Source organism: Hakea prostrata, chromosome 6, assembly GCF_041222555.1.
Source record: "Hakea prostrata isolate BN-2017 chromosome 6, UWA_Hpros_2, whole genome shotgun sequence".
NCBI classification, from domain to species: Eukaryota; Viridiplantae; Streptophyta; class Magnoliopsida; order Proteales; family Proteaceae; genus Hakea; species Hakea prostrata.
Genome location: NC_142605.1, coordinates 21,256,228 through 21,396,301, shown reverse-complemented (window position 1 = coordinate 21,396,301; position 140,074 = coordinate 21,256,228). Strand labels below are relative to the sequence as shown.

Below are 140,074 nucleotides of genomic sequence, written 5' to 3'. Positions count from 1 at the left end.
TTGTGTACCATCGGGAATGGTGGTCTAGTGTCTTAAGCTCACTCTCAAATAGGTTGGTAAATTGTGACTCAAGTTCGAATTCTCTTTGGTGGGGCTCTGCTGACAGGGCCAGTGCTTGCGCTAGTAGTACACATGACTAATGCTTGTACAGATTGTGTTAGATCGCTACTACTGCATCCCCTCTTTTATGTACCAAAATAAAAGTTTCTCCGTGTTTTACGCGTTGCCAATGAAATATGAATCACATGTGAAGTGGCCTTTCGTTTCTTCTTCAGGGGACAAGCACTTTGCTTCACACTTGTTCATTTCTTTTAAACTCTTGATTCTTAATATGCGAATGTGTTTGTTATTACGCACTGTTTTCCAAGAAATTATCACAAAAAAGTCATGGTCAGTGAGGTCGGTCCAATCGACTAAAGGCGTTTCTTCCCATGTAGTAAAGGTAATTGAACTCAGTAGAAAGATGACTGGGATTTGGGGCCTGTTGGGTCTCATGATCTGATTTAATCTGTGAAGGGCATGTCATGCTACTAGCCGGTGATCTTTGTAAATATAAAGAACTCCAGGAGTCTTTCGCTCCTTTGAAAAATATAATGAAAGATCTGTGGAAGTGAACAGTAAAAAATACACTCTCACAGAGACAAGTTAAATATGGGTAAAACAATAGCTCGGCAGTGTAGAACAAAGCAAAAATGGCTCAATTTACTATCAGGGATGGTATTTAGGACTGTATACCCACATTGGGCAAAAGAGTCTCTAATCTGCCTCTTTAACATCAGCACAAGAAGACCTGAGCAGGTGTTTCTCATGATAGAATTAATTGTTGTGGGTTGAGAAAAGTGCTTCAAATATAGAAACCCAAAAGAAAAAGAATTACAAGAGTAGAGTTACTTGTATTCAATCCATCCAAAGAACCCAAAAAAGTAATATCTGGCATTTTTTTCTTCGTTTTTTTAAGGTGAAAATATCTGGCAAAGTGGCTGCGAAAAGGGTTGGTAGATTCATAGGAGGGAGACACAATTCTCTCCATATCATCTCGAAGGTAGACTTGATCTTCTACAGCCTACTGAAAGACTTCAGCAAAATGAAGCAAACCCTCCAAATTTCCAAGGAAATTTCAAGAATCAACTAATTAGGTTCTGATTTTGGAACTGGAAAGTACTTAATTAATAATTTCTTTTTTGACTTACTAGGGATTTTATGAATCATTTAGCCAACTAGCTTTTCTAAATAACATTTAATCTTAGTCAGGATTGCCGAACAAAATGACTGCCAATGTTGCACCATATGAAATGCTACTAATGCTTTAGACTTACATAACAAAATGTGAGAAACTTTGAATCATATTCTGGCTGCTTTACAATTAGAATTAAACTAGAGGTTGTCTGGGTTGTTGTCGAATAAGATTCAGGTTCAGGAAGAAGAAGAAAGTGCATTCTTGGCTAGCCCATGGGAGTTTAGTTTACCAACTTTGGATTTGCTGCTTCTTTTAATCATATCTGAAAAATCAGTGTTTATTTCTCAAACTGCATGTTTTGAGGTTCCCTTCTGCTTATACACAGTAGGGATATGTAGCTAGGCTTTACAGTTACCTAGATTTTCTGACCTTCACGAGTCATTTGGACTGTTTTTTCTCAGCAAATAACAGACTCCAACTTAATTAAATGCTCAATCCTTTTGAAGCCTTAAAGAGTCCCTGCAGAAAGTTCCTTCCAACAACAATTTAAAACCCAAGATACAAAAGGAAAGTTTCATAAGGTGGTTCAGATTAAGGTTAACAGTTACACAGTTGCCATTGATTTGTAGCTTCAGTTTTAACCTAGAAGGTGGCTAGAAACTGAGCTACAACAACTTAGTACTCTTCTCTTACCCTGCAGTGGATTTTTTTCAATGTGAATGCTCAAGTTTCAATGGTTCTTGTATCAAATTTCATCACACCTATTCTCAAAGTGTGAAAAAATCTACAGCCTAATTATTATTTTAATTCTTTTTTCAATCTTGGTAGGCAATCCAACAAGAAGAGAGAAAGGACAATTGAATTGTAAGTTTCAGGTCTCTTTCTTGCTTATTGTAATCCGTATTTTCTGTCTTGATAGGCAATCCAACTAGTAAGAAAAAAAGGACAAGAAATTTTTTATTAGGAAATTAAAGCTGATGTAAATACAACTACTCTCTCTCTCTCTCTCTCAATATTTACTTTTCATTCAGTTTTTGTGGCATATTGCTTAGTTATCCTATTCTAATATTTGAACAAAGGAGAGAAAAAGAATGTCCTAAGAACACATAAACGACAGTAATACATGAGTTCCACCATATGAAAAGCTCAAAAAGAGGACTAACATCTCATCTAATGGCCAAAAAAATGAATTAAATTGATGAAGTCAGATTCACAATAGATGTTTTTTATTATCTGACCTGATCTGACGGATCTCCAAAAAATTGAATGGATTAGAAAACAAAAAACTAACAACAATTAAAGAAGAAACAAGAAATTGATCCACTTATGAACAACAAGTGTGAATTATCCTGAAAACTGATAACTAGCTAGAATAGATTAATCCTCTTAAGAACCTGATTAATATCCTGGGAATCCTTTCATGACCTCAAGAAATGATGGCGAAATAGAGCTCCCCACGTTGGATGGTGTGAATACGGAATCCGAATATCTGTAGAATCGTCGAGGAGAGCAAAAGTAATCTGTCGAATTCGGTGTGAAGAGCGGTATATCGGAGAAGAAGGGGTTCGGTGGAGGTTCAAAGACCGACGGAGAAATGGAAGATGAGGTCACCTGCTGAAGCTCTCCTCCTCCTCCTCCTCCTCCTCCTCCACCTCCACCGCCACAATTCTCATCTGTCACAACAGAAGATGACTCATTATCTTCATGGGCAACAGCAACACTAGCAGAAGATGGCTTGGTGTTATTATTAGTATTATTGTTATCTGATGAAGAAGAATCTCCATTCTCTTCCTGTGAGGGAGCTTGCACCACGCTGCTGCCGCGGTCTTCATCAGAGCGAAAACCGGTGAGTTTCTGCACCAAAGCCATGAAATCGCGAGGATCTGCATGGATGACCTTGGGAGAGTGGGTGTAAATGATTACTGGGTGATGGCGCTGTTGTTGTTGGTTGTGTTGTTGTTGTTGCTGCTGCTGCTGCTTCATAGCTGCAGTGGCAACACCATTGAAGGAGGAAGGTTGGGCTGAAGAGATTGTTGAAGAAGATGACTTGTGGATGAGATGAGAATCTTTGCTGATCTTCAAAGGAGATGGGCGTGGACCTGCAATCTCCTTCCTTGTGTGGTGATCATGATGGAATTGTCCTGGGCTCATGGTACTCAAATGGGTTTGATCAAGAAGATACAAAATGAAACAGGTGGAGAAGAAAAGAAGAGAGGATTTGGATAGGTGAAAGGATGGTGGAGAAGTGAAAGAGAAAAGAACATAAATAGCAAAGGTGAGATGGGTTAGCTAATTAGTGGTCACAAATAATCAAAAAAAGAGATGGGTTTGTTACAGTTTTTATGCTAATTTGATGCAAGAGAAAGAGGGTCTGAAGAAGAGTTTATGGAGAGGAGAGAGATGAGATGAGATGAGATGAGAGAGCTACAGGAAGGGAGTCACTGATGCAATTTTATAGGGAAGAGCCAGCGTTTCTGACCGTTGACAATAGAGATTGGAGGCTGAGGTGTTCAAATTCTAGGGCTCACCACAAAACCTGTTGAAGGACGGTGCCCCATCCAACCCCATCTGGTGTATTAGGCGCGTTTGTCTCTGACGGCGGGGTTGGCGGGAACATTTCTATTATTATTAATAAATATTATTTATTTATTTATTTATTGACGTGTAAGAAAAAACCCATTTGTCATTAAAAAGATTTGAACTCTTAATCTCTTCCTCATTCAACAAGTATTAGATCTTTACCAATTAAGTCAATCGTTTTGATTTTGTTCTTGTTTTTTATGTGTTTCTATTTTTTTTTCTTTCTTCTCTTTCGTATTTTATAAGATAAAGTGAGTTGTTAATGATATTATTTTATTTTTATTGGACTTTATTAGGGTTCTTGTAATCGATCTTATATATTCAGAACAAGGCTGAACGATAATTGTAAGTTCATGTAATCATCATAGCATTCACAGGGATATCAACATGGATTAAATTTTTATAAATAAAGCCAAATAAGTTTCACTACTGTTCTTTTTGAAACATTTTCCTCAAAATTATATGATATTTTTTAATTAACTTGTATACTGTTTTAACATTAATTTTTTATTATTTTTTGGTAGAAAAGAAAAAATCTCTTGCTTGTCAAACTAGAAAAACAGAAACTATCATTAGGTAATATTTTATGTTGTGTGGAAAGAAAATGATTCTCTTCTAAGGTTTATCTTTTTTTCAATATTCAATTTCAGATACCAAATGAAGAACAAAGTGATTGGTCTAACATGACCTAAATATTATATATATATATATATATATATATATATATATATATATATATATATATATATATATATATATATATATATATATAAAATCCATATGATCTTTTTGTATGTATCTGTAAGATTATTCTACGAAGAAATGTGACGTCTATTCTAATAAAAAAAAGAGAAAACCATTGATATTTGTATAAAAAAAATTATCACCTCAAGTCAAATGTACTTTTTTTTTTTTTTTTTTTTTTTGCCACCTCCAGTTTCCAAGGCTTTGCCCTGACTAATCTGGTGTTCAACCCGGGTCGCACACCTGGCTGTAGTGGGTGAGTCTCCCAACGGGGTCAAGTCAAATGCACTTTCTAATGCGTTTAAAATGTATGTTTTTTTTTTTTAGATAATGATTGACTTATTTTTGGGTAACATTATTTAATTAAAAGAATCAAAGCATAAGAAAAAACTTAAGCGTGTGTAGAAGGAAATACTTTTCTTAAGCATGTAGAAGGAAATACTTAGTCCACATTATTTATTGAAGAGAGAGTACAACAAATTTTACTTTGCACAAGCAAATTAAAGAATGTTAACTACTGTATGTATGTAGGCTCTGACCCTTGTAATCACAACACGACATTGTTTTAGATGTGATTTTTTAAATGGCCATTGAATGGTCTTTTGCACTCAAAGACATTAGTTTATATAAATGCAGAACCAGACTTAGCATTCTTTTGTACTATATAATAATGAATCTACATGGGTAGACTTCTTTGAAAGAAAATTTTATGTTTCTTTTGTTTTGTTTTGTATTTTTTTTGGCAAAACCGAGGTTTGCCCAGATCATCTTACGTAAACCCTTATTAACTACATTCTAGGGGTTAGCTCTTTACATATAATTTAAATATAAGGCGGGGACAAAAGTAGGTCTTTACATCTTGAAGTCAATGAGTGAAGTACTGCAGGAAAAGAATGTATATGCTACAATAAAAATAATTATATAGAGAAAGCATCCAAAGGACTCCATGACGTTAAGTGTTTATCTTGTAGACTGTCATGTATTAGATTGCTTCCAGTCTCGGACAAGTTTTAATATAGTCGATTTTTATTGCAAATTAGCTTATGATCATTCTTAGGGTCGCTACCACACTATCATAAATATCTTTGATTATGTAAACATAATTGCTTGAAAACATGCAAACCCCTAAAAACAAAACAAAACAAACAAACAAACAAAAAAAAAAAAAAAAAAAAGAAAACATACATATTTTGACCTATGTAGAGACAAAATGACCATGCATGGAAGTTTTAAGTATGAACTTGGATATCTTAGGTATGAATTTTCATTTCTCTACGCCTTCCCCCACCTCATATAACCCTTGTGAATGACTTGATGATGACTAAAAAAAATGTAAGAGCTTGTGTAAAATGAATGGACGGAAAGATATGATAAGGCCAAGTTAGAATATTTAAGGTCAAAATTAGGATAAGAGCCAAGTTTTCTTTTTTTCTTTTTTCTCTTTTCTCTCCTAATGAAAAGCCAAGCTAAGATATTTAGCATCAGGGTTAGGGTTTTATAAAATTCAGTTATGTTGTAACTTTATATAAAGATTTTACACAATTCACTAGTTACTCATAAGTTACATGCATCCATAACTAAGATAAAATGTTAGTTTTCAGACAGCATAGCACTAACTATGTTCTTACCTCTCAAAATTAGATAATATCTATTTATAAAAAAGTAGACAAAATCTTAATTCAGAAAATAACCAAAAAGCACTTCTTTAAAAATTTTCTGATCAGCTAACTCAGACACCCCCCCCCTCCAAAAAAAAAAAAGGATTTAAGTCCTTATTAGGCTATTTCCGTTTATATTCAGGCTTTTAATTTGAACTAGATTTTGTATCTATTTCAATACTACAAAGTTTAGTTTAAATGTTGTAAAACCTCATCCATATCGACTTTCATATCGACTTTAACAACTTAATTCCATTGGTTGGAGCTAGGGTTTTTAATATACCAATGAGCAATCATGGAGTAACACAACTTGGAAGATACAAGGTTGAAGGTTCAAGCCTTACAAAAGTCCTTATCACACCTTCCTAAGGGTAAGGTTCGTATAACTAAGATGGTTGTGATGAAGATAATTTTTATCATAAAATGTCTCAGGGTTTATTTTTAGGCTTAAATGCATCTAGATGATTATTTTTGGACATTAACCATTGCCAAATCAATTGTAGATACAACAACAAAAAAACAACTTTATTCGAACTAAATAGAATCCATTACATGAATCGTCGCTTTCAATCAGCTATATTTGAAGTTATACTAGATAAAAGACATAAACCATGTATATCCTCTCTCAAAACTTCTCTAGGTTATCTTAGGTTTGCCCTTGTCCTTCCCCATGCAAGCATTGGGTCCTGTTTAGAATTTTGAACATATGTCAAAATGACAGGTTTTGTTTGGTTGCTTTGCTCGTATTTAATGTATAGGGGTATTTGATTCTTTTTATTTGAATAAGGGTTTTTTGTTTATCATCAATTCATCATTTTACCCGTCATAAAGAGTGGAGCCCATAAACCCAAGGGATTGGGGGAGGGGTGTGGAGGGTGGAAGAGGTGAGGCAGGATAGAAGTTTGAACTCCGAATCTCCTTAGTTTTACAGTCTCTATATATGTATAAAACTTTCACCACTATACTAGAAATACATCCACAAAGATGGGTTTTCACCTATATCTATCTTTATAGTCTCTTAAATGGTAAAAACTAGAGAGTAGAAAACAATATGGGTCATATCTTCTCTTCTTCTTTTTTATGAAACAATCTTTTGATCTTAAACTTAACCTTCGAAAGAAGATGTATATCTTGTGTGATACATGTAGGTTATGTATGCTTGATCTAAATTCTCAAATAGGAAATTGCAAACCATTAGTCGATATACGAATAAGAACATAGGTACATGATATTGAATGTAATCTAAGTCAAGGCGCAAAGCTAGCTCGAGCTACAAGAACTTTTGCAAAAATAATGAAGGAACCACAGCTACACAATTTTGCTAAGAAAAGAAGAAACATGACTACTCTTAATTTTTGAGTGATTATTTTATCTTATGTCATCCTTATGCACTGCATATGTCAACTCGTATAAAAAGTCAAGCCATTGGTCAAAGATCAATTTCTTTCCCACTTAAAAAAAAGATAAAATAAATATTACTGAGATTTAACAAAAATGACTGGTCTAACAAGACCAGTCACTTTTTTTAGATTATTCATACTAAATTACATATGATCTTTTTGTATGTATTTGTAGATTATTCTATGGAGGAATGCCACCACTACACAAAAAAAAAAAAAAAACACTTAACCATAAAAATTATAAACTCATCTTCCTCCTTTTTTTTTTTTTTTTTTTTTTTTTTACAAAAAACCCCTACCTGTAAATGAAAAATAATATTTTTTATTTTTTTTTTTTTTTTTAAAAATAATTTACTTTTTTTTTTTTTTTTTTCAAAACCAAATTTTTTTTTTTTAAAGGGCCCCCCCCCCCCTTAAACCCCCAAGGGATCCCTATCTGGATTACCCGGGGAGTGAATTACAATCTCGCCGATCAAGTTTAGGAACGATCATAGTCACTTAGCACAATAATATAATCAAAAGCAAGAACAATTCCTTGTATCCAAATAATTTAATAATAAAAGTCGAGAAAGTACCTCAGAAGGATTCACAAATAACATCAGAGTGCGGAAAGGATTTCATTAGTATAAACAATCAAGTGTGAAAAGGAGGGAGGAAACCCATCCTATAATAATAGCGGAAGATGAGACGACTAAAAGTAAAGGTTACAACCGATTCACCAAATAACAAGTGAAACAACTAAGCTATAGTCCCGACAATTCAAATAAAAGGTTAAAAAGGGAATGAGGCGACATCCCATCCCTAACACACAAATATAAAACTGAACTGCTACAAACAAGTCCCGATCTCGGTCTACTCGTCTTTATCAACTGGTTCATCGCCACCAGTATGATACAAGTCTTCAACTCGGCCTCCAGAGGGTTGATTGCCACATCCAACGGTGGTAGTACTGCGAGAAAAGTCTAACAAAATATGTTGCAAAAAGGAGTGAGTTCGAAAGAACTCAACAAGGTAGTCATTCCATAAAATATAAACCATATGATACAAGCCATAACATGATGCAATATGATATGGAACACATGATGCAAGTATGGTTCTAACTCTATGAATGCTGGTCTCTAAAGTAGACATGCTTTAAGTCATAGCACCATACTTCTCCGGGTCGTCTGTCACTCTCCCGTTCCATATCTTGGGAATGCCCTAGGGAATATCGGTAAAGTCCTCAAAAAAACCATGGTTGGGGATTTAGTCACCACTCTCTCACATCACCATTTGGTATAAGTATTGGCGCATGTCACAAGTAAAGCCTAGCCCAATGCAAGTCATCTACTCGATCATATCAACTCGGATCCAGATACATCCATTCCTCGCCCCCGCGATCCTTTCCGGTATCCTTCTCACTAGAGTCGGCGTAATCCCGGATTACGGACTCATCAACCCTATTGGTCATCCACAAATAGTAAACGGGAAGCTCTCACGTCCTCTCACGGGTTGGTTACTGGTCTTGAGCGCCCGTGAGCCCAAGTCTATCCATTTGCAACCCTACCAATAAATGGCTCCCACAATGAGATTTATGACCTCTCACGGGTTGGTTACCGGTCTTGAGTGCCCACAGATCCCCACTGCTACCACTGGTCGTTCGGTCTCAATGCCCTTCCGATTCGGGTCTGATACGACAGGGACATCCTAGCCAAACCACTAGATAGTCCTATGTATGTCATCCAATAACCCGGGAAAGAGTCGATAGGCACCTTCGGAGAACATCCCATACTATTCCCTCAGGTGCCCAAGGACAGAAGCGTCAATAGGACACTCCCCAATCCCAAGTTATACATAGGCAATCACATATTCAAGTTCATCACTTTTCATGCATCCAATACATCTTCATAATACAAGTTAAATCATGATATTGAAATGAATCATCATAGACATAAGTAAACAAGAATAGTAATGTAACATGACAAGAGTATAAAGATTTCAATACTACTGTTCTAACACATATATCACAGTCTTATAACGATTAAAAGAAATCAAGAGATTCTATTTATAAATAAGAACATAAATCATAAGTTGATGATCTATATGTTTATGGAGATAACCATCCTTACCTTAGGTTGAGTTGATGATGAATTGAGAATACCAAGAATTAGTCCAAAAGAATTGTTAAGACCCTAAACAAACATGAATAATAAGTTAGAGAAGAAGTCGGAAAGATCGGATGTCAAACGGATCAAAACGGAGCAAGGTTGCTGTCAGCAACAAGTTTGGTCGATGGTCTTGGTCGATGGTATCGACCAAAAGGATTGACCAAAATTGTCTTCGGGACAACATAGTGGATTTTGGGGATTTTGGTCCAAAATGGGTCTTCCGGGGTTCGGATCGATCTGAAACTTGGAGGGATGATTAATAACAATGTAAGAACACTACCTAGCAAGTATTATCACAATCCAATGGTCCAAATGAAAACTCCCAAATTGAGGTCCTATGTTCTAAAGACAAGAATCCTAGCATTCATGAGAAATTGATGTAATTGAAAGGGAAGCTAGAGAATTAGTTGGGGAATAGGTTAGGAACATGATTACAATCATTCGCAAGCCAGAGATTAGACTAATCATACTCCACATCTCAGTTTAGTATAAGAAATCAAGTTGTTAAGCAAGGAATCATGGTAATGTATATGTAAGGATCAAGATGCAAGTGAAGCATAGCAAGAATGAAGGAAAAGCAAGTATAAATGGGAAGAGACGTTCATGGCAAGGTGTTTGTAAGGTTGCAGCACCTTGGCCATGGTCTCATCAGCAAAAGAAGAAGGGAAGTGAGTAGAATAGAGAGCAAGAGAGAGAATCATACCTTAGAAGATGGTAGTTGGAGAAGAGAGACAAGGATTCTTGTAGAAGGTCATCACCCAAGCTAAGGAGGAGCCTAAGAGGAGCCTTCCCACGTTCTCAAGTGTTGAAATGAGTAAAATATCGTTCTAGGTTCGAGGTTTCACTTAAATACATGAAGGAATATCCAAAAAGCATCTTTTTCTCGATTCTGGGTAACTTTGGTCGATGGTCCTTGGTTGATGGTATCGACCAAAACCATCGACCAAAATAGGTAACAGGTTTCAGCAGAAAATCCAGAAATAGTTCAGCAACTTCGAACAGGGATTCGGAGGGCTATACAAGGTCAAATTGAGTGAGGTTTTCTCCTACAAGTCAATCAAGAAGTCTAGTTTCCAGAAATACCTTTGGATCAAGAATGGGAGGTCATTAGGTCCACCAACTAAGCTCACCTTCTTTGATGCGCAAGCAGGATTTGCCAGACACAGTTCAGCAACTTCGGACAGGGATTTGGAGGGCTATATGGGGTCAAATGGAGTGGGGTTTTCTCCTACAAGTCCATCAAGAAGTCTAGTTTCAGGAAATATATTCGGATTGAGCACAGGAGTTCATTAATTCACCCCTCTTCGGTGCGCAGATTCAAAACTAACACTGACAATGGTCTCAAGTGAGGGGCATCATTGTCAATGTCCAAGGGCTTGGGTTCCGACACCAAATCAACAACCAAAAGGGCCCACAAGTATATTTTCCCCCACTTTGGGTTTTCAGACCTACAAACATAATAGGTCCCGGACCGGGCCAAGGTAGGATAAGGCCAAACATTACAAATCTACCATAAGGGAAAGGTCTGACATGGCTTCCTAAGGTTTTCAAAGATAATAATATTGAAACTAAAGTCCAACTTTAAGGTCTAATATCAAACAAGTCTTTCTTTATCCCAAAATAAAAAGGGTGTCTGGGCTAGGTTTGGGCTGGATGTTACAGAAAGAATCAAAGCATAAGAAAAAACTTAAGCATGTAGAAGGAAATACTTAATCCACATTATTTATTGAAGAGCGTACAACAAATTTTACTTTGCACAGGCAAAAGAATGTTTACTAGCGTATGTAGGCTCTAACCCTGGTAATGTGTCATAGATAATGAGAAAGGGCAAGTTTTAGATGTGATTTTTTAAATGGTGGTTGAATGGTCTTTTGCACACAAAGACATTAGTTTATGGAGTAAATTGTACTGTTGTTTAAAAATAGAAGCTTTAAAGTACTGACACCCCACTTTATATTTGAAAAATACAAACATCTTAAAATTGGATTTTCATTGAACATATTAGTCGAATTTGTCACTGAAAACCATTAAATCACTGTTTGTTTTCTTTCAATTCCAAAAATATCCCTATCAAAATATGAAGGAAGAAAAATAAACAATAATTAAACGATTTTTAATGACAAATTCAACTACTGTGTCCAACGAAAATCTAATTTTTGGGTGTCTATATTTTTCAAATATAAAGTAAGAGTGTTAATGCTTTAAAGGTTCCATTTTGGGGTGCCAGTGCACTTTTCTTTAGTTTATATTAAATGTAGAACTAGACTAGTGGTACAACCAATTAATTAGCATTATTTTGCCTATATTGTATAATAATGAATCAACATGGATAGACTTCTTTGAAACAAAAGTTTATGTTTTTTTTTTTGGGGAGCCGAGGTTCGCCTAGATCATCTTAAATATGCACACCTTTAACTACATCTTGAGGGGTAGCTTATTACATATAATTTAATTAACGCGAGGGTTTCGCCCCTAATCCTTAGGGGAGGCCAATTTATGTATGCCTTTTTGTTTCTAGGGGTTTGCATGTTTTCAAGCAATAATGTTAACATAATCATAGACATTTATGATGGTATGGTAGCGTCCCTAAGAATGATTAGAAGCTAATATCCAATAAAGAATGACTATATATATTAAAACTTGTCTGGGAGTAGCTCTAATACATGACAATCTACAAGAGAATCACTTAAGGTTCCTTTGGATGCTTTCTCTAAATATTATTATTACTGTGGCATGTACATTCTTTTTCCAGTACTTCACTAATTGACTTCAAAATGTAAAGACGTGCTTCTCTACCACGATTGTGGTAGCCTTCTATGTAGAGACAACATGACCATGGAAGTCCTAGGTATGAAGTTGGAGATCTTAGGTATGAATTTTTGTTTTTCCAAACCTTTCCCCTTCTCCTTGTCCTATGGACTCATACAGCCCTTGTTACTGATTTGATGATGACTAAAGAAAAATGTACGAACATGTATGAATTCATGACTCAAAACAAAGGGGAAAATCCCATGCCATGCTTACATGCATGGCTTCTAGTTGGAATAAAATAGTAAGTTAGCAATTCCTACGTGTTTGTTATGATTAAGTTGAACGAAATTTCTATATTTCTTCTGCTTCTGACTAATAGATGCAAAATTTGGTTGGGGCTTATGTATTTTTAATGGTACCATTTAACAAGTGAAGATTATGATTGTTACCAAAACAAAAATCAGTCATGACCAAAAAAAATTTTAAAATCAGATATATAAAGATAAGGGTAGGGGTGTCAATTTGTAGCTTGAACCGGTAAAATCGAACCACACTTGTTCCTATAGCCCGAACCGGTCTGAACCGAACTTTAATGAGTTGTGTTTGGATTAAGGGTGGCGAAACCCGCACCAGCTCGAAATCGAACCACAACCCGTTATAACCCATTTTGTAGTTTGAATTATTATATTACCACTAGGTAGTTGGAATAGACAATTAAAAAAATCAAGCATGAATTCAAAGATCAAATAGTCATTCTACTATTTGTAAAAGACAATCAGAAAGATTAAGCATGAAGTCCAACTGAATATATTAAGTTTGTTTAAATTGAATTAATTAAATATTTATCCAATCCAAAGGCATTTATTTTGCATATCAAATTAAATACCAATCCAAAAACAAAATGGATTTCATAAAAGAAAAAAAAAATCTACAATTTCATAGAACAAGAATCCAATTTCATGACAATCAATTATAGTTCAAGATGGAATTTAAAAGGTTTTTGGTTTGATGATTTATTTATGGAGGATCATTCAGTGGAGTCTGAAGAATGAGCTTGCAGTCTCTGTATTATTACTTAGTATGTAGGTTCTTGATTTTTATAGGGTGGATGGGTTTTCTACAAGGTAGAATGACTTTTAATTTTTTTAATAGAAATTGACCAATAGCAACTTTGTTTTGCATGAAATTTTGGCTTTTGTTATAGAATGCTTAATTGTTTCTTTTTGTTCTTTTTCTTGCACACTATAAACTGTTAATCAACCTGAATCTAAACAATTAATTAACATAAACTCAAACCGCACCAAACTGAAACCGACAGGAAATTATTATCTTGCTAATGGACCATGTTTGGGCTAGGCGTTTTCATCCCGAAACCGTTAAGCCCAGTCCAAAACCGCCCTAAACTGCACCGTTGACCCCCCTAAATAGGAGTGCAAGTTTACTTTGATGTCCTTGACCCATGTTAGATCCAACTTTAACTTACACTTAAAATTTTGCTCTTGAGGATAAGTTAAGGTAAATTATTTAATTAACGATGGCCTGGTTCGACCAGACTAGGGCTATTCTAGCTACAACTTTAAAAGTTCTCCTTTTTTTTTTTTTGTTCTTCTTGTAAAAGTAAGGCAATAATATGGAATTATTTTATTATTTTGTGGTTAAGGGTTGTATTAGTTATTAGGATCAAGCATAAGTGTTTAATCTGAACTAGCTCGACTCATTCTTATAGAATCAGGATTCGGACTAAGGCCAAAGTTAGAATTTTGTTTGAGAGATAATTCTTCCACACTCAAATTCATTAGTGGGAGATGTATATTAATATTATTTGAATTACAATTCAAATATTTGAATTTGAATTACAAGTTGTTTACAATCAAACTCTACAACTTGTTGATACTTTAACAATAACTCAAAACTCTTCTTGATCATGGAGATAAGATCAATCGATGATAGAGTTAGTTACGTTGGATTTGAATTTGAATTCAGAGGCTTATCCTTTACACTCTCCTGCAAGATCATTGATTGAGAATAGACAATGAGCTTGGATTTTAAAATTTTGAATCTCAGAGCAAATAAACCTTTGGTGAGAGTGTCTGCGATTTGGTATCCTGTGAGAAAGAATCGGATTGAAAGATATTTTGTGGTGACTTGTTCGCAAACAAAATGATAGTCAATCTCGATGTGTTTGGTGCGTGCATGAAAAACCGGATTAGCAGCAAGGTAAGTACTTCCAATATTATCGCAGTATAGAGTTGGTGCAGAAATGACAACCCCAAGTTCACGCAGTAGCTGAGGTAACCATATCAACCCATTTGTACTCAGATTCTATGGAGGAGCGGGCCACAGTGGGTTGTTTCTTGGAACTCCAAGGGATCAAGTTAGGGCCCAAGTAGACATAGTAGCCACTTGTAGATCGTCGATCAATAGTTGAATCGGCCTAGTCCGTGTCACTAAAGACAGTGAGAGAAAGATTAGTTGTGGACCGAAATAGAATCCCATGGGATGTGGTCTCTTTTAGATAACAAAGAATTCGCTTAACGCAGCCCAATCATCAATTGTAGGGCGATGCATATATTGACAAACCCTATTGATAGCAAATGCTATATTAGGGCATGTGAGAGTCAAATACTGAAGGGCACCCACTGTACTTCTATATTGGGATGGATCATGATAGAGGGGAGGTTCTTCAGAGGTTGTTTTGGTGACGGAGGTCGGGGTTGCTATTGATTTTCCTTCATGCATATTGGTCATTCGCAAAATATCTGAAGATGTACCATGGTAAGGCATTGTTGTATCCATGTGGGTTACATTGGACGTAACATGATGAGTGGCACATGAGTCAGGTACCAAGAAGGATCAAATGAAGTCGTGGGTGCTGCCAAGAAAGCTTCTAGAGAAGAATTCAACTTGGAGGCATTGTCACTTGGTGCATAGAAGAGGTGGAAGATGTTTTGCATGTCGACCACGATTGGAGTAACCTCGAGCTCATCCTCTGCCATAGCTGTCAAAGGAGCCACGATTTCAGTTAGTGGGTGGGGGGTTGATCTGGTGGATAGCTTAACTTCTAATAAAGGGAAGTCAAGTTGTTGTCTTGTTTGATCTTTAAAGATTTCTTGATTCAATAAAAGGCTATGAAATCATCAAGGGGAAGAAGGTCAAGATGGGAGGTAATAGAGGTGGCAAAGGATTTATATTCATGGCCTAGGCCACGAAGCATTGTGAGGATAAAATCAGCATCAGAACTAAGTGAGCAAGTAGCGGCAAGATGATCAACAATAGATTTAATCTTCTAAACGGCAAGATGATCAACAATAGATTTAATCTTCTAAACATACTCGGCTATAGAAGAGTGGCATTTGCAAATTTGCAAGAGTTGGTATTTCAGTTGCATTATGCGGGCTTGAGATTGGGAGGCATAAGTCCATTCGAGGGAACTCCAAGCAGCTTGGGAAGCGGTGAGACCAACGATTTGAGAAAGAGAACTTTCAGAAATGAAGGAGATGATTCAAGATAAGATCATCTAGTCTTGCTTGCGCCATTGAGAATATGGAGGTTGATGTCGGTGATGTGGTGGAGGGATTGAATATAGTCTAAGGAGGAGCTGGATTGGTTCCATCGACATAGCCATAAAGGTAGCCATAAAGGTCATGTGCATGAAGTAGAGGTAGAAATTGCTATTTCTAAAGGAGATAGTTGCTTTGATCAAGCTTTACAAGTAGGAGAGAAACAATGTTGATAGGTGAAATCAGAGAGAAGCCATGGCAGTGGTGGAGCTGCAGCAAGGTCTTGAGGATCGTGTGGACAGTGGTTAGAGGCTGAAAAACTGATACCAAATTAGAATTTCGTTTGAGAGAGAATTCTTCCACACTCAAATTCATGAGTGGGAGATGTATATTAATATTATTTGTACTATAATTCAAATATTTGAATTTGAATTACAACTTGTTTACAATCAAACTCCACCACTTGTTACTATTTTAACTATAACTCAAACTTTTTTTAATCAGTTGGAGATAAGATCAATCGAGGATAGAGTTAGTTACGGTGAATATGAATTTGAATTCAGAAGCTTATCCTTTACAGACAAGTTAAATTATTTAAGGTCAAATTTAGGATAAGAGCCATGCTAGGTGTTTTTTTTTTTTTTTTTTTTTCGGGTTTCTGATGAAAAGCCAAGCTAGGGTATTTATCATCAGGGTTAGCGTTTTAGAAAACTCATCCCAACTCGAATATGTTGCAACTCTATAAAGATTTTTACACAATTCATTCGTTACTCATAAGGTACATGCATCTATAACCAAGCGATAATGCTAGTTTTCACTGTGCAGAAGCTAAACAGACAGCATAGCACTAAATTTGTTCTTATCTCTCAAAATTAGATAATATGTTTATAACAAAATAAACAAAATCTTAATTCGAAAAATAACCAAAAAGCACTTCTCTAAAAATTTTCTGACCAAGTAACTCAGACCCCCCCCCCAATTTTTTTATTTTTATTTAGGTCCTTATTAGGATATTTCCGTTTATATCCGGGCTTTTAATTTGAACTAGATTTCGTATATGTTTCAATGCCATGGAGATACAACAACAAAAAAACAACTTTATTCGAACTAAATAGAATCGGTTACATGAATCGTCGCTTTCAATCAGCTATATTTGAGGTTATACTAGTAACTAGATACAAGACCTCAACCATGTATATCCTCTCTCAACATTTCTCTAGGTTATCTTAGGTTTGTCAATGTCCTTCAGCATGCAAGCATTGACTCTACTTTTAATTTTTGACTGTTGATTTTATCTTATGACATCCTTATGCACTGTACATGTTTACTCTAATAAAAAGTCAAGCCATTGGTCAAAGATCAATTTCTTACTTACCTAATTTAAAAATAATAATAATAATAAAATAAAGGTCAAAGTTCAAAACTGGTATGTTCTATGGTTTAAATTATTATTGGGTTTAGCAAAAAAAAAAATATTATTATTGAGGTCCATATTGTTGACCACTGACTTCTCAATGATCCTTGAACAAGAAAGAGACAGAGATGATCTTTTGCATTGTTTCTATTCAATATTTTTCTACCCTTAACTGATGAGACTGACCCGGTTAAGTTTTGGTCCATTTGTATTGCTTATATAATACAATACTTCACTCTAATATATAATTCAACCCTACTCTTAAATCTTAATTCAAATGGAGGAGAAGTCAAAGAATGATGGGCCCACATACCTGACATATTGGGTTTCACTCTTCTCAATTCAATCCACTTGCTAAACACCAATTGAATTTGAGACCCATGTGGGACCCACTAGAGATTCATTTTCGAACCGTTTTGATTGGGAGTTGAGCTGAGAAGTGGACCGCTCGAAGCAAAAGTCACTATACGAGCCCTCCTTCTTAGAAGCTTCTAAGTAAGGGTAAGAATCATGAAACAGACCGTCCTTTCTTTTCGAATTTACACCGGCAAAGACCCCAGCTCGGTATTCAGAGGTGAATTTGACTCCTATTGTATGGTTGAGAAGCGTAAAAAAAACTGGAAACATACGCGATCCCAACTTGTTGTCTTACGTAATTTGATGTCCATTTGAAAATCCAACATCAAAGACCAGATTTAAATCCAAGACGAACTACTCCAATTGGACCGATTCTGAATCAACCGCTTATAATTTAATTGGATTCGATTTATCGAATTAATTAATGTTTATAATTGTAAAGAAGACACTATATATTCATGGTTCCATCAATGATTCCTCTCTTTTAGTATTAATTAAAAGCTCAAATTTAAATACATTTTTCCCCTTAAAAAGAAGTATATTATAAAGTCATAAGTAATAACGGACTTTTTTTTTTTTTTTTTAACCTTTTAATTTTAGAAAATTTCTTTCTCAGTTCCATAAGCTCCCATTCATCTAATGAAAAACGTCATCTACTATGGACATCTCTATGTTGTGCACTTTTATGCCAAACAAGTGGTTGAGAAAATTTAATAAAAGTATTAAAGATTTTTTAATTCAAAATTAAACATTTAATCACAACCTTCTATTTGGGATAAAAGTACAATGCTATGCACAACAAAGGATTTTTTTTTTCCTTCCATTCATGTCATTGTCTTCTACTTCTAAAAAACTTTTGTTAATGAAAAATCATTTCACAAACTTAGTAAATAAGTTTTATATCATTTTTTTTTTCTTAAGTTGTAACTTATAAGAGTGGTTGCGGATATTTTTATTTTTTGAAGTTTCTTGAGGGGATTATTGTTCTTTTGTTTGCAATGATTGATAAAATCCATAAGAGTTTGTTTGGTTACATGAATTCAGAGATTTTAAATCTCTGTATTTATAAATGAAAATTTTATATCAAAATTGATTGTGTGACTCTCCTGCATTCATTAAATTTAGGAATTCACAATTTTACACTTAAAACGTGAATCTGTAGATTTATGGGTGTGAGGTGAAATCTCTAGATTTCACCATACTATAAAAGCAGTAAAAATTTACGCATTCACAAAATCAAGATGAATTTACAAATTTCATTGTAGAGATTTCGGTTAACCAAACAATTAATTTTATGAACCATGACTCCATAGATTTGAAATCTCTAGATATTTGAAATCTCCAAACTCAACTAACCAAACATGCCCTAAATGCAGTTGAGGTTTAAACTTAAGCAAGAACCCGGTTTAATTAACCGGATTTGGAGCATATTTAAAGCCGATTTAGAACCATATTCTAGAATCTAATTGGAACCACAACTGAACCAGAACCGAGTAGGTTTGGATTTAAATCAAATTCTAGAACCAACTCGGTTAGATCAGATTTGGGTTGCTTCATTATCGCTTAAAGCTCAACCAAAACCAAACTGATTGACACGACCATAAAATAAACCTTCTATAAAGTGAGAACGACAATTTCTAGCCCAGCCCAACCCATCTTGAATGTTGGATCCCAGCCCAGCCTTTTTCCTGGGCTTTAGTGCTGTTTTCAGCTCTGGTTCTGACAGAGAGACATAATGGTCTGGGCTTGGACTTCAAATACGGGCCCATACCTGCATTGGGCCATAAGTTAAAGGACCACCTGCCACCTAGCAGACACAAATGGGCCACCAGCTAAAAGCCTTAAAAACAAGGTAGTTTATGTTGCTTTGGTATGAATTCTTAGAAATCTCAAGCAAACACATTAACCAAATGGATCGAAAAATAAGTGCAAAGCTTATCATAGTAGAAAATGCTTTTTTTTTCCCTTCTTAAAACAAGAGATAAATAATTTCTTGTTCATCAAAGATCAAAGAAGACCTCCATAGTTCATTAAGGGCCGGTTTGGTTACATGAGTCTGGAGATTTCAAATATCTAGAGATTTCAAATCTATGGAGTTATAATTTATAAAATTAGATGTTTGGTTGTGGAATTAAATCTGTGGATTCATCCTAAAAAACTATTTGATCGACGTGATTTTTGTGAATGTGCAAATGTATAGCTGTTTTTGAAATCTCTGGATTTCACCCATTACCAATAAATCTACAGATTTTTACAACCAAACGGGTATAATTCTCAGATTCATGAATTCAGAGATTTCAAATCTCTGGATTCATGTAACCAAACAGGCCCTAAGAAGTTTTGCATGAGAGAATTCAATTCTAAATGTAAAAGTTGAAAGCCATTGTTAGTCTTTCACCTTACATGATCTATTTAAAACCTCCCAAAAATAGAAAGACAAAAATATTTTTAACCTCGAAAAAAACATAAGCCGCCTCGCGGTCCCCTCTGGTCTATATGAGGTATTCCATGAGAATGAGTATATAGAAAATTTTATTTAATAAAATTAAGGGACATATTCTTTTTGTCTAGGGGTGGTTTATGCCTGCAGTCTCTCATGTGTCACTCTCTCGCTTTTTGTTTTAGGGTAGAGAGATAGACTCGATGGACCACTAATATAAGCCACATGCCCAGTTGGCACAATATTTTTAAGGTTTATTTAAAAATCTACACATTCTTTTAATTACTTTTTGTCTTACTTTCTGTGATTCTTTAAGGCAAAGACATAAATAGATTTTAAAAATAATTTAAAATTGACCTATCATTATGTTATTATTAAAAGATATCATTATCATCTAGATTTTTCTAAGAACACAAATTCAATGATTTAATTATTATTATTTATGAAATTTGTATTTGATGTTACAACTTACAAGAACAAAAAAAAAAGTAAGATTCAATTATTTGACAAGACGAGTATATAGAAATTTTCATAATAAATTGAAATATGGGCCAAAGTCCCCAAGGCCCATGATATAAAAGCATATAGATCAATCACAATGTCATCATAATTTGTCTATATTTTTCATACTATGATTGGATGTTAAGGAAAATTTTTTAATTTTAATTTATTTATTTTTGAATTTGAGGGTATTATAGATCAATACTTAATTGTGTGCAATGCTATATCAATTTGTTTAAGTTTTTAAACACAGATATGTTTAAAATGGTCAACACACCCTTAAAAAGTTTTGCCTTTCTATAGGGACATGAAAGACACTTGATATGCCCATATGATTTGATATCAGGACATGTGTAGGACACTGAAGTCACCCAACTAGTCTCGTACCTTCCGAGTCTTTGTTTTCTACTGAATGAATATCTCTTGCGCAACATTTAGTATTTTTAAGGTCTAAATGACAGTGATTACGAAGGCGGACAAATCATAACAATTGGATATTGATAATACTACATGACATGATGTAAAGGAAGTACGGAAATTGTTTGTAAACAAAAATTATATGACGTGTTTGATAACTCACAAAGTATTTCTGCTTTGAAAAACACCAGAATAGGTTCTGGGTGTTTCTAAAAGCATAAATACTTTTTAGGCATTCAATAAAACTTGTTTCTAGAAGTTGAAATTTAAAAAGTATAACAAAATTTTCGATTTTTTTTTTATCAAAGAAATAAATTCATATTAAAGCTTAGTTCTGAAAACACTTACAAGGACTACATATAGTGTTATCACAGTAATTCCTTTGATGAGTTGATAAATTAGCATAATTCTCAAAACGCATCTGGAGCGTAGTGTTTGGGAATATATCAAATTTTACCATTTTTTGTGGCATTAGCTTAACTCCAAAAGAATGGTTAATTTTTCAAGAGGCCATGTGATTTTTGAAGGCCATGGTAATCCAAAACAAAATTTGTGATTGATATATTAAGAGTGCCAAATTCCATAAATATTTCTAAAACGGTTAACCCTCACCCAACTTTGCCTCGAGAAACAATGTCAATTTCTCAAAGAAAATTTTTTTTCTTCATAAATTTCCATTTATGTTACAAAAATGATGCGAAATGAAACAGTTTTATCAAACGGCTTTCGGCCAATTTCTTTGCTCCTTAAAGCAAGAAATCTACTTGGGGCCACGAAGTAGGTCTCGCCAACCAATGAACAATATATCCGCAAATTTCGCTGAAATTTCGTCGAAATTCGCCCAGTTCGACGCAAAATAAAAAAAAAAAAAAAAAAAAAAACAACGAAATCGAAATTGCAACATTTCGCCAGAAAATTCGGCGAAATCTCCCAAGTTTGCATGAAAATTGCATTTTTCAGTTTAGAAAACCGGTGGAAAATCTATATTTCTATGAATTTCCCTACACAAAATCACAATTTCTCCTTCCACGCCTCAAATAATCACTATCTTCCACCCTGGTTCACTTCTACAGTTCTACCCATTATCAGGAAAAACTCTCATGGCCTCATCTTCTCCGACTCCGGCAGCACCAGCCCATGATTAGTTACACTGAAGGAGACCCTGTTACTTTCACCATTGCTGAACTTTATAAGGGGAAGGGTCCCAAGAAGACTTGCGTGGATGACTCAAAAATTCTCTTATTCGGTTCTAGCTTGCAACAGAGAGAGAGAGGAACAGCTCAACACGTCTTCAAGATTTTCTATTCAAATGGAAAGGAAAAGGGAAATTTATTAATTCATTTGAGTAAAGAACGGAACAACATGCTGTCATTTTTTCCGGCGAAATCCAACCGAAACTTTACACAATCTCGGCGAACTTTCGCCTAGATTTCAAGGTTTCATTGGTTTCGCCAGCCAGCGAAACCCCGAAATCTGGCGAAGTTCCGTTCACTGCCGCTAACATTTAAATTATATATAAAGTTATCATCCTGAGGATGTAGTCAAGTTGTACATAAACTAGTTTGGACAAACCCCATTTCCAAAAAGAATTATGTATTTCCTTTGGTGTTAGGTAAGAAAGAGAAACATACTTTCTCATGTGCTCTTCTGACGCTTCTCAACCATATATATAACAGGATTGAGATCCATGTGTGATCCACTCCTGTAATCCATTTTGTTAATATTCAGAAATAGATCGTACTTACCCATTGCCATAGTGGGCCGGGTTCGGATTTGCCCAGATTTGGGCTATACCCAATAACCCAAAACCCAACCCTAGGCAGTAGGCACTATTTATAAAATACACTATTTGTACCAGAAAAAAAATAGACTGTTAGATCATGCGCCTTGGAACTTGGAATTCAGACAAAATATACTGTTTGGACTGTGAAGACTGCTCCGCAGCACAGTATAATAATAAGAAACACACTATAGGATCACGCGTAGCAGCCGCACGCGCATGGAGCCGTGGACTGGAATCTCTGACAAAACCGTACTCACTTTTCCCAAGGGCCCACCTTTTATAGTTAATCTTCATTTCTTCCTTCCTAATCCAGTAATCTTTTCAATAATTACTCTTTAAAAAAAGAGATTAATAATTAATCCTGGTTGTAACTTGTAAGTTGTAACTTGTAAAGCATGTATTTGATGAAATTAGAAAAGGGTAGTTTGTTTTCTCCTAAAATTCTCTCTTCATCGATCGAAATGCTTTTGTCTTTTTGTCTTTTCTTCCTTTTTATGCTTCTTCTTGGATCTTGTCCCATGCTGCCATCCAAACAAGGAATCTGCTTTTGTTTTTATCTTATCATTAAATTAATTAATAACTTAATTAAAAAAACCCCCCCATAATCATGTCCCCACATTCATTCATTCATTCATGCATGGTATGACATGTTTTAGCTGTTATATCAATACTAGTAGCTCTATGCCCACCTTTCTAAATATCATATTATCACACGTGATTTGTGGTGGGGTCCACAATATGTTGGTTGTCACAAATTCCATGGCCATCATCATCCACCTTCTCAACTGCGCAAGGGTACCAACCATTTCTTTGGATTTTTTTTTTGTGGGGAAGGGGTGTAAAATTTGAATTAGGGTTTGGATCATACAATACCTTTTGGTTGCCCCCACCTAATATGTATATCAGATTTTTTTTTTTAATTTACGAAAAATTATTATATTGATTTTAAGATAAGAGATCATTGTTGGATCATAAAAATCTCTATATCAACATAAGAATCAATGAGAATATTCATAAAAGCATCAATGTGAATGAAATATTTATTTTTCAAAAAATATATTCAAATTTTGTTAGAAGGTAAAGAGATAATTTTCAGCTCAAACTCTGATGGTCAAAATAGAAGAACTTTGGTTTTGGTTATTCTGTAGTTGTTATGGAGGTTGAAGCTCTTAGGGTTGCTATTTTTGCTATCTTAGAATTTCATAATAATCGGGTTATTTTTTATTCCAATTGTCTCCCAGCCATAAAGGCCTTAAATTAAATGGCTAGGCCCAGTCTCTTGACTGGCCAAACTATGGTCTGATCCAAGGTATCAGGAAACTTTCGACTTCTTTTAATTGTGTATTTTTTTTTGTTATATTAGCAGATCTTGTACTGTTCAAGTTGATATCCTGGCCAAAGCTGCTAGAAAATCTCAGCTCAATCGTATTTGGCGGTAGTCCCCTCCAACTTGTCTTGTTAACTCCTCTCTTTTATCCTCTAGTGTTAGTCTAAAGAGCTTTCAATGAAATTACATTTGAACCCCCCCCCCCCCCTCTTCAAAAAAAAAAAACTTATAACTTATTGTAATTGTTCAGATATTGACGAGATCATATAATCTTTTTAGAATCTTAAACCCTTCGAAATGAACCTAGCTTCTAAATTTGACTAAGAATGTCAATTTTTAAAATCTCCCAACTTTGTTCTACATTGTAAGAATGTCATTATTTGGTCTCTCAATTTTTGAATTTTATCATTGAATTGAGGTACCGTGTGTCGGCGATATATTACCGACACATGGCGATTATTCGACATGTCGCTGGGGGGCGACACGAATTTTACACTTGATCGGCGATATATTGCCGACGGTCAACTATTCGGTTGGAGAACAGCCCTCTAGCCTTGCCTCCACCAGTTTCCGCACCAGCTCCAGCTATTGTACGTCTGTACCACCATAGCTGCTGCCCCCAATGCCCTCTCTGGCCAAAACACCACCTGCATGGCTACACCAGTACTAGGCTACCAGCGATCCAGCACCAGCCGTAACCCCATTTGCGCCAGCATCGGCACCAGTGAAACCATTGCCCACGTCGAATAGCTCTGGTGCGATTGCTCCTCTTGCTGCTGCTGTTTCCAAATCCCAGAAAAAATTGTCAAATTTTAAAATCTCCCAACTTTGTTCTACATTGTAAGAATGTCATTGTTTGGTCTCTCAATTCTTGAATTTTATCATTGAAAGCATTTTATTAATGAAATTCTTCCTTAAAAAAAAATAAAGAAAAGAAGAAGAAAAAGTGTCACACCTCACCCAGCCTGATCCGGTCATACCCTAATATCCGTGGGGTGATACACCGCAAGTCCTAGGTTCAGTGACAATTTCATACAACATATGACATAGTATAATCAAAAGGACAAGAATAAATCAAGTTCAAGTATTAAATTATCAAATTTAAGATAATAATTACAACCGACCAAAACTTCAAATAAAAAACTAAACATCAAAGTTCTAAGAAAAAAGAAAGTTTAAAGTCTACAGCGGAAAATAGTTTAAGTAAAGATCTAATGGAAGGTGACTCCATAGGAACAATCCTGACACGAACAAAAAGCATCATGTGCATCCACTTCTTCTCCAATCATGCCCTCCTGGTAACTACTTGACAAAGGATCTTCAATGGAAGTGGGGTCCTCATAACCTGTAGAGAAGTCTAAAGAACAAACAAAATAAAGGAATGAGTTCATAGAACCCAGTGAGGTTAACTAACATCCATGTCATACACTCATCCAATTTCCACATCATAAATCATAAGATAATCATGTAATTTATAATATAAATAAAAATATGCATGATGATGATATGATGTTCCTACTCTATCATGTAGTCTTGCGGTTGTTGGGTAAAGTCTTATCGAGCCATGGTTGGGGTATAGGTCACCACTCTCTCACATCACCCTTTGGTATAAGATTTAACACGTGTTAAAGATAATCCTAAGCTCAGTACAAGGTCATACGTCTCGTACTATATATGGTCCGGATATATCGCCTCATGCCTAGTGCCCTTTTGGTTCAATACCTTTCACACCTATGAATGAAATCCTCAACAAGAGGCATCTATTGGATCCCATTCTGTAACCCAGTGGTCATCTACATATAATAGACAGAATGCTCTCTATGTCCTCTCATGGGTTGGTTACCAGTATTGAGCGCCCAGGAGCCCTTGTCTATTTTATGCAACCCTACCTCTCTATGATGATAGTGGGTCTGCTCGTACTCAGGACCTAACCACTAACATCACGTGTAATGCCCTGCATCTTTTTCTAGTATTATTTTATTATTGTGGGCGAACGTGTCATTGTGATCGAGGTCAGACATCGTTTGTGGTCCCACAACAGTGGAATTAGACTGAACCGAAAGCGAGGAAATGATCAGCGTAAATTTCTGGACCTAGAGGTATGAATATTAGCACCTGAAAGTGGGCCCTGCATATGATATTACAGCGGGCCCACAAGCCCATAATAAAGCCCATTAGCCATTTAATATTTATACATGTATTATATTAATATATATTATATATATTATATATATATTATATTATTTACCCAACCGACTCAAGAGGACCGACTCATGAAGAGGACCGACTGAAGAAACTGGGAAGAGGGATTATTGCTGCGTAGTGGAGAAAACACAGAAGAGAAGAAGTAGAAAAGCAGGAGAATAGCAGAGGAGAGAGAAGGAGTGGGGAGAAGTGGAGAGGAGAAGAGAGAGAAGAGGAAGACCGTAGAAAAGAAAGAGAAAGAGAAGTGGAAGTGAAGTGAAGCATAGAGGGAAATAGAGATAAAGGGCAGCCATTAAAGGCCTTAGAGGAGAACGTGGAGAAGAGGAGAGAGGAGTGGAAGCAGAGGAGAGAAATGAGAGAAATAGAGAAAGTGGAGGGAAGCCATTAAAGGAAGAGGGGAGAGAAGAAGTGGGAGAAGAGGAGAGAGAGGGAGTGGAGTGAAAAGAGAAAGACAAGAGAAGCCCGTAGGGAGGAGAGAGAAATGAGAGGAAAGGAGAAGAAGTGGTGAGAGGAGAGAGAGGAAAAGTGCAAAACCGTAGGAGGAGAGAGAAAAGAGGAGAGAGAAAGAAGGAGAGAGAAAATGAAGAGGAAATAATATAAAAGGGGAAAATTCCCTGTTGGCTCCTGCGTTTTCGTAATTTCCGTTGATCGATCGAGATGCAAGGAGAGCGAATTATGATGGAACCAAGGTCAGGACACGCACGGAATAGGTAAGTAATATTGACCAACCTATGTATGATAAGTGGGTGTTTTCCTTTAATAGATATGTAGCAGGGCACGTGACAGTTCATTCCTTAAAAGAAACCTGTTTTTAACTACTAAAACCAGACTAAACATTCTTTAGCACAAACAAACAACCTGTCTGATAATTTGCCTCATAAACATATATATGTACACAGTCTAAAGTCCGGTTATATTTACATTTGACCTTTCAACAGTGTCTAGATCAATACATGCAGTCTCAAAGAAATATATACATTCACTGTCCAGTTATACAAACATCAAACGTAACGAAATGAATGAGATTACATCTTCAACTTTAAAGGCATTGACAGATGGCAACACCTTGCCTTTATCATGAATCTGAGTACCTGTCAACATTTACAATAATGAGCTTTGCGGCCCAGTAAGCAATAAAGACAACCATGTAAGTAAGTCAGGCAATTTATCATGTATCAATCATCACATCACTTGTCATCAAAATCATATAACATCATACATTCCAAACTTTCCTTTCTTTTTCCTTTTCCTGTTCATTTTTCTTTTTCTTTTCTTTTTCCTTTTTCCTTTTTCCTTTTCCCTTTTCTTTTACTTGCATTTCAGTTATCTGACATTATAGTCTTGAGCCTAGGCAAATCCAGAGGATGCACATATCTCTTCACCACCGAAGTGGCTTCTGTCTCTTCACCACCGAAGTGGCTTCAGCCTTCCTCACCACCGAAGTGGCTTCTGTCTCTTCACCACCGAAGTGGCTTCGTCTCTTCACCACCGAAGTGGCTTCGGTCTCTTCACCACCGAAGTGGCTTCAGTCTCTTCACCACCGAAGTGGCTTCTAGGCACAAGGCCTTGTACACCTCATGGATTTCCATCAGCATAGACTCAATCTTTTCACTTTTCAGTCTTGCTTCATGCCTTCCCATTTGGGTACATAAGTACCAGGACTTACAGAAGCCATTACATTTTATTCCTTTTTCTTTTACTCTTTTCATCTTCAATTCCAGTATTGCATTACCATGCTCTGCCCATTTCAATATACATTCAGTATCATATGAGTAAAGCTGGACACAATTCCATATAATTCAATCATTTAAACATGAGCCATTTAATATTTATACATGTATTATATTAATATATATTATATATATTATATATATATTATATTATTTACCCAACCGACTCAAGAGGACCGACTCATGAAGAGGACCGACTGAAGAAACTGGGAAGAGGGATTATTGCTGCGTAGTGGAGAAAACACGAAAGAGAAGAAGTAGAAAAGCGGGAGAATAGCAGAGGAGAGAGAAGGAGTGGGGAGAAGTGGAGAGGAGAAGAGAGAGAAGAGGAAGACCGTAGAAAAGAAAGAGAAAGAGAAGTGGAAGTGAAGTGAAGTGAAGCATAGAGGGAAATAGAGATAAAGGGCAGCCATTAAAGGCCTTAGAGGAGAACGTGGAGAAGAGGAGAGAGGAGTGGAAGCAGAGGAGAGAAATGAGAGGGAGATAGCGGAGTATGTACAGAAGTGCATGACTTGTCAATTGGTAAAGGCAGAACACCAGCGCCCCTCGGGTTTGTTACAGCCCCTATACATACCTGAGTGGAAGTGGGAACATCTTACCAAGGACTCCATAATGTTATAATGCAATTTGGGTAATTGTGAATAGACTAACAAAGTCATCCCCTTTTCTACCCATCCAGATTGATTTTTCCCTAGACAAGCTGACTAAACTATATGTGAAGGAGATTGTGAGGTTACATAGAGTACCCAAGTCTATTGTGTTGAATCGTAATTCCAGATCATGATTAAACTTCTACACAGCTCTTCATCCTCAGACAGATGGGGGGTCCAACATATATGATGTGTTTCATGTTTCTATGCTGAAGAAGTATGTAGCAGTTCCTGCTCATGTGCTACGATATGAACCGTTGGATTTGAAAGAAGATCTTCCCTATGAAGATGAACCAGTTGAGATACTCAAACGGAAGGAAAAGGAATTGAGAAACAGAGCGATACCATTAATGAAAGTACGGTGGATCAGTCACTCAGGTCAAAAAGTCTCATGGGAGATTGAATCTGATATAAATAACATAAAAGCTATTTTATGTATTCGTTGATGCAATTTATGGAAAGTGCATGATATATGTTTCTGTGTATTGTGCGAAAATGCATGGGATTGGATGACAGCTCAATGATTTGATTGAACTGCTTGAAATGAAATGTGGGGAGAGAAGAAGTGGGAGAAGAGGAGAGAGAGGGAGTGGAGTGAAAAGAGAAAGACAAGAGAAGCCGTAGGGAGGAGAGAGAAATGAGAGGAAAGGAGAAGAAGTGGTGAGAGGAGAGAGAGGAAAAGTGCAAAACCGTAGGAGGAGAGAGAAAAGAGGAGAGAGAAAGAAGGAGAGAGAAAATGAAGAGGAAATAATATAAAAGGGGAAAATTCCCTGTTGGCTCCTGCGTTTTCGTAATTTCCGTTGATCGATCGAGATGCAAGGAGAGCGAATTATGATGGAACCAAGGTCAGGACACGCACGGAATAGGTAAGTAATATTGACCAACCTATGTATGATAAGTGGGTGTTTTCCTTTAATAGATATGTAGCATGCACATGATAACATAAAAGCTATTTTATGTATTCGTTGATGCAATTTATGGAAAGTGCATGATATATGTTTCTGTGTATTGTGCGAAAATGCATGGGATTGGATGACAGCTCAATGATTTGATTGAACTGCTTGAAATGAAATGTTGATAGTATTCTTGAACTGTTAATTATGCATTTGAAAGAATGATTATGCATGTTAAATGCAAATTATCATGCTCTCATATTTAAATGATGGAACTGCATGAACTGTGTTCAGATGAGATTGAATGATATCATGCTCTCATGTTTAAATGATTGAATTATATGGAATTGTGTCCAGCTTTACTCATATGATACTGAATGTATATTGAAATGGGCAGAGCATGGTAATGCAATACTGGAATTGAAGATGAAAAGAGTAAAAGAAAAAGGAATAAAATGTAATGGCTTACAGAAGTCCCGGGTACTTATGTACCCAAATGGGAAGGCATGAAGCAAGACTGAAAAGTGAAAAGATTGAGTCTATGCTGATGGAAATCCATGAGGTGTACAAGGCCTTGTGCCTAGAAGCCACTTCGGTGGTGAAGAGACTGAAGCCACTTCGGTGGTGAAGAGACCGAAGCCACTTCGGTGGTGAAGAGACGAAGCCACTTCGGTGGTGAAGAGACGAAGCCACTTCGGTGGTGAAGAGACTGAAGCCACTTCGGTGGTGAAGAGACAGAAGCCACTTCGGTGGTGAAGAGATATGTGCATCCTCTGGATTTGCCTAGGCTCAAGACTATAATGTCAGATAACTGAAATGCAAGTAAAAGAAAAGGGAAAAGGAAAAAGGAAAAAGGAAAAAGAAAAGAAAAAGAAAAATGAACAGGAAAAGGAAAAAGAAAGGAAAGTTTGGAATGTATGATGTTATATGATTTTGATGACGGTGAGTGATGTGATGATTGATACATGATAAATTGCCCGACTTACTTACATGGTTGTCTTTATTGCTTCTCGGGCCGTAAAGCTCATTATTGTAAATGTTGACAGTACTCGAGATTCATGATAAAGGCAAGGTGTTGCCATCTCAATGCCTTTAAAGTTGAAGATGTAATCTCATTCATTTCGTTACGTTTGATGTTTGTATAACTGGACAGTGAATGTATATATTTCTTTGAGACTGCATGTATTGATCTAGACACTGTTGAAAGGTCAAATGTAAATATAACCGGACTTTAGACTGTGTACATATATATGTTTATGAGGCAAATTATCAGACAGGTTGTTTGTTTGTGCTAAAGAATGTTTAGTCTGGTTTTAGTAGTTAAAAATAGGTTTCTTTTAAGGAATGAACTGTCACGTGCCCTAGTGGAAGGTACATGATGTGGGCCCCACCAAGCCTATGAAAACTGGGGTCGTGACATCACGGGTTAACCGGCTTCAATGCCCTTACCGGAAGGGTAGTAGTACTCATAAGGATTCCTAGCCCAACACTTCTATACACTTATCAATCATGTGATTTGTATAGATGCAATCTTATAACGCTACTAGAGTAATGGGTGAACCCACAATCCTAGTTTGTAACATAAGATAAACGAAGTAAATCTAATTAATACATTCTCATATCAATATTTAAGATTCAAAAATAAAAGAAAAACTCAATTCATCCAATCTCATTCATCTCATACATTCTCATATTGTTTTCTTATCACTAATTTTAGGGTTTCAACATAAAAAATAAAAATAAAATAAAAAAAAACTAATACTTTCCAACCTTGCCTTTTGTTCGCGCAAAGTCACACATAAGTATCTCATGGTAGATAGAGATTTACAATAATTTATATCAACAATAGTATTTAAAATAACAACAATTAATTATACAAAACATGATTAGTCATTCATCACCTTTCACTTTGATTCTTTTCTCCAAAATCCAAAATTCACTCTCACAAGTTGGTGACTAAAAGATAAATAAACCTATTCATGCAAGATGATTAATAAATATAAATTAGAAGTTAATTTGGGTTCAAAATATATCCCAAAATCTTCCCACAAAAACCCAATCTGAAAATTAGGTTCAAACTCGCCGTTTAAAACCTAATTCGGAAAAAAGTCATTATTTCGCCACCGATTTGAAGTCGAATCTAAACAAAATTTTGGAAAAGTCTAACTGGCAGTAAAAGGATCCTAAGGGTACCTTTAATTTGATTCAATTCTATCTAGATCAGAAAGCCCTAAATTTGGCTCTCCTAAATCACCCACCGCGGTTTTGAGGAGTCAAAATGTGAAATCTTTTGCAAGGATTCGCACCAACGACTCTCATACTAAAGAGCAACTTCAAAACAATAATTCAAGAGCATCCAATAAACCTAACATGCTTTCACTACCACAATCCCACAAAGGAGTGAGGAAATCCCACAAAACCGTGTCTAAATAGAAGGGTTTAAGAATTCTCACTTCTTTCAACGTTCCCGTAACGATCCGAATCACAAAGCACCTTTGGTTGGATAAGTCTTCTCCTTGGTTTCTTCTCTTCCCAAAACCTTAGTCCTACTCTAGCATTAGAAAATACGTTTAGAGGTGAGCTACAACTTAAGATAGGGTTTAAAAACCTGAAATCTCGATTCTGTCCCGGAGCTGGAAAAGGGATGGGGGATTGGGGCTATCGACTGGTCCAACCGACCAGTCCATGGTTGGACCCCCAAATGGACTCTGATTTCGGTGATTTTTTGTTTGGATGAAAGGTCTTTTGATTATTTACTTTTGGATACCTTAATCTTGTCAATCAGACTTTCCATCGCCGGACTACGGACATGCCAAAATCATCTTTTAATGCCATCGTGATTGATCTTCTCTCTTCTCTTAAACTCTAGGAGAGTTGTCGAGTCATCACAAGGGTCTACTTCCAAACTTTCGGGCTCGATTCGAATGGCTCACAGTTGTCGCCAACTCGAAGTTCAGGTTCATAGTCCTAAGATCACGGGTAAACATGTTAGAAATCTGAGAGATTTCACAAAAAGAGCAAAAAAAAGCTAAGCTTGAACAATATAGTGGACTTCAGTGCAAAAATTTGTCTCATTGTATATAATCATCATGGTGATTGATTTTCCAATTCAAGAAATAGTGGTGGCTTGCCAATTTTCTTTAGCATGTTTACCTTGTAGTTGCTTTTTGAGACTCTATGAGATGTCCTAGTCTGCAAGGGATTTTCATCTCAACTTTTAGAAGTAGTAAAATCTTTTCCACTTCTATGGCCATGTTAGGCACTTATCAACTCAAACTAGATAAGTTACAATGATTAAAAGAAACCCTTCTATCCAATTCATACCTATATGTCTTGATCCAAACAAAATTTCTCACAATGCATATTAATGCTTCTCAAATTCATGTATAAATTAATGGGAGGATCATTCTTTGCATAGATATAGGTATCATATTATCATATCACCAAGAGGTTGGCTCAATGAGGTGGTTCTAGACTGTTTGTGTCTCTTTGCATCGTTGGCTCTTATTCGTGAAGAAGTGTAGGGAAAGCGCTTCTTTCGAATGTAAATTATAATGTCATTTTTTTCATTTTCGCTTTTCTGAAAAGAAAAAAAATGTCTTCTCTCACTTTTAGTGATAATAGCGGCTCTCACGAGTCCTCAAGATTGGCTCCAATTGCCAAATATGTTATGCACATTGCATCTTAGGAAGTCTTCCAATTTTATTCTTTTTCTCCATGGAAGGAACAATCGAAGGCCTGGTCGGTTAACTTTATGACTGATTGTCACTTAGTTGAGTCCAAAGAAAGTTGATCCTTAACCTTCATCTTCATGATTTCATCATTCTCTGATTTGAAACATGGAGTGCTAGAACAACCCATAGATATACCTCTTATGTGTAGATCTGTTAGAACCAAGTTCACCAAAGTATGTAACCTTGAATCCATCTCCAATCAGTTTATTTAATAACTACAAGTCACCCCCCCCCCCCCCCTTTTTTCTTTAAGTTTCTTAATGTAAACAATGTGTCCATTAATTGATTTTGAATTGATTCAAGATAGTTCTTGATTACTTAGTCAATGTTTGAATCAAATATCAAAATGTGAATGCTTTTGTTCTAAGGAGTTCCATCAAGATTCAAGATCTAGTGTTTATGCTATCATTGACTTCAGAAGCGACGTGTATCCCATGACTAATATTTATTGTGAAAGTCAGTGACTAGGGTTTTTTAAGAGAAGGGAATTCAAGTTACTTTGAATTAATAGAAGGTTAGCTCTTTTATTTGCTTGAAAATAAAAGTTGCAGAATCCAACTTGACCTGTGGTTCATTTTTTTTTTCAAATCAATGAGACAGAGAGGTGGTAAGAGCACTAAGGTGTGTTGCCAACCTAAACAACACCACTTGGTAATTAAACCATGAGGGCCTTGAAATCTATACATTAGTATATTAATACATAGTTTTACATCAGTAATTTTTACTGAGAAACCATCTGGGTATCTTGATTCCAGGTTATTTAAAACTGTGATTAACTGATCATTACGCCATTACCTTCTCCTCATTTGACTAATAACTTGTTGAAAAATCAGGCAACTTTTCTTCTATTATCTCTATGCAATCAATATTTGCAAGACCTTAAAAGAAATTCTTTTTCTTATTTTGTCATTATCAAACTCAAATACCATTAATCTATATTTGATTAGCTTAGCTTAACTTTTAAAAAGGATCTTACAATGACAATGAGAAAATAGTGTTTGAGTCTTTGTTGATTGTAATTTACTGAAAAAACCATGCAACATCTCCTCCAGTGGATTCATTGGCTAAGAGGTGTATAATATATTTTCATTCATGTTTCCAAGACCAAGAAAGAAATTCCCTTTCCATCTTTATCAAGCTTCAAATTCATTAATTCATAACTCATTATTGCCTCTCTTTTCTTTCCATCTCTTTTCTGAGCTCCTTTTGACTTTCTAACAGTTTGGGGTTATTGTGTAAGACTGGAAGTTGGAACTGTATTTAAAAGACTCATAAAAATGGAATGATGAAGGTGACATTGGGAACTAGAGTCAGAAAAGGGAAAAGGACTGAAAAGGAGAGGCAAACAATCTATCATCCATTCATTCATTTATTTGTTTGAAGTCTTCTCAGTAACCCGTTATCACTCTCTCTGTTTGTTATGACTGAGGTTGGTCCCCTGTTTCAGAGATCAGAAAAAGGGTTAGGAGTTCTGGATTGAATGGTCTCACTCAGGCTCAGCTCATAACTACCCAGAATTAAAAATTGCAGGTTTTACAGTTTGAAGTGAGCTTTCACCTGTTTGGAACTTGATTCTGTTCAAAAGTAATGTCCTTTTTTGTCTTTTAGAGACAGAGAGACAGAGTGGTGTTCCAGACCAACTCATTGCCAGGTGAATGGAGAATTAAGTATTAGAAGACAGCTCTCAAACTAATTAATCAGGTTCTGGAATACCCAGATGAGAAATTGAGAAATTGAGAAGTTGAAAGTAGAAACAACAAAAAGGATTAATTTTTGCATTGCTGTACAAACAAGTCATAAGGCATTCATTCTATTATGAATTTGGCATTCTGGAAGACATACCAAACACATCCTTAATAATGTATATGTATCTCTGTATCAAACCTGGAAATACGTTCAGAAAAAAGGTGCCTTTTGGATGAACCCATGTATGCAGGTCACAGCAGCAATGCTTCTCCGCCACTACACAGGACAACTGCCAGACAGAGCAGACCCTCAAGGCTCAATGCTCTGCCCCGCTCTGCTCTGCTCTGTTCCACCCTCTCTGATTAGCTGTCACATTCTCCACACACAAATTGTGATACCTCACCATAACTACAAAGCAGAGAAAGAAATACAGAATGGAACACAAAAAGAGAGAGAGAGAGAGAGAGAGAGAGAGAGAGAGAGATATTTCTGGAATTGTAAACTTTTTGAATGGTTTTTTGTTTCTTATGAAAAATTCTCTCTCTCTCTCTCTTTTACTCTATCTTACTGAACCCAAAATTTCCTCAGCCTGAATCAACTGACTCTCTTCATGTACATGTGCTTCAAAATTGGCCGGTTCAACTCGGGTATTTCAAAACGAAACCGGACGGGGAGAGCGAGAGAGAGGGAGGTTGGGGGAAACTAACTACTCTTGAAGGAAATGCTTCACAATCTTCACGCATGGGCCCACAACATCTCTCTCCCAAGTCTCCACCCTCTTCTCTGTATCCTTAGCCAACACCGCCGTGAACGCTTCCGTCGCATCTAATCTTCTCAGGTCCCACTGAGCGATTCTCAACCGTAGGATCTTCTCTATCTGTATCTTCGCCAGTTCGCACGTGTTGTCCTTTATCTCCATCACTGCTTCTTCAAACGCCCCCTTCTTTCTCTGCAAATCCTCTTCCTCTTCCTCCTCCTCCTCGAGATCGTTTTCATTCTTTCTTTTCCATGGCGGAAATTTTCTGAAATAGCGATTGAACTCGGGAACTCCGATTGCGTTCCTGATCCCTATTCTTGACTCGTCTTTATCCGGGTCGTAGAACTCGGCGAGTTCCTCTAACATGCCTTCTTCAAACATGTCATCGACTCGGACACGAAGGTAATCACAGAGAACAGAAAAGCCGACATCGACCCAGATGAAACAGCAGTCGTAACGTAATTCGTTGGTAATCACGGTGTCTGAGAAATGTGAATTGGGATTGAATCGTTCTGCGAGGAGTGCATGGATGAAGGAATTAGAACCGCCCACGAGAAGGGGTAATCCTTGGCGAGCCGAGATGGATGAGATGGTGGAGTCGGCGAGAGAGCGGAAATCGGAAGCGGAGAAGTCACGGTGGGCATCGAAGAAACCGAGGAGGTGGTGAGGAACGCCGCGGCGATCGGGCATTGAGATTTTGTTGGTGGTGATGTCGAGTCCTTTGTAGACTTGCATTTTATCGGAGTTGATGACTTCACAGGGGAGAGAGAGACGATTTGCGAGGTCGATGGAGAGGCGTGACTTGCCGGACCCGGTGGCTCCAAGGATGACCACGAGCTTCTTCTTGGTCTCCTTTTTGCTAAGAAGGAGGCTTCGGGTGGGGGTGGTGTTGGTGGAATCCATGCGAGCCCATCTGGGTGTTCCGCGGAATAGCTTGGTTTGGAATGGGAGGATAAGATTAAGGAAGTGAAAAGACGAGTGAGGTCTACTCTTGCAGGAGGAATACCCATTTGACAGTGGAAGCAGTCTCATAGGAAGCAATCTCTATGGCACCTCCGTGACATACAGAAATTTGAAAGAAAGAAGAAAGGAAGCAAACAAGGAAGGAAGGAAAAGTGGGTGGTGATGATGATGCTAATGATGAGGCAAAACCTGGGCTAAAATCTGAAATCCCTTGAGAAGTATAGATGTATTGTCTGTCTGTTCAGCCGAATGCCAATATTCTGGAATCAAGAGACGAAAACCTTCTCTTCTCGTCTCTTCTCTTCTCTTCTCTTCTCTTCTCTTGCCTTCTCTTCTCTTTTCTTTCTGTCTGTTGTGTCTGCGTTTTTAATCTGCTGCTGCTGCTGCTGCTGATGGTTGATGATCTCTTGATTTTTCTATTCTCTCTCTCGTAGTTGCTAGTTGCTAGTTGCAGTTGTTGCAGGTGGAGGTGCAATCATTCATTTACTCATGCGTATACTTCTCTCACGCACACGGAAGGAAGGAAGGAAGGACAACTCACACATTACAAGAGCGAGCATGTTCATATCGAAGAACTCTTTTAAAAGGGGAAAAAAGAAAGAGAAAAAGGAAAGAAAAAAAAAAACTAAAAAAGGGAAATGCAATTTTAAGAGTATTTTAATTCTCCAAAATGGGTTTAATTGTTTAAAGAATGAGAATCTCCCAAACGAAGCCTTTTAATAGGGTAGGCATGAAGGAAGACCAGTCAATCCAGAGGCCCCAGAGGCACACACAGCCATAGCCTTTGGTACCGACCATAAGGATGGAACACTAATTTCAAACAGAAGCTGTCTTTTCTCTTTCCCAACGTGAGCGTGAGAAAGAGAAAGTGGCTTTTTTTTTTATTGACCCCTCAAGAGTCTATCATGATTAATGGCTGAAAACTTCAAGAGGGCTTGCAACAACAACTGCAAGAAGAAGACCGAAACCACTCTCTCAAGAAGTCTGAAATCTGAAATCTGAAATCTGAATAGGAATGGAACTCAACTCTTGCTGAGTAGCTCAGCTGTCCCTATACCCTCCTCATTCTGCTCGCTTCTGCAGAAAGACTCAGAGAGAAGCATTGCCAATTAGGAAGACCTGTTCCCTGTGTTGGCTGAAAAGGGGAGCTGCAGCAGGTTATTCATGATATTTAGTTCCTCTGCCCATGCCTTAGCCATTGCTTCTTCTTGGTTGGCTAGATGATGATTCTACATTTTTACATTTTTACATTTTTTTATTATTATTTAGGAGTGATCCACCTTACCAATGTTCAGGAATTGCTTTCTTTCAATAAGTGGTGGAGGGACGTGAGAAGAGTACACTTCTCTTATCCTCATAAGCCTTGAGGATCTATGACTAGCTCCTTTTGTTCTTAAGAGAGGTCAATAATATAGGTAATTACATGGTTGCAAGCAAGGTATAAAGGATCCCATCATACCATATTTGACACAAGTGATAAAATACATCTCAATATACTTCTCTATTGAATTGCATAAGATACATTGGCCAAAACAATACAATACTCGATACAGAACAATACGTCTCTTAAAATCGTCTGACCGCCGACACCGATACTCATGATACTTTAAACCTTGGTTGTGAGAGCACTATTTGAGATAAGTTCGCGCATTTTTGCTCATTGGTGAACGACCCTTGTATGGTAGCTTTCTTTGTGTTGTTCGTGTTTCAATAAAAAGGTAAACTCGATGTGGAAGGCTCTTACACAATAGAGTCTAGAGGGACAATTTTCAACGGCTTTTTTGTGGGAAGTTCTGAAATGACCTCACCCATGGTATTCATTGTCTCTATCTAGGATATAGCTTCAGTGATGTGCATTAAGGATGGAATGAGTGATCGAAGTTGAAATATCGCCCACTAGTTTTTAACTCTTTCAACTATACCTACGTACCTATAATATATATCGCCCACTAGATTTTGACCTCGACCACTCAGTTTGAACATGGCCATGTGCACATGTGCAACACTAAAGTTGAACCCCTCTATCTAATGTTACAAATTTTGGCTTAGACTTAAACTTATGCAAGAGATATCCATGCAGTGTGAACAAAAATCCCGCATTTTTCATTTTTTGAGGAACGATCCTTATTATGCACATTCTACATTGTTTATTTTTCAATAGAAGGGTAAACTTGTTGCCCGAGGCTTCCTCACGAGTAGAGTCTAGGGGATTAGTTTTCATCAACTTGATTTGTGGGCAGCCTTGAAATGACCTCACCCACATAGGAATTCACTTTCTCTCTCTAATGTTACAAACTTTGGCTTAGACTTTGAACCTTCGCAGGATATATACCTGCACAATACAAACAAAAATCCCCCATTTTCAATTTTTGGTAAATAATACTTGAATTTGCAAATTATGTACTCTTCATGTTTCGATAGAAAGTCGAACAAAGACTTCCTCACAAGTAGAGTTTAGGGGAGTAGTCTTCATCAGCTTTGTTTGTGGGGAGCCCTAAAATGACCTCATTCGTGGTAGGAATTCATTTTCTCTATCTAATGTTACAGATTTTTGCTTGGTCTCCAACCATTTTCATCTTCTTTGATGCATCATTGTCTACCTCACCTTCACCAACTACAAGTACCAAAATCAAGAATCTCAAAATTGAGTGGCTCTACCTTCAATCTTTTTTGAACATCAACTATTATTATATCCAACTGGTTTTCTTTTTCTTTTTCAATTTTTTTTTCTTCTACTTTTTTATTTTTATTGTTATTAAATAGAGTGGTCTTGCTTTTATATGTCATGACTCCTTGGCAGGACACAATTTAGAGATTCATAGTAAAATTTGTTTACATGTTAAAACTAGTTCTTACTTTTAACAAAACCATATGATTTATTAATACATTTATGCTCATTTTTTAATATTCTCAACCACCAGATCATCTGGCAGTAGTACCTTTCAAACTATTCTTTCTCAAACTGCATTCTACCAAGTGGCAAGCTTCATTTGGCTAGAAACTCAGCAAAACTAGAAGATTACGTAAGGTATGTATAAGCCAAATACAAGCATCAACTTAGTTTCCAAATGTCAAATTCTAATTCACTTGTAACAAACCTTTAATATAAATATTTTGATAAATTGTTTGATACGTAACCTAATTTTATTCTCTTGGATAAACATTTTAGCTAAAATACATACAAGAGATGGTCAAAGTAATATACATTTTTTAAAGATCAATTAATTTTTTAAAATATTTATTAACTTATTCTCCTCGTAATCTTCTTAAATTCTTTCTGCTGTCATTTGCTTTAGATTCATCTAATCATTTATAAAAGTCATCTCAAATTGATATTTTTGAAAGAAGAAAATTTTGTTCATTTATCGTAGATGGCAATCATTTTGACAAGCCACACGCCTTATTGAATATCTTAACTAAACATTTTAGCTTTACCATGCAAAGTGGTTCTTTTTAAAATACATTTGATATTTTTTTTAATAACTCTTAAAAGAATATATTAATAAAAATAATATCAAATTTAAATTAATCTATAACTTGATGACATTACAAATAACATATTCAAGTTAAATTGAGTTACTTGAAACAATTGTTTTTCCAATTAATGTCTTCCGCAAATACTACTTGAATGATGTAGAAATTTGCACAATAATTAACAATGAAATTTAGTTGTTGGAGTAGTTCCATACCCATATGGATGCAAAATGAATTCCAAATGAGAGAAACCAGTTACAATTTGAATGGTGATGGATTAAAATAAATTCATTGTGTTCTCATGTTGTAGTTTTATATTATCTTAGATGAGTTTGGATGATTGTGCTCTTATTATACATTTCAATCACTCATCTGGGAAGGGATCTATTTCTCAACGCTGACAAGGTAAATCAAAGGTAGAGATCTATTTCCTAAAGAGTTAGGAATCCTATATCCAGTGTTAGGAATCCTCTACCCCACTGGATACAGGATTGTGCTTCCGTCACACCTCTTAGTTTAGATTCTTTCTGCCTGAGCAGTCTATCTGCCCCTCCTGCAACCCCTTTGGATGACTTGTTTGTGGTTGCTCGATACTATGAGTGGGTGCAACGTAGCTTTCATCTAGGAGGATGTTGGCATAGGTGGGGGAACTATGCTGCCCGAGATGATCAACATTTCACACCTCTCTACCACTTGTTTAAAAGGAAATTCACTTCTACCTATCTATAGTTTACTTGATCAATATTAGGACGTTGGCATAGGTGGGGGAACTATGCTGGCCGAGATGATCAACATTTCACACTTCTCTACGACTTGTTTAAAAGGAAATTCACTTCTACCTATCTATAGTTTACTTGATCAATATTTAGATGTAAACTCTCCTCCTAAATATGTGATGAAAAATGTAAAGAGAATACAAATCTCTATTCATGGAAAGAAGAATGTAAAGAAAGGACATTATTCTATCCAACTCATCATAGCAATCTCCATCAAACTCCTCTTGGGTTTTTTTTTCTTCCCTCCCTAAATGACCTCCTTCAGAGTCTGATTGATTGCATTGATGTGTTTGTGTTTGGTTAGGTCACAAAAGTGAGAGTCGATTAAATTCTCTGTTGAAGTTGAAGTTGAAGAACAGGTGAGAATCTTAGGACCTTCCTACTGAAAAAAGAATCTTAGACCTCATTATTGATTTTGGTGGCACCTCACCTCCATTAACTTTCCTAGTATTATCCAGTCAATTCCACTATTTGAAAGGAAAGCTGATGCATGCAACACTCGTACATCTCTGATGTAATCAACCATTTACTACTGCAACTTACTGAAGTTGGGTTATGATCCGGTGTCCACTGGAATTGAATGAGGGTTGTCAAGGATTGTGAGTCCAGTTACTCCATCCTTGACTACCTTCAATTACAGTTTACCAAGATTTCAATTTTAACAGTCGTTTTTTTATTTATTGACTTGAAAAATGTACGGTCAATATTGAAATCTTGATCTTAACCGTAAACAGCAAATGTTCACGTTTAATGCATAATATCCAAGTTTAACACCTTCAATCAACCCCGAACAACCATATATTTAAGAAATTAAGAGAAATCCACTTTTTACTGTTCAGAGTTTGTCTGTTTTTTTGAACATATAATGCAAAAAGCATAAAAATAATGGAACTTAGGTAGTTGAACCATGTTTTAAGCAGTTGAGATTTAATTAAGACTGAATGACAAACACTGTATATTACAAGGACCAACATGTTAGCAGCATTACAGTATGCCATTTCATGTAGAATACAACCAAAAAAAAAAAGATGCATCACATTAGGTAAAAAACCAAAATAAGCAAGAGAAAGAGAAAATGCTTTGTTCAAAATAAGCTTAGTTACAATTTTTTTCCTTCATTTTTCGATGCAGAAAAGTTTATGTATGGGATATTACATATGTCCCCCAAAGTCGAATCCGTCTTCACTAAGAAGTATAAGTCTTTATTACTCTACCAACCATGTATTGCCCTAACTAAATTTTTGAATCATAAAACGCCACCAAACCAAAACAAACTGGTTCTTCATACTTAACCTAAATTATATACAAAGATTAAAAAAAAAAAAAAAAACCAACTATCTCACTGTCATATCGGAGGCAGAGAATTCTAGTTAGCAGCCAGAAATGCCGAGGAGGAGGTCGTGTGGCGAGTGGGGAACACCGCCTTTGCCGGCGGTGATGTCGAGGTCTCTGTAGACTTGCATTTTATTGGATTTGGTGACTTCTAAAGGAAAAGGGAAGCGTGTCTCGCCGGAGCCGGCACCCAGACCCTAAAGCTTCTTCTAATTGTTGCACCCAGTTGAAACAGTTCAGGAAGATATGGCAGAGTGCCAGACCCAGCACAAAAGAATCTTCTGTTGCTGATTCTACAGAGAGTTCAAGTTTGTTTCAACCGGATGGAAAACCTTCTTCTTCTTCTTCTTTCTGTGTGTCTGTACTGCTGTAATTTGTTGTTCTTCGCTCTCCAACTGTTCCATGCGGGTGGTGGCCTTGTGACCTTGTCCATCTGTTTCTGTTTCTTGCTTTCTGTTTGTTTTATTCTGTTTATCGTTTTGATCTACCTCAACTGGTCCATGCAGGTGGTGGCTGTGGTTTTAGAATCCCAAAACCTTCAAGGACTCCAGGGGCCATTTGTGAAGAGTCGTTGCTTTCAAACTATTCTTCCTCCTACTTTGTTCTTTGATCTGGCAAGCTTCATTTGGCTTAGAAACCCAGCTAAAAAGAAAATGACGACCTAAGCTTCATGTTTGTCAAGAAGGAACCATCAACTAAGTTGCCAAATGGAAAATTCCAAGTCACTTAGAACCAAACCCTACACAAATAGTTTGTTAACTCTTAGATACTAAAAACCTAGCTACTTTTATTCTTGGACCACATAATGTTTGGATAATTAGTTTTTTTTTTAAGTTCACTTAATCTCTTCTTTTATTTGATAAGATGGGATGTTCTTCTCACTGTGATTGATACTCTAAGCTTAATAAAATTAGTTTTGGGATAATTGGAGGCGGCTTTTCGACCAATCAGGATGTTCCATGATCATCATTTTCTTTGCGAACATATTTTAGTCAGATGAACTCATCCAAAGTTTGATTTTGGACACAACAGGTTGCAAGTCCATTTTAGATGTCGGTAGTGTGAGGGGAACAGAAAGATAGTGTGATTAAAGATCTACCATAAAAGGTTTTTAGCTTATAACATATTTTACCAGTTGAGGTTTTTGAGTTATATCCAAACTTATGTTCTAATATTGATCATCGATTGATTACAATTCAACAGCATAATGAACCTGACGGGGAGAGTCCATTTAACTATAAAACCTAATATTAGCTACAATGCAATCGTCTGGGTATTTAATCTAGATATTCAGGATGTAATGGATTAAACAAACCTTGTGCTTAAACTCTAATCCTCTTGTTCTTTTATGTAACTGAGAACTAAAAAAATATCCTTGAAGGTTAGATTAAACCGTTTGATGCGATCTTGTGATCTATTTAGTTTACTTCTTTTATTGCCCGAAATCTCTTAATATCCTTGAGGGTTTTAGATTGACTCTAAGTCTTCTTCTTCAAGTAAGAATTTCAATCATTAGGAGTAGATCATTCAATGATCCTTTTGGAGAAACATACCATGTGTTCTAAGTAATCTACATCTTAATATTGAATTCATCATTGTAGCATGTGTTCGTCGAGACTTTATAATTAAATTTGAATTTGATTTCTATAAATATCGCTTTCACATCTTCTAAGATTTGGAACTTAGAATCTAAGCTACTTATGAAATGAAATCTAAAGAATATTTCTGGGCCTATCAAAGTTGACTAAGAGAGTTTTCTAATCCATGCTGGTTGTTATAGAATAGAATCAGATCTCACATATCCTGGGTGCCTGATCCGATCTATTTGTTAAAGGAATGGGAAGGAAAAAGACAAGTTGAAGAATTAAAATGATCCACTATAAAACTTTTATAACCGATTCTTTATTTCTTCTCTCAACTCCTTTTATTTATTTATAGTGATGAATTCAACTCCTTTGATTACACACGTACTATTTAAAGAAAATTGATTCATGTGTTACACCAAATAAAAGAGAATTCCATTCTTGTAGATCTTTACTTGTAGAAAGCAATCAAAGATTAATTAACTGGCCAAACAAAACAATATCTGATATTTTCCTTCTTAAGTAAGTAAAGAAAATAATAATAAAAACTGCCCAGGTGTGTTTTTGTGGCAACAGTTCAGGAGATTTTATCTATGAATGATCATGGGAAGCATCCATGTTAAGGAAAATCAAATTAAAATGGGCTTGGTTTTGGCTTTTTCGATTCAATTCAGGATAGAATATAAATGAATCAAAGTTGAAGAGAAGTAGTTTTATGACTTTGATAGCAAATATCGTCAGTTGGGTTTTGTTTGGGATATCAGTTCTCACCACTGTAATCAAGACTAACCAGCCAAAAAGGAGAGATAGCTATTGAATGCAGTGCGTGGTTTGACACCAGGCCATCAACCCAGTCTCTATCTCCATCAAAGAAGCTTGATGAATGACTCAGAAAGACTAAAATGATTAAAGCTAAAGGTCTCATCAGAGCAGCACGGGTGAAAGGACTTCACTCCACCACACAAAGTTGAAAGAAGTCTCGAAGAGCCAAGGGCTTTCCATGGATTTGACTTCTTACCATCTCATCTCTGAATAATTTTTGATCAAGGCACATAATAAGTGATTTCTTCCTATCTCTACATAATAAGAAGTCGTCACGTTAATGCGTTTTCATCGTTATTGTGGAAGGAGAATTAGATTGCAGATCTTAAGATGGCGACAGAAACAACTATAAACAACTATTCTTTGGTATGGGTTTTGAAAGAAAAGTTTTTTTTAGATTCGCTAGTTAAGACTTGCTTGTGCCACCTTATCTTTGCATGATTGCCATTATTATCCAATAACAATCATAGTTTGAAATCATTTGCAGATGGGGATTCTCATCTTTTTATGTGGGCTCCTTTCAGATCTTCTTGGTAGGTCCCCAAATAGTCAATTTATTGAAATCAATATGCAAAAGAGTGCTATATATATATATATATAATTATATATCCATCAAACTTTCATCAAGTCTAGATTTCATATGGGGGGCTTTGATTCTCTATAGATGAGTATAAATAGAAATAAATCTTCATCTCTAATAAGATATATATATTAAACGTGCGACCCAAATCATAAAATGAAGGCTATGAAGTTATGCTTGTGGGGTTTTTTTTTTTCTTAAAAGAAAATTAGGGATTATGAGGACACATCAAAGTGTTCAGTGGAAATCCATGTTTGGTTAACCATATATAGTGGGTTTGATTTTTTTTTTTTTTTTTTTTTTTTTGCGAGGGATTTGCTACCACTTACTACAAAATATATAAAGATATGCCAAATGGCCTAACCATATATAGTGGGCTTGTTTTCTTTTTAAGAATTTGCTATGACTTACCACAATATAAAGATATACCAAAGGGCCTACTTAATTATGATTTGAATTATTTGAGGGGTTCATGAACTCTATGCCATGGAAGGGTAGCATGACCTGTCCAATACATGTTTCAGTAATAGGAAATTGGATATTATATAAACCTAGATGGGGGAATCTTTGGTCACATCAGTACTCGACAAGGTCTAAAACCCCCCCCCCTCTTCCAAATAACTCAACTGGGGAGACTCAAACCCGTGACCACTTAACATGATACCACTAATATGATCAAGTGTTTGTCGTTGCTCTAAAAGTCTTGACCTATCCGTGGATAAGGTGCCACCATATTTACTTATATCTCAGTTAGTGAGCATCACAGAATCAGGACCTGGGGCAGATCTTGGGCTACCTTAGTATCCAAGAAGGTCCCAACAAGCAGAGTACGAATAATAACAAGAAAAGAAAGATCGAGTGAAACTAGGGTTATGCAGTTAAGTGGATTGCATGTTAAAGTTATGCCTCTTTGAGTTTGAGTTTGAGTAGGTCCTAATGATATATCTAAAGATCAAGTGTAAGTAGAACTCTGACCATCATCTTTTACATTCTTTTAATGAAAATGATCCATCAATTTAACGATCTATAGTTAATTAATTAGTCGAAAATAATTGAAGAAAAATGTTATTCCAAGATAGATGTAAATTGTTACCAGACAATTTACATGTAGATTCATGCCTTGTGTAAGAGATATTGGTTGAAACATGAAAATAGAGGTATGTATATTTGACTTGATTTGAGCCTTAGGAGGGTTACTGAAATGTAACTTAGGAAAGATGGAAGCTAGCATCGTGCTTCATGTCGAGATCTTCCCTCATTTCTCTTCATCTCCATGATTCTTGATGTATCATCATTTGTTAGCTATCTTCTTGGGTTTGTCACAAATCCATCATGCAATGTTGAAAGTTGTGTAACTAAATTACTAATATAAATATTACTTTCTTAATGAAATATTTCAGTGCACTCCATAATTATAAATGTGCTTTGAAATTAATTGAATCTTAAGCAGTTGTGAAATTCTCTATTATTATCCTTTTCATATCCTCTTCATCCCTTTCTTATATTGATTGTGACTTAGCTCATCTAATGGACAAGTACCAATTTATTAAAAATGAACAAGCATGAGGGTGCAACTCGTGGTGTATATTAATCCAAGTTTCTTCATTACTAATAAAAAAAATTAAAAATTAAACTATTTGATAATAGAAATCAATTAATTTATGTTATGAAACAGCCATGAGAAGAAATAAAATGATTTAAACCGACCTGAGGACCCACTTCATCGGAGTCTTCTATTTAAATCACTGGGTTTTAATCTTCTTAATCATTTTGATTAATGAAACCTGAAAATGATTGACTTCTTCCAAATTAGTTTATGAATTATGATGCTCTTTATATTTTACAAATATAACTCAATATCCAAAAGTAAATACCTATTAAGAAAGATATATAGTACATAAGGTATCAAATTTTAGCATGCAAGTGTTTGATAAAAGGAAAAGAAAAGAAAGAAAAGCATGCAACTCCCACGTTTAAAATTATTAATGTTGATTAGCAATTAATTTAGAACTATGGAATAAAAGTGATCAGATTAAGACGAAAACTAAGACAGATGGACACAGCTGAGAATTGATAACTCAACTACTTCAACATCAACTCCAAAAGACCTCTTCTTCCCTCATTCTATGATGCATTTTGCTTTTTATTGAAGCTCTCCCTTGTCTATTCTTGTTCTTAAAATATATGAAGCAAACATAAAATTGAAGAGGCTATCCATCTATATTTTTCAAAATAAAAAGGTGAGGAAGGCTCCATTTGTCACACGATTTGGGTATTTCTTTTCAAAAATCAAATTGCAAAGAAGATCAAATTAGCTCCATCAAGTTCTTGCCCTATTCTTTAACCTTTCAATTTTCTTTTTCTTATTTTTTTTGTTGTTCCGGAGGGGGGGGGGAAGAGAGGAAGGAGGTGTCTGTGGTCTAAATCTATCATCAACATAGGATGAGGGGATAGATCTGAGCCATACATGAGACATCTTACATACTTTAGATGGAGAGCCTACACCTTACCCCCTCATCTTGAATTTGGAAGTATAGGGTGAACGGATGTGAGAGATCATGACATTTTCTAAAAAGTTAATGTTATGTTGTGATCTTAATTCTTCCTGAAGACGGACCTGCACCGACATATTTTGATAGTTGAACTAAATGAGATGACCAAATGGATCGACCCATATTAGAAATCTACAAATATATGCCTTATATTCTCCTATTAGGTCATTGTGAGATTTGGGATTTTCATCATAAGATTTTTTTTTTTTTGGGGGGGGGGGGGAGTTTTGCAATGCCATTCTGGCGATTGGTTGATATATCTCCATTGTAATATTCGTCTACATGGTGAAAGTTCTTCTTTGCCCATAGACGTAGGACATTGTGTCAGCGTTGCCTATATTAAATCTTTGAATTCCTTCAATTGTTTTCAATTTCTATTCATAATTTCTTGGTGTTCATGCTGCTAACAGTTGAAAAGAAGGGCATAAATGATCAACATGAATGTAAAGGTACTTTAATTAGGATTAGGATTAGGATTAGGATTGCCTACTAAATCATCATATGGAATGGTTTTCACAAAGACATTCAAGAGCAGTGAAGTCAGTCATAAGTATGCTTTTTCAATTATTAGGTTGAAAGTGAGATCCATGTATAATGTGGACAAAACTTGATAAAAGGCTTAATTAGGATTGCCAACTAAATCATCATATGGAATGGGTTTTCACAAGACATTCAAGAGCAATGAACTCAGTCATAAGCATGTTTTTTCAATTATTAGGTTGAAAGTGAGATCCATGTATAACATGGAGAAAACTTGATAAAAGGCTTAATTAATTAGGATATGTGGTTTTATTAGGTCTTATAATTTAAATTACCTACTAAACCAGCCTCTGTTGGAAAGTCTTCTATTGCAAGTCATTCAACAGCAATTAACTTAGTAATTATGTTTTCAGTTATTAGGTAGAAAGGGGACAATTAAAACTTAAGTAAAGGGTTTAATTAGGATTCTAGCAATGTGGTTGATGGAAAATTTGCCAACCTCATCCATATTAATTTCTAGAACTTCAATGAGATGAGAACATATAGAGAGACCTAACCTTGAAATTTGAATTTTGATGATGATAAGGTCAAAAGAGCTAGCTGGAGAGGGCTTCAAACATCCATTAATATGTATATAAAGGATAAAAATAAAAAAAATAAAAAAGAAAGCAAAAAAGAGACAAGGAAATGCTTAATGATCTCTTGCTTTTAAACTGAGTGGGCCAAGAAAGTGTCAAGGAGACCATGAGAAATGCTTAGAAGACCCTTGATTTAAGCTGAGTGGGTTAGCCAACCCAAATCTCTCAATTAGCTGGTGAGTTTAGGAACCTAATTAAGTGTTGACTAAGTCAAAGTTCACCTGTGATCTTGACTAACATACCCATTATATGATTAGCATAAATGGGTTATCATTAATTAGAACCTTATTGACCCTGAGCAAGCAAGAGACAAAAGGGAAATAAAATTAATTTATTAACTAACCCACTAGAGACAGATGCTTGGATGGATGAGATTAAGGTGTCATTAAAGAAGAACAAAAAGGTATAAATGTGAAAGAACAGGTCATCCAAAAGGAGCTTCTTCCAGCCACTTGATGGGTTGTCTGGATAATTATCATATAATTTAATCTTAATCACTTGATTAACTCGAGCGCGCGAACCCGCCGTTCATGTCATATCGATGTAATACATTTGGATAATTAATTAAATTAAAAAGAATGGGTTAGAACATAATACATATAAAAGCTAGCTACCAAATTATAATGTTTAAGAAATGAATGTTTAGCTAGAAGGAGTTGGTAATTAAGAAGGTAGGTTAATTAATTAGATGTAATGTTTTGAGTGTCTGAAAGAGCTCGCTGTTCTAATAGTGGACCCTCACCTCAAAAAGACATGTAACTTTCAGAAGAAAACCCTAAAAAATTATGTATTTTATGCCTTCCAATGTTGTTGAATTAGGTACTTAAATATATGATTAAATTACTATTAGAGATTCATTTTAATAATCTGTCAAAAGCTTACAACAAGAATGATGTCTCCTCTTCCCATCAACATCTTTTTTTAAATTTCCCTAGTTGTTTGCACATGCCTTACATGACATGCGCATATAATATATATGTGTGTATGAGAGAGAGAGAGAGAGAGAGAGAGAGAGAGAGAGAGAGAGAGAGAGAGAGAGCAATTGAGTTCAGCTGTGAAAGCTTGAGTCTTAAGTATGATAAAATAAGTGTCATTGGAACTTCCAGAAGTTCCTGCAAGCTTTTCATCAGTTAAGTTTTTGGCAAGAAGTTCTAAAAGCTGATGAGAACCAGAGAAGACTGAGGCATTGGATCTTGTGGAGAAAAAGTTGTAGAAATTGTCAAAATGAATTTGCAAAAAGGGTGTGGGTCATAAGCCCACTAAGCCCATTTAGCAGGTGATACTAAGATCTTTTTATTTTTTTTAAATTTAAGGAAAGATAAGAAAAGATGATAGTAAAATCAGGAGAATAGTATATAAGAGAAATTAATTTAGCTATGGAAGCCCACTAGCTTGTAGGGCTGGCCCATGAATTTGAAGAAACAATTAATCAGGTGCTTCTCTGGACCTAATTAAGGTGGCCTATTGGGCCAGGTTGAGCTCATCCTTGGATGAATGTATAAGAAGCCCAATTAAAGTATTGAAAAAGTACAAAAGTCCCACCCAGTATAGCCCACACTCCATTTTCTTGAGAATATCAAGAACCAAGAAGATGATGATGGCATCTATTTTTCTTTTTTCTACATGTTATCTTTAATTGGCATTAGAGTTGTTTCCAACCATATTTAATAATACAGCTCAGTCATGAAGAGTGTATAAGGATGGAGCATAAAAGGTAGGGTCTTGTCTTAGGTGGTGGTTGGAATCCTATTCACCACTCACGAATGGACTTTTAAATGTTGGGAAATGCATAGCTGGTTGGACCAGTTCAGCAGCAAAGGTGGAGGCTGAAGTTATTCCGGATGCTCTCCTGATGGTTGTGGATTTAGATTTTTTTGGGTAAAAAACTGGAAGTTTCATTAAATGAAGAGGTCCGAGTAAGAGATCCAACAGAGAGAAAAGAAGAGTTAGTTACAAACAAAGGGGATACCCCACCACACTCTAGATAACTGAAACAGATGCACTCCATGGGCTAAATAGTCCGCAAAACTATTAAGATGCCTAGGAATAAACTGAAAATAAACACAAGTAAAACTTGTAGCAAAGAGTTTAATCTCATATAAGAGACCCATACATAATCAATCTAAAGAGATAGAAGAATCTTGTAAAGCTAAAATCGCAAAGTGGCCTCTCCCTCCTAAAGAAGAGTTTTTCTCCCACAAACCGTCAACATACAATTGGAAGAAGTCAGTACCTTCTCCCATTTCCAGATTTATTGTAGTGTGGCTCGATTTCAAATAAGGACCAGTATGAACATGGAGTTGGATCTCTGTAAACAAAGAATGATAAGAGTGTATGGTATGAATAATCGAAGGTTTTATGTGCCTAAATAAAGCAACATGTCTAGACTTCCAGATACACCAAACCATAGCAATCCAAATTTGATCTATTGTATGCTTATCATCTACATCCTTAAAATGATGATTAATAAAATCCATCCAATCAAAGAGTGAGTCACCCAAAAAGTTTGATGTATCAATCCGAAGGGGAGATAAACGCCAACATTCCTTAGCATGATCACGGAAAAATAAAGCATGACTCACAGTTTCATAACCAACACCACAAATTAAACAAAGGGGAGTTTGGGAGCTACCTCGAGTAAATAAAGAATTACCAATAACCAATGCTTCATGAGAGGAGTGCCACAAAAGATGTTTAATTTTGGGAAGGGTATCCATGTTCCAAATCTTATTCCAGCATGAAGATACAATTGAGGAAGATGCAACATTACCATGGGAGTTTGCCATTGCCATACATTGGTAGTAGGCTGACTTAATATTGAACCTACCATATTTAGTTTTATACCAAATCCAAGAATCATTTGTAGAAGGAGAAAGGCTTGGGATAGATGTTATAGCTGTCACTTCAATTGGGGGAAAAAGTGAATTTAATGAAGGTAGATTCTATTGAAGGTCTTGCCATAATATAAGCTCATGGACCCGTTTGGGCCCCTAGGCCGGGGAAGGGGGGTAGCAATGTACCTGATGGGCAAGGAAGGGATCCAAGGGTCTTTATAGATATCAATGCTTAGTCCATTACCCACTTGTTTCAAAATGCTCCCTTTTAGGACACTCCTACCCATAAACATACTTCTCCAACCCCAAGAGCATGATGTAGGGGTTTCCACCTCCATTTTTTTTTTGTCTTTGATGTATTTTGTTGTCGTGACTCTAGCCCATAGTGAGTCTGGAGATGTTAAAAATTTCCAACTTTGTTTGCAAGCAAGGCTTTATTGAAGCAACTAACATCACAAACCCAATCCACCTTCTCCGCTTACTTCGCATAAGGTATCCCATCTAACCCAATTAATGTCTTTACTTCGGTCATTCTTCCACCAAAATTGTCTAATCATTTGAGTCATTTTCTCACATAATTCTTTTGGAATCATAAAACAAAAATAGCATAGACTAGAAAGGCAAAGACAACCGCCTTGACGATGACTTCTTTTCCAACATGGAAAAGAAGTTTCCCCTTCCAACCTGCCAATTTAGATGCCAACCTATCCAGGATGAAGGGAAAAGTTTGGATTTTTTATTTACCTATTGAAGATGGTAAGCCAAGGTAAGTACCATGAGACTATACCTCTTTTAAATCCATAATGTAAGCAATATCAGCCCTGATATTATCTGGAGTCTTTGAGCTGAATAAGACTGCAAATTTGGATGGGTTAATATGTAAGCCAGACACATGCTCATATTCCTGCAAAATGGTATGAATTTGGGAAGCACAAGTAATTGAAACAGGAACAAATATCATACAATCATCAACAAAAAATAGGTGGTTAATTTAAGGGGCATGATAAGCAATTTTTATTCTTGGCAATCTAGGGATTCTAAGGTTTGACAACAATCTCTGGGAGAAAGATTCTTGACATAGAATGAAGATGTAGGGACTCAAAGAGCAACCCTATCTAATACCCCTCTGGGGGATAATCTTCCTAGAGAATGTCCCATTGATCTTGATTTGGTATTACACTGTACTGATACATTGTAGGACCCATTGCACCCACATATTAACAAATCCCTGTCTCTTTAAAGTTTGTTCAATGTAAGACCACTCCAATTTGTCGTATGCTTTACACAAGTCAAGCTTAAGTGTCTTGTATCCCTTCTTAGATTTGGATTTCTTAAGAAAGTGCAAGTATTCATGAGCCAAATAGATATTATCTGAAATGGCTCTACCTGGAGGAAAGGCACTCCAAGTCTTGCTAATAATAGAGCCCAAGATGAGTTTGAGACTATTTGCTAGACATTTTGCAATGACTTTGTAAGAGGTAGTGCACAAACTAATGGGTCGAAAATGAGACATCTCTTGGGGGCTATGCTTCTTTGGGACCAGGGAGATCATAGTTTTATTTAGGCTCTTGAGCATAAAACCCCCATTGAAAAAATGTTGGACCCCTTCACTAAGTCAGGACCAACAATGTCTCAGTGCTTTTGGAAGAATCTAGCAGGAAGGCCATCTATACCAGGAGTCTTGGTTCCTTTAATTTGAAAGAGGGTCATTTTTATTTCTTCATAGGTGAAGGGCTTATAGAGGACAACATTATCTAAAGCTGTAATGCATGTGGGAGTACTAATCAGAAGGACATGAGGGGGAATAGGGCAGGATGAGGTAAAGATGGAAGAGAAGTGAGTGCAGATTTCATTATGAATCAAGTGATCCTCTTTAAGCCATTGCCCATTACTATCCTTTAATCTATAGATGGTGTTATTTTGTTTTGTATTGGTGGTAGTACCATGAAAAAAACTGGTATTTCGATCACCTTCCTTTAACCATAGAACTCGGGATCTTTGACATCAAAATTTTTCTTCCGCCAAAAGCTGGACTTCTAATTGTTTTTGAGTTCCATTTCTTCAAGGGCGGTGCTTTCAAAGGGGGGGGGGGTTTGTTGGGATACTTTAATCAGGAAGGTGAGATTTGCAATTTCTAGAGATGCATCCTGAAATGTGGCTTTGTTCCAAATTCTGGGATTTTTTACAGTGTCTAATCCTTTGTTGGAGCTGGAAGATGGGGGAACCAGAAAGAGATCCATTCCAACTAAGATTTATTTGATGTGAGAGATCTTGATGATCCTCCCATTTGGTTTCATAATGGAAACACATAGGTCTACGTTTGGGCAGGTGAAGGGTGACCTCCAAAGGGGTGTGGTCCGATCCCACCATGGCCTACCGATGACCCTGGATTCCCCCAAATAAGTGAAGAAACTCCAAATTAACAAAAGCCTGATCCAGACATTCTTTAATCAAATCCCTTCCTTGTCTTTTATTTGACCAAGAAAATTTGGGTTCGATGCATTTAACCTCTAACAGATCACAACTCTGAATAGCCCTTCTAAAGCTATCCATTTGGCTTTGGGGTTTTGGTCTCCCACCCCATTTCTACTAATTACATAGGATCTCATTAAAGTCACCTAGAACAAGCCAAGGACTACTTACAGAGGTACCCAGGTGTGCAAGTTCATTCCAAACTCTATCTCGGTGCTCTACCTGAGGATGTCCATATACCAGTGTAAGCCTAAAATCTGCATTAGAAGAAGAAACATGTATAATCATATCTACAACGTGTGAAGAACTACATAAGATTGTGAGGGAAACATTACCATTCCAGAGAATTCCAATACCCCTTGAGTTACTAATTGAGTCCATTGAGAAGTAGTCATTGAAGTTAAGTTTCCTAGCAAGTCTATAAATGTCAGAATCTCCTTTTTTTGTTTCCAATTATAATACTATACTAGGCCTCCCTTTCCTACGTAATTTATGCAAGAATTGTTGTGTCAGGGGTGGGCCAATCCCCTGACAGTTCCAACTTAGGAGTTTTATGATGACTGTGGGGGCTAATTGAGGGTAGCCTGCCTCACCCTTTCAGAAGAAGATAAAATCATCCCCCGATATCGCATAATAGCCTTAAATATGCCCGGGTATCTGCCCATTGCCCGTCGGGCAAGTCCATTAATTCTACTAAATTGCTTTGCCCTAATGAAGCCACACTCCTCAAAATCCTCCAGTCTCATTTTCTTGAAAAATTTGGTAACTTGTTCGGCCTCAGGATCAAGGTCCCTTTTTCTTGAGGGTGTTGGTATCGCCTCAGATAAGTTGGTCTTAGGAGAAGGAATTTCCTCAATCCATACACAAGGACCTGTATTATGGGTGATATGAGAAGTCTTTATAAGGATAGGCTGAGACATAGTAATGGCAGTTGATGAATTATGGACTTCATGTGGACTTGCTATTTTATCAAAAAGAGGGAGGTTCTCAAAATCAGATATATTAACAGGGTTTTGAACAAATTCGCCTTCTTCAAGGATCACACCTGTACTGGAGGATGAGACGAGGTGTTCACTAACCATAACATCTAGAGAGTTCACACTTAAAATTGGGTGGGCAGAGGGTGAACCGGTTTGGCAGTCAGAGCTAGGTATAGGATGAGTTAGAGATTGGGAAGGGGATGAAACTATGAGAGGTGGATTGTGGTAATTAGAGGGTAGGGCCTCATTGCTATCATGCATAAGAGAACTGTCAATAGAGGGGTCTCAGTGGGAAGAAGAAGCAGGGCTGGATAGATGGTTTAAATCATAAGTTGGTTGGGAATCAGAAAGAACAAGAGAGTTCAAAGAAATGAGATTTAATTTTTGGCCTGACCTTCTTGGATTCTCGCATGGGCATTGGGCCCAGTTGTGGGAATGGAGTTTAAAGAACTAGATTCATGAGTGAAGACCCAATCTTGAAGTGGGCTTTGATTATCAAATTGGGGCCCCCCCCCACTTGACTCAGAGTATTCCCTTGAGACCGGTTGGATTGGTTCACCACTTGACAAATTGGGCCGGTTGGATCGGTTCACCACAGTCCAATGATGCAGATTAGGGTGACCCCCAACACTAGAATTTCCTCTTTTGGTGCCGTTCAATGGAAATCGATTTGGTCGCATAATCTCTGGCGGATCCGCCAGGACTATTAAGAGTTCCTTCACATGTTGAGTAATTTCAGATTGAAGATGTACAAGGGAGTTCCTATCTGTTGGGGGAATGAGTAACCTCAATCCAATCAAGGAGATTTTAGCAAGCAACTTTCGAACTTCCTCTCTAGGAGGTTGAATGGAATTACTTCCCACTTTGATCCAGTCCCCAAAAGAAACAGCACATATTTCCCCACAGTGCAAATCTGATATACCTTCAAAAACAGGGACACCTACATTTTCAAGATTAATCCTGAGCATACAATTTCTTCCCTCATGTCCGAAGTGACCACCGAAGTAGCAGATTGAAGGTAATTTTTTATATTGTAGGCATGGAACTCTTTTTCGGCGAATTTCGTCGAAATATCGCCAAAATTCTCTGGTTTCGCCCCCTGGCAAAACGATGTCAGGGGGCGAAACGATATTATGCATGATTCGCCGGAAAATCGTCGATTTTCCGGCGAATTAAACCAAAATTGCCGTTGAAGGAGAAGAAGAAGAAGAAAGAAAGAAAGAGAGAAAGAAACAGAAGAGAGAACAGGCTATTCTGGTGGAATCACCGAGTGAAGTGCTGGTGGTTTTACAACTTCATCTTCTCCGGCGATTTGAAGAAAGACTGATCGCTGCACCTGCACATGAAGAAATCACCGAATGAAGGATGGGAATGGGGTTGGGAATGAAGTGCCCGGTGCTTTTACAACTTCGTCTTCTCCGGCGAGTTGAAGAAAGACTAATCGCTGCATCTGCACATGAAGAAATCACTACAACTTCGTCTTCTCTGGCAAGTTGAAGAAAGACTGATCGCTGCACTTGCTGAAGAAATCACCGAATGAAGTGATGGGAATGGGTTGGCAACTTGGAAATTGGGATTTTGAAGTTGGGATTGCGTGACGTACAAGTGAGAGGGTATTTTAATTTTTAAAATATTCAAAGAGGAAACTGGAATTTGGGATTGCGTTTCATGGAAGTAAGAGACTTAAGAGGGTATTTTAAAAACTTGAGGAAATTGGGAATTTGGGATTGCGTGTCGAGAATTAAGTTAATGAGGACTTACAGTCTTAGAGATCGGCGATATTCGGCGAGATTTCGCTGGTATCGCTGGTTCGCTGGGTAGCGAACCAGCGATACCCAACGAAATCTCGTTCCATGATTGCAGGTCAACCCATATCTCTTCATCTCTTGCTCTGAACGTCCGAATGCCTGGCTTGATTGGGATTTGAAAAGAATGGGAAACATGAATCTCAAGCGGCCGTCCAGGGTCTCTAAGCCTATTATGAGGTTTAAACCCCTTAAAAATACCCAGTTTGTTTCCCTATTAGGGCCGCCATTCCTACATTCTGGAAATCAGGAGGGAGGTCCCAAATATCATAGGAATCAAAAACCACTTCCTTGACTGGGATGCTTGGAATCCACTTCTTTAGCAGGAGCAGGTGATTGATTCTATCTCATTTTTCTCAAATTGTACTTCAGCAGTTAATGCTCTACCATTTGTATTAAGACCAAAAAAGAGATACAAAAATAGTATAATCACACAGGTTCAAGGAAACCATACCATACCATACCATTTGACCCTACAACAGCAGTTGCCCCAATTACACCAAAACTCATTGATTATTCTCAAGTGTAGAACCCTTGTAATCACTCAAAACAAAATCTATGAAGAAACAAACTTTCACATATTTCAATTAGAATTGAAATTTTGGATGGCCAGAAGCATCTCAATCCAACTCCTTCAATATTGTAGGCAACTAAGGTGGATTAGATCTTGGTGCTAATCCAGCCAAAAAAATTTGCTACAAAATAAGATGAAATATTTTTTTCTATTAGTCAGGTTTTCTTTTATTTTGTTCAGCTATATTCCTCATGCCAGCAATGGTGATGCCCACCTCTTAGTAAAGGGGGGCTTGTCTATGAGGATCTCGAGGTGTGATTCTTCACTTTTTTTTTTAGTACAAAGACACTTTTTATATTACATGGGGTATGAGGATAGTACATATGTCTTGACAAGAGTCGAATCCATGACCTCTTCACTAAGATGTATTGGTATTACAACTAGAGCAACTCTATATTGGCATGGTTCTTACCCTTTTAGTTGCTCTCATGTTATTCCCAATAGGAAGATGCTCTCTTGGTTTCATTATTAATAAAACTTTCTCTTCCTATGCCCAAATACAGAAAAGAAAAAAATGTGGATATTATTGCTAAGTAATAACTATTCAGAACAAGATAAAGGATCATCAAATCATAGGGGGTTGTAAGTTTGATCTTAATGGCATGAATCTGCCTTTTTCTACTCCTACCAGTTTAGACCTTCTATTTATTTATTTATTTTGGACCCAATTCAATTACGATTAGATCAAGTTTAAATATTTGACTTGGCCTAGTCTAACTTGACTAGTGAATGATGGTCAAATCTTCACTGTTACAAGAAAATGAATACATTGGCCTCTCTAGGAATAAGCAAGAAAGAAAAGCAGATAACTTTTTTTTTTTTTTTTTGGTAAAAAGAAAAACAGATAACTAAGAACATAATATTAAGGACTTGACCCTGCCAGATATTTTTAGTGTATGTAGGAAAACAATATGAAATTTCTTTTCTTACCTGAGAAGAAATATGGACATGGATGTTTGTGTGCTTCATGGACGAGTGGTCCTGCCCAAATCTTTACATTTTCATTTTCAGGAATTACCTTTTTGTATTTTAATAATGCATGGTGAAGATATACATGCAGCAATTTGGGATCTTGAGGTTTCACTGCTTCAGAAGGTCAATTTTGTTGTTGGTCCCAGAGAAAGAAGCTGTCTCTCGATGTGTGGCAATTGACTGCTATATATCTAGTAAAATCATTCTACGCATTACATGGAAGAATATTACTACAATAAAAAGGGGACCACTTAGACAAAAATAAATGCAATTTGATACCATTCATCCAAATAATAATAATAAAAGAACCTTAGATCTATTTATCTAAAATATTATAATAATAGAATTGATGTTTTCCATGTTCATAGTTTTACCGGAGTTGCATTTGAGACTCCAGCAATGCAGTTTATGATGAGATTCTTGCGGGTAAATAATTGTACTCTCTTCACGTTTCTTTCATTGCATTTTTTGTGAGGGAGGGCCATAAATGCATGATGAAGAAGAAGTAGAGGACTCAAACTCTTGTTTGAGACATGGAGCTAGGAATCAAACAAGGGAATAAAAAAGATTTCATTTATCTCCTTATTAAATTTGAAAATTTATAGTGTCACCTCTTGAGTTATTTTTTAAAATTAATATCACTCCCTATGTTACCTAATTATCAATCTGATCCTTTATAGTCAATGCAGGGTTGATAGAGTGGTAAGATCCATACTTTTCAGTGGAGAGGTCATGGGTTCAAGGTTCGACCCTTGTAGAAAACAAAGCTCCCTCTGAGAATGTAATCAAGGTGCACGCAAGCTAGTCTGGATGCTTGTAAAGTTTGAGAGACATGACTCATGAGTGGCGTTTTAAAACTTATTATGTGGAGTTAACATTGGAAACCAACAATGTTAGTAATTAGAGGGTTTGATTGATAAATTGTGTAGTCAGGGAGTGACACTAATATTATTGAGCAACTCAAGGGGTGAGATTGAAATTTTCCTAATTAAATTTTGATCAACTTACAGTTGAAGTTGAATTAGAAATTGTATATTGAATCGTTAAGATTGAACTGAACCAACCCGTTATAATCCAAACCAAACTAAAACAAAACTTATTGGACAAGATACAAGCTAAGGGCTTAAAAGCCACTAAGTTTGGGCTGCTTTGGGCCAACCCATTAGTAACCCGTTAGTCCGAATTGAATGCACCGAACCATTACCAAAAATGAACCATTATAACTTGATAAATTATTTTGGTTTTTAGTTTTTAGCTTTTACTCTTTTATAGTTGTATATTTATATCACAGTGTCCCTTTTTCCCTTCTCTTAGCATGAATACTCTTTCTCTACAAAACCTTAATTTGTGAAATAAATATGTGAACAATTGTTATTAACTATTGTGTTAGTGATAAGTGGACAAGCAGTTGTCATCTGGGACCATTCTATTACCATCTTCTCAATCGGAAGGACCTCAATTAGATCATGTCCACCATCAAGTAATCTTTTGGTTTTTAAATTTTCATTCTTGTATATTCTTGGGGAGTTATGGCTTTCATTTTTGATTTTTTTTTAATCCTCAAATATACATGTTTAATTTTCTCATTTATTATCAATTAATGTTTGGTCCCCCGACCCCGCCCCTCGGATTAAATGATATTTTTGCGTGTATCCACAATTTTATATTGATATATCATGTGTTATTTCTTTAAAATGAGATTCTGAGTTTATTTTATAAATAGATGTCAGAAGTTAGAGAGAGAGAGAGAGAGTGTGGTTTTGTTTAGACATTAACCAAGAGGCAAAATCTAAGACTAATAAATTTTTTAACCTTGAAATGGTTATAGCGGTTTGATAACGAGTTGATAATGGTCCAAAAATCGACCAAATTTGAGTCAAAACCTTTAGTCAATCCAAACCCAAACCACAACAAATAAAAACATAACCGAAACCACTATTTTGCGACTAATCCGTATTAGGGCTTTAATATTTTCAACTCAAAACTGTTAAACTCAAACAAAAACCGCCCCAAATTAAATCATTGAAATCCTTCCCTCATTTTAACAAAGATGATCTTTTATTAATAGGAAAAAAAATGATAATATACATCTATCTTAGCTCAACACGTAAAGAAACTCTTACCACTGCAAAAAGTCATTTTAATATAGTAGTAATATAAATTCGACATGATTGAATAATCCAAATTAAACCCCACACGACAGATTTGTAAAAGACTCAAAACGATTTTCTAACGGTTGAAATGTCATGCAGATTTAATCGACCAACCTCATCATTTACTAAAAAATAATAATTCATAAATAGAACTTGTGCTCCTAAAATAGGAAAGAAAGCTAATGACCAAAGCACCGCTGCTGATAAATTTTATTTAATTTGATACATGACCTTTCTTAGATCCTAAATGTGAAAGTTTTTTGTATAAAATATATCTTTTTATTTTTTAAATGGGGTTTTGCCCTGATTCTAGAAAAGTTTGAACTCGTATGAGACCTAAGTCTTTACCCTGTATAGTATTTTGCATAAATGTAATCAGTTCCCTTGTTTTTTGGTGAACATAAATGTAATCAGTTCGAAGCCAACAAGCAAGAGGATGTAGGGTTCTACAAGTCAACACAATTATGATGGGATCCACTATACTTACAAAAATATCAATAAGTTAACAAAAATTAAAAATGATCTTTTCATCTGTACATCTTCTCCCTCTTCTGAACATGATGAGTTCATGACTCAACGACACTACCAGTTCATCTCATAAACAGATAACTAACTCACATGTCGAAAGTGCCCACTTGGTGTTTCTTCTTGACTTCATCAGCCTTTAGTTAAGAGGGGAAAATAACTCTCTTGCTTCTGTCTCTTCCAATTCTTGGGTCTGTCTTTTTCAATTCTTGGCTTCTTTTCTTTTGTAATATAGTAACAGGAAAAGTCCAATTATTCTTCATCTTCAAACCAGCCAGACTAGTTTTCTTGTTCTCTGTGTGCATAATTGTATTTTTCTTCCTTCTGTTTTTCTGGGTTTTGTTTTTAGCTCTGAAAAAGGCGGTTCGTACCTTGGAACCTTAAGAATCCATGGACAAGGAGGTAGAAAAGTTGTTTTTGTTGCTGGGTGGGTAAAGAAAGGGCTGGATTTTGAGGATTCTCTTTCGAAATGGCGAAAAAAAGAACGTGGAGGGATTTTTTTGTTAATGATTGTATACAGTTTTACAATTATATGATGGCAGAAAGGCCTACCTTTCAGCTTTTGGTTCCATTGGTACTGTTTGGCTGGGCCGTGGAGAGATGGATCCTGCCCTTCTCCAATTGGGTTCCCCTTCTTGTCTGTGTATGGGCAACTATTCAGGTCTGCTTTTTTTTTTTTTTTACCTTTCCCTACTTTTTTTTTTTTTTTTTTGTGTGAATTTGGTTATTTGTTCTTAAAATGAAACTGCAGTTTTGTTTCGCTTGCTTTCTTTTTGCCTAAGATGGAGCAATGTTCTTAAGTATTCTTATTGAACTTACTGATACTGAAAATTTTGTCTTTCCTGTAAGTGGGTTTGTGGTGTTTGTTGGATTTTGTTCCTTTTGCTACTCCCCCACGCCCAGCCATCGACTGTTCTTATCAAATTGTGAAGTGTCACTGTCACCTTCTACGTTCTTAATTATGATATGTTTCTGAAGCTGAGTACTGTGTACAAAATTGTGAATTTTCTTGTACCAGGCAAATCCAAAAATGAACCTGAATTTACCTCTGCAGGATGTTGGCATGCGTTATCATAATTGTTAATTCCTTGCCTTGTGTAATATTAATGAATCAAATTTGTCGGAATTTAGTGGTGCTCTATTTGTTCCTCTGTTACTCGTTCTCTACAACTGTTTCCTGTTTACCCTAGTTGGTTACTCTTTATTGCTGTCATACGATTATTATGCCCTGTCTATTTTGAACCTAATATTATCTTTAATGCTTTTGTGGCACAAGTGTTTTATCTATTGTTTCTTTTTGCATTTTGTTTGCTGGATTTGTTTGGTGGGATGTTCAGATTCTCTTCAGGACGTTCAGATTCCCTTCATCATACAAACATTCTCCTTCTTATCTTAATGCTTTCTGAGCTTACCAGAATATCCGCTCTTTCTTTTTCAGTATTTCGGGAGGGGGGGGGTTGGGGATGATAGTTTGAGAATGGTATATCTTAATGCAAGTGTCGTTTTTCTCCACATGGTTCCCATCTTGTTTGGAAGCAACCACAATTGAGTGGTATTTGCTTCCACTGTCTAAGCAATCTTTCACAGGGTTATGACCTGCAGTATGTTTTCTTCCTCAGCTTACTGTTTAACAATAAAATAAATGAAGCATGTAGCTTATTCAGTCTTGTTTTTAGTATAATAAATTCTTAATCTCCATCAATTATTCCCACTCATGTAATAGTTCTTTTTTTTTGTTTGCTGATATATTTAATGATCCCCAAGGTGTACTCAAGAATCTGTTTGGAATCATTGGAAAATTTGAACTTATTGACACGTGTGGATCCAAATATTAGGTGCAGCCAAATTGGAGGCAGGGAAGTGCATATTGCTGCAATCTTCTGTCCTCAAGATGGCCCTGATATTTTTTTCCCCCACTTCTACATGACTCTTAATGTATATTACCATATCCATGATTGTAACCCCCAAATTGAGAGCCAGTCTTCGAGATCAGTCCAAGTGAACCAGAAGTGAAATTAGGGTTGTAATACCCCTGCAATTAGGTCTTCTAGGACAACTCAAGGGTGGACAGCAGCTGAAATTAGGGTTGTAATATCCCGTGGCTTCTAGAGGTCTGAAGGGATTTATGGTTGAAAGAATAGGTATAGGGTTCAGTGAGCATGTTTAGGGTAAGGGTTTTAGTAAAATTACACCTGAAGTTTGCTGTTTTACTGTTCAGATTTGATTCCCGAATTTTGGGGTTAGTTAATTAGGATTTTCATTTAGGGTTTTAAAAGGAAAAGCTAGCGTTAGGGTTGGGATCGAAGATAGGCGGGGGTGGGGGGGGTGGGGATGATGACCCTAAGTGGAATGGGGATTAGGATGAGGACTTTGTGAAGTATGAATGAAACTAAGATTAGGCTTTCTAAGGTTTTAAGAGAAAAGAGGAAATTAGGGTTTACTAGGGTTTAGGTGAAGGGTTAGGGCTGAGATAGGGGATCAGAGGTAGGGAAGGGGAAGGGGAATTTGGTTCCTAAAGGGGGTAGGGTTTGAGTAAGGGATTAGGGAGATCTAGGGGTTAGGGTTTGGGAATTCTGGTTTTTAGAAGTCTAGGGATTAGGGATTCTTATGCTGCCACAAGGAGAAAAGGAGAAGAAGAAGAACTAGAAAGAAGGGCTGAGATTGGAGCGGATGCGTTATGGAGTGGAGGGGTTGCTGCCATAGGGATTAGGGGGAAGGGGGAAGGGCTTGTGATAGGGTTGGGGCTGGGATTAGAGGAAATTAGTTGGGGGATGGGGAAGGGTTGCGAGCGGGAGAAGGAAGAAAGTGAAGGTAGGGCTGGGGTGGGGGCTTAACACTTACTGGCTGTTGTTTGAGGGCTGAATAATAGAACTTGCTGAAATTTTATTAATTTTCAACTTGGCCTGTTTACATATGAATGGCTCTATTTATAGCCTTTACATGAAGGATTTCCTAATAGGACTCAACAAAAAAGGAGTTCTATTTGGAAAAAGAACTCATACCCACACCATGACTCAACTAGGAGACTAGTTAAAGAAAGAATTCTGTTGCAAGGACCTCCTAAATGAATAATAATTGCAGAATTTTAAAGAAACTCCTAACTTAAGAAGGAATCCAATGTGAAATAGGGTTCCAACTTGACTCTCCTACTTGGACTGGGATTCTAAACTAGGACTCAAATAACAAAGTAGAAGTAGATTTGGACTCCTAAAATTATGCTTTATCTAACCAGACCAAGAGAGACTCAAAAGGGGTGGTAAAATGACCAAATTGCCTCTGCATGGTTCAGCCTTCCAGTAGGGCTGAATGGTTTTGGGCTGCTGTTCCTTCCTTCATTTAGGCTTTAGGGGCTACGCTGGAGGGGGGGGGTCCTCTGGTTACATCAATTTGGTTTTGAACTCCCTCGACTCAGAGCATCCTTTATGCGGGAGAGATCCTTAAGGTTAAGCGTCTATGCTGCTGCTACATAACCAGTTCTCTCTTGGGAAAACTGATCTTTCCTTCCAATAGGAATGTGGCTTTCCATGCCTTTAGTTGATATGATGGGGTTAAACTAATAAGATTGGGCTGCATCACAGGATATGATTATATGAACCCATTGAAAAGCAGATATGAGTAGAAATTTTAAATTACAGTCACATCTGATCTTTTATAAAGATCTGCAACTCAAAATCCAGAGCTGTTGTTTTTTAGTTTGGGGCCTTACTAACTCAGATACATACAAATCTGCATATTCGACCAACTTGATTGATGGATACAGGAGACCCTTTTTCTGAAAAATACTATAGTAGCAGCAGTGTATGTACACGGTCATGTGTTGATTTTCTTCTTAAACCTGTCAACTTGAAAATCCATTGGCATACTTATTTCCCAGGCCTATTTATTTTTTGTCATTTCAAGAATTATTCTTTTCTCCTTTTGGTTCTCCAAAATTTCAAGGTATGGAAAAACGTATGAAGGGAGATTGGGTTATATTGCACATTCTGTTTGATGTTAATCTTTTCATGTGCAGTATCAAAGTTTATTTTTTACGTGCAGTATGGAAGTTATCAACGGCAGGTTTTAGTAGAAGACCTTAAAAGGAAATGGAAACAAGTCATGTTGAACAAATCGGTACTTTTCTTTCCCCTAATTGACTTACAGATCTTTCTTAGATTGTTTACACTCTTATTTCAACTTCAACAGTTTATATGTTTTGCAGCCCGCAACACCGTTAGAGCATTGTGAATGGCTGAACAAGCTTTTAATGGAAGTTTGGCCCGAGTTCATAAACCCAAGACTTTCAATAAGGTTTTCATCTATTGTTGAGGTGAGCACTTTTTTGGTTCAAGTGATCAACATTCTTCTTATTCGCAATATGATGGTCCATTGGCACTATGCCTGAAAGGTCTTTTGGTATTTTCCACTTATGGTGGTGCATGTTACTATCTGTTGTTGCTTCTGAGTTCTTTATCCTATTGTTTAGTTACAGAATTTCATTTTATTCAGATCTGCTTGATTTCCTTCCGTTAATTATTATAGGACTACTTATAGTAGGTGAGCCTTGAGTCAGCAGTGGTTAAGTTGTGTATTGCACCAGTTGGTTCCAGGTTTAAAACTTGGAAAGAGCCTCTTCTGCATAGTCAGTGGGTGAGGCTACATACATTTCCCCCTCCCAGACCCTGTAGTAGCAGGAGCCTCATGCACTGGTTGCCCCCTTTTTTTATTATTTTTTTTTATGACAGAGCACAAACCTTGATGCTATGGTAAGGTTACTATGTTGTAACCTAGTGGTCTCATTGGTTCAACTTGGAAAAATGCCTCTCCGTTAAGTAGGGGTAAGGCTGTGTAAATTATGATCCTTCCAGGTGAGACACTTAGTTTAAGATTATTGTTAAAATAATAATGTTGAGGCTATTACAACCATTTTCTTTCTGTTTACATACATTGTATTTCCGTCATCTTCTTCAAATCTAAACTTTGCTTGTGCATTATAATGTTGCTAATGCCTTCTAAGCTTAGTTCATCTGTATAGCATTAGCATGTGTTGATTGGAAAAGTGAAGATATTGATTGAAGTGTGTATGAAGAGTTACAACTACATACAAAAGGGCTCCCCTGTGCATGAGGCTCTTGCCAATCCACGATTTGGGGAGGGACAACTTGTATGCAGCCTTGCCTGCTCTTCTGCAGGGAGGCTGTTTCCATGCTCGAACCCATGACCATTTGGTCACCTAGAAGCGACCTTACATTGCTTCACACATGTCAATGCCCTGTACAAAATTAGGAATACTTATGCAAACCTTGTATAAGATCAGTATGATGGAAAGAAGAAACTCTTTGTGATGTATCTTCGATGCCTTTGCTAGCCAACGGATGTTAAAGTTATGTGTTGGCTAGGTCCTATTTCAATGAATGCCATTTATGGACTATGAATTCTTGCTTTTCTATGCGTCTTTCTTGTGGCGGTTCGACTAGGGTAATGATGTAGTTTAAAAGAGAGCAGCAAATCCATCCATCAGAGTGGACCGGGAATGGATTAACAAGCTTGGTTTGAGTTCCCAATGGGTTGTATGGGCCATGCACTTTATATTTTTGGATTTTTATGGTTATAAATTATAATAGTTATAGTTGTAAGGGATTCCTTACCATGCTTAGAGGTTTCGTATATAAATAAAGGTAAGGGATCAAACCCACTACCATAAATTTGAGAAATAACTTAGCTTTTAGACTCTGAGTTCTGTGAGATATGGAGCATGGTTTTGGGGTTTAAAACTAATGTACTGTGGGATGCAGTAAGGAAACCTTGTTAGAATGTCAAGGATAGAATTGCTGGGATTCCTTCTCCACTGTTATATGAGAGGCCTACCATATCCTTCTACTTTTTATTTTTTATTTTTTCGTCTCCCTCTCCTTCTGTTCCTTGGTTAAAAATCATTTTGTATTTTTCCACTGTGTGCATTTCTAGTTTACCTCTTCTGTCTATCTCCTGCTGTTCTTGTATTAATCACTGATCCTAGACAGTTTTCTGCAAGTTTTCAGATCAAGGTTCCTACCTACACAGCCTACTAATCTGCCTGAAGCAGCCTGACTGTGTTGGCAGTCTTGATGACCCTTCAATCTGCTGTCACAACACTACTTCCTTTCGTTCTCTTCATTTTTCCTTCATGCTCCTTATTCTGGTTTCATGCTAACTGAAAGTTAATATTTCCAGAATCTGAAACTGATAGTTAGTAAACCTATCTTTGGCACTTGTTTGCTATCTCAAAGATGCCCTGGTTGGTTAAACTAATCCTGCTGCAAGTAGTTTTTATTTTCTATATCCACTTACCATTTTGCTTTTACAAGCTATTCAGTGGTTTAATTTCTGTTTTGTCCTTTTTACTTAGTTTCTATTTCAGTTAATTTACTAATGTAAGTCTGGAAGTTCCAAATCTGGCTACTGTATGAGAAGTTGCTAATTTCTGGTTCATTTTTGAGTCCCATACCCATATGATCCTAGATTGCATGATTCTTTCTAATCCTTATCCTTAGCTGATCAGAATACCCCACCAAGTAATCACACACTTCTTGATTTTCTTGAATATTTTATTAATAGGATCGTGGAATGCCAAGAAAAGAAAGGAAAGTAGACCTTGAGTATTGTGAAAGTTATTAATGTTATCTTGAAGAGTTCTGTGATGTATTAGCAGTTCTTTGATTAAAAAATTGTATCTATCAGAAAATTGGTTTCAATCTGTTATTTGGTTTTGCTAGTATATACCATATAGTATATACAAGTGCCGTTCTTCTTTATCTTAAGAAACTTATCTGATTATCCAAATTAGTGACAAACAAGTTAAGTAAAGATGGTAAAGCAAAAAGTCTATCTATCTTTTATATGCCATGTCCATTAGCACTTTATAATAAATTAGATATTATTTTATTAACCTGATAAACCATTGTTTTGCAGAAACGCCTAAAACACCGAATACCACGGTTTATAGTAAGTATCAATATCTATATTAATTAATGCTTGAAATTTTTTGTTGGCAGCCCACATGTTTATTCGGAAACTTTGGTTATTATTATTTTGTAGGAAAAAATTGAACTACAGGATTTCTCGTTTGGTTCAAGCCCCCCTATCCTGGGGCTGCATGGAACATGTTGGGCAACTTCAGGTGACCAGGTTTGTTTGTGCTCTTCGATTTTGAATTTATGAGTATCTTTTGGATTATTATGAGAACCCTTTTTCCCCTTTCTTATATGAAGAGACTATTATGACCTGGAAGAAAATGTAATGTGTTGACTTATAGCTTGTTCTCTCACCTTTCTGGTTTTCTTGTTGAAGTACGTAGCTTAGCTAGATTCTTTTATATGTCTAGGTTCTTTTTTTTTTGTTGGATGAAAGGAGAAGATTTCATTAATTACTGGCATGTACATAGATCATCTATCTTAATAAATTTCAAAGATCGAAAATTTTCACCTTTAAGGGACTGGACAGCCATACTTGTGAACCATCGTAACTAAAGGGAATTTTGAGAAAAGCTCAAATGTAGTACTGGGGGGCTTCGAGCTGATAGATAACAAGGCATCCACATGCCCCATTGGCCTAGTCAACTTATATGGTTTAGGTAAAAGATCAAGTAATGCTTGCTCGTTGCACCAGAATGTAGCAATCTGGGTTGAGAGAAGTTGGGCCTGATCTAGTCCCAACCAGATACAATGGATCATATTCTCCGAAAATTGTTAGGTTCATATTGGACATGTTAATTGTGCTAGATAAGGATCAAGTCAATTATCCCATAATCGTAATAACCTGAAATTATGATTAAAGTTTTGGCCTTTGTCACCTTGACAAGCTAATCTACTTTCCCAATTCTTCTTCTTAACTTGGTACTAGAGCCCGGTCCATTTGTGTCTCCCAACATCCATTGCATTGGTCCCTCTCTCTTGACTCAAGAAACTCTTCAGTCTTTACTGCTGCTGCCACCACTGAGGCTTTGGCTTCACATGGTAAGCATGGTTGACCATAAATGCTCACTTGCATGTTGCACCATGCTGACCAGTGAACACCAATGACCAATGACCGTTAACAGTGCGTCACTCACCTAAAGGCCTCTGGCCCCGGCAATCTTTGCCACAGGGCCCTGACTCTGCCAGGTACCCTGTTAGGACCCTGCTGGCTCCTCTGCATCTGTTTCCAGCTCCCACAGGTACCTTTGCATATCTGCCGACCTTGTGATGGGCCCTTGTGCCTTCCACTTGCCTTACCGTGTTCTCTCCACCTTTTTGGTTCTTTTATTCTGACCCTACCATGCTGATTTGATGTAATCTTTGTGTGTGGAGGTATTTCTTATTCACTTCCTGGGCTTTCTTCTAAATATTATAATGGAGAGTACTAGTTTATTATTGGGTGGAGCTGGAGGTAGTGACCAGCGTTGTTGTGTTACCTCCCATTGTCACCCTGCCTTTGAGTTTTGAGCCAACCCATAAAGTTGAATGAGACTTTGTATCTTGCTTCTTGATGAGCTTGTCTCCTTACTATTTGAGGCAACCATTTTTCAGGTTATGTCACTACGAAACCCCTATGCCTATTGAGGCTTTTGCCAAGGAAACGTGGTTGGTTAACGGTGACTTTGGTTGGTACCTAGGTTCAGAATTAGGCAGACATAAGCTAAGGGCCTGTTTGGGTATAAATTTCAAATCTCTGAATTCATAAATGGGAAATTTATACCCGTTTGGTTGTGTGAATCCTTGGATTCATGAAATCTAGGGATTCACCTTTTTTACACTAAAAACATAAATATGTAGATTTATGGGTATGAGTACTATAAAAGCGCTAAACATTTGCGCATTTACAGAATCACCTTGACGGAACTCTTCGAACCACAGATTCAGGTTAACCAAACAGTTAATTTTATGAACCATGACTCCATAGATTTGAAATCTATAGATATTTGAGATCTCCAGACTCAAGTAACCAAATAGGCCCTAAAGGATTCCAAGATTGAATTAGGGTTATGGAAAAAACCAACACAACTGGGCATTTACTTTAACCCCCACTTCTATCCTTAAAAAAAGAAAAAAAAGGAGTTTTTTTGCATGCACTCCCTCCAAAAATTATGAATTACATTTACGTCCTTCAAAACGGATGTTGTTAATTTTTTGTTGGGGTCACTATGAAATCGTCATGTCCATAGACAAAAATTCGAGGGAAACTCAAGTTTTGACCAGGTGAAAATGGGAAACTGGGAAATTTCGAGGAAACTTAGGACTTTTTCGTGCAAGTTTCGACATCAAGTTTTGACAAGTTTTAGGGAGTATTTTAGGGTGAGATTTTGCATTTAAGCTAATTAGAGTATAAAGAACACGTTGGCATATGCATTTTGCTAAAAAAAGTCAATGTAGATATGTCATTCAATGTACATAGCATCAATGTAGAGTTGTCTGAGAAGTACACTATAAACTTAACTACTTAAGTACATAACATTCAATATATAATTTCTAACTTCAAAACATCAAATACAAAGTAATTGGCAATAAAAGGAAAATACAACTCAGTTCCAAGAGGAGTCCCTTAGTGGATCCATCCGGTGAGCTGAGTAGTACTATACCTGTAATATCCTCACCTCTAACGAACAAACATAGACATCCCATGACATTTTATGCCTATGGTTGTCAAGGTAATCGACAACTGCAACTTTATAAGTCTGGCCATCAACATGCCTAAGATAACCAGTCTAAGGGAATACACAATTTGGATAGGGAAGTTCTGATGGAGGGGGTATTTGTCGTGGTATTTGGGGAAGAATGAAAGAAACAAAAAACTTGAAAATTTGTGAAAGTTATGAAACTTGCAGGAAAAAATCTCAGGTTTTCATGAAATTTCCCAGGTTTCCACGAAATTTTCCATGTTTCCCACAAAATTTTCCATGTTTCCCACGAAATTTGGGATTTTTTTCTTTCATGAACCAGCTGGTCCAATTGGGTTGAACCAGGTTTCAACAAGTTTCGAGGTTTCGATTGAAACTTGGGATTTTTTTTTCTTCCGGTACCCTAGTTTTTCGTTTCAAGGTTCCCAAAATGGGACCGAAATTTTGCAAGTTTTGACCGAATTTTGTTCTATGGCCATGTCACGCTTACTAATGAGGGGGCTGCAATGAAAGTGCAATAATGCTCTTAGTATCACCTCTTTCCTAACACTACGTCCTATCACTCGTTCTTGCTTCCCAATCTTGCCTAGTCATATATATATTCCTTGTTTCCTCCTAATGCGGCTCCTTCTGGCTTATTGATTCTGGATCCTCTTGATCATATGACGAACTCCTTGGACTTGTTTCATACTTATATTCCATGTTTAGGGAAGGACAAGGTTTGGTGGCTGATGCGTCTGTCTTTATCATATTTGGTTCTGTCTTTTACACTGCCACTGTATCTTTTGTCTTCTATTTTACATGTCTCTTAACATTTGAGAAAATCTACTTTCTTTCTATTGTCATCCCTTTTGATCTGAAATGCAGTGAGTTCCCCCCCCCCCCCCCCCAAAAAAAAAAAAAAAAAAAAAAAAAAAAAAACCAAATCCAGTGATATTTTAAGGATCTAGAGGGGTGGGGGGCAACACTTGGATTTGTGGAGTGTGGGATGGTCTTTACTACTTGGATCTGGGTCCTACTGCTGCTCCATCTCCAGTTTAGAATTTTAGATCACATTTCTCGGGATAACGGTACTTCTAGCCAGATATGTTAGTGGCATCCTCATCTTGGTCACCCCCTCCTTTTGTACTTTTCATTGCTTATTTCCTTCTCTAGTCAATCTGGACATTTGTGAACTTGCAAAGATCACTAGGCTGCCTTCTTTTATTATGCACTTTGACTTGTTGGGACCCTCTAGAGTTTTATATAGTTCTAGATTGATAGGAGATAAGTTAGAAGCCATTAACCTGGATCTGCTATGAAGGGAAGTTTGGCTAGCTGAGACTTAGGTGTTTTTGGTAAATTTTGGGTTTGATGGTATCATTTAGGGTAGTTGATTTAAGAATCTTCCATTTTAGGTCTTGTTAAAATTCTAATGGAGAGAAGTTGACCGGAACAAATTGACAGCACAGGTTAGAGTTAGGGTTTGGGTTTGGGTTTTTGAAAAGGGGAAGATGAAATCTAGAGTATAGGGTTGTCAAAAGAGGCTGCAACCTGGGTTGAATTTTCCAATAAGTAAGAGGAGAACTCGATTAAAGTTTGATGTGAAATAGGATCTAGGGTTTGGTTGATTAAGGAGATGCACTAGATCTAGGTTCACTCCCGGATGCTCTTCCTGATAATCAGCAGTCTTCTAGGCTGATTTATAGGTGCTAGGGTGAGCGTGGGTTAGAGTTAGGGTTGATGGTTTGAAGAATCAAGTCTGAAAACCTTGCTGTTTTATTAATTCCAGAACTGAATATTTGAGTTAGGGTTTTGGAATTCTAGGATTTTATGAGAGTTAGGGTTTCTAGGGCTTGGATTAAGCTAGGATTAAACTCGAGTGTTTATTGGGTGTTACTGTGTTAGGGAAGCTAAACCTAAAAGGTTTCAAGGTTCGGATGAAGGATTTAGGGAGATCTAGGATTTTGAAAACTCTAGGGTTAGGGTTTCCTAATAAGAAAACAAGTTGCAGAAATTCTAGGTTTTAAATATAGGATGGGGATGGGGTTGGAATCGAGTGTCAGAGAGGGGATGGGGAAGATAATCCTATAAGGTTGGGGAAATTGGGGATGGGGTTTAGAGGGTTTAGCTTATTTAGGATTTTAGGGGTTGGGCATAATTCTGCTGGTTGTATGTCTTCTAGGTTTCCTAAGCTGCTGCAGGTTAGAAGGTTGAAGAAGAAGTGAAGTAAGAAGAGAGGGGTTGGGAGATTGTATTAGGGGATTAATATTTAGGGATGGGGGAGGGGTTCTATAGCTGCTGCAGGATTTGGGAGGGTTGGTGAATGACGTATGATGGAGTTGGGAGGGGATGGAGTTGCTGAATGAGGTTGGAAGGGAAGGTGAAGGTTGCGAGTGAGAGAGGGGAAGGGGGAATAGGGCTGGGATGGGGGAGGGGGCATGTACTTACTTGGAGGATGAAATAGGGTGCTCTACTTGTGGAGTTTCTGCAGAATTTTATCTACTTGAAGCTGCTGCAGGCCCCCCTCTAGGAAAACCACGACTTCTTTGTCTGCCTTCATGATGCAAGGCTGAAGACACATGCTAGCAAAAAGAAGTCCAATCGGTCATGATGCAACCCAGGCATTGGGGTTAGATTTCAGGATCTTCTAAATTGGAACCAGCACACAATTAGGGCCTCTAGATGTCTCGGCCAAGGGGTTTAGGGACCAAAGAAGCTGCAGGGAATGTTGATTCAGATCTAAAATTTACTAGACTTCAAAATTCAGATTTGAAAATCCAAGTCCTAGGGCAACTGGAATTTGGCTAGGGTTAGGGTTTGAGAATTAGGGCTACTGTGCTGCAGTTTAGCACTAAAGACATACGATTCTGCAGCTCAGAAGTGATTCAGGTATGTAGGGATGGAGTTTAGAATGTTTTAGAATTTTTCTGGAATTTCTTAAAATTCTGCAACTTCAATTGAAGAAGATGAAGTGCAGAAATTTCAAAACTCAGAAAATAGGACTGAGGGAGTATAATGAAAGGTTTTATGTTCTATAGGTTCGGGCAACTCTAGGAAGGGTATAATGAAGGGTTTGAGGACAGGGAATGAGGGAGTCCTAGTTGGGGTGGGATCTGAAAACGTGGGAAGAAGAAGGAGAAGGGGGATGGTTCCTAGAGTTTGGGAAAGGGGCTGGAGTTGCAGGAACTTTAAGGGAAAGGGACTCAAATTTAAAACCAAAAGTAGATCTAGGGTCCCATAAACATAATGGACCCAACGAAACCATAATTTGGACTGCTCTGAAAGTGTAAAATTACTGAAATACCCCTGCCCTGTTTCGGTCCTGAATCTAGTTTACATCAAGATTGTAGGGTCTTTTGTGGCTTGTTGGTCTGTGATGATTTTAGGGTTCGGGAGATATGTTCAGACTTCAGGCCCAGGGAATTCTGTGGTTAGGAATGTATTTGGGTTAAACAAGATTGAATGGGTTGGGGAAGAGTCAAACTTACTGTTGTTGAAGAATTCCTAGACCTGCTTTTTCTTTTTGGTTAGACCCCTGGCACCCTCTTGGTATCATCTTCCATGTGGCTGGAGCTAGAGCAATCAACTCCTCTAGTATTCCCATGCGCTGCCCTTTCTCCCGCTTCATCACTTTTCATTACTGGGCCCCTCGCTCCCCCCCCTCCCGAACCTGTTTCTATCTAGCAACTCCTTCCTCCATTCCCCTCACCTTCCCTGCCTAGGGACCTTCTCCTTTGGCTCCTTTCAAATCCTCTTCTTTCTCCACTGCTTCAGCTTGGGATCTCATCTGCACCCCTCACATTTCTGCTTCTGGGGCTAAGCTTGTTTGGTTTAGTGGCCACATCCCTCGTTAAGCTTTTACGGTTTGGAAAACTTTTTCCTTTTCCTCCCTACCCAACCCTTGCTCCTCCAAAACATTTAGGCGCTCCCTACATTTTTTGTCATGCTTCTGAACCATCCCTCATCTGTTCTTTACTTGCCCAGTTTCTAAACCTGTTTGGCTGCATGCTGTCAGCTCCTTCAGGGGATCGATGATAGTGGACTCCACTTTGATGCTCATGCTTAAAGCGTGCATTTCTCATATTTGGATGGAATGCAACCTTTGCAGATGGTCCCCCAGATATAGATCTTTTGATCAGATTTGGAAGGCCATCTGTAGGAATGTCTCCTCCAAACTCTCCTTGCCCCATGAGCCTCTCGTAGATAACCCAAGGAACAAACATATTGTTGTTAATTGGGATTTAGATCCTCTCTTTTCTACATGCCTAAGCCTGTCTGGTGCATTCCCCCTCCCCCACCCTTTCCTCCCCTCTCTTGTACATTTTATTACCCTTTGGGGTGTGTTTGTAATATTTATTCGTTCACCCAAAAAAATAAAAACAATTCCTGTACAGCAGCTTGTTTGGATAAAAATTGAATCTTGCAAAAAGAATGCTTAGAGAGAGCTTCAAAAGAACCACCTGGGCTTCAAATTGCAGTATTAATTGAATCAAACATCAATTCCACCAGCCTTGACCAAACACAAGCCAATCTTAAATGGGGAAGACAGTTATAGCAACTTGGACATGGGGAGAAGATTTTCAGAATCGAGAGGTATGAACCCCCCCAAACAATGATTCATTTCTTATATTGGCCAGAAGGCTTAATTCCTGCATTGGCAGTTGAGACCCCTAGCTGATTGCTGTTACAGGGCACTTCCTCTCTTGAGATCGTGGAGAGGTGTGGAGGTCCTAAATAAAACCTAAATAAATTCTTGAAAATAGAAGGAATATTGTAAAATCACTTAAATTGAACTAGTGGTATAACCAGTTTTAGACTGGTTTGATTTAAAACACAAAGTAATATCCAAGTTGAACACAAACCTCATGGTAACTACTTGAGCAATCCATCATAGGTCTCTATATTCATCTTCTGGCTGGGTGCCGATCTGATGGTAACCACTCTGAAGTTCCAATTTAGAAAAGACCACAGAACTGGACAGCACATCTAGTATGGGGAACCTAAACTTCACTGTGAACTTGTTTATTGCTATTCAGTCCACACACATACATCAAGAGCCATCTGTCTTTGGAGTAGGTAAAATTAGGATATCACATGGCCTTGTGCTCTCATAGTCTCATTGATAAACCCCCTCTGCTGTAACCTACCAACTTGTCTCTGGAGCTCAACATGCTTTGTAGGGCTAGACAATAAGCGGGAAGATTAGGCAACACTGAATGAGGCACAAAGTCGATGGTTTGCTAGATATCTCTGAAAGGAGGTGATGTGAACCCAAGGACCCTCCCTGTCCGAAAACTTAAGTGGCCCCCCCAGGATGGCTCCGAGAAGCCTCCATAGGCTGGGCGAACCCTATAGGAAGATTTTGGGCATTTTAGCCATCAATTAATTCCTGAATTTCGTTTACAATTTATTTCATAATTTTATGAATTAAGTTTGAGTTGTTTATGGTGTGTTTGAGTCTTTTATGATGAGTCAAAACACTCTAGTTTGAGTTAAAGTTATTTTGAAGAGTCCTAGATAAGTTTCCTTATCCAAGAGGATCCTATTTATTAGGAGTTTTTTCTTTTGAAGTTATCTTTTGTTTTGAGAGTCCAATTCAAGTTGTAAGGGGATCCTTAACTGTGAAGGAGTCCCAAGTTAAACTAGTCAGTCAGTCAGTCTATAAATAGCCTTCTCTTGTAACTTAAAATCAGTTTTTTGATGAATGAATGAATTGAGTGCTTGAGTCAGGGTTTTCCTGTGTGGATGGACCTTGGCGGGTGTCAAGAAGTTTTCAAGTGTTCTTAATCTCTGCATTCTTCAAGCATCAATCAAGCATTCCAGCAAGACTTGAAGCATCAAATCAGCATCTACAGCAACCTTCTTGAACTCCCAGGACCTTTCCCAAGTACGTACAGCACCCCTCCCCAAACCCAGCCCTTCCCCTTTGTCCACCACCTATCCCCTCCCCTCCCTTAACTGCCACAGCTCTAAGATCCCTCCCCTTCCTTATCTAAGGCCCTAAAAGCATCCCATACCCATCACACCTAGCCCCTGCCCTTTTCCCTTTAGTCCTCTGCAAGATCCAGTCCCTCTCCTAAGTCTTAAACCCTTCCCCACCCGCTTCTTCGCCCCATGGTTTCCAATCCCGCCCTAAGAAGGACTCACATATTCTCTCATCAAATCATCCCCATTACACCCTCAATGGAATCGCCCTATCCTCTAGAGTCCATTCCTATTCTTATTTTCCCCAAACCTGTACAATTCTGAGAATTAGTAACAACTTGCACTTCATCTTCAACCTTTGACTGTAGAAAATTTCCAGAAATTCAGAAAACAGATTTTGTTGAAGTTTGACAATTAGATTCTCTTCTTGTTGAAAGAACAACAGTAAAATTCAATTCTAGATCACAGAACCAGCAAAAAACAACAACAACAACCACCACCCAAAAAAAAAAAAAAAAAAAAAAAAGAGAAAGAAAAAGAAAGGAGAGGCAATTGGAAGTATCAGAAAGGAGAAGCAACATTCACAGAGGAAAAACTAGAGACCGGCAAATGAGAAGTTGACATAGCAACGTCGGGGGGTGACTGAGCATTATGATTAAGCTATTTGGAAATGTTGAGAATTGCATAGCCCTGGTACACAAATTTCTATTTTGAAGAAGTTTCTAGTTTTGAAAAGCAGTCTTGGTGCACAAGTTCTGAAAAACCAATGTTTTTTCTATTTTTTTTACTTTCTGATTTTCTTATTGCTTGGTTGACGAGTAATCTCCCTAGGATAGTTTTCTTTTTAGCAGATTTGGGAGATTCTACGCAATATGTAATTTTGTTTTTCCTAAACTAAGACTTGATTTTACATTATAAATAAAGTGCCAGGAGAGAGCCAAAACATACATACACACATAAGCTCTCTCCCTATTCTCTTCTTCTCCTTCTTCTTCTTCTTCCTTTTGTGTTTCCTTTCAGTCCCTAGGCTGATTACGGGTGCTGAAATTCTAACATGGTATCGAGCAGGTTTAATCAACTTAAATTTTGATCAATTTTCTCTGTTCTTTCTTTGGATTCTTGAGAGTCTAATAGTTTGTATAGAGTTAAATTAATTTGCATTTATGTAATTCTATTCCGTATATTCTACTCTCCCTTATTATAAATGGGGCTTGGTCTGGTCTAGCCATTCTCTCTCGTTTATTTCCTGGCATCGGCCTGTTCGTTGGGAGGGATCTCTCTTTTTCTTCCTCCTTCTTTTCTTCATCCATTGCGTTCTTCCTTCGTCTTGTTCTCCTTTTTTACCCTCGCCTTTTTTTCTCGCTTCTTCGTTCCTGCCCGCTTCGTTGGCCCCCTACTCCCCCTCTTCTTTATCTTCTTCTTCGGTTTGTCCTGTTTCTCGTTGCCCTCTCGTTGCGCTCCCCTCTTCTTCTATCTTGGTTTCGTCTTGTTTCGTCGTCCTCTCTCCTCCTTCCCCTTGCCTGCTCACCGTACCTCTCGTCTTTTTTTGTGTGGTGTGGGTTCTTGGTTTTTTTTTGGTTGGTTTTTGGGTTTAACCTTGGTTTTTAGTTTGTTTCATTATCCATCGCCCCATTTTTTTCTTTTTTTGTCTCTGGTTCTTTGCCGCTTACCCCTTTTGTTTTTTACCTTTTTTAGGTGATTTGGTTATTGCTTTGCTTTTAGTTTTTTTTCAAAGGTGAGCACTGAACAATTTTTTCAACATGGCCTATCGGGTCTCTGCTCCCCTTGGATCCATATTTTGCCACTCTTCATTCTCTTTCGATGTTTGGGCCTTCTTGATCTGTCTCGTCCCTTACCTACTTTCTTGGGGACTAGTTGGATACATCCACCCTATCAACCCCTCCGGTGTTTTCGATTAGATATCAAATGACTCTCTTATTATGTCATTCCTTTTGATTCCTTGCATCCAATATTGCGGGTTACCTATTACTTGATCTGCGCCCATCGAGGCTCTCTTACATTGGCTTGGGTGTGCCGTTTATGAGCTCAGCTTCTGGACTCCGGAACTAACGTGGCCCACTATTATGCTTGAGTTGCGATCTCTTTGGCAAGAGTTGGATCATTATGGGGATTATCACCCCACTAATCCGGATGATGTGGCGACATATAAAAAGTACATTGATAAGATTCGAGTATATGATTTCTTGGCAGGTTTGAATGTGGAGTACGATCGATCGAGTGCAAGTCTTAAGTCGTTCTCCCTTTCCTACACTAGAACAGTCTTATGCTCTTGTTCGGTGTGAGGAAAGTCGTCGATTAGTTATGCTTTATACTCCTATTATGGAGAAATCAGCTTTACTCTGTTCGCACTAAATCTGATCCGGCTAAGGAGATTGTCAAGTGTGAGCACCGTCACAAACCATATCATACCAAGGAAAATTGTTGGAAGCGCATGGGAAGCCTGCTGATTTTGAGCAAAACGAGCACAAAGACAGGGGAAAACCAAAGGCTAATCTCTCGAGGCAGTTTCCACCACACGTTCCACCACACCCTCTGCCAGGCGTTGGTTTTCACGGAGGAGTTCACTACTCTGCGGCGTATCTGCAGTTTCTCTGCCGGTGCAGCCTCGACCTCCTGCTTCCTCTACTACCCCTACCAACTCCTACCTTGCTACTTCAGGATCTAGTCACGTGGAAGGAGATTGGTCGTGGTAAATGGACTTTATTTGCTCGAGCCGATTGGAGGATCTACTTCTGCTTTAATTACATCTTCTAATCCGGTCCATTCGGTAATATCAGACCTTCATCAGTGACACCATAGGCTCGGTCATCCACCTTTCAAATTTTGTCATTTTCTCTAGATTTGTTTTCCTGATACTTTTATCTTACCATTACAATTTCTTCCTTTCCAAGTTTCCCCATTGGGATTTCCTTTGTTATTGTTTTCCCACGTGTAAAGCTACACGTGAGGGGGAGATTGAAGATGTCTACAATTCAATGCCTTTCATGTAGACTTCCTTATAATTTGATCTTTGTTACCTTTGAAAGTTTGTCCCTTACCTTCACAATCTTCTACTTTGGAGATCTAACAATGCTATAGAGCTATCTTTTTGACTGTGCAGAACTTGATCTCTGTTAACCCTGGAGATTTGCCCCTTAACTTGACATCTTCCCTTCGGAGATCTAACCTTGCAAAAGATTTGTCGTTTGACCTTTGCTAAACTTGATCTCTATTACCTTTGGAGATTGTCACTTATCTTGACAAATTTTCCCCTACCTTTGGAGATTGTCCCTTGGCAAACTTTCCCTTTAAAGATCTAACATTGCTACAATTGAAAATTTTCACTTTGGCTGTTTTACCCTAGCAATTGTTACCCCAAAAATATATTTTCCCCTCAGATTTGCGCAGAAATTTAGTCTTCTCAACATTTGAAGATTCTACCTTTTTTCTTGGGCGTTCTTCCTTGGAGACATAAAGTTGTAGTAAAGATGAGGACAAAGCAAATGGAAGTCTATAAGGCAGACGTAATCTATAAGTTTGAAGATCAAATTGCAGATGTTTACCTGGACAGATGTTTTATACTTTTCTGGTCAAGTTGGGCATGTGTGATATCCATGCCTCAACTTGAGGGGGAGTGTTGGATTCTATTAGGAGTCTAATAAGAGTTTGTATAGGAGTTAAATTAGAGTTTGCATTCATGTAAAATTTTATTCCTTGTAATAGTCTACTCTCCACTTAATTATAAATAGAGGGCTTGAGATCATGGATCAATAAGCCATTCTACTACAATTGTTTATTTCAACACTTCCTTTGTAATTGGTGCACAGCCACCCCTTGCTGCATTAATGATATATTAGATCCTTCTTCAGAATTCATGAAGTGATCTTTGTACATGCTTCATTGAGTCTTAATGGTTTGGAAAAAAAAAAATATGTTGGTGCCATATCGAATTATGCTACAAGATATACAACTGCTGCCCCTGATTTATTGAAATTTTCTGCTATGAAAAATTCTGTTGATTGTCTTCCTATTGCTTCTATTAGACTATTACTAGTTTCAAGTAGTTGTAACTAGTTTGTTTTCATCAGATGAAGCTTGTTTAAGGAAAAGTTCTCCATATTAGATGTAGACTTCTATGCAAGTTTGGTCTCTTGTTGATGGTCACTCATACTAAACTCCCCTATTGATCTGGAAATACTCTGTATTTTATCTGGTCTTTTATTAGTGCTGCCAGAAATTTTCTGTACTGGTTGACATGTTCGGTTACACTATTAGTTTTCATGTTCCTGTATCTACACAATATTCTATTTTCCCCTAGTCTTCTTATTGTGATTACTATTTGCCCTTGCTGGTTAATATTCTATTTACCAAAACCGATTTAAGCCTCTTATCTTCTAGTAAATAAGGGTTTTGATTGGGTATTGGTTGGCTGTTGCTCTAGTATTTATTTGCTAGAATCGACCTCAGATTCTTGTCTGTTGGTAAATAGAAAACGTACTACTACTACTACTACTTTTTACTGCTACTGAAACTGCTATGCCCTTATGAAGTGATCTGTATTTACTACTACAATTACTGAAGGCCTAAAGATTTCATTACTACTTCAGATCCAAATCTTATGGAATTTTAATGAAGATTCATACATAAGACAACACAATGGTTCAATGAAGATTCACATGCTTTGTTTTAGATCTTTGGGACTGCGTCATTTACCTTCACCAAATTCTGTGTTCATCTGGATTATGTTTTACATGTTTGCATCTTTGGGGAAATGTCAGGGTCATCTTTTACTGGCATTACCATTGTTGTTATGACAACTATTTTGCCCACTTGTTTTCCGCTGCTCTGGTTAGTGCTTTGGTGCAAAAAGGACCTGAGCGGCTGTTTGATTTATTGTTGCCTTGTTCGGCTTATTTGGTGAACAACAACTTGTTCTGCTAGTGTGATTCATTATGTTGCTGACTTACATTATTGGGTTCCAAAGTATACCTTAATGGCTACCAATGCTACTATAGTCTTATTTATTGGAATCAACTCCAATTGTTTCCTACTGATGCTGTTGACTTGCATTATTGGGTGTCATTATTGGTTGTCATTATTCATCTATATGTAAGCTATATGGAAGGAAAGATTGGAGCCTTTTGTCTACCTACTTGGTCCGCAATAATCCATGTTGCATTTTATCTACCTACTACATATTGCCTTTATCTACCTACTTGGTTTGTAGTAACCTATACTACCTTAATCTTCCTACTTGGTTTGTAGTAGCCTATACTACTTTACCTACCTACTTGGTCTATAGTAACCTATAATACCTTAATCTACTTACTTGGTCCGTAGTAACCCATGCTACCTTACCTACTTGGTCTACAGTAACCTATACTGTCTTTTGCCTACCTATTTAGTCCATGGTAATCAATACTACTTTTTACCTACCGAAACCTTTACCTAGTCCTTTGCCTTCATGCAAGATGTTATATGTGGACATGGAGCTATAGTTTCTATTTGTTAGTGTGGAGATTCCTCCCTACTACTATCATTATTTGGATAGTGCCTTTGATGTTACTATACTTATGGATTTTGTTTGTCTTTAATATCCCCGGGTTGCTTTCATTATTGGATGGTTCATTCGACATAAAGAATTTAAGTTTTTTTTTTTGAGTTAATGTTCATTATCTCCTGGGTGAAGTTCTTTTAGTGTTTATCAGCATCTGCTATTGCTACACAATTCAAGACTAGTGTTGCCTTTCAAGTTTATTTTTATTATCCAAGCTGGAGTTTTCTTTGTGTATACTCTAGCTTGAGGGGGATTATTGAGAATTGCGGTAGCCTTGGTGCACAAGTTTCTATGTTGGAGAAGTTTCTATCTTTGAAAAGCAGTCTTGGTGCACAAGTTTTGAAAAATCAGGGTTTCTATTTTGGTTACTTTTTTATTTTCTTATTGTTTGATTGACAAGTAATCTCCCTAGGATAGTTTCCTTTTTAGTAGATTTGGGAGATTCCATGTAATATCTAATTTTCCTTTTTGTTGTAACTCAGTTTAGGAAACTTTCCTAAACTAAGACTTGATTCATTATAAATAAAGTACCAGGGGAGAGCCAAAACATACACGCTCAAGTTCTCTCCCTATTCTCTTTTCTTCTTCTTCTTCTTCAGTCTTATTCTATTCTTCTTCTATTCTTCTTTTGTGTGTCCTTTCAGTCCCTAGGCTGATTACAGGTGCTGAAATTCTAACAGGAAATATGCATTTTCTTTGTTTTGTAGTGGTGATGGTTTATTTAATTCAGTACCAAGTTAACATATTGCAACCTTTTTTTTTTTTTTTTTTGGCGGGGGGGGGGGGGGTGGTTAAATAACACAATGGAATTTGATGCTGTTACTATTGGTGATACATTTTATTTGTGGCTCCCTCCCCTCCCCCCCCTTCCTTCATACTAGAAAGTAAAAGAAAAGAGAATAGTGTTGCGTGTTCTTTATGTTAATGTTTATTAGTCTTTTCTTATCATTTTTAGTTCCAACTGTATTGATCTCATAAAAACTCTGGAAGTGTTGACAGCGAATCATGCGCATGGGTTTTGACTGGGACACCAATGACATCAGCATAATGTTGTTCACAAAGCTAGCAAAGCCATTACGTGGAACTGCCCGAATTGTCATAAACAGCATCCACATCAAAGGAGATGTATGCCATTTATTCTTCTTCTATAAAATTTTGTATATCTTTAATAAGAATAAAAAGTATCTGCCTGAAAAAAGGGGAAATTTTGTTAAGAAATAATCTAAGGAGATTAATTGTTATTTTTCTCCAATTTATATTTGACAGCTTCTCTTGAGGCCAATTCTCAATGGAAAAGCAATTTTGTACTCATTTGAATCAACTCCTGAGGTGAGAATAGGAATTGCCTTTGGAAGTGGTGGGAGCCAAACGCTTCCTGCAACGGAACTTCCTGGTGTTTCATCTTGGCTGGTTTGTTTCTCGACTAAGATCATGAAGTTTGTGCTACAAGTTATCAAAATGTCCTTTTCTCGTGTCATTTGGTCTTCTAAATATGGAATTCCTTAATTTCTTTTAACTTAAAATTATTTCGAGGAAAGAATTGGCATATTCTTATTTTCACTACTTTTATTTTATTTTTCATGCAGGTTAAGGTTTTCACTGATACCTTGGCAAAGAGAATGGTTGAGCCTCGACGTCGGTGTTACTCTTTGCCATCATTGGATTTAAGGAAAAAAGCAGTTGGAGGGATTCTTTCAGTAAAAGTTGTTTCTGCAACTAAACTGGTGAGGAATAACATGAAAAGAAGCTTTTCTGCCAGTGGGAGGCAACAAAGCTCTGGACGAACTGGTTTCGTAGAAGAAGAGAACCTTGATGATAATGATATGCAAATCTTCATCGAAGTTGAACTTGAAGAGCTTACCAGGAGAACAGCTGCATGTCCAGGTTCTAGTCCTAGATGGGATGCAGATTTTAATATGGTTTTGCATGAAGATACAGGGACTCTTAAATTCCATCTTTATGAATGCATTCCAAGCAGTGTGAAGTATGACTACATAGCCAGTTGTGAAATTCAGGTACTGATATATGTACTACATTAATCATTCTTTATTACCTTTCTGTGGCATGCAATTGTGTTATTTTGGAAACACTCTTTGCACATCTTGAATATGTTCTGAATACGATCCATTGAATGTCATATTTTATTAACAGATGAAATACGTCATAGATGACTCCACAACATTCTGGGGAATAGGACCTGGATCAAGTGTGGTTGCCAAGCATGTGGAATACTGTGGAAAAGAAGTTGAAATGGTCATTCCATTTGAGGATGTTAATTCAGGAGAGGTAAATATCCTCCTAATTGATTTTTAACTGTTTCTTTCTCCATGTATTCTTTTTATTGAATAGTACCAGAATGTGGAACCTTGAAACTCATGTTAGGGAGTAGCTTATTGAAATCTTGATATCTTTGGCTGAAAGTATTGGCTATTCCAAGTGTAAACTGTCCAATATCGACAAGACCCTAGCTGAATATGGAGAAGAACAATGGATTTAGTTCTCCAATTAAATAAGCTGACAGGTAAAATATGCTCCACAACATTAAAAAAGGGGATTGCTACATGCTATTCCCTGCATCTGATAAAAACAACACTAAAAGATCCCACTTTACTGTGAGGACAAATTCTATGCATGCTCTGAACTGGGTATAAGGTGTGTTTGTCTTGGCATGAGCTACTAGTTCTTTGCTGTGTTAGCCAATATATGATGGTTAGAAATTCCAGCCCTTCTTGCAAAATAATCTCTAATATCATGGCATTGGAAGGTAACTAGTAACAAAATTTCAAATTTCTTTCATGAAATATTATAAGGGTTGGTCTTGATAACAGATATATCGGCTTTCTCATGGCTGAGTCTTTTACAATAAGGATTAAGAAGACATTACATTTTTTATGAGGACTCTAAAGACCCCTATGGTGGTAACACTAAACAACTTAAACAGCAGCATACATACTAAGCAACACTTTGACCTCTACAGATTTGACTAAACTATAATGAAATAATAGCATTACCACAATGTTGACATTCCCCCCAAGCTAGAGCATGTATAGCTTGTACATTCCATCTTGGAATGACAATAACAAGCAATAATCTTAAGAAACAAATTTGAACAGGCATAGTTGTTTTAGAGGCCACTGGATATTGAACACCAGACGGCAGAAGAAAACTTCTCAGTCACAACTCTACATAAAAATATCAAGCACCAACAGCAGCAAATGATCGTTTTTGAAGAAGTGACACAGATAGTCACAAAAAATATAATCTGCAGAAAAGATCATAGGCCAGAAAAAAGCTTGATGTTTTACAATTCAAGAGTCAGGGTTTTGTGATTGTTTCCCTAGATTTAGGGTTAGCCCAGAATCCTTTCTTCTTGTGAACCAACAATGTGATTAACAAATCTGGGAAGGGAAGACTTTAACAAACCTAGATGGGATTGTTAAACATGATAAATTTAGGGTTTTGGGTAAAGATTGGGATTAAAAAATCTAAATGGGTTGCAGGGATTGAGATGATGATGAGTTTAGGATTTATGGGAAATCTTAGGAACAAGTCAGGGACGGGCAAATTTGATATGGATAGGTTTTGGGATGATTAAGGTTTTAACAAATCTTTATGGGGTGGGTTTGAGGTAACTAGGGTTGTAAACAATCCCTATGGGATGGTTTAGGAATGATGAAGAAGGGATGGATAAAGAGATGGGCTGTTAGTGGGTCCATGGGATCTTGGTAAATTCTTGGGCACTCTCTTGATCTCTTTTCTTTCTTCTTTATTTACTTTTCTGTTTTTGTAATTCCAGATCTGCCATGAGAAGGGGGGGGGGGAGAGGGGGCCAAATGGGAGAAAGAGGGAGTGGGAGGTGCCACAGGGTATAGGGGAGGGGGAGGATACTGCCTAAGGTTGCTGCAAGGGTGGGGGAAGGGTCTAGGGGTGATCGCAGGGGTGGGAGGGGACTGATGGGACTGCCGCAGGTTTGGGAAGGGGTTGGGAGAGGTTGCACAAGAAAGGGAAGGGTGGGGGAGGCCATTGAGTGAGAAAGGAGGAGCAGGAAGGGGGCTGGGCTGCTGTACTTATTTGTAGATGTTGATGCTGGAGATTGGAAGAACTTGTTGGATCTTTGACGAAGATGCTCTCAAAACCCGCCGTGGCCCTCCCAAGAAGGGCCACGACTGAGTTCCCTCATTTAGATTTGTATTCAACTCAATGTAACCTTTACAATGAGACGGATGGGCTATATATAGCCTTACAATTGGATGGAAAGACTTACACTCTAACTAAGTAACTAGGAAATAAAAGTTGACTCAAATAGGGAATCCTCTATAGACTAGGATCCTCTTTATAACCAATTAAATAACCAAGGATGTCAAGGTGACAACAGCGGTTGGGGCACTGCTATAACGCTTAGGCGTTAAAGCGGCACCTAGGCGGCAACATGGTGACCAAAGCGGTTAGGGCACATATTTTGATATAACTATTTGATGTGCCACAAGTAGCATACCAAAAACTGAAATAGTTTTACTATAAGCTAAATAAATATTAAAGAACCATAATTGTAAAAAATTGATATAAAAAACAAACATAAGTTCATCTGATCATTATACAAATATACAATGGCAATTAGCAACATAATGTAACAACCAACAAAATTATAACATATGATTATGATCTATATAAAATGATAAATATGAAAAATGAAAGTATGAGGAAAATATTTATTCTTGTATGGGAGAGAAGATATGCATGATGTGGTCTACAATATATAAAATTGTTAGCTTATTGCTCAACTTAAACATCTAAATTTTTTTTTTAACCGAAATTGTTTAGGTAAACGAATAATTCTTTAATCCTAATTGGAATTTAATATGTTCTCTTTTCTTTACCTCTTTTTCTACCAAACCAGTAAATTAATAGATCACATTAATCCGAATAATTCTCCATTTCATGATTACTAAACCCAAAATGAATAACTATTATATTCTTATATGGCTTTCTAGAGTAAAAGTTGATGTGTTTACAAATATCCTGAAGAAAGGTTTAGGTAGTGAATAAAGTGACCTCTTTAGTGCCTAGGCAGCAATGTGGAGCACAAGGCGACAAACCAGCATGGTCTGGCAATAAAGCGATGGAAATCTTGCATGTCAAAAAAGTGGCTCAGCACCTAGGCGGTCAAAAAGCTGCCTAGGCACCTAGGCAGTAAAAAAGCTGCCTGGGCACCTAGGCGGTAAAACTGCCTGGGCACCTAGGCGGCAAGTAGGAGTGCGCCTAGGCGGACGCCTTGATAACAGTGTAAATAACAGCAACAAATAAAAGAAACTAGCTTGCAATTATCTAAAAGGAATCTTAATTTAAAATAGATATTAATAGGACCCTAGAATTCGGCCATGTGGAGGAGAGAGAAAGAGAAGGGCTACTGCTGGGTTTATAAATATGGGAGAAGTTGTGAGAAGAGGATATTTGGCATTTGATGTGAGTGCTGGGGCAGCCTCTGGCTGAGGACACCATTCGGTGTGGTGGGTGACTGGCACCACTAAAACCAGATCATCTTGTTCATTCACTATTTTGATATTGAATTTCACATTTGATCTGAGGGATCTTATCAACTGGTATAATAGCATTTCAACTCTCACTAGTACTCGCTGAACTAACTTAAACAAAGAAGTACAATTAGATTTGGACTCACAAAAATAAAACAAAAATTACTGTATAAAATAACTAACAAAATAAGTGGGAAAATGACCATTATGCACCTAGTAGGGTTCAGCCAGCATATGATGAGGGTTTCGGCCAGGGGGAGGATTCTTTCTTACGTCAGAGCTGTAGTAAAAGATAAATGGATCATTGACGTAGGTCAATGTCTTTGAGAGTAACAACAATGGAGGAGATGAATAAGTTATCGTTGAGGGAAAATGTAGTCCCAATACAAAGACAGTCAAATAATCTTGACAAATAAGTCACAAATAATTTCCTATTGGAACACGTGAAGCTTAAAAATATTTCATGAGAGGTAAATTCTTTGCTTGATAATAATATAGAAATATACAATTTGGAAAATTAGGGGGACATGCTGAGAACTTAGAATAAACTAGCCAGAAGCAAAGTTTCAGTCACTTTCTCCCTTCTCCTTTGCCCCTGAGCCTTCTTCAGGCTCTCTTCTGCTGCTTCTAAGAATGTTGCCATCCCTAGGGACCCCCTGCCTTGTCTTTCCTCTGAGTTTGCATCCATCTTGGAAAACCCTCTTCACCTCCATCATGGATCATTCTTTTGAAGATCTGCCCCTCCATTTCATTGCACCCTTTGTACTTGGTGGCTCCACAATCCCCAGGTACCTTCTGACTTCCTCGCTGATGAAGCTATTCCTGTGAATTTTTCTTCGGTTGGCCACTTCTTAGGCTCTCATCTCCTTTCCTCATTTTCAAGCTCTGCTTCTCTAAGCAATGATGAGCTCTGGATTCCTTGGATTATTTCCATTTGGACGCTGGGTCTTTCTCTTCTATTCTTTGATGTTCTTGACAAGTCCGGAGCTCTCTAAGAGGTCCTTTTTGGTTAGGAAGAAGCCCATCTTCCTATGCCAATGGGGTCATCACCTCCTGCTTTGCCATGCAGACTTCTCATTCCTTTTACTTTCGGTTTCTATGCTTGGCATGCCTCTTCATTACTGGTGCTATAAAGGACTCAACACTGTTGGTTCGTTCCTTGGGACTCCCCTATTCTCTAATTCAAGAACCTTGAAGAAGAATAAATTGGCTTTTGCAAGAGTCTCTGCTTAGGTGGATACTTCTATCACTCTTCCTCTTCATTCAAGGTCAATGAAGGGGATGAGTACTAATTCTCCCAAGATGTTATCTTCAACTGAGTATCTTCCCACTGTCTAGTCTGCAATTGTTAGACCACGACTCTAGAAGCTCCCCATTGGAAGTAAATCCTACCTGTAGAGCCATCATCTGCAACGGGCAAAACACTTCATAGTTCATAGTATCATACAGGCTTCTAAGTCGGATTTGGCACCCCCCTGGCAAGCCTTGACACTATGCTTCGGATTGTTTGGCACCTCTCACTCGACCCGCACTCTATCTCTAAGCAACTCCTTGACGAACTATGCTCCCATAGTGCTCCTTGTCGAACCTCTTAGGGAACCTTTCCATTAGTTGGCACCTCTAAGCAAAACTATTGCTGTTCTTCTCACACGCAACTGTTGACTCTCTCTCTCTCTCTCTCTCTCTCTCTCTCTCTCTCTCTCTCTATATATATATATATATATATATATATATATATGATGGTTCGGTGACAAGTGTAAGAACAGTGGGGGGACAAAGTAATGAATTCCCAATTACAGTTGGGCTACATCAAGGATCAATTTTAAGCCCATATCTATTTGCACTTGTAATGGATGAATTAACCAAAGACATTTAAGATGAGGTCCCTTGGTGTATGCTTTTTGTTGATGATATTGTGTTGATTGATGAGACTTGAGTGGGGATTAATACCAAATTAGAATCATGGAGAGTAGCTTTGGAATCAAAAGGCTTTAAACTATGTAGAACGAAGACAAAATATCTAGTTTGTAACTTTAGTCATGATCGGGTAGACGATGAGGTGGTGATACTTGATGATAAGGAGATTCCTCAGAGTGATTGTTTTAGGTACCTAGGTTCAATCATAAGTAAAAGAGGTGATTTAGAGGAGAATGTTTCCCAAAGAATTAAAATAGGGTGGATGAAGTGGAGAGGTGCGTCCGGGGTCTTGTGTGATTGGCGTATTCCATTAAAGCTTAAAAGAAATTTTTTTTATTACCGTTGTTCGACCAGCTATGATGTACGGTGCAAAGTGTTGGGTTGTTAAAAAGAATCATATAGATAAACTTAGTGTGGCAGAAATGAGGATGTTGAGATGGATGAGTGGCAAAACTAGGATGGATAAGTTAAGGAATGATCATATTAGAGTTGGTTTGGGAGTTGCTCCCATAAGTGATAAGCTTCGAGAAAGTCATTTGAGGTGGCACGACCACGTTCAACGGAGACCTATAAATGCCCCTATGCGGAGAAGTGATATAATTCAGATTGAAGGAACTAGAAGAGCTAGGGGTAGACCTAAGATAACCTTAAGATAAGTGGTGAGAAAGGATATGCATGGCTTAGGTCTAGTATCTAGCATGGCCTCGAATAGAACTGATTGGAAGGCAATAATCCATGTAGCCGACCCCATTTAGTTGGGACAAGGCTTATTGTTGTTGTTGTTGTATATATATATAGGATGTCCTATGGTATGTCTGGACTACTACTCCTGCCAACCTCATTGATGATTACTATATCCTTCCTTTCTCGTGATTAATTCCAAAACCCTCTTTCCCATCTCTGTCTGATGGTGATACTTTTTCCTCTGTTGCTCCTGCAGCTGAATATCTTCCTCCCTCTTCTGATTGAGACTTAACCACCCACCTTGTGGACCCCTCCACCACTTTACCCAATTTATCAAGCTTAACACCTTTGGCCTCTTTTTTTTGTTTTGGCACTTGTGGCCCAACTCCTCTATCCTAGGCCTTGTCCCTTCTAACCTAACTTCTCTTTTAGGTGGTTTGACCCACGTCAGTCCTCTGGGTCAAACTTCTGACTCAGTTGTCCCCTTCTCTCCTGGTACTTTGCATTCTGCTCCTGTCTTTCCTCTTGCATCTGCCTCTTGTGATGCCTGCAACCATTTGTCCTCCCTTATCCATCCTGCCACCCCTCCTAGGCAAACTCTTAGGCAGGCGGATCTATAGTATTTTTCTGGTGTCGTCATGTCATGTGTTATCCCCGGCTCATTGGGCCTAAGATGCTTCTCCTCCCCTGCCCAAATGAGACACACTATCAAAGTGATTGGAACACAGGGCATTATCTCCCCCTCCATACATGCTGCCATTTGCTCCTCTATTCATTCCCTTTGAGCAAATTTTTTTGTTGTTGCTTTTGTCAAACCCATATCAAGGAGCCAAATGCCTCACGTACATTGCAATTCTTTGCCTCTGGTTGGTCCCTTATCTCCAACTACTCCCACCACCAAGTGGCCATTCTTGGCTCTGTTGGAACTTGGAACCCAAATAATTCAGTTGTCACACCTGAATTTTCTCGACTGTCTCAGCCAATCATCCTTCTTTACAGTGGTGTATGCCACAAATGGTGAGGCTGGTAGAGTTTCCCATTGCTGGTCAGATCAACATCATTCCATGGGGTTTGGGGTGAGACTTTAATGTCATTCAATATGGGCATGAAAAACAAGAAGGACCACATAACTTGGATGTTATGGCTTCTTTAGTGACTGCATTGAGGATAGTGGTGTGAATGATCTTAGATGGACTGGCCTGTCTTTTACCTGGAATAGCAGAAGGGTCTGAGCTTCTCGCATTGCCTGAAAGCTTGACAAAGTGTTACTTAATGATGCTTGGCTATCTTCCTTCCCCCTTCCCCTTTCCTTTTTGACATCCCAGGCACTTTGACTACTATCCCATAACCCTAGGTGCCCAACCTTATGGTCTTTTAGCCCTTAACCCTCAATATTTAGATATGTTATCTTCACTCCCCACTTTCTTTGACATGGTCAAAGTGGCTTGAAAAAGCCTTTCATTGCTCTTACCTTCACCTCTCATCGTCCTTGCCAGAAGGCTTCACAATGTTAAGGCTGCTCTCAGGAATGCTGATATTTTTGGCAAAATCTTCCAGCTGATTTGGTGTGCAAACACAAGCTTGACTGTTTTCAAATCCAACTCCAAACGTAAGACTACAATGTGCACCTTGCTGATGAAAAAAATAGGGCTTCTCTAGAGCTCTCCACCTTACTTTCTCAAGAAGAAAATTTTCTAAAGCAGAATTAAGGATTATGTGGCTTGAGCAAGGTGACTCAAATTCAGCCTATTCTCTTCTGTCCTTGAAGACTAGAACCAATGCCAACTCAATACTCCAGCTAGCAGCCCAGATGGTTCTCAGATTACTACACTAAAGGATGCAGTCAATCTGTCCAAGAACAGTTTCAGCCCCTCTTTTGGAGACCTAGGCCTCTTCCTAGTTTTCTCCTAAACAAGTTCATCCTTAATGAGCTGCTTCCCTCCAACTGCAGGGGGTTCTCGCCCCTTATGGTTTCAGTATGGGCTTCGTTGTTGCTTCTTGGGTTATCATCAAAGCAAGCTGAAGTTTCTTCCTCAACCCCAGCCAGATCAAAGGGGTTAACCACACCTTTCTCTTCCTCATCCCCGGGAAGGTGCTTCTATGATGTCAAACATAAGGCCTATACCATCTGGCCCAAAGAAGTTGTGGACTCTTGTCAACCAAAATCAATCAGCCTTCATCCCAGGTTGAAATGTTATTGACAATATTGTCCTGTTCCACAAGATGATTAGAGGATTTGAAAGAAACCTTTAAAGATTATTTGCATGAGGTTTTTGATTTGGTAAGATGGGATGTTTTGGATAAGGTGCTGACTCAGAAAAATCAACGTTGCAGTCCCCAAGTCAGGAGACAACGGCATCACCGGAGAAAAGCAGATCACTGGCACTATCCGTCCTTTGGTTAGCTTATCTGTAGGGTCACAACTTGGTGCATCTCTTGGTATTGTAGGTTCTTTCCCTCCCCTGACCGATGGTTGTTGCAGCCCTCATGATCCTTGCCCCCTGGCACAAGCTAATTTTGCAATTTATCGCGGTCAACTTCAGTCTCTGTCCCACTCCGTCTTTCTCTTCCTTAACCCACGCCTCTGCGTAGGTCTGGCTCCTTTGAAACTACTTCTAATGAACCAACCTCCTATCTTCTTCATTCCCCTGCGTCTCCTTGTTCTGTGCCAGAATAAATTCTACTACTGTGATCTCTGCTGTAATTTCGCTTTCAGACAACTCCGTCCTCGTGCCTTTGAGTTTCCTTGATCCTCAGCCACTCTTTTAAACTCCTCTATTCTATCAAGACATTGCTCCCTCCCCGGTCCTTATTCCCCAGCATCAAACCACCACCCCTAGCTTGAGGCCCATCCCTTGTTCTCTTGTTTCTTCCTTGATTGAGCTTGGCCTCCAGGATCCTCTCTTTCCATCCTTCCTAATACCAGAAGGGATTCAACCCATTACCCTCCCTGCCAGCCCCCTGTTGTCCCACACTCCCGCACTTCCACATCCCACCTCTTCATGTTTAGTATAGTCATTACATTAACTTTCCTCCCTGTACGAGAAGAACCCTCTCAGTTTAATCCTTGCCCATTAGTGGAGTGGTTTGCCCAGTTGTTTTTTGGGCTTCTAGGAGTGTTTGCGGTCTGTAATTGGGGTTTTTGGTTTTGAGCTTCCCCTTCGCCTCCACTTTCTCAGGCCTTGTGTTTGTAAAGGCAGTATCTTTTAATTGTTGGTTGGTTGTCCCCCCCCCCCCTCCTCTTTTTCTCTCTCTCCCTTCTCCCTTCTCCCTCTGTCTTCCTTCTCTTTTTCTTCCTTTGGTTATGGATCTTTTCATTCATCCAAGAAGTTTTTGAAAGATGCTGCAATGGCAGGACAGCGTACTTGGTACCCACTCACGTGTAGACTTAGAGGCTATTCAGCCATGAAGAAAGATGGATTAAAGTTGAGGCTACCCTCAGTGCACTGGCATATGTTGCAATACAGCTAGACAAGTGTGTCTCCCATCATGGCCTAGCACAATGGCAGCGTGGTTCGATTGGAATCACGAATAAGAGAAAACTCTTTTTTGTTTTGATCTGTGAAGCACGTTAGAGAGCATTTTTTCCCGTATAAGTCAAATTTTTTTCTACTGTTGCTAGATTTTGTTTACAAAGTTAAAAGGTATGTTAAGTTTTCAAAATTCCAAAAGTGAATTTGGAAATTTTTGTTGACTTAAAACTGATGCTCATTTGGAAGAAGGTATTACATGCAATATATTTAAAAAAACTGATTTAATTTTGAGCTCCATAATTTTGATAAACTATTTGCACCTTCAACTGAAAAGACAAATTTGCCCCATTCTAATGAGTAATGACCATTGGAATTATTCATAGGAGCAGCTCTTTTTTTCTGGTAGAAGGTCCACCAGTTTATAAAACTCTAAGCCATTCACATCTCTTGCCATAGAACATTCTTAACAGGAAAAAATACTGCCTTTTTCTTTTAACTAACGTAAATATTTCTTTTACAGTTGACAGTGAGGCTTGTGTTGAAGGAATGGCAATTTTCCGATGGTTCAAATAATTCTTTGGACAATAAATCCCATCTTTATTCTCAACATTCTTCATCTAATATTCAGTCAATGACTGGAAGGAAGCTCATTGTAACTGTAGTGGAAGGAAAGGATTTGATCGCAAAAGATAGGTCTGGAAAGTGTGATCCATATGTAAAATTACAATACGGGAAGGTTGTTATCTTATTCCTTTCAGTTATCATCTTGTTATGTTTTCTCATCCTCTCTTCTTTGGTATACTTGATATTACTTTTATCAGCAGATAGCCTAGTATGCAAGTTAGAGTGCTGAGGCTTTAACCTAAAGACATTAAAAAATAAATAGAACTGTCTAAGCATCTATTATTGTCAGATTTCAGAAATAGTTTGTTGATAATGCTTTCATCTCCTTTCAGACCCTGCATAAAACAGGGACCATCCCACATGCTACAAATCCTGTTTGGAATCATAAGTTTGAATTTGATGAGGTAGGAGGTGGTGAATATCTGAAGATAAAATGCTTCAGCGAAGACACCTTTGGAGATGATAATATTGGCAATGCACGCATAAATTTGGAAGGACTAGTAGAAGGCTCATTGAGGGATGTTTGGGTTCCCCTTGAAAAGGTGAATTCAGGAGAAATAAGACTTCAAATCGAAGCAGTGAGAGATGATAACCAGGAAGGATCAAGGGTAGGCTTTTTTTGCTTGAACTAGACAGTTAACAATTTGTATAAAAAGTATGATTATCATGCAAGGAGTTTTTTGTTCATTGCAATTTTCAAGTTTGTGTGTTTCATTTCTTGCATTCATCAATGTTTTCAGGGTGCAGTGTCAGGATCAATGAATGGTTGGATTGAACTGGTAGTCATTGAAGCAAAAGACCTCATTGCAGCTGATTTGAGGGGAACAAGTGATCCATATGTCAGGATTCATTATGGAAACTTGAAGAAAAGAACAAAGGTTGGAGAAATCCAGTCTAGGTTGTTCATGGTTTTCTTACATATTTTGATCCACTGCATGGTTTTCATCCATATTGTGACCCATTGCATGATGCACAACTCCGGCTTATGCATTTCGGCATTTCAACAAAATTACTTTGCATAAACATTGTTATATCATATGTTTTGCTATAGGCTGACTTACTATATTCTGTCCTGTGATGCAGTTCCTGCACCAAATTGGCCAACTTCCCTTTAAATCAACTTAGGGTTGATAAATATGGGTGTTGGGCATTTGTTCAGAAGGTTTGTGTGGTTATGGGCCAATTCTATGGGCCCATAAGCTAACTCTTTAGGCCAACTACGGAAGTAGGTTTTTATTTTAGTTTAATTGGTCTAGTTATGCAAATTCTGTCCAACTTAAGTTACAAGGGCAGAGTAGTCTTTTTTTATGTTTTATTTTAGTCTCAAGAGTTTAAGTCAGTCTAAGATATGATAAGGATCCTTCTACGTTTGGTTTTAAGAGTCCTATTTGAGTTTGGATTAGTATGTTGAGTACAACTAGGAAAGTCAGTTTCTATGTCCTAATTTCACTTGGACTTCTTACGTAGGCTATAAATAAAGCCTTGGGACTGAAACTGAACCTCTTCCATGATTGTCGCCCCTGCAATGACCTCTGAGTGCCTGAAATGTCACCCCCTGAAACCCCTCCCAGCTTTGACCCATAAAGTCACCAAAACCCCTTTATCACATTACCCTTTTCCCAAAATGACAAATTTGCCCCTCACCTCCTCTACCCTCACGCCACTTTTAACTTTACCCAATCCATCACCCGATAGCCCAAGCCCAACTCCCGCAGCCCAAGTCTCTCTTCTTGCCCCAAGCCGAACTCCTTTAGGCCTAAACCCCTAAACAAACTTAAGCCTTCCATCACTCACCCTCGTGGGCCTCCTATTGTCTCTAAATCCCATCTTCCAGCTTGTAGCCTTAAACCCCAGCCCACTACCTACACTAAAACCCAACCTTTAACCTCACCTGACTCCCACATAACCCATTACTCTGCCTCCGATGACCCCCTGCCAACCCCCACTTTCCTAGTATCCCCTTCAAACCAGCACCTTGCCTCCACTAACCAAGACCTCCCCTTCACCCCCATTAAACCCCTTCTCCAACCCCGAGCCTTTCTCCCCCCTCCTTTGGCTCCTCCATTGATCCTGATATTTTTTGAAACCTCATCGCCCCTCACCATGGTAGAAGATCTCGCTCATCCCCAGAGAGATCTCGCCCCCTTTGTTAATAAGAGAGATCTCGACCATCTTCGTGAGATCTCGGTCTTTTGACCATGTCCAAATGATAATGCCCAATTTTTTTAGGGTCTAACTCCTCCCATGGCCCATCTCGGTGGGTTTTAGGGTCCCAATTGGGTTGAAACTTGGTATTTAACTTATTTAAGGCCTTTTGAACACGTTGGTGGCCTTGGATTTGTCATAAACAACCCTATGTATGATTTCTAAGTCTACCCATAGTGTGAAACCGAAATGTAGTAGGATTAGGGAATGCAATGTTATACAACATGTAATATAGAACCTTTAAAGCATATAAATGAAAAGCAAGTATATTAAATGCATCAACTAACTTCAATGTTATCAAAATTCCATCCATATGAGTATCATAATCTCAATTTTCAAGAATAAAATAATTATACAACCATTAGAAGTTCTATATAAGTCATTAAATCATAAATTCATAAGACAAGTAGAGAATGATTGATCTTCCTTGTTGTAGATGTGTTAAGAGTAGTTGCAAGTGAAAATTCAGCCAAAATCCCCACAAAAAAGGGCAAAAAATTGAGAGCCCCTTCCCGCCTGAGAGCTCCGGGCGAGATCAGTGGCCGAGATATGGCCAGATATCACCGAGATATGGCGAGATAATGGCGAGATATCGCGCCATCCCATATGGCGAGATCTCGAGCGAGATAGTCCCAACTCGCAAACTTCTCGACCTCCATCTCGTCTCGCCCAACCTCATAAAAATTGATGATCTCGCGAGATCTCCCACCATGCCCCTCCACGGATAAACCCCTTGTGTGAGATTTCCTCCTGGCCACATCCCCCTTATCAACGATTTCATTGAGAATTGCCTTCGCCACTTTGTTAATAATGTTTGACTTCTTTATTTGGAACCTTGTCTCATCCAAGGGAGCCTCCTCTCTCGTTTCGCCTCATTCCCCTCGAAACTCCATCTAAATCCTAGCGAATAGTCTCTCAATGCGCCCTTCCCTTGAGACTCCAAATCCAAATGGCTAATGCCCAACGGATTGCCCGGACAACATCCTCCTCTTGGAGTCTTTCATTTTAAACTCCTCCCCCACTGATCTCATGGTCATATCGCTGGATCCTTTGGGATTTCCTTCTTCCATGGTTTCCAATCCTTCACCGTTGGATCAAAACTTCAATCTCCTCTCCCCGATTCTCCATTCTCGCTACCTCAAGGGGTTTCTTCCCTTCCCACGTGGTAATTGCCAAGGCTCCCCGCCCTTTCTTCTCCTTAGCCTTAGTCCTTTCCGTATCTTCAATCCAAAACTGATCATCTCCTCATCGCCCCCATCGTCCCCCCCTCCCCCCCCCCCCCCCTCCCTTTCCGTTTTGGGAGGATATTCTAAATCTTATCTCTATCCGAATCCCCTTAGCCCTATCACCATTTAAGTCCCTTGGCCTCCAGGGGATCTTGCAACATCACCTTAGATTCCTCCCATCCTGACCATCTTCGAGCCTCTCTCCTCTTTGGGCTCGCTCGCCTTTCGGACCTATATTGGTCGCTCACTGGATGAATTCAATGCCTCCCCATGCTTGATAATATCGAGACTTGGGGATTGCTTCTATCCTCCGTTGGTCGGAGTGGTCCACCCCCTTGCTTGGTATAACCTTTGGTGTGAATTTTTCTAGTCCCAAATCTACCTTCCATACTATGTGTCCTTTCTAAGCTTGTCGTTTCTTGGCCAACGATTCATCCACCAGCTCTTGGTCCTTCCCTTCCTCCCAGTGCCGGATCTGGTTACTCTAACTTCCCTCTCAATCTCATCTGGATCACTCTTCAAGCATGATTTGATCCACGTAAGGGGGTCTACTCTCTCCATCCCGGCATCTCCTGTTGGCCCAAACCGTTTAAATTCTTTGATATTTGGACTGCTAGCGATTCCTTCATTCCCACTATTTCTACCTCCATCTCCACTGGCTCCTCTACTTCCTTCTAGCTTGATCCGTGGCATCCATTGGGCTTTCTCTATAATCACTTTGTTCCTCGCACTGTTTATGGCACTCGTATCCCCAAATCCACCCTCTTGTCAAATTTCATCTCAAATGGGTCTGGACTCAATCCCCTCTCCCCATTCTCACACAGGTTTGGGAATCTCTCCCCCCCCCCCTAGCTCCATTAGAAGATCTCACCATTTGGCTCCCCTCCACCTCCAAAACCTTCACCACTTCATCAGCTTGGAACCTCCACAGAGCCCATAGCCCTAAGCCCCCTTGGCCCCCAATGATTTGGTTCAAAGGCTTCATCCGCCGTCACTCCCTTCCCCTCTGGAGAGCCCTCAATCATGCCCTTCCCACCCAATTCTTCCTTATTGACCTCCACATGCCCACATCCCCGTTAACCCCAATTGCGCCCTCTGTTGGAATGGTTTGGAAAACCTTGAGCACCTTTTCTTTTTTGCCCCTTCTCTAGATTTATCTAGGGGAAAAGCCCTTGGTTCCATTTGGCCCCGCTCGAGGCGATCTGTTGTGAAACACAATGTTTGGTAGAATGGCTTATCGATCAATGATCTTAAGCCCTCTATTTATAATTAAGTGGAAAGTACACTATTACAAGGAATAGAATTTTACATGAATACAAACTTTAATTGAACTCCTAGTAGAATCCAACACTCCCCCTCAAGTTGAGGCATAGATATTAGTCATGCCCAACTTGCCTACAATAGGAAGGAAATCTTTTTCTTTTAAACCCTTAGTGAAAACATCTGCTACTTGGTCTCCGATCTTATAAAAGGCATGCAGATAAGCCCTTGTTCCAACTTTCCTTTGACAAAAAACCTGTCAATTTCTATGTGCTTAGTTCGATCATGTTGCACCGGGTTATTAGCAATACTAATAGCAGCCTTGTTGTCATAATATAACATCATAGGATTTGGAACTTGGACTCCAATATCTTGCAGCAAGCCTTTCAACCATAGTAGTTCACAAACTCCACGAACCATAGCTCTATATTCAGCTTCGGTACTACATAAAGCTACCACATTCTATTTCTTACTTCTCTAAGTAACTAGATTACCTCCAACAAAGGTACAATAACCTGAAATTGAATTCTTATCTGAAGATCCAGCCCAGTCTGCATCAGTGTATGCTTCTACTTTTAGATTATCAGTGGGTGACAAAAGTATTCATTTTCCAGGAGTTCCCTTCAAATACTGTAGTATTCTGGTAAATATGGATCATGCATGAATTGGCTCACTATCCCAACAGCATAAGCGATGTTTGGCATGGTGTGGGACAAGTAAATAAACTTCCCTACCAGCCTTTGGTATCTTTCTTTGTCCATTGGTTCTCCCTCTTTTTCTTTAAGTTTAGCTCTAGCTTTAATAGGGGTATCAACTGCTTTACACCCCAACATTCCCACTTTTGATAATAAATCTAGGACATACTTTCTTTAGGATAGGAATATACCTTTCTTTGATCGAGCCACCTCAATCACTAAGAAATATTGTAACTTCCCTAGATCTTCAATTTCAAACTCTCTGCCAAGAAAGTCCTTCAACTTTTGAATTTCTTCACCATCATTCCCTGTGATGACAATATTGTCTACATAAACAATGAGAAGTGTGATGTACTAATGTTAGTACCCGACTTCTTGACAAATAGTGTATGATCAACATTGCTTTGCTTGTACCCAATAGAAGGCATTGCCTTCAGGAGGCGTCCAAACCAGCATCTAGGAGACTATTTTAACCCATAAATTGACCTCTTCAACCGACAAACTTTCCCTGCAATATTGTCATCGGAGAAACCATGTGGGATTTCCATATAGACTTCTTCCGCTAACTCCCCATGTAAGAAGGCATTCTTTATGTCTAGTTGGTGCAAGTTCCAGTCTTTGTTCACAGCTACAAACAACAAAACTGTGACAGTGTTTAGTTTCGCAACAGGGGCAAAAGTCTCTTGATAATCAATCCCATAGTTCTGGGTAAACCCCTTTGCAACTAGTCTAGCTTTCAACTTATTGACTTATCCATCCATATTTTGTTTGACCAAAAATACCCATTTGCAGCCCACTTGGTTTTTTTTTGGGAGGAAGTGTAACCAGCTCCCAAGTGTCATTTTTCTTCATTGCGTGCATTTCCTCTACCATAGCTACTTTCCATCTCTTATCAGCATAGGCTTCCTGCCAACTTTTAGGAACAGATACATATGACAGAGAGGATATAAAAGCATGGTAGGAGTCAGACAAAGAGTTATAAGAAACATATTTAGCTATGGGATGTTGAGTACAAGATTTGACTCCTTTTCTAACAGCAATCATAGTTGTCAAGGCGTCGCCTAGGCGTCCTGGCGGGCTTTTAAGGAGCTGAGGCGACAAGCGCCTCATGTGAAGTCCATAAGGCGGTCACCTCGGCTCTGAGGCGTCACCTCGGACTCATCAGACCCATAGGCGACCGCCTTTGTGGATTTTAAAAACCATCATATTTTTTATTCCAAATCAAAGGTAAAATATGAATTGGAAATTAGATTCCAATTGGGAATCATCTAATGGTTGAGTGCATATATAAGTTTTACACGACATACATGGGATCATTCTAACATTAAATCATTAACCAAAACAAAACAAAAAGAAGAAAACCCGAGAATCACTCGATCCCAATTGCAATTTGCGAGCCCTAACTCTTTGCTCTTGTCGTCTTTGCCTCTCGGCCCTCTCCCTCTGCTACTCTCTTCACCTTCCACTTCATCGACGACGAAATCATCAACTCCGGCGACAGCTAAAAATATCACCGGCAACAGCCTGAACTCTCTTTTAGGTTTTCATTTCTTCTCTGGTACTATCTTCCTCTGCTACTCTCTTAAGTTCCACTCAATCGACGACAGCAGCCAGCGACTTCGGCGACAGCCAGAAACATCACCGGCGACACCACTGTACTATCTTTTTCAGTTTCGAAGGTCCAAAATTGATAAACTTCTGCTGCTAGCTTGCTACTCTTTTACTTCTGCTTCTTTTTTTTTCTTTTTCCCTCATAGGCTTATACGAAAGCCATTGTAGTTGCAGCGGCTCCGGTCACCATCTTAGGCAACGGTATGTCGCCGAATTTTTTTTTTTTGTGTTGTAACAATATTATAAGTTGTTTTTTTTTTTTTTTTTTTTTTTTTTTTGTTTTCTAGTTTGGTTTGCATTCTTGAGATATACTGCTTGGTGTATGCATTGTGTACATGAGATTCCTTTGAACTGCAATTCTTTTGATATTATCTGCTTTTATTTATTTATCCCTAGCATTTGATTTATGTGCTTGTACTTCTATGTGTTTACTATTTAGTTACATTTTTTATCGTATCTTTATTCTTCTTAATGATAGTATGATACTTGGAATTTATTTAGGACCTACTATGTGTGGTTTGTAGTATGTTGGATGACTTGAGGTAGGCTAAATGGCTAATATTAGTTTTTTTATTATATATAAGATAGGTTTATAATGAATTAGTGTATGAGATGTATACAAAAAAGTAAAAATTTCACTTAAAATGCCTCAACTGCCTCAAAAGCGCCTCAGAGGGCGCCTCGTCGACTCATCGCCCCAACTAGCTAAAACCGCCTCGCATCACCTCGTCGCCGTGACAACTATGATAGCAATAAGAAGATCAGAAGAAGATACCGTAAGGGGAACAGTAGAATCTGATTTTGGAGCAAGAGACTGAAGTGGTAACGTATCACCTTTCTCCACCAGCTTTAGCTGGTTGTAATTCTTCCTCTGATAAGTCTGCACCTCCTTATTCTGGTTAATCTGGTTTTGAAAGACCTCAACAATGTGTCTCACAGGAGTGGTCTCCCCCTGGCTAGGTTCTTCACATGGTTCAGAAAACGAAGGGGGAGGATTAGAGTCCCCAGGTATACTGGCCGAAGTCTCCCCCTGGTCAGGAAACTCTTTTGGGACTCTTAAGTTGTGTTGGTGTGTGATAGGAAGATTCTAGAGCCGGAAAGAACACCTCTCCTCTAGGACTCTCCCCATAGAGAGGTGTATAGTAAGGGCAAGACTCATTAAAAATTACATCCATGGATACAATGGTTTTCCTGGAAGGAGGATGATAACATTTGTACCCTTTTTGAGTAGCAAAATACCCCAAAAATATGCAGCGTTGGCCATGGGGAGCCAGTCTTACTTTGGTGGGCGGTGATTTTGGCATAACACACACATCCAAAAATCTTTGGGGAAAAAAGAGGCTCCTTGGAGAATCTCATTAGGACATTTAAAACCAAGTATCCTACTGGGCATCCTATTCATAAGGTAAGAAGCAGTGAGTATAGCATCACTCTAATATTGGTCAGGTACATTCATATCAATCATAATGGAACGGGCTATCTCTAAGAGATGTTGATTCTTCCTTTCGGCAACCCCATTTTGGGCAGCTGTATCAACGCAACTGGTCTGATGTATTATGCCAAAGTCAGAGAGAGATATCTAAAGTTCACCATCAATATACTCTGTGCCATTGTCATTGCGAAGGATCTTCACAGTGGCATTGAACTGAGTTTTAATCATATTATGAAAATCACGAAAACATCGGAAAATCTCATTTTTTTTGTTTTAAAAGATAAATCCATGTAAAACGAGAGTGACAATCAATAAAAGTAACAAAGTACCTATGGCCATTAATAGACACACGTCGGCATGGACCCCACACATCAGTATGAATTAGCATAAAAGGAATAGTTTTTCTAATATAAAGAGAAGGTAAATAAGTAGAACGAGTCTGCTTTGCAAAAATGCAGGCTTCACAAAAAAAATCATCCTCATTATAAGAAGAAACTAAATCAGGAAATATTTTCTTAAGAGTTCCTAGAGGGGGTGACCTAGCCTACGGTGCCACTAATGAAGGTCTGATATTATCGAATGGACCTAATTAGAAGATGTAGTCAAAGCAAAAGTAGATCCTTCAATTGGCTCGAGCAAATAAAGTCCATTGTCTAGTTTACCACGTCCATTCTCCTTCCCCGTGACCAAATCCTGGAAGACATAGTAAGATGGGAAAAATGTCATTTTACAATTCAAGTCATGTGTAAGACTACTAATAAAGAGCAAGTTAGTAGACAAAGAGGGAACATGTAAAACTTTAGACAAAGAAAGTGATGGAGAAATGTTGAATGGTCTCTTTTCCAACAATGGAAGAATAGGAGCCATCAGCAATTCAAACTTTATCCTTTCCAGAAGTTGGAGAACATTGTAAGAAAAATGAGGATAAATCTGTCATATGATCTGTGGCTCCTGTATCAATGATCCAAGGAGTAGAAATTGAAGAAACTTGGAAGCCAGTAAAAGTTTTACCTGAAGTAGCAAGGTAGGAGTTGGTTTCTTTAGTAGAGGAAGCAGTGTTAGAGGTTGTACCGGTAGTAGAAGACTGCAAAATACGTCCCAGAGTAGCTAACTCCTCCTATGAAAGACCAATGTCTGCAAAGGGTGTTTTGGAAACTGTCTTAGAAATATGAGCTTTCGGTTTTCCTCTTTTTTGTGCTCTTTTTTTGCTCAAAATCAGCAGGCTTCCTATGGAGTTTCCAACAATTGGCTTTGGTATGATATGGTTTGTGACAATGTTCACACTTGACAATCTCCTTGGTTGAATCAGATTTAGTGCTAACATACTGTAAGGCTAATTTCTCCACAATAGGAGCATGAAGCATGGTTAATCGACGGCTTTCCTCACACTGAACAAGTGCATAAGACTGTTATAATGTAGGAAAGGGAGAACGACTTAATACTTGCACTATGATCTGATCATACTCCACATTCAAACCTAACAAGAAGTCATATACCCAAATCTTATCAATGTGCTTCCTTTAAGTAGTCACATCATCTAAATTAGTGGGGTGATAATCTCCATAATGATCCAACTCCTGCCAAAGAAAGCGCAACTCAGCATAATATTGGGCCACAGTCAATTCCTTTTGGGTAGTCTCATGAAGCTTCTTTCATAGCTCATAAACCTGTGCATCATTCCCCAACTGTCCATAGGTTTCAGTAGTAGCCTTCCAGATTTGGATTGCAGTATCAAGTAATAGGTATCCACGGGCAATAGTTGGATTCATGGAATTCAAAAGGAATGACATAATAAGAGAGTCATTCGAGATCCATTTATCCTATAAAACACCTGTGGTAGTAGGTTTGATAGTGGTGCCCTTAATGTGTCCAACAAGTCCTCCTCCGACAATAGTCAGGTAAGCAAATCGAAACCAGATCAAATAATTTGTTCCATCAAATCTTACCGAAAGAGGATGAAGAGTGGGGTAATGTTCGGAGCCGGTGGGAGCAATGGTACCGTCTGTAGTTGCCATGTTGAAAAAAATTGTCTTCAGTTCTTCAGTCTTCACCCTTCAATGTAGTGCGGGGCGGAGGCAGGAGCAGCGGTGGAGTGCAGCGGTGGAGGCAGAGCAGCGGCCGAGTGCTTTTGTTCTTCTTCTTTCCCCTTTTCTTCTCTGTTCTTGGTCTTTTCCCACGGTATGCAGCAAAATTGAAGAACTTAGTGCAACAATGGTACTGAAGAATAGCCAGAAAGAAAGGGCGATGGGGTTTCGATGGGTTTGAAGAGCTGCAACAGGAGAGAAGAGCTGCGACAGGAGAGAGGCGATGGCCTTTTGATGGATTTCGATGGGTTTTGAAGGAGATGGGTTTACTCTCGACACTCTTTTTGCGACAGCTGACAACGAGAGAGAGGTGAGGAGGTAGGTTTGACACTCCTTTTTTTTTTTCTCACTTCCCTAATCGTATTTAGGCTCTGATGCCATGTTGTGAAACACAATGTTTAGCAGAATGGCTTATCGATCAATGATCTCAAACCTCTATTTATAATTAAGTGGAAAGTACACTATTACAAGGAATAGAATTTGTCATGAATTCAAACTCTAATTGAACTCTTAGTATAGTTCAACACGATCATATGGGTTTTTTCGAGATTGGTCTTGGATTTTGAGAAACTTTTCAGGTTCTTCCATTTGTGATCGGATAGGTAAGCTAGTGTACAGTGCCTTGATTCATCACCTTTGGTGGGAGCGCAATCTTTGGAGATGGGCTTCCAAATCCCGCTTTATAAACAGGATTTGGAATGCCATCTATTTTGATGTATCTTTTAGATTGTTAGCCTTGCCCCATCCCCCTATTGACGATAACCCAATGAACAAGTTTATTGTTGTGTCTTGGGGTCTTAGTTCCTCTTTTCGGTCTTCTGTTTAAAGACCTTGTTCTCTTGCTTCCTGTTGTTTAATATATTCATTTATTCATCCAAAAAAAAAAAAAAAGAAGCCTTGGGCATGTAATAGATAACAGATTTCAGAATGTAACTAATAAAGAGTGGGTTGCTGCCTTAGAGCAAGGTTAGTAGAGCTTCTTATTAGTGGTAAGGGACCTCCGTGTGATCGAGTAAGCAACCTAGGATTTCTATTTGAAGGATTTTCCTTGGTAGTGCTTGTAGTTGTAGGCCTATCTTGACTTCTTTCCATCTCCATCACACCCCATTACAAGGCTTTCATTACAGGTAAGTAGCAAGTCTGCATTTAATCTCATTCCCCTTCTCATGTCACCCTCTTTTTTATTTTTCTTGAATTTTGGGACCTTTCTAGAGGCCTCTACTCCAATCTGACCATTAGATCTATCCCAAACATTAGGTACATCATCCCTCCAAACCTAGCGACCTTAGATCCCAATTTGACCCCATTGTGACCCCCTGATTTCAAGATAAACAAGAACCCTTATATCTTTTAATCTAGCCATTTACACTCAACCAAACTTGGGATATCATATCCCTAGCCATTACCTACATTTCCTCAACAAGTTTTGCCCCATTTCTATAACTTTTCATCCCATACCTCAAGAGCGTGCCCCATCCCACCAAACATTCCACCATTTAAATTTCTCCAAAACTAACACCCCATTATCCTTGATACTCCTCCATACCAATTAACCGAACTAGGGAAATGTTGCCATGGGTTTATATCCAATTGAGGTAATACCCATAATCCACCCTATATCCCATAACCAAAATTTCAAGAAACCCTTTTTGGTTCCATATGAGTTGGTTTTCTTAAAAGATCTTGGAAGAACTAGCCCTCATTCACTTGATGCCACCTCATCTTGTCCAAATATTAATCCAAGTTGATGTCATCTCCCGTTATCTGTGTATCAGACGATTTGCCTATCTTGAGAAATATAGAAGCCCAATATCTCATGTGGTATGGGATTATGAGAAACATGGGAACTCAATATCACATGTGATCTGTGAATCTTGAGAAATCAGGAAACCCAACATTACACTGATATGGAAATCATGGAAAAAAGGGAAACCAACTATTAATATCACATATTCTTGAGGATCCTTGAGGAGTCAATTTCTTAAAATGTTTATATAGTGTTGATACATCACCATTTTCTACCCAGGATGAGACAAGGCATTGTCATACAGTTTAGGAATGAAATGAGTAGACAGTGATAAAGCGAAGCATAGAGGAACAAAACTACGGGTAGGATAAGCAATCATGAGTTTTTGAGTGCAGGAGCAGCTATCTTCATGAAGAGCAATTTGTAAGTCATTTGTAGGCAGGGAGGAGGTAAGAACTTCAGCCAAAGCAGCAGATTGTGTGCTGGTTGTGATGCTAGAATAACAAAACCAAGCGCTTACATTGTCGATACACTTTCAATGGTGAAGGCAAGATAGTTGTAGGAATATCATTCAGTAGCACAAGATCAAGGATAGGAGGGGAGGCTCAATGGCTATGGTAGATGCACAATATTGATGGCTTTAAGCTCTGTAAGGTTCATGCCAAAGAGTGTCATAGTGTCCTTTATGTTTAGCTGAAAGGTTGGGTCAAATTGGGTCCCGAAAAATATAAAAGGATCATATTTTTGAACTACCGCCCAACCTTGGGCATCTCGAGGTCGACTTGTTCATTCTAGCCACCTGATTGGCGGTTGACCGCATCCATCAACCATCAGTCTTGGGAAGTCTACCGGTCAAGGAGCCTTCATGGTATGTATCGTGAGCTCTTTGGAATTGTGGCATTCAATCAGGCTTAAGAGCCAAACGGTCGACCATCACACATACCAACTACATTTTTGGGCTTTCCAAAAATAATTGGGGTATTCCACTTATATTCCTAAGGACTGACTCAATAGTTTCCTTTGCACATTTGTTTTTTAAAATACCTAACTTGAATTATGCTCAATTTTACATCTGCTACTTTCCTAAACTGTATGCATGGTCTTCAAGAAAGGTCTAAATGTCATTCTTGAGCCTTGAGCTTGAGTTTGCATGTGGAGCTGTCCAGTCCTTGGTCTTCCACACGTTGAGTCTTGAAATCTCTTTCAAGCCTGCGCCCCGGCGCCCACTGGAGCGTGCGCACCGTTTGGCGGCTGGTTGCCCACCTCCGGGCTGTTCGTGACCTCCGGGGCTTTGCCCGGTTCGGCTTTGCCCCTCCGTTTCGTCCCTTCCTTGCTACCATGCGTGTGCCCGCCCCGGTCTCCTCGCTCCGCGGCGTTGGCCTACTTCTCTGTTGTTTGTGTGTTTTTCGGTCCTCTGCCCTGCCCTCTGTCCGCTTCGTCCTTTGGTGCTGCCGGCCGGTGGTCTCCCCCGGTCTCTCCCCGGTGGTTGCCTGGCTTCCCTGGTTTCCTGCTGCCGGTCTGGGCATCCACATAATGTAGATATCCCATTGTGTGAACTTTCTCCCCCAAGTTTCGACAAATTTCCAGCATTTTCCCCCAACTTTCGACAAGTTTTGACAAATGAGTTGGTGAAATAGAGGTTGAAATCACAAAATCCAGCAAAAAAATTATTTGGGGTCGAAACTCAAAGGGCGAAACCTAGTGGAAGCTGTCGAAGCCTATGAAATCTTGTAGGTTTTGACTGTTTCGGTGGAAATTTCGACCATTTCAGTCAAAACCTGGTACTTGTTCGACTCGACTCCACCCAAGTTTTGTCTCTTTTTTTCAAAAACCAAAATTCAGTCAAAATTTTGGTGGTTTCGATCGAAATTTGTACCATCTGCATGAGTGTGCCTATCTTTGAACACCCAAGTAGTTCATTAGCTCATGGTTGTGTGTTTGTTATCATCAAAACATTCCTAGGATAGTTGGGTCACTTCCCAAACCATTACCCCAAGGGCAGTTATGTCAATTCCCTAACAAATATAATTATCTACAAAGTGTAAGTCCTTCTTATTCTTGTGGACTTAAGAAATTTGTCCTATTAGACTTGCTAGTTGCAACTTGGGAACCATATGCTGAAGTTAGAATTAAGATGTCCAAAGTCAACCTCTTATTTCGACTTTGATATTTCAAAATCTGAGTGTCATTGTAAAATCTCCAAAATAGGCTGCATGCCTTGCTCACTTTTAGGGTTTGAAGAGAGAGAAGAGAAGAACAGTATCTAATTCAACTGCAAGACTTCCCCTGCACTGATACCCGTTAAGAGCTGTATGCTTAATTTGTTTGGGAGGATCAGAAAGGAGCAACTGTTCGAGTTGGTTAGTGATCCAATTGATATCGCCATTTATATTTGTATGTATAAAATTACAAAGTATTTCCCTGGCAGGCTGGATATTACAACTAAAGACATGAATACATAAAATGCTGTGTATACCTTTTATATCCTTAAATGGTATTATTCTGGCAATATGTTGCACCTTTCTAGAGGAATTATGTATACTTTGGAACTCCGGGAACATCTAGATTTCTTACATTGTGGTCCTTCTCCTTCATGTATTACTCCTCTATGGATTTTTCTTTCACTTTCTTTTCGTTGGCATACCAATTTACCAGTGATGGTTGATACCATTACTGAGAAAAGCTGAGTGAGAAGTTACTGTCTGGTTTTTTCTTTACATTGTAGGTACTCTTTTAACCTAAATGGCTACTGTATCCATATATGCAAATCTGCAAGCTTGTTTTTCCAATCTCTTAATTATCTTGAAGTTTCCCTAATCCCACTCTGTTTGCATGGCTTTGTAGGTTTTATATCAAACACTGAATCCTAAATGGAACCAGACCTTAGAGTTCCCTGAGGATGGTAGCCCCTTAATGTTGCATGTTAAAGATCACAACGCCTTACTACCATCATCAAGTATAGGTGATTGTGTTGTAGAGTACAAGGGATTGCTTCCAAATGAGACAGCTGACAAATGGATTCCTCTCCAAGGGGTGAAGAAGGGGGAGATCCACATCCAAATAACAAGAAAGGTTCCAGAACTACAGAAGAAACCTAGCTTGGATTCCTATAGTTCAGACTTGAGCAAAGCAAATGTTATTTCTGTGCTGGTAAGTGGTAACTTACGTCGCATATTTGGAACTTCCTTGCATATGTTATTTTTAACTGCATATGATGTGATGGTCCATTACTGCCAATTATTTCCAGGTTTTCAGAATGAACATGGAAGAAAGATAAGGATTTGTCTTACATTTATATGTACAGTTTTGTAAAATGACAGAGAAAAAGAAATGCAAATACAGAAGAACCATGGTTCTAGCATAAAGAGAAGGGAGTATATAAATAATTCTGTGGTTTCCTGTTTAAATTTTTCTGTTTGAATTATTAGTCCTGTGATAATGAAATTCATTTGGTACATAAAATAGTGAATGACTCCCAAGTCCCAACCTCCTTTTTCATGAAGAAGTGAAGATGAAAAACTAGAAACTAGAAAGAAAAAAAAAAAAATTGAGTGTCAATAATGTGGATGTTTGTCGTAAAGGAACTCAGGAATATTGATTTTGGTGAAGGAAGTATTCTAGATCAGGATGGTATTTTTTTTTGCATCCTATTCTTCTACATGGTTTTGAAGCTTTCAATGTCACTATTTTGAAAATCATGATTTTTAGTGTTTGAGTATGACTAGCGATTGCTGGTTTAAGTGCAGCCTGAAGTGTTATATTGTGTATTATGGCCTAATCTTTTTATGATCTGTAAGCTTGCATCTTACCTAATGTGTCTTTGTTTTATGATAATGTGATTAAGCAGATGAAACAAAAAATAACTGAGTTGCGAAACCAAATCAACAATGGGGATCCTGAAGGTTTGTCGCTGGCTTTGCATGAGATAGAAACTTTAGAAGATGTCCAGGAGGATTACATGTTACAACTCGAGACAGAGAAAATGCTTATGCTCGAAAAAATAAACATGCTAGGTGAGGAGATATACAAATCTTCTCCTTCCCAGAATGGGAGAAATCATTTGTCTGAGTAGGTTCTTGTAATGGTATATAGGATAGCTATTTATACCCTACGATGTAAAATCAATCGTGTATAGAACTGTTGCACACGGTAGGCATTTGAATGTATGCTGTAAATCTATGTTGGAGAAGGAACTGGTGTTAGAATACATAATTTGGCAGAGTTGTTGGAATTGCACCAGTTAAATCTACAGTCTACTGTTGAAGGGGCATGGGCTTGTAATAAACGAAGTTTGCAGTTCATGTTATGTTGCTGTGTCTAACACATCAATAGAAAATTTGTAGTTCAAAAAAAGGTGTTTTGAATTGGAAGATCCATGGGCATATTCACATTGTGCCATCACTTGCTTTTGATAGAAATGTGTTCTTGGAATGAGAAATTAGGACTTCAGGAGTTGGAAATTGGTGGTCGAACTTGTAATGAAATACTCATGTTTTTATGCAGGTAACATAAAATAGCTGGGATGTCACTATCTATTTTTTTGGGGTCAATTTCCCTGAATTTTGTTTTCTAGATTTTCTTCAGATAATTGAATGCATTCTTGGTAGATATGGGATTACTATTTTTGAAAGCAGTTTTGTTTTTGGGTAAAGGATCAGTTGTATTAAAAAAGAAAATGAAGTGTATTACAGCAAATATAGTCATCTTCACCTTCAACTTGTGGTAGCTTAATGTAGGTTGGGATTGTATCTGCACTGGTTAATGATACTTTGCCGCAAAGTTTGCTAAATAATCAGTCAAATTCTCTATGACAACGAATAATTTTACATCTGGGAAAGGCTCAAAGCACCACCACCACTGCATCATGTATACCATAGTAGCCTCTTCTCCTTCTTGGAAGAAAGACTCAACCTTTAGCCTCGTGGTCTTTTTATGTTGGAACATTTGGATTTCGATAAACGGGTTGATCTTTAAAAGTCTTCACAAGAGCCCTAAAGAAGTCATCCATAAAGCTCACCATGCCCATGCGGGATTCCAGTATGCTTTGTGCAAAGATGATGTTGGGTCCCATGTAACTATTGACCAGAAAAGGTTGTCCCCCCCCCCCCCCCATTAGTTGGTTGAAGATGAACGCCGACTTTTCGTGGTGGGAGGAAACTAACAATGTGGGAGTGGGTGTTATTTTGTTGGATGATAGGGGTCTCCCACTATGGGCTTGTTATATTTGGATAAGTTGAGTTGCTCTTTCGGTTCTGGTAGGTGAAAGTTGGGCCCTAAGGATGGGCCTTCTTGAACTCATTAAAGCTGGGCACTATCAAGTTATTCTCGAGTCTAATTGTGAGGAATTGACAAACCGCCTCCTTCTGTGTTCTGGCTAATATATCCAACATTGTCGAGGATATAAAAGTTTTTCTTAGCAGTTTGACTATTTCGTTTTAGAGCCCATTTTTAGGGCGGTAAACTGTGTTGGCGATGCTCTAGCTAGGAAGGCATCATCTGTAGCAAGCATGATTATCTGGCCTAATTCCAATATGTGGCTTTTTTATCTTTGTAATCAGGACGTCATTAGTCCTTCTTGCCGGTTTCAATTAAATTCTCCTACCAAAAAAAGAAAGAAAGATTGCAAATGGTAGAGGGATACAGACAAATCAAGGGTTAAGTTCTTAATTCGTAAATATTTTAATGAAAAAATTAACTTACTGGCATCGAAACTTAACTTTGATTTCCTTCAGGTAAGGGTGTTATTCAAATATTTTTCTCTATAGCGGGTTTGACTGTTAAATTGAATAACTCAAGGATGGCGGTGAAAATTTTCCATATTTTTCCTTCCGGTAGAAATTTAATTGTTTATTCATTTTAACCAGCGGAAAAGCTAGCAGGCAATCGGGTTCGGGTAAAGAGGTCACCCGACTCTGTAGTTTTCCCGCTAAAGAAATATCCTTCGACCTGCAATCTTTATGTTCTTATCTTCTTTCAATTTTGGATTTTGGACACCGTCACCACTGCGTGTTTGATCTGAGAAACCTCCAGTTTCCGCCATGAGAGGAGGAAGAGGAGGAGGAGGAGGAGGAGGAGGAAGAGCAGCAGGAGGAGTAGATACTGGATAACGAGATTTTAATTAGTCATTTTACATAGGAAACAGTTAATATGGCTTTCTCAACGGCTAAATTATCTGAACTTCCACTTCACAGTTCAGTTCAATTGCGCTCTCACTCTTCTCTCAAGCTATTGTTTTCTTCTCCAAAGCCCTCATTTTTTGTATTTAGGTCGTTTTCTTCCTATACTTCTTCTCTGAGTACTGCTGAATTGAGGGGCCACTCTGATGATGGGAAAAACCCTAAGAACAGAAGGTACCCGTGGAATGACAAGACTCGCTCAATTAACACGACCATTTCTCGGAAATCTAGGGCTCCTTCCTCTCACTGGATTAGAAAATGGCCTCCTGCAACCTCTCCAGCAGAAGCCAATACCAAGACCGACAGCGAGAGGAGACTTGCTGAGAAGCGGCCTCAAGAGGGAGGACTTGGGGAGGAGGATCAGTATTACGATGGAGACCGTGGGAGAAATGCAATTTCGAGGATTGTTCATCGATTACGGAATTTGGGTTTGGGTTCTGATGATGACGTCGAGGAGGCTTTTGTTGAGGGAGAGGATGCAGTGCCGGTTACTGGGGATGAGAAATTGACTGACTTGTTGAAGCGGACTTGGAGTCGGCCCGATTCAGTGGTTTCTGATTATAAGAAGAATGAAGAAATGGTATTACCGTGGGAGAGGGATGACGAGGAGAGTGTGGATGAAGACGAGATGGGATTGAAGAAAAAGAGGAAAGTGAAGGCTCCAACGTTGGCAGAGTTGACCATTGAGGATGCAGAGCTGAGGAGGTTGAGAACGCTTGGAATGACACTTAGGGAAAGAATTAATATACCCAAAGCAGGAGTTACTCAGGTCATTCTTGAAAAGATTCATGAAACCTGGAGGAAGTCCGAGCTGGTGAGGCTTAAGTTCCACGAGACGCTTGCTCATGATATGAAAACCGCGCATGAAATTGTAGAGGTTTGTGGATTTTCTTGACTGCCCCTGTGAACATCAAATCATATGAATATGCTGTTATCACCTACATTTAAATAACAACGGTAAACCTGAGTAGAGATAAAGTATACCTTGACAGCATAATGGACTAAATTCTGTTTGTAATATGTTTTAGATTCCACTGTTAATTGTCAGATTATGATAAAATTACATTTGTTTTGATAAAAATAATGAATTAGGATTAAAACATTTTAAATGCATCTAACAATCCTTGAAAAATGGAGTTGTGGCTGTTAGTATGCCGCTAGTGGTTCTGCTGCTATTTTATGGCATTATACATTAACATCATGCCATATTGCCATGCGTTATAATTTATAAGACATAACTACAGAGTCTGTTGCAACAAGTATAGTTGAATGCCTACCTTGGGAGATTTAGGGAGAAAGAAGGAAGGGATTAACTTTACTCAGCATTATCCAAATTAAAGGAAATGAAGGAAAAAGAACTAGAAAGAAATCCTTGTGGAAGCTTGTGTATCTTTACCTTCTTGTGAGAGTTGACAATGTGATGGGTATCCAAGGGAAGCGAAGCCTTACTGATTTTCAGGTATTTTTAGAATTTCCTTTTTTTGTGGGGGTCCGTAAGATCATGGCTTGAAATCTCATGAAATTTTGGCTATTTTTAGAAATTCATTTTTCTTGGATTCCTTGTATATTGTGCTATGTTTAAGGCCATAATCTCTATTGGACGTATCCTTCCTTGTATTTACTTGGTTTTGGTTGTGATACTACCCTAGCAGCTCCACTTAATGTTGTCTTTATTGCCTTGTTGTAATGGTTATCCTTGTCCTCTATGTTAGTTTCAAGTAGTTTTTTGTGGGAATGGTTGAGATATTTTCTTCTGACTGCTGCTTGTTCTGGTCAGCGTCGAACTGGAGGATTAGTTATATGGAGATCAGGAAGTGTGATGGTTGTTTATCGGGGATGTAACTACCAAGGACCATCTTCAAGACCTAATTCTGATGACAAAGAAGGCGATGCTCTTTTTGTGCCAGAGGTTTTATCCACTAATAATTTGAGTTTGAGAAGTGAGGAGAATGCTGCATCAATTGCAGAATTTAGCAGTCCAGTGGTGAGGAAGCCAGGCCATGTTGAGAATATGACTGAAGAGGAGACAGAATACAATGGCCTCCTAGATGGTTTAGGTCCACGCTTTGTTGATTGGTGGGGTACTGGTATATTACCTGTAGATGCTGACTTGCTTCCTCAAAGTATTCCAGGTTATAGAACACCTTTCAGACTTCTTCCAACTGGAATGCGGTCACGACTCACAAATGTAGAGATGACCAATTTGCGGAAACTTGCTAAGTCACTTCCTTGTCATTTTGCACTAGGTATTTTTTAGGTTTTGTTTCTCATTATTTCTTTTATAATTGCAAATCTAGTACCCTTCTTATGTTGTTTTTCTATTCAGAAATATCACTGAAATATCTTTCTGAACTTTCTCTTGTTAAAGGAAGAAATAGAAATCACCAGGGGTTGGCTGCTGCCATTGTGAAGCTTTGGGAGAAAAGCCTAATTGTTAAAATTGCTGTCAAGCGGGGAATTCAAAATACAAACAACAAACTAATGGCTGAGGAGCTGAAGGTTTGTCAGTTTTACTATTAAAAGCTCTTTCAGATGATGTTAACCTGATTATTTGTTGGAAAATTACATTCTTGTTTATTGTTATTTGTTTATATAATTCATTTATTGCAGTGAAACTTCCCACAATTATCTTTTCCAGTCTTATACAGTTATACTATACCTTCATTCTTGGCAAACTAATTGTTCTTTTATAGAAGGTAAAATCTGAATGTTTCTGTAAACTGGAGCTTTTACTTGAGGCAAACGCCTGACTTGTTTTGCCACAGTGAGATACTGAGAACGTTTGAACAAAACAGTTGGAAGATAATTTATCATTTACCTCCATAAATAATATCTCATTATATACTTTAATAATAAACACTTTTTACCACGTCCTGTTTTTAAAGGGGCCTAACTTTCAAGTCAGTGTAAAGGAAAGCGCTACAAACATCTTTAAAAAAAATAAAATAAAATAAAAATCTTTCAATCATAACAATGATACTGAATGAGATGGTGATGCGGCTCTCCAATCCAATCAACGGATTGATTGGTTGCAGTACATCCAAGGTCTAGGCTATTTTCTTGACAAACTAGGGATTGAGATTTTGTTAGTTTGTATGTTCTAGCAGCCTGTGATGGTGAAAAGAAGGGGCTGCTGTCAAGGGAATAAAGCATCCAGCAGGGTGGTCCGTAGGGAAGAGGGAGCATGAACAGTGAGTGCGAGAGCAAAGAGGAAAAAGTCTCAGCTTCCCAGTTCAATCTAATAAACCCATATTCCATTCATACATGAGGGGTGAGTACATGTATATATGTGAAAAAGCATTATTCTTATATTTAATTTTCTAAAATAAGTCAACTAACTTCAACAATAGTAGGAGTTTTAACTTGGTAAACTACTTAACCAACCCCCTCCCCTCCTAAAAAAGTAAGCAAATAAAATAAAATACAAAGAACATAATGTATATCTAATAGAATCTTTCTGGACTTGTCTTTGACAACTGCGGGATGGACCCAACAAAGATCCCTATTTGCTGATTGGAAGTTATTTGCTCTTAAGAATTTAGTGTTTATCTTAGTTTTTATTGCCTGCCCACCTTTAATACTCAGTTTCTAATCATTTTCCCTTGAATTGATACTTTTAGTACCAGTTTTAGCGGACGAGGGACAGCCTTTGACCTCTATTTAAGCCTTTTTGGCTTGCTGTATTGTTAACTATTACATATTTTATTTTTCTGCCCTATTGTTCCTTATGTTGATGTCTGCATTTATGCTGCCCTTCCCTGACAGTTAAAGTTTTTAGGTGAAATAGTAGCAAAAATGGTGTTAATGCAAGGAAGTCAAGTGTTCGACTCTAGGAAGTGCATTGGAGGAGTTTTCCCTATTTTTATTTCCTTGATGCTAGGAGAAAGAAATGCCACGTGAACTCTGCTTGCATGGACCATGGGATCTTGACTTGCGCATGTGGGAGAGTTGTGTATACATTTATACTTCTCTTCCTTTGCTGTTCAAGCTTTAGGTTGAATTGCTATTTGGACTTTGATATTTCAAAATTTGATAGTGCCATTTTGTTTAAATGGCTCAAAATAGGCTGAATACAGATTCCAATGTACAGCCTTCCATGACCCAAGTCAAAAAAGTGAATCCACCAAGCAATCATTGCAAGATCTTGGACCAGCTTCACCAGCTTCATTTTCTGCCTGGATGAAACCAGGTCCGTAGTCAAGACCCTGAACATGGTGGGTGGAGCTAGGTACCTTGGTATTGGATGAGGCTTGGGGTAGGTCCAACATCGAGATTACTGATCGATGGCTATGGAGGTCACCTTGTCCATTTCACATGAGGGGATTCACTCGCAGATACCATGGCCTTTTCAACCTGAAACTGGATGGGAGATAGTGAAGAAGACACTGACTGGGTTGTTTTCACCACTGATGCACTTAACACACTGTCTGGCATAGATGATGATGGTGGGTCATGAGGGTGATCTACCTTTAACCTGGAGTGGTATCCAGGACGAAGGAGACAGGAAGAGAAACCTCATGAGCTGATTGGTGCACCCATTTTGATTCCCAAGACTTAGTTTGCTAATGCCACACAAAGTGCCTATCACAGTGCATCTGTGCTCCTTGTGGAGGCTATTTAAGAGATCCACATCATCAGTTCATACTGGGGGCATAATATGTATATAGACATTGTGAACTTGTTTAGCAGAAGAGAAGTGGAGATTGCAGGTCTGGGGATGGGGTGCAGCATGGGTCATATTTAGTGAAGTGCATCTTTTTATTCTCCCATGTCTCAACCCCAATAACACATATTTAGTGGTATATGTGCATATCAGTTTTCTCCTGAATCCTGGAATTTTCTTCACTGCAATTCTGATGACTTTCAAAAGGTTTGATAATTCCTAAGCCTTGGCATTTAAAACCCCATCACAGTATCAACTATCAAGCACTCCACTCTGTTAGGTGTATTGGAGTTGGGACTGGTTTACTGTTGAGTGATTATAGCTTCTATTCAAGCTTGATTTCGTATATTCATGCTGAAAATAGCATGGTGTCTCTGTCTCAGAATATAACCAGACACAAACACACACACACACACAGTAGAAACTTTTGGTTTGCATTAATTGCCAACTTTGATATATAATCTGTCTAGCAGATGTTAACAGGAGGTGTATTACTGCTTAGAAACAAATATTACATTGTCATATTCCGTGGGAAAGATTTTCTTCCCACATCTGTGGCTGCTGCTTTAGCCGAAAGACAAGAATTGGCAAAAAAGGTGCAGGATGTTGAAGAGAAATCACGCTATGGACCGGTTGGTGAACTTCCCATGAGAGAAATTGAAGGACCACCACTTGCAGGAACATTGGCTGAATATCATGAGGCTCAAGCTCGATGGGGTAGAGAAATTTCTTCAGAAGAACGTGAGAGGATGAGAGTAGAAGCTTCTAAAGTAAAGGCGGTCAAAGTGGTCAAGAAAATTGAGCATAAACATGCAGTTGTAAGTATCTCACTTATGAATGCTGACTGTTAGTAACAACGATGACATGCTATCATTGTGTGCAATATGACTATATGAGAAAGTGGACTAGCTGGCTCTTCTTTGCTCTACTTTTTTTGTCATTAGATCTTGATGTGAAATGAATTCCCATTAAATTGAGTTGAGTAATTTAACATCTTTAAGGACACTTCCTGTGGAAAAAAATGCAGGTAACACTTGATATTTTGTTTTTGTTTCCAATCAAAGGAAAAAAGAATTCTAGTTGATTACCAATTCAACATTTTGGGAGGTTAAATTTTGGTTCAAGCAGGTTGGAAAATGTTGAAGCTTGTTTAGTTTCCTATTCTATTATGGTTATCGTGTTCTAGTAATACACCCTTTTTCTTTTTTGGTTGCAGTGAGGGGGGTGGGAGAGGTAATGGAGACTAGTAGTTTACAACAATAACAACAACAAGCCTTGTCCCAATTAAATGGGGTTGGCAACATGGATTCTTGCCTTCCAAACAGCTCTTTTTGAGGCCATACTAGATATAAGGCTTAAAGCTATGCGTATTCTTTTGCACCATTCTCTTAAGGTCATCTTAGGTCTACTCCTACCTCATCTAGTTCCTTCAATCTGAATTAAGTCACTTCCTGGTATAGGGGCATTTATGGGCTTCCGTTGAATGTGGCTGTGACACCTCAAACGACTTTCTCATAGCCTATCACTTATCGGAGCTATACCTAGACCATCTCTAATATGATCATTCCTTATCTTATTCAACTTAGTTTTGCCACTCATCCATCCTAGCATCCTCATTTCCACTACACTAAGTTTGTCTCTATGATGCTTCTAACAGCCCATCATTCTATAACATACAACATAGCTGGTCGTACAATGGTCCTGTAGAATTTTCCTTTAAGCTTTAAAGGAATACGTCAATCACACAAGACCCTGGACGCACTTCTCCGCTTCGTCCACTCAATTTTAATTCTTTTGGAAACATCATCCTCTATATCACATTTTTTATTTATGATTGAACCAATGTACCTAAAACAATCGTTTGAGGAATCTTCTTCTCGTCAAGTTTAATCACCTCATCATCCGCCCAATCATGACCAAAGTTCAAATTAAATATTAGTTTGTATGTTTATTTTTTTTTTTTTTATTAGGGATGATTAATGTTGCCCCCTTGTACTACAACTTAATTACTACCTTATCCCCTATACTTTTCAATATTACTAATCCAACCTTAGACTTTGCCTATAATTACTGATGCCCCCTTGCTGTTAAGCTTTGTTAGTTAAATGGTGATGTGGTATCTTTGATTTATTCAAAAACCCCAAAATAACCCTAAGGTTTTTACTACTTATATACAGTTTATATTAAATTACATTACTAGCCTTAGTAATTAGGGAAAAATTAATCCAAGGGCTTCCAAAAGAATTGCCCAAAAGGTAGAGTGGCTTCTTAAGTGGTTTCAATTCCAGTGAGTTCAAGGCATTGTAGACCTTCCAACATTCGCTCTAAAATTTGAAGATCCCTTCCTTTTCATGGGGAAATTTATTAATGAGTTCTGCATCTCACACCCCACTGCTGCCAATACCTGGGTTATCGGATTTAAATTACCCTCATCAATGAACCAAACTTCACAGCAAGTCAGCAAATCTGATGTCAAATGTAAACCCGTCCCCCTGATAATACCCTGAACTCCCAACTGGAATTTCATACTTCTCAAGAACCAGCACATTTGCTGCCTTCACTACCAGCTGAGTTGCTGCAACCATTCGACCAATTCCAGACTTCTTACAATAGCATCATATTTCCTCCCAATCACAACCCCACCCTCCATCTTTGTCAACTGGCTCCGCAATGCTCATTGATCAGAGACTTGGGTTCACAGTCAACTTCAGTGTTTGACTCTTATGCTCATTACAAAACCCAAAATTCTGGTTGTCTCATCTTGAAATAAAGGGTTGAAGTGTGCTGCAGTGAGTATAGAGAGGAGATTTTACCCCCAAAAAAAGTATATACACGATTTTACCCTAGTCCCACGATTGAAGTGGGGTTGGAGACAGAGAAAGTAAGCATCTTTAATCCTGTACAGTAGTAGACTCCCTAGTTGGAGAGATTATTAGCTAAACAGTTCTTAACTTATACATATCAGAAATTAAAAAGAGTTCAAATGGATTTTGGAGAAGCGTCCACTGCTTCAAGTCTTTGACACCCTTCATTAATTGCCTTTTGTACAGTTGGTTTCCTGTTTTAATGAATCTTTTCTTCACATAAAAAAAAGGGTCCTAGTACTAAGCTATCGTGAGGGGAAGCTAAGTATGTTATGTCTCCCTTGGCAGTCTCTCCCATCATCTTCTTTTTTTGTCCTGGTAAAAGAGTTCATCTGGTTTCATCTTATGGTCCCCCCCCCCCCCCCCCCCCCCAAAAAAAAAATGATAGATTTGTCTTTTGGCTTTTTATTTCTGGAAGGGCAAAATAGACGTTAAACATCTGACTGTAAAGGTCACTTAACACCGTTAGAAGTGAGGGGGGCAATAGCAATTTCATAAAGAACAGGGTCCCTTGACTGCTGTGGGGGCCAGTGTTTCCTTTTTTTACCATTCTCTTCGTTGAGTTTCTTTGACTCTATTTGTCAATTTTGATGTTGCATACTTGCATCTTGTACTTCAGTTCAAGAATGATATGACATCTTTCTGTGCTGGATTTTTTTAGGGGCTTTTATTTTTGTTTAGCAGGTTAAGCAGGATGTTGGTGGTTTATTATCTGATCCTTTACCTTAATGCTTGGAGAATGCTGTTGTGTGGATTTGACCATTTTATTCTAATGATCACTGTACTTGCTAGTTACTGCAACTATTGGAAATAAATTTGGCTCCTTCTATTGGCTGTTTTATATTCCAGATTACCTGAATATTCAATTTGTGCACAGGCTCAAGCCAAATTACTAAGAGCTGAAAGGCTTTTAGCCAAGATAGAAGCATCCATGCTTCCTGTTGGTCCTGATGATGACAAGGAAACAATTACTGATGAGGAGCGATTTATGTTTCGTAGGGTTGGACTGAGAATGAACTCGTACTTACCTCTTGGTGTGTTTCTGCTTATTCTATATTATTGTGATCTGTCTTGACGTTACAGCTGATGTTTCTGTATATTAATATGCCAGGTATTCGTGGTGTTTTTGATGGTGTTATTGAGAATATGCACTTGCATTGGAAGCACCGAGAGCTTGTGAAGCTAATCTCCAAACAGAAAAATCTTTCATTTGTTGAAGACACTGCAAAGTTATTGGAATACGAGAGTGGTGGAATATTGGTTGCTATTGAAAGAGTCCCGAAAGGCCATGCTCTTATTTTTTACCGTGGGAAGAATTATAAAAGGCCCATCAGTCTGAGGCCAAGAAACCTTCTAACAAAAGCAAAAGCATTGAAGCGCTCGGTTGCAATGCAGCGTCATGAGGTGCTATCCTTTTAACATGCCTACTTTATTATTCTGAAAAATGAGATGTAATGAAGAGTGTAAAGCTGATGATTTCCTGGTATTAATTTGTATTTACCATATTCTATTGGGTTTAGACATTACATGCTTGCATTTTGAATATCTTTTTGCAGGCACTCAGTCAGCACATAACTGAACTGGAGAGAACACTAGGGCAAATGAAGTCCAAAACTGTAAGCAGCAATTCTGAATTTTTAGGAACTTTTCCTATTTTTAAACCACGTGTTCCATGTTGTTTTACATTTATTTGCTTGACAGCCGCTTCAATATTTATCCTTTGGAGGTTAGCTTTTTCCTTCTGTTTGTCTCAATAAGTAATGGGGGCTTCTTTTGGGAGAATTTTAGAAGGTTCTTGATGTTGAAACTTGTCCTAGAGAAGTTCCGTCTGTTGCATGATCCTGAGGTTTTACCTCACTGCTTTTTACAGCCTTTTTGGCGTTGACTGGTGCATACTAGTAAAGCATGAACCTGTGGGCAAGTCCTTTAAACCTCAGGAGTGAAAGTATCTTTTTAAGTTCATTTCTTTGCCAACTCTGAACTACTTCCTTGCTGGCAGGGGCTCAAACTAGGAGAGCTTTAATTTCAAAACCCTTTCTCTGGACTCTTCATTGTGGCAATAGTATCTGATTTTGTTGAATCTAGCTCACTGAAATCCCATCCTTAACTTTGTGACCCTGGAATTAACATTAGAATAGTGCACCTTCCATAACCAAGCTGACGTTCCTTTCAATGTTAAATCTAATTTCCTTCCATTTCTATTTCCTCAAAATATGCAAAGGCGGCAATATCCATTCAAGAAATTCCATTTATGTACCCCTCAGTAGCTGCAATCATTGTCTGTACAAGGTCATATTCTTTTGCTTATATCAACTTAGATGCATCTCAAGATACAGCTAGAGAAGCTTTAATTTTTTTCATACTTTTTTCTTTTATGCGGGGATTGGTGGTGGAGCATGAATCTTAACTGTTCTTTTATGGGATTTCTTAGGTAGTTGACTGATAAAAATTAAGCTTATACCTATACTTATGCCATATATTTCCTTCTATATATTTATTCTTTCTCCATCCAAATTAGTTTAGGTGCTTTACTATATTTCTATATTTCTTCCTTCTTCTTCCAAATTAGTTTAGAGGCTTTACTAGAAGGAAATATATGACACTGGCAAAGATATAAGTTTAACTAATGGAATCACACTACTCAGGTAAGCAAAGCCACCTATTCTCACCCTCTTCCATCGAGGTTTACATATGGCATAAATTAAAGAAACTTACTTGGTAAAAGAATCTACTCATCTATGAAGTTGAAACAAAATCTGAAAACACTGCTCTGTATTGTTGAGACCCACTACTAACTAAGAAGTTGAAACAAAATCTAGAAACAACTCCTGTGCATTGCTGAGTCCCACTACTTAACTGAGTTGGGAAAAAAAAAATCCAAACAACTCCTATGTAATTCTGTGTCTGTCCAAATGAAAATGCAATTACAAAGACAAGCTCAAGCAGCTAACAAAACCCTGCCAACAGCCCATGCATTTTGGATCGACATGAGTTGCTGCCTTCTTTTATTGGGCTTGATTCTAGAAGCACTTCATGCCTCCATGATTTAAACCAAGGAAGGGAATGACTATTCTTACTGCTGTAGATGATTAGTACAACTTTCTAGGGTTTTTGAAGCTTGCGGCAAAGGGGAATTCAGATCTCTAGGTTTGTGGCTAGGGTTTAGGGTATTAGGTTAGGCTAAGGTTGATAAGTGAAGAAGGAATGCTGTCCAGTGGTTACCTATTGAGATATTCTTCTATTCTATTCTGAATTTTCATATTTTATCTGCCTTACAATTTTCCAGGCTTGGGTTAGAGTTGCACAAGTTAGGGGATGAACTTATAGGGCTTATGTTTAGGGGAGGGCAGCTGGTTACAACTGAAAGGCTTTTTTTTTTTTTTTTTTTTTTTTGGGGGGGGGGGTGTCTGGGAGCTGATCCTATTGTAAATTGTAATTTGGGCTTTAGAAGGAGGGGAAAGCAGGGTTTTAGGGATTGACAGCTTTATAATGTTCAAGAAAATTGCCGCAGGCAAGGGAGAAGGAGGGAGGGCTTAGGGAAGGCTTATGTCTGGGTTTGGAGTCATGAACCATCACTTACTTGTTCTGTTTTCAAAGGGAATGATAGAGGATTGCTGGTGCTGGTGCTGGTGCTGGTGCTGGTTCTGTGAATGAAAATTGAATGAAGAAAGCACAACCAAGGTTGCTGCAGGGTTTCCAAGGAAACCCTACTCCTACCACTCTTAACCTTCTTGGCTCTCAATTCTCAGCAATTTTCTTATATTTCAAAACTGATTTGTTACAACCCAGGGCCTTGAATAAATAGCCAAATAAGAAAGACTCTAATAGAACTCGATATTAGAGAGTTTTATTCTAGAAAATCCTAGAACTTCAACTCTTTACTCAAAAATTCCTACTTAACTAATTACAATTTGAACTCAAATAACAAAGAGCTGCCAACAACTACTGGGACTTCACTAATTGATAGAAGGCACCTATCTAACACTCTTAAACAGAAATGTTTAGATTCTAGAAAATGACAAAAATATCCCTAGGTATTGCACATGAAGGGGCTGCTGCCTAGTACTTCTTGCAGCTTCTACTAAGGGGCTGCTTGTGATTTACATCACTCCATCTGATATCTCTACAGTTCCTAACCTCCAGGCCCACAATGGAAATTCAAATCTTCTGGATGCTACTAGGCTTCCAGAGGCAGGAGGCAGTCTTGGTGTGTTAGATGCATGTCTCGTATCATCCAGTCCTATATTAGAGACAGGTAAGTCTTTGAATCAAAATCCTCCCCTTCATCAGGAAAGGAAGGTTTGATGTGGATCCATCAGCGACACATGTTTTATTAGAAATAAGTCTAGGATTGGGTTCTCTTTTAGGCATGGGAAATGATCCTATTCAAGTAAATTTCTTTAAGTGCTTAGTGGGGCTGGATAATATCTGTTTGAAGTCCATTTCAGGTTCTTACTATAGGTTGCCTGATAGGTTTAGGGATTGGGTTAAACCTTTCCCTTTCTGTTAGGAGTCCAATTTTGAATCTTTTATCGGGTAACGGGGGCAAGTATTGAACACAAATATGATCAATGAAAATGTTTTTGTTCACTCTCTCTTCTTATTCTGGTAGATTCCTGGCTTTGTTGTTGATCAAGGACAGTGGGTTGGTGTTTGATTGGATTGACACCTTATGGTGGGATTGGTGTGTAACCAACCTACTTCATGGTGGGAAACCTGGGAGGTTCAAAGCAAAGCTCTCCTTCAACTTTGTTAAAGATATTTCTCAACTTATTGGCAGGCCTAGAGATAAAGATTCAGGTGAAAATTCAAGATGCCATCTTTATTGGTGGGATTGGTGTGTATCCAACCTACTTCATGGTGAGAAACCTGGGGGGTTCAAAGCAAAGCTCCCCTTCAACTTTGTTGAATATTTTTCTCAACTTGTTGGCAGGATTAAAGATAAAGATTCAGGTTCAAATTCAAGATTCAAACTTTATTGAAGTTTCTATATTTTAAACGAGGATTCCCTACCCCTGTATATTTAATTCATCCACAAATTGATTCCTAACCCTCTGTGCCCAGTAGAATCGAAGCCAACAAGTTGATCTTAAACATTACAACCATCTCAGCCCAGGAGAACACATATGAGAATTGGGTGTTCTGCGTCCCAAACCAAAATTATCTTCTCTTAATCCTTAAAATGCGAATTGAATTACCTAACTCTTCCCAGACATTCATGGCATTATTCCCAAATTCTTCATAGACTCATTCAGGGGATCCTTGTATATTCTACAGGGGTAGGGAATCCTTGTTTCTTCATTGATTTCACCCTGTATATCCTAACCCTCTGTGCCCAGTAGAATCCAAGTCAACAAGTTGGTCTTAAACACTACAACCATCTCAGCCCAGGAGAACACATATCAAAAGGTGGTTATTCTACATCCCAAACCAAAACTATCTTCTCTTAATCCGTATACGCCAACCCAAGTGCCCAACTCATCCCACACATTCTTGGGCATTATTCCCAAATTCTTTGTAGACTCATTAAGCCATCTTAGTCTTAGTTTCACAATCATCCAAGGGAAACATCCCCAAGTCCGAATCTCCCATAACACCAACCAATTAACCAAACATCAATAAATCTTTGTAAAAATTTGTCCTTAGGAAGAATAAAGTTTGACAACAAACTCATTATTGATCCATTCAAGTTTACCTACTCATAAAAAGATCCTGGGAGAATCGGCTCCTAGTTGGTCTCCTATTCAATCTAGGACTACATCAAAGGCAGCAAGGTAAAAGAGTCCAATGGGTTGACTGCAGAGTCTATCAATGAGGCTGAAATGTTGTTATAGTTCTTGCCAAACCAATGGCGGGACTGCGCTCTAGATGAAGTAAAAATTCTCAGAGTAGGCCATTATGCATAGCAATTACAAGTTCCGTCTACTTTTAGTACTCTGGTTATATGGGCTGTAGCTTGATACTATCTATAGGTATAGACCACTTTCTAGTCTGGATTTTCTTCATTTATTTATTTTCCTCCTTATCATTCTCTCAATTTTTTTGGGAGAAAGAATCATCCACTTGGTCAAATACATCAATCATTCCACACCTGCGACCAAAACATAAAAATAAAATAAAATAATTCATTCCACACTCGCAACAACAACAAGCCTTGTCCCAACTAAATGGGGTTACATGGATTCTTGCCTTCCAATCAGCTCTATTTGAAGCCATACTAGATACAAGGCATAAGCTGCATATCCTTTCTCACCACTTCTTTTAAGGTTATCTTATGTTTGCCCCTAGTTCTTTTAATTTCTTCAATCTAGATTAAATCATTTCTCCGTATAGGGGCATTTCCGGGCCTCCATTGAGTGTAGCCATGCCACCTCAACTGGCTTTCTCAAAGCTTATCATTTATCGGAGCTACTCTCATACTGGCTCTAATATGATCATTTCTAATCTTATCTTTCCTAGTTCTACCACTCATCCGTCTTAGCATCATCATTTTGATACCCTGCACTCTATATGATGCATCTTAATCATTCCCATTGCGAAATCATAGCTAGTCGTCTTATAGATTTTTCTTTGAGCTGTAAAAGAATACGTTGATCATACAAGACTCCAGACCACCTCTCCACTTCATCCACCTATTTAATTCATTGGGAAACATCATCATGTATATCATATTTTTTTATTTATGATTGGTTCAAGGTACCTAAAAGTAATCACTTTGTGGGATCTCTTCTCATCAAGTTGCACCACCTCATCATCCACCTGATCATGACCAAACTTACAACACTAGATATTCCGTCTTTGTTCTACTTGTATTAAAGCCTTTTGAATCCAAAGTTACTCTCCATGAATCTAACTTGGTATTGATCCCTACTCGTGTCTAATCTATCAAAACAATATCATCAACAAAAAAAACATACACCAAGGAACCTCATTTTGGATGTCGTTGGTTAATTCATCCATTATAAGTGCAAATAAATATGGGTTTAAAGATGATCCTTAATGTAGCCCAATTGTGATTGGGAAGTCACCACCCTGTCCACCCACCGTTCTTTCACTTGTCACTAAATCGTCATGCATATCTATAGCTTTGTCCATTTATCTATTTGCAACATTTCTTTTCTCTATTATTTGTCAAATTGACACTCTAGTGAACTCTATTTTGAGCTTTTCTAGGTCAATAACGACTGTATGAAGATCTTTCCTATACTCTAGACCTTTTCATAAGTCTCCTAGTAAGGTAACTAGCTTCCATTGTAGATCCTCTCAGCATAAAGCCAAATTGGTTCTCCATAATAGTGGTTACTTGTCTCAAATGGAATTTTACACCCCCCCACCCCCTCCCCAAAAACAAAAAAAAAAAATTTCAAATTCTTATAGGTCCAAAAAATTTGAATCGGGTAGGTTCCTTTTGCTTGGGTTTCCAAACTCGATCATTTGTACTCAGCCATCATGTCTATTTTCCATTTAGGCAACTTTACCCAGCCTTAAAGCATCTCCAATACTTAATCTGCGTTAATAATCAAACTTTTTCTTGAGTCCCAAATTGTATTGATTGTTTGCAAGTAATTTCTGTTTGTCTTTTGGTGTTTTTCATTATTTATTTATTTATTTTATTTGTAGGTGAATGGTCTTCCTGAAGATTTGGTTCATCGGTTAATGTTATCTTTTTTTAATATCTGCAGGTTGACTCTGCTGATGTGGAGGATCAAAGTAGTTGGAGCTTAAAGGATCAGAATCAATTTGACGATGTCTCTGAGTTCACTAATATACAATACACTTTATGTGATCATGTGATGAATTTCTAGATTTCGTGAATTATAACTTTATAAGTCAACTCACACCCTTTCTATCTGCCAGAGTGAAGATGAAGGTTCCTATGAAGATTCTGATGATGATGATGACGATGAGGAGAACCTTGAAGAGGATTATAGTGATGAATCAGATTTTCTTGTGGACCATGATATGCAAACCAAGAGTTGAACCAACTAATTTTGCTCTTCATTCCACAAATGGCAACGTCATTTCTGGTAATCTCAATGTACATCCATGGTAACCCTCCAATCTTCTCTCCCTCTCAGGAAGAATTGAATCGATCCAGTGAGTGCGGCGTGTTGGTTTACCAGCTGATGTATGAACTGGGAAAGAAAAATGGGGTATTGATTTTTCTATTACAGAACTGTCCCATACTTATTGTGGCTTATGTCCTGTGGGAAACACGCGCACAAAATTATCCCAAGGATAGTTGTGTCCCCCCAACATGATCCCATTGTAACAAAATATTTCTTAACAGGTTTTTGCTCAACTGATCCCTCACTTTCTTATTTCGTGGTAGAGAAATATCAACCTTCACCTTGCGCCATGTTACACGCGCATGAACTGAAAGATGAAATATTTTTTATATATTTTCCCTTTTTTGTGAATTTTGTGTGTCGAATCTCCTGCTACTCTTGATTATCAGCTATTCAGCTCTTTTTTTTTTTTTTTAATTTATTATGAAATGATTATTATCAGCTCTTGGCAGCGCTTAATTCTTCCTGAATGCTAATTTTCAGCAGTACTTTGTACCTTAATCACTATCCACACAAACACTACAATTGAAAGGAATGCACAGAAAATGAAATGAGAAACACATACAATTGATTTGGTACTGAAGTTGACTCGATCAACTGTGATATAAGAATTTCCAGGACCCCTGAGCTATTCAATATGCCCCGAACTTGTCTTCTCGCCACAAGCAAGCTTGCTCAACAAAAGTCTATTTAATCCCACTTTTCTCTCTCTCTCTCTTCCCTAGTGTACCCAAAACAAATACCTCAAAATAATTACTAGCTAACCTCTTCCCATCCCCAGCCATATCCTCTCGCAAGCAAGTAGCTGCTCCACAATGAGTTCTTGTCCTTGTCCCTTAATTCTGATCCCCCTACATGTTCGCGTCTTGACATTTTGATTGACACTATTACTGTAGTACTGAGGCTCAGGATTCCCTTCCGGTGAATGTGATTAGGCATCATGACCTCTCACGACATTGTCGATGTGTGTTTACAGTGTTCGACCCTGTTTCAGAATATCAGGATATAATTTGATGCACTGCCAGGAAAGCACAGCCTCTGCTCATCTTGTATGATTGCAGGTTGTCAATTGTGTTTACCCATTTGTAGAGAATTTCTAATGGGATTTTCTTTTTTCTCAAACAATAAGGATGCCAACGCATGATCATCACCATTGGATGAGAGACCATCTTCACCTTAAGTTCAGAGTCAAGCTAATAATCATGTGAGTTCCTTCCTGCTAATTCATCTTCTCGAAGTTGGGATCTTTACATGAACAGGGCTCACCTTAAGGAGGAAACTTAATTGCAACAAAAAAAAACCTCACACAAGCTTAATAATTTAACAAAATCCAGAATACAATAGCTGCCTTTGATTGACCACTAACAGTTTATAATCACAATTACAACATCTTAATTGCTGTACACGATTAATAGAAAAAGTATTACCAGCTCTTAATGACACAAGAAATCAACGTGATTCAAGAAGAGGTGTTTCTTTTGCTGTGCTCATCAAGCCAATAAATGATGTCATCAAAAACAGAAAACAATGTTTCATCTGGTTCACCTTCAAGCAGGGCATGATAAGCATCTTCATATAGGCACAACTTCTTGTCCTGACTCTTTGCCTTCTCATACAAAGCCTTACTTACTGACGGATCCGTTACAGTATCGGCCTTTCCGTGTAATATGAGTAATGGTAAAGAAACCTACAAATAGCACCTGTCTTAAGTTAAAAGCACCTCATGCAACACAGATTCAAAATTAACGTACATTTGGTTACTTTAGAAAGATATAACTTGATAAGTTTCTGTAAATCAACAAGCATCACATAATGAAAATACAGCATGAACTAACCAAAATCTGATCCAAAGGCATGAACATGAAGGTTTTATTTTTTCTAAATCCAGACCTTACCTAGAACAAACGGAATAAATTTTAAAGAAAGAAAGTAAATTGAGTAATTTCACTAATATCATCACATAACTGAACCCACTTAGAGTAAGATCATAGGATATATCAGACAATAAATTAAGACAAATAATCATGAAATATGCACTTTTTATTAACATTTTTCCTGTTAATATCCCCATAGGGGAGATGAGAAAAAAGTTTCTAATGAATCAAATGCATTTATGAAGATAATTAAATCATATTTGAAAAGAAGAGGGCTTGTCATACTTCCTCCAGTCTCTTCTCTATCTCTTCGGTAGTTTTAATTAACTGTACAGCTGTTCCTAATCGTGGTCTATCCTTGTATGCGATAACGTTATAGGGTGTCTGCATTAAGCAAAGAACACAAACATGTTAGTCATAATGGTAGTCATATTACATAATCACAAGAAGAATCTCAAACTCATAAATTTATTTTCCTTGGGGGAAGAAATAGGGGGGGTTAACAGCCAACATGTATACATGCAGCAGAGACCAAATTCTCTTTTTAATGAATAATGACAACCTACATCCACCATTCACTGCTACAATCTTAAGAATTGTAAGATAAAAACATTATATGATTATTCTGAAGACAGTTTAGGAATTCAAGACTAACCATATCCCTCTTTTTTATGTCTCTGAACGCCATTTCTGCGATATCCTTCTGTGGAACTAGCTTCTGTCTAGGAAAGAACTTAGCTATACCAATTAGAATATTCTTCAACAACTCAGGTGGAACCATGTCATCTGCAATCTGTTTCACAAAGTTTCAGGTTAATTGACTGCAACAAACAGAGACAGCATATGTATACAAATAAAATCTGTGTCAAGAAAATACCTTGCACATTGGGGCAAGAAGAATAGCACCATCCCATGCCTTAGGTTGTTTTAGGTGAACCTTCAGAGCAACTGCTCCACCCATAGACTGTCCAAACAAGAACCTCGGAAGATTTTGGTACTCTGGGTTCTCTGTCATTCAAAGTCATAAAAATTTAGAAAGAGATAGTTCATCTTACAAGAAAATACCAGACCAGAATATAGAAAGAAAACTGTCTCCCCAAGCTGATCTTTTGATTATAGTGTGAAGAACAGATACTACCATGTACAGGATTTGACTGAAACAAGTTAATAGGAAGAGCATACTCAGCAGCATAGACTGCCTAGGACCTGAAGGAACTATTTTTAGTAAACATGGATTTTTTTTGGATGAATAAAGAAATTCAAAACCAAAGGAAAGAAAGGGGGAGGGAAAGAGTACAACAGTGAACCAAAGGGCAAGGCCCTGCCAAAAGCAAACAGAGGCTCAACAAACAGCACCAAACCTTACAGCAAAGCTAAAAGGGGGAGCACCAAACTGAAAGCTTGAAGCCCAGAAAAAGTAGACAAGAAATTGGACCATTAAACAAGACTAATAACCCAAGCTAAACTAGCACAGATCCTAGTTTTTCTCTCTATTCTTTTTCTTCTTCTTTCTTGGAGACTTGAAATTAACGATGAAATCTCCATCAAATTGGTAATGCCCCCTTCATAATACAGTTGGTTCACCTCAGCCATCACAATAAGAGACATAAAAAGGGCCCCGCTGGGGGGGGGGTGTGTGTTGGAATTGACCAATTTCATTGAAATTATGCTTAGTATTATTTTTTCACCTTCAGGCCTCCCATTTCATTCAACCATAAATTGACGCATTTCCCCAACAGATGTAATTAGTGTTATGATGTCAAGCCATGATTTAACTGTAATTCATTACAGAAATCAATAATGTTATGTCCATCTTTACATAGGGAACGAGTTCATCTTCAAAGCATTTATCCCTTCCCTGCCCGACAGTATGATCAAGGGATCTTTCATCATCTGCCTCAAGCAAATATCAAAATAAGGCAATGGATAACCTTATAGTGGGTTAACCAAACTTTCTCTGAGGACTTCAATTAAAGGCGTCCATGGCTAAAGCTAAAATGTTACTTTTTTCATCAATCAAAAGATAAATCAGAATCATATATTTCCGTCCACATTTACTTAAGGTTCTTGATTCAAAATGTTCCAATGTCCATTTGAAAGAGGTGATATCAAACCTTTGACTTTGGAGTAATGTTCAATGACATCATCAACAATTGCATCAAAGCTAGGAATATATCCATGAAGACCTTCTGAAAGACCAAAGCCAGGGTAATCCATTGCAAAAACTCCATATCCAGATGATGCCAACTTCCTAGCAATTCCTGCAAATGGTTCATGTATTTCCGTTAGTTACTTCTAACTCTGGGATACCTAGGCCTGATCAGTTTATCTAATTAGTACACTTATAATCACTTCTGCTAGGATCCTTCAACTAGAAATTCAGTCAGCATAACTTATCCAAGTACCAACCTAAGTGCCTATTAGGTTTCCATTTTCCAGAAAAGAGAGAAGACGACCCAATTTTCTGGATTTTATATTTGAATATTCTAGAGGGCACTTATGTTATGCTGATGAGACAGAGCAGAAATAAGAACTTCACTTGGCCTGTTGTTTTATCCAAGAGCTTCTTATTAAGGACTTCAGAGATAATCCAAAACCTACGCTATTGGAAAAATATAAACAGTTATCAACATTCATGGAAAGCCACATGCCTTCAAAGAAAAATGTGCAAGTGTCTCCATAACCATGACAATAACACACCAATGCTTTTAGAGGTGATGTCTTTGGAATCCAACTTTTACAGAAAATTTCCAATCCTCGAGAGTTGACTTCATACGACTGTACAACCAGAAATGCGAAAAGGTTATTTGAAGAAACAAAAATAAAAATGCAGCATCATCACAATGCTTATGTAAGGAAGCAATGAAGTTTATAGACTACTAGTGCTAAATAAGGGATTGGAAGCTTTGCTAAAGAATTGCACATTATATTGTCCTAACAGGATTTAACAGCCAATTTAAAAATATAAACAGAAAGTGAAAATGCAGTGCCAAGAACTAGTCCATGAATGAACAGGGGTTCTGTTAGAAAATCCAGATAAACAAAATTGAGGATAAAGAAACAAAAAACTAAATGAAATTAGAAATAGTCAAAACATTTTCATTATTACCAATATAAAAACCCATATTGATAAATAAGTCAAATTAGCCAACAGTGCCCATGAACTTTATTCAAAAATGATATTTACAAAAGGTTCAGAAATAAGAAATTGCAAAGGTACAATGAATCAGAAAGGTGCTTACCTCATCTGTTTTCAATGCATCAGATGGCAACTGCAGCACAAGGAAAAATATATATTAGCATCATCAAACAAATTCCAAGAGAAAAAGATGTATCTTACTCAAGTAGCTTCTTTTATAGGAGGGGCAGGGTGGGGCGGGGGGGTAGTCGTTTGGAAGCGCAATTCTAAATTAAATTAGCCCAACAACCCCCAAAATATAATAATAAATTTTTTTTCTATATTCAACAAGTAAAATAGAATCATAGGAAGGCAAGTGATATTGCATTTCATTAATTAAATTTATGCCCCCTAAGGGTTCGTTGATAAAGTTTATCACCTGAAACCTCAAATCAAAAGCATACGGTTACTTAAAAGCTGAAAACACATTCTTCCTGATTGACGTTCACATAAAACGTGATGCTGTGTACAGTTTATAGATGTAGGGATAAGATATCTTTCTTAGTAAAACATCAAATCTTCCTTGATGTGGATTCTCGAAATTGCTTGAAGTAATAGTTCAACGGGATATTTAAATGAATAAATGAAAACAGAGTTATCAATCTTAACCAGAAAAATTAAAGCAAATATGCATAACCCAGCAAGCTTTGGTTTCAGATTGAACAATAAGTGTAATAGATAGCCAAAAGGGTCACTGAAAATCAAAGAAAACGATCAAATTGTTCTATAAAAAGGAGGGGGAAGAAAGCATCTTAAACTAATGAATATCAACTAAGAATAATTAATCCAAAAAAAAAAAAATTTAAAAGATTGGGCAGTGATAAGAAGACCTTAAACAAGCAGTGGTCGATTCCAAGCTGAATATCCTTAAACGCCTGACGAACATGACGTCTAGCAGCCACCCTATCCAAATTTGTGGAAAGAATCTTCTGCAAATCATCATCGACACCTAGAAGTTTTATGGGTTGCCCCATTGCTCTACGTTCTGTGGTGTCCTTCTTCCCTTTACTGTTCTTCTTCTTCCTCTTCTGGAAGCGAACCGAGGCAGAGCTGAAAACTAAAAGGCAACCCAAAGTTTTGTTCTCCTTTTACACATAAACTAAAGAGAGTTAACAAGATACAGACAGGGACAGACCGAAAATGGAAACAGAAATTACGAAAATTAAATCTAATTTTGTAAATAATTTATGATAATGATGAGTATGATTACACGATGATGATGTCACAAACTGACCGTTAAATGGGCATCGAATGCAAAATTTCAAAACGCTTGAAGGTTTCAACGCCATTTCTGAGTGAGAGAAAAGGGAGAAGTAGGGATTAGGAATTACACAAACTCGCACGAAAGAAGAACCAGATGGGTGATCCGGAATTTTAGCTTTATGCCCTTTTTGACTCTCTCTCTCTCTCTCTCCACATATGGTGGTCTCTGACTCGGCTACCATTATTTTTTGAGAAAAAAAATATAATACATATTCGACAGAGGATCTTCCCCGCTGCCAATTGAGGGTCTTCTACGCTGCAATTGATGGTCTGGCGTCTCTGACTCTAGCAAGTAGCAACACAACAATGGCGGCACGGTTGGGTTTCTGGATATTGGGTTGATTTGCTGTAGCTGTCATCTGCTAACCGAAAAAAAAAGAAAAAAAATCAACGTCAGTGACACATCTGTTAAAATTCCGATTGGTGACCAACAACACAGCCATCTAGAAGACAAGGAACAACATCACATAAGAAGCCAAAGGTGGTATGTTCAGGGGCGGAGCCAGGATTGAACATTGGGGGCATAATGTATGTGGGCCAATGTGGGACCCACTGTAGGTCCCATCTCAGAATATATTATTATATTTTAATATGAATTCTACATTAAAAATTAGGTAAATTAATAGAAAATTCGTGAGTGTGAAAGAGAAAGGAATAATTTGAGAGAGAGAGAATGAATACCTGATGTGGAGAAGATTTAGGAAAATTCCAAAATAGGAATAAAATAGGAGATTCATGAGAGAATAAATAAAAATGAAAATAGGAAAGAATATATAAGGAGAAATTCATGAATCGTGAGTTAGTTTTTATTTAAAATTTAACCTTTTATTCCTTAAAACTAGGGATTTAATGACAACCATTAGATTAAGATTATGAATGACATTTATACCCATCATCTTTATCTTAATTTTTAATTTTTGGAGGGGGACCAAAGAGTGGTATTTCACATTTAAAGATGTAGAAAAAAGGGAAAAAACAAGGATATTCACAATTTCAAAAACTCAGGGGGGGGAGGGGGTGAGAAGAAAAAGCATCAATGGAACACATAGTAGTATTCCTTTGACGCATAGGTGATTTAACTCTCCATCACATATTTAGGATGAAGATTCGCTTTAAATATTAAAAAGACTAAACAACATTTTCCATGCCCAAATTAGAAGATAAGTAAGAGATGTAGTCAAAATCCATAGCCTGTTGCTAAATACTTTTACACCTCTCAACTTCAAACACCCAGTTGTTCATTACACTTAATTGAATCAAGTTATAGGGGGAATCTTATATCAAAGGCTTATGTACAAAGAGAATTCCGGAGGTCAATTTTCTCACATAACATTTTTGTACTAATTTTTTTTTAATGAACTGTTGGTACAATTTTGTTTCACTGACCATTATGTCAAGTTACTCAAAGAATATCGTTGAAAGTTCAAGATGTAAATAGAGATTTGGGATCATAAGACTTTGATGTGCATAAAATTATTAAGCAAATTTATCTACCCAAGTTTTTTTTTGTTAAATTTAGCTCATCATAGGATCAAATCCATCATATAGCACAATGTATTTGGAAGTTAATTGTCTCTTTTGGGTGGTTGGTAGAGGGGAATTTATAAACTATGAGTAGTTGGAAAGATGCCATTAAATTTTAATTTCAACCTCAAAGTTACCTCCACTCTCGCTCCTCCAATCAGATGTGAGTTGATTGATGCCGATAATCTGATCGATTCTTTGACTTGTCAAACTAGCTTTCCAATCCTAAAATACAGAATGAAATCTCGATAATCAAATTGGGTTTGTTTTCTAGTTAAACATTTTTTTTGGAAATCTCGAAGAAGAGGGATAGCCCAATAAAGTTTGCACTACCGGTAAACAATCAGAATTCACTTGCAAACAATAAACCCCAAAAGATCTGCAAAGAAAGGGAGCATTTTAATAGCCTCAAATTCCATGATTGGAGTTTTTTTTTTGTTTTTAGTAGAATTTTTTTTTATAAATGTTAAGCAAAACAATTACATGCACTGGCGGTTGTACGCTATATTGCTTCAAGAAAATGTTTTCCGGGTTGGATATTTACATATCGTAGGTCTTAATACATTTTTGAGCATCTGGTTAAGGTTTATGGGTATTTCTGAAGAGTTTGTCGTTAATCCAAGATGACATTGTCACATTGAGCTGCAATAAAGGAACCACTAGCATCGCAAACATGCACCTCATCCACCCTTGTTGGAATTTTCATGCCTCATTCACAAAAACCGAAAAAAAAGATCCAAATCCTCAATATGGATAGTGGAAGATGATGGTATAACATCTCTCCTATGCTCCTAAGTAATCACATATTTTCCAACATTCTTTTCTAGTCCAATCAAATAATGTTGTAATGTTTATCTTATATATTGTATTTATTTTACCAAATGAATTTTTTTTTTTCTTTTATAAAACTATGTCGTATCGTTTTTTTTAAACGATTTAGTATGTTATGATTTTATAGTGGTTTTGGCATCAAATTATGTCCCCTACTACTAGGGCCTCAGGTGCAACATAGGGGTATGAGACTATTAGATCTTGTAGGTTTAGACATGTTATGTCTAACGCACATAATACGGTATTATCAATAACTTAAGAAAAGTCTCATCCATACATCTCAATTTCAATCATATTCATTTATTCTCGTCATAACGTTTTTAACAAATAAACTTAATGTGAAATTATTTATCAAACAATCATCTGACTAATTATGTAGGACATCATCATTGAAAGATGATTCAATGAAAAAAATTAGGGTAAATATCACTTACCTCCTCTCTTACCTAGCAAATATATCAAACACCTCCCTTCTGTTAACTTTATCGGTTAAATTTAACCTTTACCATTAAATATTTTTCTAAAACGGCAAACTACTCTTGACTGAAAACATTTTTTTTGTTTAAACCCTAAATTTTCATAATCACCCTAACGGTTAAAATACTAAATTACCCTCAATTAAAATAATTGTTAAAACCAAAATATCATAGTTTTTTTTCGCTAAAAGGATCATTATATTAAGCGAAGAAGAAATATTAAAAATACATCAATTAATACCGTATAAAGAACCAACCTTCCTTACCCGCAACAACTGTTGCTCCCAATACACCCTTCCTCACTGGTTTCTGTTCAGATTAAAAACCACTAACTTATAAAACGAAATCTAGGACGTCTAGAGGCATCCATATCAAGTTCATTAAGGATTGAGTGACCAAGGAATGTTAATATCGAAATTCTGTTCTAGCGCCGATTTGCAAAAAATCTGCCATCGTATTAGTTTCACGATAGCAATGTGAAATCTTCCAATCTATAATCAACAAATATTCTTGTAACTCTCTCCACATATGAAAGATATACCAAGGTATTTTCTTCTGTTGTATTAAAGTCACCACAGCTTTTGAATCACTTTCTACCCAAAGCTTATTAATTTGTAAATGCCTTGCTCAACGTAATCCGTGAATGAAAATTTCCAATTCAGCCTCAAAGTTGGTTTTAACATTTAAAAAAATACTGAAATTGAAAACCACCGCAAGAAATTCATTTCAAAAGACTCCTCCACCGCTCACCTTCCGGATTGCCTAAAGAAGACCCATCAATATTTAGTTTAACCCAACCTACAACAGAGGACACCAAAAAATTTCTTGTGGAGGAGCGACTAAAACAGAGAAGTGAAGGCCCAGTCTTCTTGCATCCGAAAAATGGTAGGAGTTACTTTTCTTCCATTCATTTTAAAGTCAAACCGTACTAAGTCTGAAAAAATTAAACTCATCACCTCATCCCCCGAAATTTAAATTTTCAAACCTGATTTGATTGCGGACCATCCAAAGAAAGTATAAAAGCAAACAACATCCATTAATCCAAGCAGTCTGTAAAGGAGACTGTGAGGCCTGGTGTTTCCAAGCCTTGAACGACTCTACAATCGAATATTTTACTGTCCAACTATAACCAAACTTTGCTGCAAAAGCTTCTCCACATCCACGTGAAAATGAGCAGTGAAGAAAGAGATGTCCTATGTCCTCTGAAGCTTTACCACATAGATTACAACGAGAGGCCAGCATAATCCCTTTCCGAGTCAACAAGGCATCAACAGGTAGCCTATCATGAAAAAGTCTCCAACAGAAAACTTGTTGTTTAGGTTGCAAAGAAGTTTTCCAAATACTTTTATCATAGTTAAAACTCAAATTAACTTAAATTATTAAAACCCCAACATAGCCTTTTTATTTTATTTTTTATTTTATCAAACAACTAAAAAAACACGAACTACTTTATCAAAATGCAATTTAAATTGAGACATCTTGACCCAAAACACCCTTAATTAACTTTAATTCTTTAATTTAAAAGTAAAAATAAATAATAAATAAAAAGAAAAGAGAGAGAAAGAATCGTCACTTCATCTTCTCAATTTAAATTGCATTTTTTATTTCAAGTAGTACGCCTTTTTTTTTAGTTGTTCGATAAATTAAAAAAAAGGGTACGTTGGGGTTTTAATAATTAAAGATATTTTGGGTTTTAACTATGGTATTTTGGTTTTTAACAACTATTTCAAACGAGGGTAATTTAGTATTTTAACTGGCTGGATGATTACGGAAATTTAGGGTTTAAATTAAACAAACATTTTCAGCCAAGGGTAGTTTGGAGTTTAGAAAAATATTCAATGGTAAAAGTTAAATTTAATTGAGACAGTTAATAGAGGGGAGGTAAATGACATTATCCAAGTAAGAGGGGATCTAAGCGCTATTTATTCAACTAAGAGGGGAGGAATGTGATATTTACCTCAAAAAATTATTACAAATCAATTTCACTACAATTATTGATTTGTAACGACTCCTATTAACGTAGAAATTTTCTCATTAATATTGAAATCAATATTCACATACTCATAATTATAAATAATATATTCAACAGTTGTTTATTGGTTTCATTGGGTGATGTAATGTACCACGTCAGTGGAGTACCAAATAAAGATCAATGATGACCTTTCTGGGAAGATTGTTCCCCAAAGAGGTATCATGCAGGGTTGTCATCTTAGTCCCTACACAT

At 37.8% G+C, this 140,074-nt stretch overlaps 5 protein-coding genes across 11 annotated transcripts; 2 read left to right on the top strand and 3 right to left on the bottom strand.

Moving 5' to 3' along the window:
- Positions 1-2,206: 2,206 nt before the first annotated feature.
- LOC149012563 (VQ motif-containing protein) lies at positions 2,207-3,591 on the bottom strand. Its single transcript, XM_089159854.1, has one exon. It carries the CDS (start codon positions 3,326-3,328, stop codon positions 2,576-2,578), a length of 753 nt encoding a protein of 250 aa, XP_089015980.1. The 5' UTR covers positions 3,329-3,591; the 3' UTR covers positions 2,207-2,575.
- Positions 3,592-35,647: 32,056 nt separating this feature from the next.
- On the bottom strand, positions 35,648-37,410 carry LOC149012562 (adenylate isopentenyltransferase-like). Its single transcript, XM_089159535.1, has one exon. It carries the CDS (start codon positions 36,881-36,883, stop codon positions 35,801-35,803), a length of 1,083 nt encoding a protein of 360 aa, XP_089015661.1. The 5' UTR covers positions 36,884-37,410; the 3' UTR covers positions 35,648-35,800.
- A 23,946-nt stretch (positions 37,411-61,356) lies between these two features.
- ATSYTF (C2 domain-containing protein) lies at positions 61,357-111,827 on the top strand. 4 transcript variants are annotated; one of them, XM_089158003.1, is made up of 15 exons: positions 61,357-61,557; positions 61,716-62,027; positions 65,405-65,479; positions 65,568-65,675; positions 68,297-68,329; positions 68,423-68,512; positions 83,443-83,568; positions 83,710-83,853; positions 84,030-84,458; positions 84,595-84,729; positions 94,569-94,784; positions 95,005-95,280; positions 95,413-95,550; positions 109,777-110,082; positions 110,780-111,827. In XM_089158003.1, exons 2-15 carry the CDS (start codon positions 61,836-61,838, stop codon positions 111,002-111,004), a joined length of 2,493 nt encoding a protein of 830 aa, XP_089014129.1. In that variant the 5' UTR covers positions 61,357-61,557; positions 61,716-61,835; the 3' UTR covers positions 111,005-111,827. The 4 variants fall into 4 exon arrangements, with proteins under 4 accessions (XP_089014129.1, XP_089014128.1, XP_089014131.1 ...); XM_089158002.1 differs by having other exon boundaries at positions 61,357-62,027; XM_089158005.1 differs by lacking the exons at positions 61,357-61,557; positions 61,716-62,027 and adding an exon at positions 62,096-62,210.
- A 1,068-nt stretch (positions 111,828-112,895) lies between these two features.
- On the top strand, positions 112,896-129,099 carry EMB1865 (CRS1 / YhbY (CRM) domain-containing protein). The gene is made up of 9 exons (XM_089158175.1): positions 112,896-113,985; positions 114,886-115,354; positions 115,477-115,607; positions 118,245-118,589; positions 121,513-121,669; positions 121,747-122,039; positions 122,192-122,251; positions 128,318-128,383; positions 128,493-129,099. Exons 1-9 carry the CDS (start codon positions 113,080-113,082, stop codon positions 128,613-128,615), a joined length of 2,550 nt encoding a protein of 849 aa, XP_089014301.1. The 5' UTR covers positions 112,896-113,079; the 3' UTR covers positions 128,616-129,099.
- Positions 129,100-129,961: 862 nt separating this feature from the next.
- On the bottom strand, positions 129,962-135,325 carry LOC149012559 (caffeoylshikimate esterase-like). Of its 4 annotated transcripts, none has more exons than XM_089159617.1 (9): positions 134,967-135,325; positions 134,587-134,813; positions 133,821-133,850; positions 133,230-133,356; positions 132,693-132,839; positions 131,456-131,586; positions 131,234-131,371; positions 130,864-130,962; positions 129,962-130,391 (listed from the first exon to the last, which is right to left on the bottom strand). In XM_089159617.1, the coding sequence occupies exons 1-9, from the start codon at positions 135,199-135,201 to the stop codon at positions 130,164-130,166; spliced, it is 1,362 nt and encodes a 453-aa protein (XP_089015743.1). In that variant the 5' UTR covers positions 135,202-135,325; the 3' UTR covers positions 129,962-130,163. The 4 variants fall into 4 exon arrangements, with proteins under 4 accessions (XP_089015743.1, XP_089015744.1, XP_089015745.1 ...); XM_089159618.1 differs by having other exon boundaries at positions 129,963-130,391; positions 134,991-135,324; XM_089159619.1 differs by having other exon boundaries at positions 129,970-130,391; positions 134,587-134,855; positions 134,991-135,321.
- Between the last annotated feature and the right edge of the window lie 4,749 nt (positions 135,326-140,074).

Excerpts from the sequence above, each read along its gene's own strand:
- LOC149012563 (XM_089159854.1), bottom strand. The coding sequence starts at position 3,328 with ATGAGCCCAGGACAATTCCATCATGATCACCACACAAGGAAGGAGATT.
- LOC149012562 (XM_089159535.1), bottom strand. The coding sequence starts at position 36,883 with ATGAGACTGCTTCCACTGTCAAATGGGTATTCCTCCTGCAAGAGTAGA.
- ATSYTF (XM_089158003.1), top strand. The coding sequence starts at position 61,836 with ATGGCGAAAAAAAGAACGTGGAGGGATTTTTTTGTTAATGATTGTATA. Across the intron at positions 68,513-83,442 it reads GGGCAACTTCAGGTGACCAG|CGAATCATGCGCATGGGTTT; the intron begins GTTTGTTTGTGC and ends AAGTGTTGACAG. Across the intron at positions 83,569-83,709 it reads GCATCCACATCAAAGGAGAT|CTTCTCTTGAGGCCAATTCT; the intron begins GTATGCCATTTA and ends TATATTTGACAG.
- EMB1865 (XM_089158175.1), top strand. The coding sequence starts at position 113,080 with ATGGCTTTCTCAACGGCTAAATTATCTGAACTTCCACTTCACAGTTCA. Across the intron at positions 113,986-114,885 it reads CCGCGCATGAAATTGTAGAG|CGTCGAACTGGAGGATTAGT; the intron begins GTTTGTGGATTT and ends TGTTCTGGTCAG. Across the intron at positions 122,252-128,317 it reads GGCAAATGAAGTCCAAAACT|GTTGACTCTGCTGATGTGGA; the intron begins GTAAGCAGCAAT and ends TAATATCTGCAG.
- LOC149012559 (XM_089159617.1), bottom strand. The coding sequence starts at position 135,201 with ATGGTAGCCGAGTCAGAGACCACCATATGTGGAGAGAGAGAGAGAGAG. Across the intron at positions 133,357-133,820 it reads ATGCATTGAAAACAGATGAG|TCGTATGAAGTCAACTCTCG; the intron begins GTAAGCACCTTT and ends CTGGTTGTACAG. Across the intron at positions 132,840-133,229 it reads TTGCACATTTTTCTTTGAAG|GAATTGCTAGGAAGTTGGCA; the intron begins GCATGTGGCTTT and ends AACCATTTGCAG.